The 127925-nt window shown below is 43.5% G+C and overlaps 4 protein-coding genes across 6 annotated transcripts; 3 read left to right on the top strand and 1 right to left on the bottom strand.

The window, feature by feature from the left end:
- Positions 1-19695: 19695 nt before the first annotated feature.
- On the top strand, positions 19696-21644 carry PET117 (PET117 cytochrome c oxidase chaperone). Its single transcript, XM_066595778.1, has 2 exons — positions 19696-19838; positions 21335-21644. Exons 1-2 carry the CDS (start codon positions 19743-19745, stop codon positions 21482-21484), a joined length of 246 nt encoding a protein of 81 aa, XP_066451875.1. The 5' UTR covers positions 19696-19742; the 3' UTR covers positions 21485-21644.
- A 146-nt stretch (positions 21645-21790) lies between these two features.
- On the top strand, positions 21791-44518 carry KAT14 (lysine acetyltransferase 14). Of its 2 annotated transcripts, XM_066595776.1 has the most exons (10): positions 21791-22043; positions 23075-23196; positions 23529-23650; positions 24784-24962; positions 27414-27836; positions 36300-36847; positions 37391-37527; positions 39593-39771; positions 40424-40614; positions 42715-44518. In XM_066595776.1, the coding sequence occupies exons 1-10, from the start codon at positions 21791-21793 to the stop codon at positions 42886-42888; spliced, it is 2328 nt and encodes a 775-aa protein (XP_066451873.1). In that variant the 3' UTR covers positions 42889-44518. The 2 variants fall into 2 exon arrangements, with proteins under 2 accessions (XP_066451873.1, XP_066451874.1); XM_066595777.1 differs by lacking the exon at positions 27414-27836.
- Positions 44519-47302: 2784 nt separating this feature from the next.
- DZANK1 (double zinc ribbon and ankyrin repeat domains 1) lies at positions 47303-93635 on the bottom strand. 2 transcript variants are annotated; one of them, XM_066595773.1, is made up of 21 exons: positions 93527-93635; positions 92013-92138; positions 86954-87107; positions 85656-85773; positions 84522-84612; positions 81191-81315; positions 79280-79365; positions 76052-76169; positions 75548-75661; positions 74050-74142; positions 72284-72409; positions 72017-72181; positions 67648-67867; positions 66870-66973; positions 59203-59277; positions 58711-58810; positions 53435-53532; positions 50853-50933; positions 49321-49448; positions 48016-48090; positions 47303-47617 (listed from the first exon to the last, which is right to left on the bottom strand). In XM_066595773.1, the coding sequence occupies exons 2-21, from the start codon at positions 92119-92121 to the stop codon at positions 47452-47454; spliced, it is 2346 nt and encodes a 781-aa protein (XP_066451870.1). In that variant the 5' UTR covers positions 92122-92138; positions 93527-93635; the 3' UTR covers positions 47303-47451. The 2 variants fall into 2 exon arrangements, with proteins under 2 accessions (XP_066451870.1, XP_066451872.1); XM_066595775.1 differs by having other exon boundaries at positions 72284-72406.
- Positions 93636-93763: 128 nt separating this feature from the next.
- On the top strand, positions 93764-122092 carry POLR3F (RNA polymerase III subunit F). The gene is made up of 9 exons (XM_066595772.1): positions 93764-93892; positions 95956-96073; positions 97465-97532; positions 98176-98243; positions 100055-100167; positions 105353-105496; positions 116099-116206; positions 118205-118396; positions 121018-122092. Exons 1-9 carry the CDS (start codon positions 93837-93839, stop codon positions 121093-121095), a joined length of 945 nt encoding a protein of 314 aa, XP_066451869.1. The 5' UTR covers positions 93764-93836; the 3' UTR covers positions 121096-122092.
- The last annotated feature ends 5833 nt before the right edge of the window (positions 122093-127925 follow it).

Genomic DNA, 127925 nt, shown 5'->3' with positions numbered 1-127925 from the left:
CGGATTAATATATTTGAATTTAGCTCCTAGGTATCACAACTAGCAAATCACACCAAATATTATACTCCATATGTATTCATATGTTAAACACATTTCTCTTTTTTATGCCACCATCTGGCTGGCGTACATTCAATATCTGCTAATATTTTGCACCAAGAATTGCACATATTCAATAATTTTTTTCTCTTTTACAACCTTCTTAGTTGTATTCCTGTTTCTTATCACTTTTGAAAACTTTCGAGGTATGTGTAGAACTTAAAAAAAAAAAAAGAATAAATTTGGATCTGTCATGTGTTTCCACTATTGTGGCACTATTTTCAATGGAATACTCCGCTGTTATCACAGGCAACGTGCATTTATTGTACGTCCCCTATCTGCAGGTGTAGGTGATGTACGTTAAAGGACATTTCCCTAATGAATGCTTTCACACAGGGAATTATATCATTCAGCTAATTCCGCCGTTGTGAATTCCGCATCGAAACCCACAAGTTTCATTGCAGACTTTGATGTGAAATTGCAGGATAATTTAGGCCGCTTTAATTCCGCATATCTGAAAGCACCCTAAAGGGGGAAGGATAATGGTGGTGAATTTATATAGTGGAGGGCAAATGTGTTGCCATTGAACCAGACATCATATACTGCTATCTGGGAGTGCCATGGCCTGTGTTCGCTATTGTGAGCGATAATGTATTTCAGTACAAAAGTACTGCATTGCATTATCTGAGCGATCAGAGTAGTTATGGTGTAAGTCCCCTACAGGGACATAAAAAATGTTAAAAAAAACATAGTGTAAAAATGTAAAAAAAAAATGTGTAAAAAAACATGTAAAAAACCCCCCACTTTTTTTGCACAGTTTTCCCTGTTATATATAAAAGAATTTTCCTGCATGGCAAAAAACATAACCCCTTCCCCCCTAAAAAACAGAGGCAAGAGTGATCAAAAAAGCCACATGTACACAAAAATGGTACCAATAAAAAATACAGCTTGTCACACAAAAACATAAGCCCTAACAGAGCTCCGTCCATGGAAACATAAAAATGTTATTCGACTTTGAATGAAATGATGTTAACAAAAAAAGAATCCAAAAAAGTGGACAAACCTAAAAAAAATTATTCATATTGTCATAATTATACCAGCTCTCAGAAAAAATGTATCATGTCATTTAGGCTTGATTCACATGGCTGTAGGCATTTTTACGTACGCCTGCCGACGCCGTAAAAACGCGTAAACGGGCACACAAATCTAAATCTTGTGCGCCCGTTTAGACGGCCCGAGCCCGGCGCATATATGCTGAAGCCGAAATATCTCCCCTTCCCCTCGCCAGCTCTCTGCTTCTCTCCTCCCCTCCGGCTATTTGCAATGGAAGGGGGCGGGACAGGGGTGGAGCTAAGCTCCCGCCACTTGGCCACAGTATGCAATGGGAGGGGGTGGAGCTTAGCTGCACTTATGCCCCCTCCCATTGCAAACAGCCAGAGGGAAGGAGAGAGGAGGAGAGAAGGGAGATGGAGTTTAGCAGTCACGTTACTAAACTCCCTCCCATCTCCCTTCTCTGGCCGCTGTCATAGGCTCCCATAGGAGTCTATGCAGTGGCCAACGTATTCCAGCCGGGAAGATAGTTACAGGACTATTTTTCCTGCCTGGAGTAAAAGCGCCTGGCGCCATATTTGCCAGCCCGGCGCTTTTAGGCTGTGGGAATACGCCTGTGTAATCTTATGCATTGGGATCCAATGCATCAGATGGTAGCTTATATCAGCCGGCTGTGAAAACGGTGGCCAATATACGCTCGTGTGAATAAGCTCTTATCCTGTGTGATTACCACTGTAAAAAATGAAATATGGCAGAATTGGAGGTCTTTTCTTCCCCTTCCATCCAAAAAAATTCATAAAAGTTTTGCAATACATTATATGCATCCACAAATTGTGCCAATGACAACTACAAATTGCCACGGAAAAAACAAGCCCTCATATGACCAGGTCGACGAAAAAATTAAAAAGTTGAAAACTTTTGAAACTTAACTGGAACAAAGAACACAAAAAGTTCATTTCCAGCTGTTGAGGTACCACAAGTCACAGCATGTTGGTGCTTCCATTCTCACAGAAACTGAAGAGCCACATGTTTTCGAAGCCTGATGCTCGCTGCATACATCCTTGTAGTCTTTCTCAGGCATTCCTCTATATCCTGAACATGCCTCCAGCGTTGGGAGGTAACGGCACACTAACCTGACTCCTCACCTGCACTCTAATGAAATGTGAGCAGTTAGACATCTAGAGGCTCAGGAAACACGCAAAGCAATAGCAATCCACCTCCAGGGTGACCTTTGGAAGCTGACTGCTTAACGGATCGTTCCTTCTCCACTTAGGAACGCTCCTGATTTTCTGATGATAGTGAAGACGTTAAACAATGCAGCCATTCTTCCGTGACCTGCAGAGTGCACATGTGACCTACATCTCCCAGTAAATGCCAAATGCCAGTTTGCATCCGTATTCCAAAGCTCATATACCTTATTTGACTGTTTATTAGATGTCCAGTTATGGAGCATTGACGGCATGTGTGAAGGCGGACTTAAACTACAAGGTAATTCATTAGTTCAGAAATTCAATAATATGCAAATACAAAAAGGTAGTGAAGATATTGCATAGTCATGCAATGCCATCAACTTCAGCACCAAATATGTTAGATGTGTGGAGCGGTTCAAGACAAAACATTTACTCAGTACTCAGCCTGTCGAAAGGGTTTTTAGATTCCCACCCTGAGACAGAGAATTTCAGGCACACCCATTCATTCTTTGAATTACTCATATACCGATTTAGGAGAATTAGGACACAGCCTTACTTCTCGCACAAAGCCAGGAGCACCTCTAATGTTATGCTGAAAGGAAGGTATCTAGAGATGTACATAATGCTCTGCAATATAAACTTTATACCATATTCCTATTTCCATTACATCTACGGGAATCTAACTTTTCATTCACTCTCTTTTCTTACCCACTGTAGCCTATCATTCAGACCTAGCATCAGCTGCCGGCAAACCTGGGCCCACTGAGCCAGAGGAAGCCCACTTTACTTGGTGACCAAAGAGGAGATACAGGGGGTCAAGCACAGCAGTCGGGCCCCCTGATTTTAAATTGAAGTGTATTAAAGTAAAAAAAAAAAACAAGAGTCCATACTCACCTCCCCTTTCGCTTCCCGGTGGTGGTAATGGGCTTGTTGTCTCCTGCTCACTTCCACCTTGAATGGTCTTCATGTGAGAAAACGCATGAATGCTGTAGTCAGTTCCTGGCTTCAGCGATCATGCGTTTGCCACGTAGCCGCACAACTGAGCAGGAGTAAAAATACCCATTGCAGCTACCAGGGAACGATGGAGAAGGTGACTATGGATGTTTTTCTTTTTTTTATGACATACATGGGGATGTTGAGGGTATTATTATTGAAAGGGGCAAATGGGGGCATTGTTACTAAAAACGGGGATTTATTACTGAAAAGGGGGCAAAGTAGACATGGTTACTGAAAAAGGGGCATTATTACTGAAAGGGGGCAAAAGGAGGCGTTATTACTGAAAAGGGGGTACTACTAAAATTGGGCATTATTTTTGAAAATGGGAAAACAAGGACATTATTTCTAAAAGGGGGTCCTATTTCTAAAGGGGGCATTATTAGTGAACGGGGATAAAAGGGGCAGTATTACTGAGTGGCGGCAAAACGGGAAATTATTACTCAATGGAGATATAAAGAAGGCATTATTGGGTTACTAAAACTGTCTGAGGGACACTATAAACAGCACTTACTGTGTGAGGCCTACAGAGGGCACAAAAATCGGGACAGTACTACTGTGTGGGGTACCACAGGTGGCATTATTACTATCTTGGGTACTAAAAAAAGGGGATTGTGTAAAGGTGTAGCTAATATAAGTAGGGTGCTGGAAAAGCAATGACCCAAAGATGTCTGTTTGTTAGATTTCAAATTATGGCTAGGAGAAGTCATCATGGTGGTATAGGCCGGATATAGAAGAAAAGGGGAACTGAACAACTCTAGTCATACAGGTTTACTGCCGCATGTGCATTACACGCAGTTTCACAATATACCTGCACTGCACAAAGACATGCGGCCAGTATGAGAACTGTGCATGATGTCACACACTACATCATCACGCTGCATGCGTTAGAACTAGAGATGAGCGAGCACGCTCGTTTAAGGCTGATGCTCGAGCGAGCATCGGTCTTTTCGAGTAACTGATTAATCGTCCGAGCACCATGCGGGGGGGGGGAGGGGGCAGCAGAGGGGAGCGAGGGGGGAGAGTGAGAGAGATCTCTCTCTTCCCCCTGCTCCCCGCCATCCCCCCGCATGGTGCTCGGACGATTTGACCCCTCCCAGCTGCGATGCTGTGCATGTCAACGGTAGTTTGTGGCTGGCTTGGCGGAGGGGAGAGAGAGAGAGAGAGAGAGAGACGAACCAAGAAAAAAAAAAAAAAAAGCCCGGGTCCCGGCGTCCCACATACAAAAATGCTCGAGTCTCCCATTGTAGCCAATGGGGTTCGTTACTCGAGTAGAGCTCTCGAATTTTACGAAAAGCTCGACTCGAGTAACGTGGACACGAGCATTTGGGTGATCGCTCATCTCTGACTAATACCCAATAATAGTCTGACACTTCTTGGTCTGTACAGCAGCCTCATTGACCTTAGAAACAATATACTGGAATGGAGTCATTGACCTCTATGGGAGAGTGTTGTGGGCATGCTCTATGACCTGTGCAAAGGTTATTATGACTATCTCAAAGCTTGAATGGTGGATCTTTTGACATCCATATTTAGGTTTTATATTTCACTGTAGTCCTGCCTGTGATCATAATAAGAGGACAGCTGAAAAGTTTTTTTTTCTACAGAACAAGAAGTGTCAAACTGTTAGGTGTATTAGACAAAGTGAAAGCTGCAGAATATTGGGATTTTCTTTATCTATTAAAATATTGTGATATTTATCCCTCACAGTAAATACCATCAGAAAAAAATACACAGTGCCAAAATGGCACTTTTTAAAAAACTCTGGCTCCACCTCCAAAAAATTTACATTTTTTAAAATTGTTTTTAAAGTTCAAAGTCATATGTACCCCAAAATTTTACCATAAAAACAGGCCCTCACACAGTGCCATCAATGGAAAAATAAAAAAGCGCTGGTACAATTACGACGATACAAAAAAATTTTTTAAAGGTTTTTCCACTTTTTCATAATAAAACCCCTTTTTTAAATGATTATTTTTACTTTGTTGCATTCAAAGTCCCATAGCTTTTTTAATTTTTCCATGGGCTGAGCTCTGTGAGGGCTTGCTTAGTAATTAATGCAGAAAAATCAAGAAATTTTAAAGGGTTCACTAACCTTTTCTTGCAACTGTATATAGATGTTTATGTTATTGTTTTCTATTTTTAGTTTTTTTTTAAAAGAGACAAACCATCAAGAAAGTCTGTATTCATGAATGTTAATGAATGCTTTGGTCACAAATAATTCATAAGATATGGCACTAAGCATTCAAGTCGGTCTAAGTATGCAAAGACGCTGGCCAAGGATGGGAACATTTGCCCCCAATTAACTCAACTTTGCAATATTTTTTACATTTTCAGTACTTTTAGAAAATGGACAACATGAAAGATAGATAACGGACTAGGTAAAGGTTGAGCACTAGGCACAACCTGGGAACATATAAAAGCTTCTCTATATGCATGACATCAACAAAAAGCTCTGACGTATGCCCCCCGCAGATACTGGGGAAGAGGCTTGGCAGCCTCGAAACGTGTATGTATATATGCTGGTTATACAATGAACAGAGAAGTTAAGCGAATACAATGTTGGGTACTTTTATGTTTTTCTAGGTTATGACCAAAACTCAACCTTTTGCTTAGGCCTTCTAGACACGACAGGGTCAGATCCGGCATGTGGGATCCCGCAGCGGTATCCGACCCTGTGCCCGGCCGGTGACCCCACTTAATTGTTCTTCTTTATCTGTACTGCAGAAGCGCCATCCGTCGCGCCAGCATGCATATATGCAGCACAGATTGTGCCGTCACTAGGCAATAACATGAATCCCGCTACTTTTCTGCAATGATGATTGTGGAAGGGCCGCAGAATGAACGGCTTCCATTGACTTCAATGGAAGCCGTCCAGGCGGAAAACCACACAGAATGGAGCATGCTGCGATTTTTCTGCCGCGAGCGGAAATTTCCGCTCATATGCAGGAAGAAATAGTTCTCCATAGGAGACTATGGGCACTATCTGCTGTGGAAATCGGGGGCAGCCACAGGCCCCGGATTCCGCAAATCAAATCTGCCTGTGTGCAGGAGCACTTAGTCCAATATCTATTTCCCACATGTCCAACCTTTAAGTTGTGTCGGCCATTGAGGTTGGCTGCACCTGCAGTATAAAAAAAACCTTCTGCTTTCAAAAGTCAAACCTACACATCCCTACAAGCGATACAGTTCACATGGTCTCCTTTTCTTGTTTTGGGTTGCTCAACTTCTTTTTCTGTACTGTCTACATAGAAGATAGGTGAAACAAAGTGATTTTTCCAAACAATTCTCGTGTTCACAACTAGCATTCATGTACATTGCCGACACCACGCATGTATTTATTGACGAATATCATATCAGTTAACAGTAATTATTTTGAAAAGGGTCTTTGTAAGCGCAGACACAATGTGGGGCAGTGGCCCATAAGAACCAGAAAGATTCCAACTTTCATTTTTCCATATTATGGTAGATGTGAATGGCTGCTAGGGTCAATACAGTAGATATGGTAGAAGTGATTTGTAAGATTTAAGAATTGCACAAATCAGCTTAAATAAAATAAATAAATCGTGGTATTTGTATAGCGCCAACTTATTCCGCAGCGTTTTCAGGTAATTAGTATTTATTACCCCCCACCAAGCTGGGTTCTCATTTTACCGACCTCGGAAGGATGAGTCAACCTTGAGTCGGCTACCTGAATCAGGCGGGGATCGAACTTGCAACCTTCAGGTCGTAGGTGAGAGCTTACACTCTGCGCCACACGAGCTTGATTTTCACTTTGTTCATTCAATGAAGAAAAAAAATTTTCAAAAATTTAATCATCTAGAGAAGTAGTAGAATCAGTTTGCCAGGTTCCTAATTTGCCACAAATTAGAGTGACTTCCATTTATTTTCCTCCTGTACGTCTTATCTCTAGTAGTATGATTCATGAATAGGTTAAAAGACAATTATTGTGATTTCATACGGTGTATAAATTATGCAACAAGAAGTTAAATACTAATCCTTCGATCACAGAGATCATACAGGAATGACTCATAAATCATCCACATCACTAAACAGACATAACAGATGTAATTGCTCCAACAACAAACTTCCCGCCATAAAAATATACCGAGGCTTCAAGGAACAGGAAGCCTGTAAAGTGCATATGACCGTTCAACTGCTTGAAGACGCATCAATCCAATAAGATTATTACTCTGATCTTTGATCTCTAACTGTTCTACACTTGGTTGTGTTTTGTTTTAACCAATAGGAGATATATATAAGGTCTAGTTCACACTAGTATAAGGGGTTTCTGTGTTCTGTTTTCCAGATCCGTTTGGGGAGCAGGAAAATGGCAATCCCAGAACTGACGACAGTGGGATTCATTTGTTTTCCATTCGGCCATATGGCATTTCACAGGACGAAATCGCACAGCATGCTGTACTTTTCATACCATTTTTCAGCTCTGATGTAAGCAACCTCTAATATATATATGAACTGGACTCCTATTATTTAGTTATTGTTTGTACTGTTGTAGGGGGAGTGCCCCCTCCTACAGATGAGCAGCTCTGCCACTCTGTGCGCAGCAGACAACTGCTGCATGAGGCCCCATCCACTCCAGTCCGGTACCCAGCCAGGTGTGGAGCAGGAGGAAACAGGAGACTGACAATTGCCAGTGCCAGGCTGAACAGCCCTGCTGCGCTGGAAGCTTCCCCTGCGCCGGACAGAGTCATGGCTGGGGAGAAGCAGGAGAGACAGAGCGTCAGTCGCCATGTTGAAGATTGGCAGACAGCAACATTTTGGAGGGGCCTCACATACCGCCCATTCCAATGCACTAACTCTGCGTGTATGCATGCGTAATACATGCTGCGATTTATTTTTATTTTTTTTTATTTTTGTGCAAGTAATACGTGTGCTAAAAAAATCCAGGTGTGATCAATGGGCTATTGGCATCATATGTCACATCTGGGCGTAAATTGCGCGTGCAATGAGCAATGACAATACGTCCATGTGGGAGTGGCCTTACTCCTACAATGTCCCCTTCTGGATCATGACCATTGTCTGACAACTCTTTTCTGGCATCCTGAGATGAGTAGTCCCCTTGGGTCCGCTCCCTCCACCTATGTGAGTATATGCTCCTATCTTACCAATATTCTGGATCTCCTACTGAGCACCTTTCTGTTTCTATTTCTTGCTGTGCATGCTATCACCCCTACTGATGTTACTGTTGTAGTAAATACTTGTACTCCCCATGAAATAGCAGCTCTGGAGCATCTTTTCACATAATCCTGTATTGTGCCATTCCATTGACAAATTGATAACTGGGTGTTACCTGTTGGGTGTGTGTCCCTACATGCTGACATTGCACAATATACTAGCAGTATCAGAATGAGTAGGGATACACCTCTTCGATAAGCGGAATGGTAATACCCAGTTGTTGATTTATTCAGAAATGTGCTGCTTAAGGTGGATCTACAGGTTATTAAATTCAAGGGATTTTCCTACGGTGGAGGCTTGAAAAAAAGGTTTTGCAGTTTGTAGAGGTTTTTGTAGGTCATTTGCTGTTACCTCTGGGTTCTTTCTCACCTCTTTCAGCATTGTCCGTTGTGGTCTTGGGTGATCTTACCAGGACGCCCACTCCTAGGGAGAGTAGCAACAGCCCGTAATTTTCTCTATTTGTACGTCATTTGTCTTTTCGTGGAGTGATGTAGGCCCTTTATAGCTTTTCCTACCTGCATGTGTCTCTAAAAGACGTCTTCTGAGGTCTTCTGAAAGTTGTCTGCATTGAGGCATGGTTTTCACTAACCAATCGTTCTTGAGAAGAATAGATTTGTCATGAGCCGATAGTCACCCAAATAATCGCTCAAAGAAGTGTTTACGGACAACTGCATACATGGCCCCCGACAGGGCACTGAATGATGCCTGTTTACCATGAATGGAGTCGGGTGGCCAGAGGAGATCTTTGGCTACTCTGTCTCCATTGTCTGACAGACTACCACTCCTGTGTAAAAGCACCTGAGCGATAGTCGCTGGGATGGCTGTGAAGCGTGTATGTCCCCGATAGTTGCTTTGTGTAAACATACCTCAACCAGGCTTTTTGTGCTCTTATTTAATGACCAAAGCACCTGTGAAACCCACACTTCCAATCTCATCTCCTTAAGGCCAAATTCACACGAGCATATTTGTGCGCAAAAAATCTGAGTGCAGTACGCAGAAAATAGAAATGTGGTCAGTAAGGCCTTATTCACACGAACGTTTTATTTTGTTGCGATAAAACATCAGCTAAAAACCGCGGCCATCTGAAGCATTTGATTTCAATGCATTTGTTCAGATGGCGATTAACCAGCGTGTAAAATCGACCGGCTGGAAAAGATAGCACATACGCTGCCAATTACGGCCAGCCGCTTTTACATGCGGATGGAAAAGATAAGTCTTGCCCTATCTTTTGGCCGCAATCAGTCAGCAGCTCCTATAGAAGCCTATGGGAGCTGCTGGCAAGGGGAGAGAGTTTAGCACAAATAGCGCTGATAAAACCCGGCAGCTCCCATAGGATCCTATGGTAGCTTCTATTGCCACGATCAGCCGGCAAAGGGAGGAGGAGTGATAGGGAGAGAGTTTAGCATCACTAAACTCTCTCCCCCCAGCCGACGGAATTCCGGGTGCAGTGTATACATGCCGCACCCGGCATTGTAATTGGGCGATAAAACGCGAGATTTAGCTGTGACTCGGCACGGCTTTCTCTAGTTCGTGCTACAAGAGTTTGTCCGTTACTTGTCTAGTTAGATTTTGTCTATAACGGTGACTTAGATAACAATCAGACCACATTTTATTACTAATTAATGCAAAAATCCTTGTAATTCCAAAGTGTTCACTTACTTTTTTTTGCAGCTGAAGGTGTGTTAATATAGACATTGGTTCAAAGACCTGGTCATTTTTGTGAGTTTTGAGGCAATTAAGTTAATCAATAGCAATCCTGTATTTATCTATTGAAGAACGTTGAACCCTGCTATCTGTTTGCTTATTTCTTCCACCATAGATTGTGCGCAGCCATCTGTTATATGCTTTTGGTAAAATTGTACATTGGTCTGTATAATGAACAGTAAGTAACATGATATGTTTTAACACACGGTTATAAAGCTAGAATAATATTGCGAAGATGACTAGTAGCAGTCGAAACATGATACTAGCAGGATAGCATAAATATCAGCTGCCACGAGGCCCACCTCTACTTCCTACATAATCACAGGTTGACTTATTAATCTCCTTCGTATATGCCTGTACCAAAGTTGTATCCATAACTGCCAATAATAGTTGAAGTGCTTATGTATTGCAGTATATTATGCCTACCTGTCAATATCCTACCAGACCTCCGTACAGGAGAGAATTGGAGGCGATTGTTAGGCAGTAGGCAGTCATAGCCGCCCTCCTCTCTGTCTAACTGCTTAGATGCCATGGTCTCTATGACCATGGCATCTAATGGGTTAAGGAGCTGAAAAGTCAAAATTTGGGGGAAAATCCCTACTTGCACAGAAAAGTTGCATTTTTAATGCCCAAAAATTGGCATACAAGGCTTTATAAATGCCTCCTAGTGTCTGTTTACATTGAGTAATGATGATGGTTATTCATTCTCCATCTGGTGTGTTGGTAAACTGTGCCAATATATTGAAAGTCATATGGGTATTCAAGTAGATAGAATATATGTAATGACTAAAAACTGATAAAGCCCTTAATGGGGAAGCTGCAGCCAGTTTATGTCTAGTCCTACACACTCTTCATAGCATTGTGCATAACTGCAAAAACCTATCCGGTGAGCAAATTTCAACTGCCTTACCTCCTTTGAATATCCTTTGTTGGATTTAACACATTCTTACATGCATTGCATACATGTATTGGTGAGCTCTGCCTATGAGCATATTCCACAGGAGGCACAAAGTATAGTGGTTGGAGTTGCAATAGGTATAAGCTTGATGGTCAAAGAGTATATAGCAGTATATAGCAGGTGCGGCTATGCACATAACTTGGTAGTTGTTTGGCAGTTGGAAGATTTATTGAGTGTACTGAGTTTGGCTGTCATTATAAGCAATAAGCTCTATTAGTAAGGCCACCTGCACACGACCGGGTTGGATTCCGCATGCGTCTGATGGAATCCGCCTAAAAATAGGTGATTTTTTTCCCTCTGCCAGAGCAAAATCGCAATTGATTTCCGCTTGTGGGCAATAAAAAACTCTTTTCGATAGCGTGCTATGTCAGGTATTTGCTGCGGAGTCCAGAGGTAGACGCCCGCTCTGTATTCCGCAATGCAAATCCGGCTGTGTGCAGGCGGCTTAAGGCCGCCTGCAGACGGACAGAAATTCCGTGGCGGGATTTCCTGCGGAATTTCCGCCCCTGGAAGCTGCTATAGAATTGCGTTAACAAACGCAATCCTAGGTAGACAGCCGCGATTTGGCCGCGCAAAATGTCGCGTGGCAAACAAATCGCGGCATGCTCTATTTCTGTGCGGGGCTCGTAGAGCCCCACACAGAAACGTCACTCACTGGCCGTCGGCTCCGCTCATGCGCCGGCTGCCTGGCAGACGGCAAATGAAACAGCCGGGGCCGCGGGAGCAGATGAGTGACACGCTGCTCTCTGCAGACGCTCAGGTCGGGTCCTGCTGCGAGAATTCTCGCAGCCGGATCCGACCCGGCTGCCTGCAGGCGGCCTAAGGCACACAGCTTAGCAGTTGCTGTCTTTCTCAGAGGGCACAAAACTTTATGGTTGCAATGTCTTTGCGATGCACACAGCCGTTGCACTTTCTGTTAATTCACAGAGCACTCACTTGAACAGAATAAAACACAAGACAATAGGTTATGCCCAACAATTTGGTCCATTTGACAGTTCTCCTAGAGCTTAACTAGCCCTTAATGCAGATTTCTAGCAAACAGTCTGGAGGGTTTTCTAAAGAGAACTCGCTACAGGCTGCAGTGTTAGTCATTTTCAGTTAAAAGCACATCCAGAATGCAAAGGTCCTCCTTAGACAGCCCTACCACCCCCGAATGCCAAAACAGTACTAGGGCAATGTCCTGACACGACCGGGCCCCAATACACCCCAGAATTGGACAGCTCCAGGCATGCACACTAACATGAAAGCCACCCTGATTAGTTATACTCAGAATGTCAATTTCTTTCCCAGTATAGCTGAGCCATTATCTACAATCACTAGATCTCCTGGAACATTAGGAAGCAGATGTACTTTCTCCCCTGCAGTATGTTGTTGGTGTGATGATGGTACTGAACAATTTTAACTGCAGAGAATCAATGATTTACATAATATGCTCTAAACATGGCAAATACATAAGGCTACAAGACTCAACAGTTATCCCCACTAATTCCTCCATTACCAGGTGCATTCTTGGAAATAGTGAAGAACGGGGTAAACTTAGAAGAGTTAGGGCCCTTTACACGGGCCGAGAATGTCACGATTCTCGTTTGCCTGAATGATTGAGCTGGTGATGTCATCACCCGCTCGCTTGCACTCGGGCCGCCTCTTCTTGTTCATTGATTGTTCAATGTTTCACATTGGAATACATATAGTAATACACAATCACTGTAGGATTCCCTTTTTAGTAAAGCCTGTGTTCTGTTGTGGGCTATAAGGCGGGTCTGATGGGTGTGCCAACACGTCTACAGAGCAGTACCTGCTTTGGTTGTGAGGCTCATTAACCCTTTCCAATCCACAGTCTGACATCTAAAGACATTCTTATTGAAGGCTGTACAGCTCCTGATGTCGGAAGACATCCAGCAGGGCATTCTTACTGTATATTACTGGCCGCTCTGTTGGATTACAATTGGATTACAAAAGGTTAAAGGGACTATATCAGCTCCTATGAGTCCCATAAACTAAAGTTACGGGCTCAAAGGAGCTTATGGGCTGAATCCACTATTCTCCCCCGCTGTGCGCTGTCAAAGTCCCCACTGAATGCACCCAGTGGACCACGTGTGCATGGACTAAGAGGACTACATAACGCACAAGTAGTCCTCTGGATGGATATAGCAACGACTTTGACAGCGCACTGTAGGGGAGCGGCAGGGAAGGTGAGTATAAGACTCACATTGCGGGATTCAGCCTGTCAGCTCCTATGAGCCCATAAGTTCAGGAGTTTCAAGTAGAAAGGAACGATAGAATTCGAATAATTAGCTAACGCGCCAATGATGATTTGTATGCTTGCAATAAATGAATGCAGTGCTCGATGAGCCAATCACAGCCATTCAATCCGATGGCTGTGATTGGTTCATCGAGTGCCGCAGTAATTGGCTGATAAACAATCAGAGTATCCGCTTGCTGGAGGGGAAGCTTACAAACCCCGTTACCAGCAAGGCGATCTTCTGTCGGTGCTGAGAACTGCAAGGAAGCCTGCCAGAACTGTGGAGACCAGCGGGCGGGACCCGGATGGGCCTGATAGGTAAGTACTGTTTTTTTTAAATTTATGTAGTGTAGCTAGGGCTTATCTTTGGGGTAGGTCTTATTTTTGGCGAAGCACGGTAGCTCCATGTCCTATTCTCGTCCATTTTCACGAGAATAGGGCGTGTAATGTGCTCTGTTTATGAAGATCAAACAGCATACAGACAGGTGACTGTATGCTGTCCAATGCAGTACGACTGTGATAGGAAGTGATATGCAAATGAATGAGCCAAAGTCATCCAGCCATATCAGATATACCACATAGCTTATCCGATGCCTTCTCCTGATTGTATAGACACATTTTAATGTGAGAATGTGCAGCTATCATATCTGATTGGTCAAAATGGGGCACTAAATTTCATATTTAGCATTTATGCACTTAAGGCCTCATTCACACGAGCGTTGTGATTTTGACACAGGGGCCAAAAATTGCATCAACAAGGGATAGCCACGATTGAGTCCCAAAATTAATAAGCTTTTACTAGCACATCCACATGGGCATATCGCATGAAAAATAAGCTGCTGCGTGGCCAACAGAAACCCTCGGAATGACCTCTAAACTCTAAACCCCCTCCCCCTCCCTTTTTTTCAGCTCCCACAGGAGTCTATGGTAGCTTCAGGAAATTTTTGTCAAAAGATAGGTCTAGACCTATCTGTTGACGCAGTGTGAAAAATTGGGAACTGACAGTGGTCACCAGTTTAACATTGCGATTTTTTCATGCGACCAAAATCTCTCATGTGAGTGAATGCATTGGATTCCAGTGCTTCACATGGGCGCTATTTTTGGCCGACGTTTTATCGCAGCTAAATAGCCGCGTAAAATCGCCCATATGAATGAGACCTGATATGTAGTCTCGATCGGCTTTCTCAAGTCTGAACCTATTTTTGGAGAAATACGTAGGATATTTAAAATTTTTCATAATGCCTGCTACAGGGGTCAGCGTGCAGTCAATTAGCAGTCAAGGTGCCTTGATGATGTCACCAAATGTGTCCTCCATGTTGACTATGGGCAGCAGTTTCACCTGCATCACATGAAAAACTTATGGATTTTGAAAAGTAGAGATAAAAATCCCCCCAAAAATCATTGCGTCCTTATGGCCAATATAGACCGTGTCCTTAAGGGTTAAGGCTGGGTTCACACAGGGCGGATTTGCTGCGGTTTTGCCGCGGATTGCCATTGCATATCCGCACTGTGGCAAAACCGCTGCGTTTGCAGTGCAATGCAGCACAAATGAGTTTTGGTAAAAGGCTGTTCTCACAGGACGGATTTTTTCCGCACAGCCGCAGTGCGGAAATGCAACTGCGGCGCGGTTTTTAATGAAGCAGCATGTCCATTCTTCTGTCTTTTCCGCAGCGCTTTTTTGTCCATAGACCTCTATGGACACAGCAAAACCCGCGGCAAAAAGTAAAAAAGCGCTGCGGAAAAAAAAAAACGCTTGCGGATTTTTCCGCAAGAAGATCCGCAAGCCAAAATTAACCTTTGAAGCTGTTTTGCCGCAGAAGCAGTTCTTCTGCGGCAAAACCACAACGGAAAAACCACGGCAAAACCACAGCAAATCCGCCCTGTGTGAACCCAGTCTAACAGTGACAGCCACAGTTTTCCTGCAAGATCTTTTCTTACCCTCTTGCAGCCACTTACATGTACAGGACCACCAACAGGAGGCGGGTTTTCCTATATAATATATGCTATGTGCACAGCACTGGTACATTTGAAAGAAGTGTAACATGTATTTCTCAACGGGAGTGCTTGCTATGGAGATTGACAATTCTGGCATACCAGACATTTAATATAGGGGGCACACCCTTTTTGAGAAGGTGTTTATACCTGCTGCATCCTTAGCTGAAGGTTGTGAGTATGTGTCATGATTTAATTAACAAATATTTCAGGAAATAGTTAAATGAAGAACTTACTTAGGCTGGCTGCCCACGGGCGTTGCGGTATCCCTCGGCGGATCTCCACCACCCGGGAGCAGGAGCCTGCAGACGGATCTCCGCGGTCAGCCTATCTGACAGATAGGCTGACCGCGGAGAATCGCGGCATTTCACAGCATGCTGCGATTTGCCACCCGCAAGCGCAGAATCACTATGATTCTCTGCTCGTGGACAGGGGGGCTGCGCTTACCATAGCAACGCTGCGGGGAATGCAATCCAAAAATGTCCGTGGACAGGCAGCCTAATGTCTAGTAGTTTCTGCTATACATACAGTACTGTGAAAACGGTTTAGCCAGTTGTGGAAAAACTGCTGCAAAGGAAGAATGTTGTCCGGTTACTAGACAAGTCCTTTTCAATAGAACCCCCTGTGTGAAAATAATAAACAGAGATGTACTTACCCCTCCGCGGCCGCTAGAATCCAGCGCTGCCACCCGCTGTGGTCACAGTGATTTCTGTGACAGGATGATGTTACAGGAAATCATGTGACTGCTGCAGCGTGACATTCTGGAATTCCTGGCATCATGGCATGCAGACAGCGGCCGCGGAATCCGCAATTCAAATCTGGTCGTGTGTGATCGGCCTCACTTTAATTACTTTATGTTACATCACTGATTGTCTATGAAATGCTTATTATGAACCATAATCTTACTATGATTCGCTATGAAATGCTCATTGCATTATGATTGGATGTTGGCGGGGTGAGCTCGTGATCAGCTCCTGTCAGTACTAAGTTTACTATATAAGATGTACTTAGGCCTCATCATCCACTTGCATGCACGGATACCACTGCGAAATCCCGCCCCAAAACAATTACTTACCTCTCCAGGTCCAGCACGGGTCTCCTCTGCGCCGGCTGGATCTTCTCTCTTCAGCACAGCGGATGCTTCCAGGAGCGCCGGCCGACGCTCCCAGCGCATGCGCAGTGCTATATTTTTCATTTTAAATCTCCTGCTGCCCCGCGTATTCGCAGCACGGCACAAAAACAGATGTGGCTGTGCCACGGGTATGAACGACTTCCATTGGCTTCAATGGAAGCCGTCCGTATGGGAGACCCGCAGGAAAATGCAGCATGCTGCGTTTTCTTTCCGTGCGTGCGACCCGCATGCCAGGAAAAAATCACATCCGCATGCTTTTAGCTGCCCTACGAATGCTAATGCATCCCTATGGGCAGCAACACGTACGGATCTCCCCTGCGGGGGCCACGTGCAGATTTTATAAATAAAATGTGCTTTAGAAGAAGAGAAGCTTGAAACATCATCTTGTCTGTTTCACGTTTTCTTCTCTGATGCATCGTATATACAATTTGGTATACCTGATTGATAAGGCTATAAAACCCTCTGAATATCAACTACCGTAAATTAAATAAATACTTCAACATATACCAGTAGGGGGAATTTACATGGGTGAGAAAATTGTGCGAGATGCACAAAAAGTGCAAAAAAAAACCAACCCATTATTTGCAATGAGTGTATTTACATGGGCGATTTTTCTCTCACAGTGATGCTGCAAGACGGAAAAATCGCAGCATTTTCTAGTTTCGCACCAGTCTCACACGAGGATTGAACATGCAGATGTGTGGTCTCCCGTACATCACGTTGTACGAGGGGCTGCTGATAAGTCTTTGGCTTTGTGTTCTTTTTTTGTTTCTATGGTAACGAATGTTACATAACATGAAAGCCTTATGTGTCTAATATATGTTTTCAAAATGTTGTGTTTGTAGCTTATGGCACCAGTGATCTAGGCACGCGGGAAAACAAAATGGCGGAGTCTAAGGCGATAATCACAGCAAATGAGAGCAGAGGAATGATAAAATTCTTGTTTCTGCAAGGAAAGTCCGCGAAGGATATTCATGGTGATATGTCGCAGACATTGGGGGATCAATGCCCTTCATACTCTACAGCAGGGGTCCCCAACTCCAGTCCTCAGGGACCACCAACAGGTCATGTTTTCAGGATCTCCTATAGTAGGAACAGCTGTGGCAATGTCTGACGTACCGACAATAATTACATCACCTGTGCAATACTGAGGAAATCCTGAAAACATCATCTGTTGGCGGTCCCTGAGGACTGGAGTTGGGGAACACTGCTCTACAGTTAAGAACTGAGTGGCCAAATTTAAAACGGGCCACTTCAGCACCAATGATGAGGAACATCCTGGACGACCGAGAGAGGTGGTTGTTCCGGAGATTGTCGATGCTGAGCACAACCTCATACTGGAGAATCGTCTAATTTCAGCTAAAGGAATAGCAGACATCATGGGGATTTCTCGTGAACGTGTTTGTGTCATTATCCATGAACATTTGAACATGAAGAAGCTATCTGCAAAGTGGGTCCCCAAAAGTTTGACAACAGATCAGAAAAGCATGCGAGTGAAAATTTCCTGGTCCATTTGTCAGCTTTTCCGGACTGATAAGAACTTCCTGGATCGACTGGTTACTATGGATGAGACCTGGATTTATTTGTATGACCCTGAAACCAAGGAGCAGTCAAAAGACAGGAGGCACAGTGGTTCTCCTCGCCCAAAGAAGTTCAGCCACTAAGGTGATGGTGTCTGTGTTCTGGAATAAGGAGGGTGTGCTGCTAGTGGCCTACCTTCATGATGGTTCCACCATCAATGCAAGGTATTACATTGAACTTTTGGACCAATTGAAGGCAAAGGCACGGTAAGCTGTCCAAAGGAATTTAGTTCCTGCAAGACAACGCCTCCGCTCACACTGCACAAGCGACCACAGCAAAACTGGTGGAGCTAGGCTTCCAGCTGGTTGACCACTCACCTTATTCACCAGATCTAGCTCCCTCCGACTATCATCTGTTTCCAAACCTGAAGAAACACCTCAAGGATACCAAATCTCACACCATTTCTGATGCCATGGCTGCTACGGATGACTGGTTTGAGGCACAACCGTAATCCTTCTTTTTGCAAGGCTTACAGAACTTGGAATACCAATGTAAGAAGTGTGATGACATCAGTGGAAAGTATGTGGAATAAATGTAAAGTTTCATCTTCCTATCTCGTTTCTTTCCGGGTAAAGCCAAAGCCTTATCAGCGGTCCCTCGTACACGGAGTGTCTGTGCGCTGTGCGCTGCGAGTTGCGCCCTAGAATGTCAGCTGTGACTCGCTCTCCCGTGTGAATGAAACCCTTAGGCTGGTGTCACCCAGGCGTAAGCACATTTATCACACATTTGCGCAATGGGCATTGCATATGTGCATGTGCAAGTTTTACTGTACATTTTGCGCATAAATTGTGCGCATTTGCGTGTGCAAAACAAAAAATCAAAGCACGCTCTTATTGATTCCAATCGGCAGTTAATTCAATTAGCTATTTCCGAGTGCCAATATGAAGATAATTGGAGCGTGCTGCGCACCTTTTTGAAATCAATGGGTTCCGTTCACTGCATATTGCACATAACGCTGCACAAATACATTCATGTGACACAGGCCTATGGCTGGAGTCACACGGGACGTATTCCCAGCGGAAATCTCGCAGTTTTGCTGTAGCGAAAAAAACGTGAGATTTCCGCCAGGTTTTGGAGCGGCTTGGCTGCACGCTTTGACGATGACGACACTTTGATTTCAATAGGTGTATTCAGGAGTGATTTTTGATTAATAAAATCACGGCAGGTCCTACTTTTACGCAAAAGAATTTCCTAGGAGATCTTTAAAAAAAAACGCATTGCACGCCATGTGAGCGCGATGCGATTATTACCACTGAAAACTGTTGGGACTCTTGTGATTTTTTTTTACACGCAAGTACATAGATGCAATGCGTTTTTTAAAGCAAAAACACATCATGTTCGTATCCGGAATCACAATTCCACAAGCGCGATATCAGTCCAAGGTTCTCGAACCAATATGCGCTCGCTGGTGTGAATGCACGCTTAGTCACCTACAGGTACATATGCTTCTTTAGTGTCAGTCAAACTCTCTATAGAGCCCCCATTAGCACCACACGCACTGCCCACGACAACTGCCCCTGGCCGCCGCTGTACAGTGTCTGCCAGGCTTGTCAGTAACCGACAGCGAATCTCAGCTACAAACAAGTTTTTCCCTCTCTGCGTCCCGTAGCGTTGCGTTTCACTGGTGCGTTCCATTGAAGCGCCGCCCCATCCGGTGTGGTAGCAGGCATGTCTACCCTGGCCAAGGTGGTCCTCGGTATAACGGTGGTCCTGTCCGTCGGTACTGTGATCGGGGTGCACGTGCTGCAGACTTTGGAAAGAGAGGTCAGTGTGGGGGTACCTGCCGTGTTTTATCTGTGAGGTTTCCGGTATGGTGAAGGTCAAACAGAACCGTGCGAGCGCAGTGAAGCACACACAAGCAGCTCCTCTGTAGATATATAGGGGAGGCTTGGAAAACAAGTGGACATTTAGAGAGCCAATCACATCGCTGCTTTTTGTTGTGCAGGCTATAACGTGCAATCTGATTGGTTGCTATGCGCAGCTGCTCTGGTTTTACTTTTGCCCATAGCAACCACATCCTTTCTCTTGTACTGTGGGGCTTTGTAATAAAAACAAACAACCCTTGTCCCCAGCTGGGCCCTGCCTAAAGTAACACACGAGGGTATAGTCAACTTTTTGGGATGCAGCTGACCTGCGGCATCAGAGGTGACTTCCTCGTAGACTGGCTGAACGGAAGCCAATCAGAGGCCACAGTGGTATCGCCGTTGCACATGGCAGCGCCCATATCTTGGCGACTAGGATTTGGGAACGTGACGTTGTGACCTCTGATTGGCCGCAATGGTCATGTGCTTCTGTCCAGACTAACTGTAGGTCACCGCTGACGCTGGCTGTCAGGTGCGTTAGGGAGAGGCGAGTATACCCTCCTCTGTTGTTTTAGGCAGGGCCCAGCTGGGGGATGGGGTTTTATTGGTTTTATTTTAACCACTTAGTCAGGAGTCTCTTTTTTTGATTCAAGGCATCAAGCGTTGTTTTTTTTAATGTCGCATTGCAAAAGCCATAAAGCGTTTCTCTTGGTACCCCTTCTGTAGTTTATTTTTACAGTCCGTCATCGGACTACTACATTATCTTGGTGCTTTATATGTTCTTTTCTAGTTTAGATTTTAAGAATTTCACTTTCAGTCTCAAATTGTTGACTTACGTAAATTTGGCGTTTAAAAATTAGATGTGCACCATTGTTCTACCATTTTAAGCAGTAACCGCTAAGGCCAACTTGACAAAGACGTGTCTGCACGTGCAAAATTTGCGTGTGCAATACATCGAGAATAGAACCCATGGATTTCGATGGGTTTGTTCACATTTGCGTATCGTGCACATATTTTGGTCGCGCAAAAAAAAAAAAGTACATTTTCTATTTTTCTGCATTCTTGCAAATTAAAAAATTCCCATAGACGTCAATAGGTGGGTGTGCAATACACAAGGACATGCATGAAAAGCTGCGTAATTGTGCAGGAATAAGAGCGCATTACGCGTTAAGACTAATTACCATTTCAATCAATGCATCTTTGTTTGCCGTGCGCAAAAACATGACGCTAATGCACGCACAAATACACTTTTGCTCGTGGGAAACAAGTTTAAGGATGCACTTCCATGTGCACTAGCGCATGCAATTTCGCACTACTTGCCAGGCTACACATGCAGGTTCAGTCCAGTAATTATCGTAATAACGCGAGCGCTAACGTCAGTTGTTAGCGCATGTGTAATTATGGATTGTGCATATTAATGACATGACTTAAGTTGTTTGTTTTTTCTACTTTTTCTAGCGGTTGCGTATGGGTGTTTACCACGATCTAGAAAGGCAGAAACGGAAAGAAGAGAATTTACGTCTTTTGCAAGAACAGATCGAGTTGACCAAGCAACTGGAATCGGAACGAGAGAGGGCTCTTTCACGTAACGCGACAAACCAATTTTAAGGCTGGACGCATCCCGTGCGGTGGCCTTATTAGAAGTAACCGGAGTATTATGGGTAGTTCTTGTTGTATATAAGTCATTTTCTTGGTAGTTGATGGACGCTCTTGGAACTTCTGCTTTGAGATACGTCATGGACATGTAATAAAAGTGCCATATCCTCTATGAACTTGTGTAGTGTGGTCTCTGTTGGGTTACTTGGTTTGGAGTTGGCAGATCGGGATAGACTTATGGCAGCCACTGTATCTTATAAACCTTTGGACCTTAATTAGGTAGATTTGACCCTGCTCGTATTCTGCTGTGCATAGACTATGGATACTTCTGCGCATGTCACACCGGTGGATGATGATGCTACTAGGACATCTGCCTCTGAGGGCCTGGAGGAGGGAGAAGTGGAAGGGGAGACTCTTTTGCTGGTAGAGTCTGAAGACCAGGCATCTATTGACTTGTCCCATGATCAAAGTGGCGATTCGCTGAACAGCGACGTTGGCGATGACATCGACGCACCGTGGATGGAGGAGATGCCTTTTCATTGTGACAAATGTCAAAAATGGATTCCAGCAAGTAAGCAATTGTTAATTGAAAAGGGTTTTTCCAATGAAGGCAGATAATGGTGTATCTGCTGATTTTACTATACAGTATTAGTCTTGCCTGTATGAATATGTCCAGTGCGACCCACACATATTCCAATATGGATGTATGTCTCGGTCACACCATGGGGTTTACTGACCCGAACTGTCACTATAGTGAATTCCTATGATGGGGACAGTTCAGGTCAGTAACCCCTGTGGTCGTGCCGGATCAGATGTCTGTGTTACGGACCCACAAATGCGGCCATAATACTCTAGTGTTAAACTGGCCTTAAAGGCTATGAGAGTCGTGGAAACTCTTGAGTGCTCTTGGCCGCCACTTTTTGTGAATAGGAGATAAATATGGTTAGTACGAAAATATACTTCTTACAGCTAGTCCGATCCAATCTTGCCCCCGTTGAGAGATTCATCACACCTTTCATTTTTAGGATGTTTCTGATGCTCTGAAAACGTTTGTTTTTTTTTCTCGTAATGGGAACTCCCAGACCCAATATTCAAGAAGCTGTTTGAAAAACAAACTTTTTATATGTTGAAGTGGTTTTCAAGGACTAAACGATCGGTGACTATCCTCATGATAGGTCCTCAATAGTTGATCAGTGGGGGCCACTGCTCGCTATACCAGGTGATTGAAGAGGTTACGGCATTTGGGTGAGTCCCACGGCCTCTTCTCGGGTGAGTCCCATGGCCTCTTCTCTGGTCTGTGAAGTCACCTTGATTCACCTGGCCTGAGACCAGCTCTATTCCATTCAAGTGAATGAGATTGAGCTGCTATAACAGGCATAAGCGCTCTATTTGTATGGTGTATGACTCTGTCCCTGGTATGCACTTAAAGTGTTCTCGAGCGCCACCGTCACTTCAATCAGCTGATCACCTGGGATCCCAAGAGGCGGACCCCGCTGATCAACTAATGATGACCTAGCTTGATGATAGCCTATCAATAGTGTAGTTCCGAAAAAAGCCTTTTAGATTCCGCTCAGCCACTCCCTTTCTGTTATCCTTTTGCAGGTCAGCTGAGAGGTGATCCCCCAAGTCACCTGAAAGGAGATAACTTCTTTAAATTCACATGTAGTGACTGTTCTGAGGATGGCAAAGAGCAGTATGAGCGTCTACGGCTAACGTGGCAGCAGGTAAGCCAATGTAACGCATGTAATTTAATGTTTTCTAATGATTCTGCACTCTATTGCTACTTAGCGGTGTTATGCCAAGATTTAACGTTATCCCCTGCACACAGGATAGGGGCTAACTTTCTGATTGGGGGTCCGGCTGCAGTTTCATTGACATGAATAGCAATATTCTCAGCAATTACCTTATTCACACAGGGGAACGTGGGACCCCCAGTTTTCGTGATCGGTGGGGACCTGTGGATAACTTTAAATATTAACCCCACCCCTTTAAGCTGTTCCATAATGATATACAATTCTAATTTATATACCTGAAATACAGTTTTCTTAATTTCTAGGTTGTGATGTTGGCCATGTACAACTTATCACTGGAAGGATCTGGCCGCCAGGGCTACTTCAGATGGAAAGAAGACATCTGCTCATTCATAGAGAAGCACTGGACCTTCTTACTGGGAAATAGGTGAATGTTGGGAGTCCAATTAATAGATTTAATAATTGAGTCTGAAGAATCTGCTAGATTTTGACGCAGATTTATATTTTCGTAAGGCTGATTTCACATCTGCTTTTAAACCCTAGGCTGGCGGTTCAGTCACAGATCCATCCAAACGCTGAGCAGAAACCGCAATTCCAATGGCAGTTCTGCCCCGTGTGAACCCAGCCTTACGATGGCTTGGAAAACTGGCGAAGAAAAGTCACAAAATTTGGAGCAAGGGCTGCTTGTGCAAAAATGTTATGACTTTTCTGCCCTCTGCTCCATTTTTTGCCACTTTTGTGAAAAGTGGGCGGGGCTTTCAGGAAGGGGTTGTGGTCGTCTGGGTCAATTAATTTATGTATAATTTACGCCAGGAGCTGACGTAAACTACGTAATTCTACGCCAGGTCCAACATGCTGTACAGCTCTGTGTAGGTGCATTCGTCTCTACATGTATTAAGCGCGATGTGCGCCGGGGACATTCTACTTACAACCCTGCTGGGAACATCAGTCTTAGTAAATTCCCCATGTAGTGTCTAACTGAAGAAGTGGTCAGTGGGGGCGGTGTATATGTTTTGCAATTTAATGGGGTTTTTCCAGGATTAGGCCGCATTCACACGACCGTATGCATATATGCGCGCATGAATGCAGCGATTTTGTGGAACGGACATTTTTTGCAGGCATCAGTGTATTTTTAGTGTACTTTTTCTACGCACAAGGCATGTGCATTTGTGCACAGCAAAACAGTACCCACAGATTGAAATGGCTAATTCCAGATGAGTTTTTTTTCCCCCTACACTATGACGCAGTGTTTCACTCACCTCCTAGAGTATTTTACGTGCATTTGCATATCTCCATTGACTTCTATGGGGACTTTTGATGCAAATGCGCAGGAAAATAGACGCATATGAATGAACCCATTGGAAACAATGGGTTCTGCGGATTGCTAGCGCAAGTACGCCCTTGTGAAGCTGGCCTTAGAATAAATAATTTAGGGTTTTTTTCTAGAAAGGGGCCACTCTTGTCCAAGGGTTGTGTCTGGTATTGCATCTCAGCTGCTTCCACATCCCATGGACAGGAGTGACACCTTTTCTCTAATATGTCCGAATATTTTTGTTCCAGGAAGAAGACCTCTACGTGGTGGAGCACCGTGGCTGGATGTCTCTCGGTGGGCAGTCCCATGTTCTTCAAGTCTGGAGCCCAGGAGTTTGGAGAACCAGGGTGGTGGAAGCTTGTTCACAACAAACCACCTGCTATGAGACCTGAAGGAGACAAGTATATATCTTCCCAAAAACTAAAATGTACGTATTTAAATGTCACCTCCTGTGTTGTCCACCTAAATAATCTACTAACTTCTTAATGTTCAGTCAAAAACATCAATGTTATTTACATCATTATAATATTCTTCAACCTGAAAATTCAGTTTTAAATTGAATGTCCAGAGATGTGTGAAAATCTGAAGGTCCCAAATTCTGCTGGACCTCCATGCTACACTTTCATGTCTCTTGATTTAGTCCAAGCACATAAAATCTTACCTCTTGCCTTCGAGATGTATCAGGTGATCCTCCTCTTCCAAAATGAGTGACCCGGTTAGTAGTCATTCAGGAAAAAGTACAGTGCTGGATATTCAGCGAAGCTGTATTTTCACGCTTGGCCGATATTATCAATTCTAACCTCTTTCTCCTAACTGCTCTTCATTGATTATGGCTTTGCTAACAATCCATTGGCTACCGATAAGCAATAATTGTAAGCAATTCACAGTCCAGCCTCCTGGTTTCAGCGATGATGGAGGTTTCTTCATTGGGATATATGCTTGAATTCCTTTCCTTCTCCCCAGTGTTTATTTCTGTATATGATGTTGTGTGATATGCATGTATACTCAATATGTAATGTACATTAAAAATGCAACTGAATAGGTTTTAAAATTGGAAAATGACACTTCAGAACAATAGTCCTAACCATTGGCTCACCCCCCAACTGTGTGCTAGGAGCCATGACTTATAGCCATATGCACTGACTATAAGAAGGTTTCCACATTGGCACTATTGCAGACATCTTGATTACTCAATAGTTTAAAATTTGCATGAAGTAATGCCTTTTTGGTTCAGTATGTCCAGCTTAAAATGTGCGTTGTTGCTTGTACCACTTTCTTCACTTCAACCAATCTGGTTAATGACTTGAAAGATTGGAGCTCTCGTGGCTTGCAAATGGGCTGCGTGCCAAATTTGGCACTCAGTCTGTCTGCGGTGTTTGAGTTTTTAATGTAGCTGTTGACTGGCTCACTAGGTACAACAGGTTGGGGCCTCTGCTTGAAAATATAGATGTTTTTTCGTTTTCTCTCCTTCCCTTCATCCCCTAAGGGTACTTTTTAGACGAGTTGATTTATAGTTTGAACGATCGAGTGACGTCCCCATCGGCTCGTTGGCTTGGACAGCCTGTTTATACAGCAGATACACCATTGACTTGTTCAGACGAGAAATCGTTCAGTCTTCCACTTTCGGTGTGTAAGTGAATGAAGAAGGACTGAACGATCGGTATTTAAACTGAACAATAAGTGAACGAGCCAATGATGATTTAAAAAAAATTTTTTGGTTTTTTTTTTATGCCTGCGAAAAATAAACAATTATCGTCGGGTCGTTTTCTTGTATTCAAAGTGAATGAATATTATCCATTTTCGCTCGTTTGAACAATAATCGTTCCGTCTTAAAGCACCTTAACAACTCCTATAATAGCCTAGATATCATGTTTGCTCTGGGATTTCCATGGCACCATCAATAGAGTAACCCTTCATGAGAAAGGAGATCACATGACACAAGTCAATTTTCAGTAGAGTGACAGTTCATCCTACAGTGGAAGCCCCAACAAAAAGCACAATGGGGGGTGATTTTTTTCATCCCTCCTTTTGGCAGAAAGAAAGTTGCAAAATTTGGCACAGGCCTCACATGTAAAAAAAAAAATAAAAATTTGAGATGCGTTGAGCCACTCCCCGCCACTTTCCCAAAAAAGGGCATGGCTGCACTGGACCAAGAAATTTATGTATAATTTACAGCAAAAACCAGTGTAAATTATACCAGAAATCTATACCATCTCCTAGCGGGTGTGGATTTTTGTGTAGGCGAATCATACACTGGTGGAAATTCTATTAAAACTGGCATTTGACCTACTGGTCTTATCAAATTTCACCCATTGTTTATATTCCTCCAGCTGCTAGACTGAGTTTATGTCTGCATTTCAGTCATCACCACTAGAGATGAGTGGGGGGGACAGTCATCACCGCTAGGCGGGGAGCGGGGAGGAACGGAGGGGAGATACTCGGCTAAGGCACTACTCGCTTGAGTAATGTGCCTTCGCGAGTATACTCTCATCTCTAATCACCACTCATTCGACCAAAAAAATGGCACAGAGTGCAGTGCTATTATTTTTGTTTTTCTGGCAACACAATGGACGCCACAATGGAACCCGACATATGCACTTATAAGTCAATGGGAACCATGGGGTGCCACTGGTATCGATTGTACGGCAAATCTATCTCACAGTGGAAATCACAATGCAGATGTAAACAGAGCCTTAGGGGGCCAGGAAAAGAGAGACAAAACAAACTATACATGAAGATGTCATTATTTTCAGTTTAAAATCTATTGAGCGACAGTTTTAATAGTACAAGACCCCTTTAATTGTAGGGATGAAAGCGTATTATAACGGCACAACTGAGTGATAGTGGTTTTGTGGACTGTATATTATGATTTCTCCAGCTCCTGGTAAGTCTAGCTTGGACCCAGTGATCACAGTAGAAGGACTCAGAAAGAGATCTAGAGGGAACCCCGTTGAGTCTGCTATAGAGCTCAAAGAAAAAAGATCTCGGACTCAAGAAGCAAAAGACATCAGGAAAGCCCAGAAAGAAGCCTCTGGATTTGTGGACCGCAGTTCATGTTCTACTCCTGTGAAGTTCTCCAGTAGTCGGAGCCGTCGTCCAGACATTGTGCTTGAGAAAGGGGAAGTGATAGACTTCTCCTCTGTGAGTTCATCTGACCGGACACCCATGACCAGTCCTTCACCCTCTCCTTCTTTGGATTTCTCCGCTCCGGGTACACCGGCTTCCCATTCAGCAACTCCAAGCCTACTATCTGAGGCTGATCTAATTCCAGATGTCATGCCACCCCAAGCTTTATTTCATGGTTAGTATAAATGTCAACTATAATAAGAATGAATCTCTTTACTATATCCTTTATTATGCTCAAGATACAAATGTATACCACTGAGAGAAAAATATATTTACCCTTATGGAATGGATAAGCAGGAATGGTTTTGAATTTTTATGGAAAATGTAATATTTGAGAAGAATTATGAATACAGCTCCGGATTATAATAAAGGCTGTTAGTCAGGATCAGTACAAGATAGATAATATATTTAGCAAAGTTATTCAACTTTTTATGCATATTTGCTAAGAAATTGTAAAATGGTTTTCAATTAATACCAGCATATGCCTTTAAATACACTCATTGTCAAAAAAATCAAGCCCCTAGGAGTTGTCGTTTTGCTGCAAAACCCAGCATGCAGTTCCATCTCAGGCAGATATACAAATGATTAGAATTGTGGGGTGATTAGATCGCTCTTGTCACCTGAGACCCTAAAAGTGGTTCCACCCTTGGCCTATAAAAAAGGCTGTCGGAGGCTTCTTGCGTGTAGTGACCTTTTCTTCTTGTGTAGAGCTTGTTGACCACTAGACGCCTCCTACAATGCAACAGTTAACAGAGTTTGAGAGGGGCGCATTATTGGAATGTGAGAAGCTGGATGGTCATATTGACTAATTTCCCACCAAACGGGCCGTTAGGACCAGTGGATGCAGGAATGTACACAGACAAGCAATTGTGCTCAGGACGCCTTCAACAGACCACGAGTAGAGAGGATCATCTGATTGTCTGACAAGCACAAGCAGCTTTAACTCTTTTCATTGTCCACTATCCAGAGACAGGAGGTGCCATTATTACAGGCCCCTTTATCTGTTGAAACCATTTCCAGGCACTTGGCTGAAGGACATTTGGTCTCAAGGTGTCCATTACGTGTTCTGCCTTTGACACCCACCCACCATTGCCTCCATTTGCAGTGGTGTTGTGAACGATGAAACTGGACTTAAACTGAGTGGAATTGGGTTGTCTTCAGCGACTAATTCGGGATTAGTTTAGGCACTGGCAACGGTCGTGTTTGTGTCTGGAGACCTGTTTGTGAGCGCCTCAATCCTGCCTTTTCTGTGAAGTGGCACACTGCCCCCTCCTGGTGTGATCGTCTGGGGGGGGGGGGTGCATCGCATACAACAGTCAGTCACCCCTAGTAGTGGTATGAGGGACAATGACAGCTCAGCGATATGTTCAGGACATCTTGCAGCCACAAGTGTTCCTCTCATGGTGGCTTCCAAGAGGCATTTTCCAGCAGAATAATGCTCAGCCGCACACACAAGGGGCTCACAGGAATATCCCTACAACATTGTCACACGTCCGTGGCTGCCCGTCACCAGATTTATCGCCAATCTATATATATATAAAGCTGAAAGCCCTGACTGACTGACTGACTCGCCAAAAGTTCTCCAACTTCCCAATGTCGTAGAAACATGAAATTTGGCGCAAGCATAGATTATCTCCAAAATAGGAAAAGAAATTGGGTCCCAACTCGATTATTCAATTGTAGCGCAAAAGAATTGGCGTCGAAATTTAACGTACATAATCTAAATCGCTCACTTCCCAATGTCATAGAAACGGGAAATTTGGCACGAGCATTGATTATGTCATAAATAGGAAAAGCTAATGGGTCCCAATTCGATTATTCAATTCTATGCGCAAAAGAATTAGCGTCCAAATTTTACGTGCGAAATGTAATTTTTTCACTTTCCGGTGTCATAGAAGCAGGAAATTTGGCACGAGCATTGATTATGTCATAAATAGTAAAAGCTAATGGGTCCCAACTCCATTATTCAATTCTATGCGCAAAAGAATTAGCGTCCAAATTTTACGTACATAATGTAAATCTCTCACTTCCCAATGTCATAGAAACATGAAATTTGGCACAAGCATTGATTGTGTCATAAATATGAAAAGTTAATGGGTCCCAACTCGATTATTCAATTCTAAGCACAAAAGAATTAGTGTCCAAATTTTATGTAAGTAATCTAATTCTCTCACTTCCTGATGTTATTTTATATGAAGGAAACGTCGCATGGTTTCCTCCACGTGGTGTTTCCTGGGTAACGCAGAGAACTATGCAAAATGGTGAACATATTTTTTTTCCTCAGTATCTCTAAAGTAACCACGACTTCATAAGATTTTCCGTGTGAACACCAGATAAACACCAGTACCAAATTAACTCGGGCGAAGCCGGGTATATCAGCTAGTAGAACATATATGGGATGCCAACTTCAACAGCCTACGAGTTTACACGATCTACAGGCTTTGTTACAGCAAATATGGAGTAAAACGCTGCAGGATACCATAAAGAACGTGTATGCCTCCATGCCTGCCTGTATCACATCTTGTATCCAAGCTAGAGGCGGTACAACAGGGTACTAGAGCCTCCATGCCTGCCCGTATCACATCTTGTATCCAAGCTAAGGCAGTACAACAGGGTACTGTAGCCTCCATACCCGCCTGTATCACCTCTTGTAGTCAAGCTAGAAGCAGTACAACAGAGTACTAGAGCCTCCATGCCTGCCTGTATCACATCTTGTATCAAAGCTAGAGACGGTACAACAGGATACTAGAGCCTCCATGCCTGCCTGTATCACATCTTGTATCCAAGCTAGAGTTGGTACAACGGGATACTAGAGCCACCATGCCCGCCTGTATCACATCTTGTATCCAAGCTAGAGGCAGTACAATGGGGTACTAGAGCCTTGCTACAAGGGTTCAGCTTTCCACAATAAATCCTTTTGCTCTGATTGTAATCAGTTACTTACATCAACGTTACAATAATGCAGAGAAAGTTTCATTCGATGCAGACAATTTCTACGGGAGGGATTGGTTTGACAATGAGTGTAAATGCATTAATCCAGAAACTGTTCACTTTTTTCTTAGATTTTTTTTGTTTAACCCCTTACTGACAACACCATTGCCTTTTAACAGCGATCATTTAAAGTAAAAAAAAAAAGTTTAGGTTTCATCTCCCCTCATGGATCATATCTGTGAAGGGAGATGAAATTACGTACCTAAGGCTCCTAAATTTATTTGTGGACCTTACCCCGGCTTCTGTGCACGCACCCATTGCAAAAATGGCGGATACATGCACCAAAGCCGCAGATTGCCAAAGTAGTTTAAAATCTCCCAGCTCCTGGCTACCAAATGTAGTTGAGAGCCTTGAGATTTTGGGCGGGGGCGGGGCACCGTACGTGGTCCCTGGTCACCTGATCGCCGCTATCCAATGGATAACGGCGATCGCGTAAAATAGAAATATATATCTTATGAAAGATTTGTACAGTATGTTTGCACATGTTTGAGATCTTACAGTTGAAAATTTGAAAACAATTGTCTTTTTTTTTTCAAAATCTTCCCAATTTTGGCACTTTTAATAAATATACACAAATCCTATCAGTCTATTTTTACCACCTAAATGAAGTACAATATGTGGTGAAGAAAACAATGTCAGAATCACTTGGATATGCAAAACCTTTACAGAGTTATTCTATGTTAAAGTAACACATGTCAAATTTCCAAAATTTGGCTCCGTCACTAAGGCGCAAACAGGCTTGGTCACTTTCTAAAGATCAGAAACCATTCCATGTGGCAGATATGTCTATACAGCACAGTTCTGTCAATTTTGGGGACGCTGTATGTTTTTTCTTATTGTACAGAAAATCAGTGATGGTTTTCTGTGTTCTTGGCCATATTTCCCTTGTATAAACTTGGTCAATCATTATATGAGGAGACTGATCCCATCAATGTGAGTGATCTTTATTTGTCTTCTCCTAAAAACATACATACACATTGGGCACAAGAGTTGTCGCGTGGGGCATATCCTGACCAATGTCAGGCACACCTACCACGTCGACTAACCATAGACAAACCTCAACACATAACAGAGTGACCCAGACTTGTGCCTCTCTAATTAGGTCTATATCGGAGCTTGTCTAGACCCAAACGATAGATAGTTCTTATTGTTAGCAAAAATAGGTCTCAGTAGTCGAAGCAATATAATAACTGATAATGCTTCTTACTGAATTCACACATCTACTATAGAAGTCTATATGGTCCTCGATTATACGCCCATTTGGTTCTACTATGCAGGACCAAGAATAGACGTTTTGATTATGGGGAGTATATTCACAGCGGGAGTATAACCAGCTGAGAACGCGTTTTAGTCAGTGAGCACTATAGATCTAGGTTGGGACTGACCCGTCGGTATAGGCCAGTGATGGCGAACCTTTTAGAGACCGAGTGCCCAAACAGCAACCCAAAACCCACATATTTATGGCAAAGAGCCAACATGTTAGGGGGCGGGGCTTATCACGACGTATGCTTTTTACCCCCGTCGTTCTAAAAAGGACAGGGACGCTTCAAAATAGACAACATGCAGATTTGGGTTGCTTTTTGGATGCGGAAATACTGCAGAATGTCCTCAGCGGAAATTTCTGTGGAAAATTCTGCAGCATTTCCGCATCCAAAAAGCAGTCAAAATCTGTACGCTGTCTATTTTTAAACAGCCCTGCCCATTTCTGTCACATGTAAACCTACCCCAGCGGTAATAGTGAACCCCCCTCCCGACAGCGGCCCCAGCGATAAGTGTCCCTCCCGACAGCGGCCCCAGCGATAATAGTGTCCCTCCCGACAGCGGCCCCAGCGATAATAGTGTCCCTCCCGACAGCGGCCCCAGCGATAATAGTGTCCCTCCCGACAGCGGCCCCAGCGATAATAGTGTCCCTCCCGACAGCGGCCCCAGCGATAATAGTGTCCCTCCCGACAGCGGCCCCAGCGATAATAGTGTCCCTCCCGACAGCGGCCCCAGCGATAATAGTGTCCCTCCCGACAGCGGCCCCAGCGATAATAGTGTCCCTCCCGACAGCGGCCCCAGCGATAATAGTGTCCCTCCCGACAGCGGCCCCAGCGATAATAGTGTCCCTCCCGACAGCGGCCCCAGCGATAATAGTGTCCCTCCCGACAGCGGCCCCAGCGATAATAGTGTCCCTCCCGACAGCGGCCCCAGCGATAATAGTGTCCCTCCCGACAGCGGCCCCAGCGATAATAGTGACCCTCCCCACAGCGGCCCCAGCGATAATAGTGACCCTCCCCACAGCGGCCCCCAGTATGACAGCGACATCCCGCAGCGGCCCCCAGTATGACAGCGACATCCCGCAGCGGCCTCCAGTATGACAGCGACATCCCGCAGCGGCCTCCAGTATGACAGCAATTTCACACAGCGGCCCCCAGTGTGATAGCGACGTCCCACAGCGGCCCCCAGTGTGATAGCGACGTCCCACAGCGGCCCCCAGTGTGATAGCGACGTCCCACAGCGTCCCCCAGTATAATAGCGACATCCCACTGTGGCCCCCAGTAGTAATAGCGACACCCCACAGCGTCCCCCAGTAGTAATAGCGACACCCCACAGTGGCCCCCAATGTAATAGTGATACCCCACAGTGGCCCCCAGTAGTAATAGTGACGGCCCCCAGTGTAATAGTGACACCCCACAGTGGCCCCCTGTATCATAGTGACACACTCCACCCCCCCTTCTCCAAGACCCATATACTTACCCCCTCCTCCTCTGCATGGCGTTGCTGCTCGGCTATGATCCTGGCACACACTGTGACGTCAGTGTGCTGCTGGACACCTCCTCCCCCTGCTCTCGCGGAACCAAGTAGTAGGAGACGTTGGGGGGGGGCATAAAAGGATCCCGGTTGCACACTGACGTCACAGCGTGCACCAGGATCAGCGCTGCTAGCGGCGTAGCTGAGTGAAATCTGGCAGGGGGGGCCACAGCCCCTGCCGGTATTCACTGGTGGTGAGCGGCCGATGGCGGCGCGTGCCAGCAGGGAGGGCCCTGCGTGCCGCCTCTGGCACGCGTGCCATAGGTTCGCCACCACTGGTATAGGCCATCGTGCTCACTGACTGAAACGCGATCTCGGCTAGTTATACTCCCGCTGAGACTATACTCCCCATAATAAGGAACCACCATTTAACTAGTCGCATCGGGTCTGGAGAATATCGATTCGCAAAACCTGGCAATAGGGGCAATATATCTCTAGTTTAGAGTGTAAGGGATCTTGTCATTAACAACTGGATTATATATCCCATGTAATAACACTCTCAAACTTTACTCTGACAGTCTGGATATCAAGTTGGGTTTGGCAATTATTATATTGCTTTTCGTACAGGAGATTTTCAGATCTGTGAAGATCCAGCGTCTTTAATCTGAGCATGAGATTTTTTTTTGAGTGGTTCTGGGCTCGAGTATCGAGTATTCCGGGCTCAAAACCCCTCACATCAAAACATCTATTCTTGGTCCTGCATAGTAGAACTAAAGGGGCGTATAATCGAGGACCATATAGACTTCTATAGTAGATGTTTGAATTCAGTACAAAGCATTATCCGTTATTATATTGCTTTGAGTATGGAGACATATTTTGTATTGTCTATGGTTAGTCGACGTGGTAGGTGTGCCTGACATTCATTAGTCAGGATATGCCCTGCGCGATAACTTGTGTGTGTGTGTGTTTAGGAGAAAACAAACAAAGATGGGTTTTTATTAGAAAGTCTAATCTGTGAAAGGGCTTATTTTAGTGTTTATAGGCTTTTTTGCTTCACTCTGAGTTACATCAATGTAAGTATCGAGGGATCAATTCACCTATTTGTTACCAGTAAGCCTTTAAAACGTTAATTGAACAGTATTATGTATAGCTGATATCATTGGTATACATCTCATGCACCACATGTGCTCCTCTGTGCTGTGATGGATTAACTCAACACGTTAAAGGCAAAATGCAAGTTATCCATATAAATCCGGTTATATTCACCCCTTGCAGATGTGAACATTTCGACCTTGCACCAAAGGCTATACAGTGTTAAAATGTTGCTATCTGTAACCCTGGGTACTCCTTGGATTTTGTCTCTTATTATACATGCGCTGCTCCAAAAGATTAAGGGGACAATGAAGCATCACAGTATAATTCCAAGTCACTTCAGGGAAGTCAATCTGTCCAGTTAGGAAGCAGAAGCGGTTGTGAATCAATTCCAGCTGCTTTGGTCTAAATGAAAGTGACAACCGGAGAGGCAACAGCAAGACAACACCCAAAATCAGATTGGTTTGGCAGGTGGTGGCCACAGACCATTACTCTCTCCTCCTTCCTGACTGATTCTTCTCTAGTGTTCTTGTCACTACTGGTAGCATGAGGTGGTACCTGCAGCCCAGTCAGCTTGCACAAGTAGTCCTCCTCCTCCAGGATGACACCTCCATATGTACCAACGCAAGGAGGTGTGCCGTGTCTCCCAGCAGAGTCTCAAGGGCATGGAAGAGATACCAGCACACGGCTGTTACACAAGGAGAGATGGACAGGGTTGTAGAAGGTATCTGTATCTGCTCCTTTCTGCGAGGAGGAATGAAATAAGGAGAACCCTACAAAATGACCTCCAACTGGCTACGGGTCTGCATGTTTCTGACCAAACGGTCTCAAGTAAACTCCATGAAAGAGATGCCATGGTGAACATTAGGCTATCTGCAACATCAGTGTTCGCTTAATGTTTTTTGAGTGGTGTAGATCATTATAACAAGTTATTGCTGTCATTAGGCCCTGGCAAGAACGGCCATGTGTCAAAGATGGCTCCAAGAATGGTGGAAAGTCTCAAGAACAAAACTAACCCAGAAAGCCTTAAAAAACTTAATTTGTGTAGCCTGGAGGAGGGGGGGGGGGGCGTGATGGAAAGTTTTTTTTATATATGTTAAAGGTATAACTAAGATTAAGGAGGAAAGTGCATTCATTAGGAGGCTAAGCACTAGAACAAGGGGGCACAATCTAAGATTAGTTGGGAAAGATCAGAAGCAATTTTGGGAAATTATTTCTCCTACTGAAAGAGTGGTACATGCTTGGAACAAGGTTCCAGCAGACGTGGTTGGAAAATCAACAATACATGAATTTAAGCATGCTGGGATAAGCAGAGATCTATGCTAACAAAGGAATGAAAAGGAAATAATACAAGGACAGCCTGGAAGGACCATGTAGGCTTTTATCTGATGTCAATTTTCTGTTTTTTTATTTTTTTAATTTGACCTGCCTCCTTTTCCTTTTAGCTGGACAGTCCTGTCACTTGCACTTATTTCATTTGTAGGTCAACTTTCTATTGCGCTGTGTGATTCTATGCCGTAACTGTAACTATAATCCCTTGTAACCTTGTCTAACCCTTATTATGCCTTGGATAACGGGTGATTGTTTGGCATGAACCATGAGCAACGTCATGTTGCTATGTAGTTTGGGCCCAACAATTGTATTAGGGCACAAATGAAATTGTGTCACAATGTGGAAGAAGTAGAAAGCGACTTAAACTTTTTCCAACTTTCGCACCTTGTGCAGGACACGTTTGATATCCAGAATGTTAAAATGTTGCTGTTGAAATGAATGCCTGGTATTTTGGGTGAGAATTAATTGCTTTCCAATGTAACCATTTCAGATGATGAAGAGATGGATGTTGATGGTGTCATCGATCCTGGGATTGAATACTTACCTTCGCCCAACACCACCCACTCAACTCCTATATGTCAAAAGAATTTCAAGTCCTCTATGTATGTAAAACAAGAAATAGAGAGTGAAGAGGAGAAACTAGACCGGCTGGAGGGTGAACTGCACAAGGGCCCATCTGCAGATAGAGCCCGGGACAAGAGACGACCTCAGCCCATACAGAAGGATAAAAACAAAAATCCTCATTACCATGCCATCAGCCTTTATGAAGAAAAGCTGCTCTTAAAACGCCTTGAGGCTTGCCCCAATGCCGTCGCTGTGACGCCAGAAGCTAGAAGACTGAGGCAAAAGCTTCTTGTTCGGAAGGCAAAGCGTGAAAGGGGTTTGCAACTTTTTGACTTGGATCAGGCTGTGAATGCAGCTTTAATGCTTGTTGGAGGAGTCTATGGAGCCAGGGAAGGTGCAGTTTCTAGGCCAATACCCACTGGGCCTCAGTACAAAACAACAAGCAAGGACCTGAGAGTCTTGGACAGATATCAGGTGAGTAGATGTTTGGTCAACCATTGTGATGCCGACTGAATCAAAACGTTTGCGGGAACTCTAGTAGGAATGACGGAAGATACCCTTCATAATTATTTATTAGAACAACTTCCAAACTACCTAATTACTAATTTTTGAAAATGCTACCCATGCCAAGCATTAATTGAACACATTTGGACCTGTGCCTAATAAAAAGGGTTGCAGGTTGAGTATAGCTAACCTCAAATGGAATCAGCGGAATAATCGGCTATTTTGCAAAGCATTATTGGTTAGCACTAGTGATGAGCGAGTATACTCACTAAGGGCAATTGCTTGAGCGAGCATTGCCCTAAGCGAGTACCTGCCCGCTCGAGACAAAAGGTTTGGGTGCTGGCGGCGGGCAGGGAGCATTGCCCTTAGCGAGTATACTCGCTCATCTCTAGTTAGCACTGATGATTCACTACCAGCATCTCTGTTCCCTGCATTAGATTATACTCTGCCTTGTCCATTTACAGTCTTCTTTTTTTTTATTTGTTTTTTTTTTAATCCTTTCTCCTCCTATAGACTGCAGTTCCTGCAACTAAAGATGTCCATCACTCCGCTGTGCGTTTCTTGTATCGGCTTGGTGCAACTGAAGATAAAGATGCAGACCTCAGCATAGTTAGTCCCTACACTGCTCGCATCCTGAAGCCATATATAAGGTAACGGTTTATAGTTGGTAATCCTATTTCTTTACAGATACAATTTACAAATCTGAACCATTTTTCCTTTCTAATCGACACAATTATAGGACTTCTTAGGCCCCATTAACATTTACACCGAGCCACTGGCATCATTTTTGTTCGGCTACTGAGCAGTGAAAATGCCAGAACAGCCGGGCCTGGCCTGTGCTCCAGACGGTCTCCATTGACTATATTGGCCCATTTAGCCTCCAGCATGCTAGCTGAAATTTTCCCGTCGGAACTAGCACAGCGTACTACGCTATTTAATTTGGAATTTCATGCTGGATTTGCGCTGGAGATTCCAAACAGTGCCTCTAGCGCAGATGTGAATAAAGACCTAACTTGGAATTAATATGAAGCTGTGATGGAACCACCCTGTTTTGAATAGGGAATTGGAGCTTAAGGGGGTTGTTCGCTGTCAACAACAGGGATACATAAGGACAGTGATCCCCACTGCTAACCCCCTACACGCTGCAAGCTATGCAGATTGCAGCATGTTAAAAAGTTCACAAAGGGAGCGTGCTCCCTCTGTGATGTCATCAGACCCCAGCAATGTAATCACAGAAGGCCAATGGGTAGCCATGGAGACATGACACCAGATACTGGTGTCCTGGCTTGCCATTGCCTATGATCGCTATTGTAAACGATAAACCATTGCAGTACAGAAGTACTGCAATGCATCATCATACCAATCATAGCTGTTATGGTTCAAGTCTCCTGCAGGAATATAAAAAGTGTAAAACAAAACACTATTTTATTTATTATATATATATATATATATATATATATATATATATATATATATATATATATATATATATATACATATATATACATATACATATACATACATACATACATACATACATACATACATACACACACACACACACACACACACACACACACACACACACACACACACACACGCTGACGTGCCATACTTGTGGCACCACCGCTGTTGTCTTGGCATATAACCTATGAGACCAGTGATTGGTGGAACCCAACAGACCCCATTGTAAGTTTGTTGTTTAGGACACACTGTGTATGTCTTGAGATGGTTCTGGCAACGAGATATGGCTTCGGTTTTATAATAGAAGTCACAAAGCCAACATGAGCTAAGCCTAAAGCCCCATTACATGTGACTATTGATGTTTGTACTAACGACTTAACGACTTTTTTGCTCTCAAGTACTGAGCGCTTACACGTGAAGATAATTGTTTTAAATCCTAGTCCTTTGCCTTGTTCGCTGTGTAAACACTTTATATGTTATTTGCTTAGGTGGGCGTAGGTATATGCGAAGAATCTCTAACGCAAGATTTTTAATTAGTGCAAAGAAAAAGCCATAGTGTTTAGCATGGCAAACAATACCCCTCCCCTCAAGTTGTTTCAAAGGCTGAACGACTGCTGTTTAAACGTAACAACAAGCGAACAAACTAGTGACTATTTTTATACAGGCTAAAACTCTGCAATAAATGACAAGTGAAGGAATAGTGTATGATTGCTTCCCGTTTACACACAACGATTATCGCTCACTCAACTTGAAAACCCTTTACTGCTGTTCACACGTCCTCCTCCTTTTTACAGTTTGAAACTTAAAAATGGTTGTCGATGATTTAAAAAAATATAGTAATTTTCGCCGAAACAGCGCCATCTTGGTCGGTGTGTGCAATTGTAGCTATGTGCCATTCACTCGAGGTGGATGATCTACAATGCCAGACACAACAATGGTGGTATTTCTAGGGGGGAAAAAAACTTTTTTTGTGATTTCTGAAAACACCCCTTTAAGTGGTTTTGCAAAGCTGTGGCAAGAATGCATGGCTAAATTGAACATGTGACTATGGCTAATAATCTCTCAAGCTACTAAATTTTGTAGAAAACTTGTCAAATGCGGAATAAGTTGGCACTATACAAATAAAGATTATTATTCTACTGCATGCAAATGCATTTCTACTTTCGAGGAACTTTTTTTTTTCTGTATATTACTGGTTAAACACCGTATAGAAGAAAAAATCTGAAAAATCTATCTACCTTTCTCTATCAGACGCGACTATGAGACCACCAGACCATGTCGACTGCAGCTTTTGGCTCAGATCAGGGCTCATGCTCACAGAAATGACCCCAGCTGGGTACCAGAACCACAATCCCCCATTGACTATTGCTATGTTCGCCCGGGTCACATTCCCACAATCAACTCCATATGCCAGGAATTTTTTTGGCCAGGTAAGATAATGATGGAACATATTGACTGATAGTTATGCAGAACTATTTTTAAACCTAGAAATATACGTTTACTAATCTGCGGACTGCTAAGCTCAATTTCCCCAACGTTTCCTGGTGGGACAGAGCTTGCTTTGATGATCTGCATTTTTAAATGTCCTTTCACAGTCTTTATATTGAGTACTATACTATGTAATGGAAAATGTGGTTCAATAGACTGCATTGCATTATCACTACGAGAACATTAAAGGGGTTGTCCCAGTTAAGTAAAACCCAATCACCGGGTCCCCATGCTGTAAAATAACATAGAAGCTGATCTCTCCTCTTCCCGCTTGTCCCTCGCCAACGATCACTGAGCGCTGTCATTGACTGTAGCAGGAGGTTTACAGGCTGTCACAGGCTTGACTGCAGCCTGTAAACAAACACAGTGGTGACCGGAGCTGGCAGCGGGGAATAAGTGGGGGGAGGTGAGTATTATTTTCGAGCTCAGTTCTATTTTAGGACTTAACTTGGACAACCCCTTTAATATTTGCGGAGTTGGTCAACTTTTCATATAAATGATATCATATAAATGATATCAAAGTGTAAAACCATATTTAAACATGAACATATACTCCAGATAGTATGATATGACAAGTGTTCCTTGTGTTTCTAGGCATTGATGTTTCAGAGTGTTTGCAGTACCCAGATTTCAGTGTAGTAGTCCTGTACAAAAAGGTGGTTATTGCCTTTGGCTTCATGGTGCCCGATGTCAAGTACAATGAGGCCTATATTTCATTTCTATTTGTCCACCCCGAATGGAGGCGAGCTGGCATAGCAACATTTATGATCTACCATCTTATTCAGGTAACCAGTGACTAGTATGATGTTTTTTTTTTGTGAAAAAATGATTGTGGCTTCTTGCTGCCATGAAGTTTGCTGAGGCACAAGGGGCATGTATCCTGTATTAAAACGGTCTCAGAAGTGGTCACCAGACCAAACTGTATATGGTCTCCTTCACACAATGTTTTATCAGTGTTCGTTTGTGAATGCCTTGAATTTCAAGCATTTATTTTAAACAAGATCTTATTTTGCAGAACTTTATACAGGAGTTTTTGTGCTGTTTTTCTTTAAAGTTCTATAAAGAAGCCTATGGGGACAAACATAATACCCAAAAATCGTATTAGAATTTTTAAAAAAAGGCTTCTGACTCCAAAAATGCTACAATAAACTCAGGGCCAAAATACTGTGTATGTAAACTTTACAATATCTTGTAATGAATTGTAAAATAACATCTAGCTGCAGCGTTGCTGACCTTAACACCTTAAGGACCAAGCACCGTAAATTTATGGTACTTGATCGTGGGTTTTAATCCCGGACGATAGCAAAAAAATATAGCACAGGATTAAAGCTCCTGCTATGTTAGTAGGAGCAGGTCGGGTCCTTGGCTGTTCCTCACAGCCGAGGACCCGGAGGAGAGGGCAAAAGCAGTTTTTAGCCCCTTCTTTGTTCTCTTTTGAAGACTATGTAATGAACAGGGAAAGCGGAAGCATTTGGCCTGGCAATCACTTGGCTGCTGGGTGCTCCCTGCCGCAGCGGAGCTGCAGGGTCCTAGCAATCCCAGAGCAGCTCTGATAATGTCTACTTTCACTACAGGGGGATGTTTTACCCTGTAACTTAGGCTCCTATGGATGCTCTAGCTACAGTGGAAAAGTGTGGGGAAAAAAAATTATATATATAAATGACCCCCAGAGGTCTTATGACATCATGAGGTACATAGATGTTAAAAAAAAATAGTTACAAAAATAAGTAAAAAAAAAAAAAAAAAAAAAGAGTAAATTTATTATTTTTGGTAGCTGAAGAAAAGACTCTAGGACAGTCAAACCACCACATGGGTAAAATCCTTGAGAAGTGTCTGGACAACAAGGCCGCTTGTTCTCTAAGGCTTTAGGCCCTTTTTTTTTCCTACAGATTCTGATGCGGATTTCACACAGAGATCTGGGTTGAAATCGGCGTCATTTCCGCATCCTATGGAGTTCAGTCAAGCAGTCATTCATACAGTGCAAATCCAACAGCTTCTTCAAATGCAAATCCGCACCAGAAATCTCAGGTTCAGCCTTCGATTTCTACCACGGTTTGTAAGGGGAATCGGTGTTGGATTTTCCCAGTGCAGATTTCAGATCATGTGAATGAGGCCCTAAATAGTATAAGGCACCTTCGTCATTTATTTGTACAGAATTGAGTGTTGCCATATCAGGTAACATTAGCAAACATCCTTCAATGCTATACAATGTAGGAATCAACCACCGCTCATTACTTATAGCTGGACAGCATTTCAATTGAAGGGATACAATTAAAGCCAAGATAGTGAAGACCGTAGTTTCTCGTGAATTCTTGTGTAATCCTGATGTATGGTGTCACTGCAGGTAGTTGCTTCATTATGTTCCCTCACCTTTATGCAGTAACAATCCAGGATTGCACTGGGTGACTACAGCAAATTACAGCCCTGGGTATTCGACTGTTTCCCCTCAATCTGTTCCAGGCTACTTCCTATAGATGATGAGGCTATTGCAAACCAGTCATCCCTGCTCCCTCCCCGAAGTGGAGCAGAACCTGCTTACTGCCTGTGACATGCATGCTGCTGCGCAGGGCAAGCCTGCAGCCTCTCCTGTGCGTCACATCTGTATCTCTTGCTCTCCAGCATTCTGCTCACAATTTTTTGAATTCTCGTGTCTAACTGCAGTTTTTGGTACTGATTTGGGGCTAGTTTAGGGCTTTTCTGGTTTCTCGTTATTTGTACAGTAGGTGTATGTTGGCTCATCTTATTATGTACCTATTACATTAGCATTTGTGAACTGGAATTCATTGCATTTACATGGTTTCTAATATGTATATAAGCACACGGGATCGGCTATACTTCAGGCCTTCTCACTAAGCTCTCTAAACTTTTTTTTTCCCTCCTGACAGACCTGCATGGGGAAAGATGTTACTCTACACGTCTCTGCCAATAGCCCTGCAATGCTGCTGTACCAGAAGTTTGGGTTCAAGACCGAGGAGTATGTCTTAGATTTTTATGACAAGTACTATCCAATAGACAGCAAGGAATGTAAACACGCTTTTTTTCTGCGGTTACGAAGGTGATAACAAGGTTGACCAAAATATTCTTTAGAAGGCGATTTCCTTTTTTTGCAGTAAAAGTTCCTCTATAACGAGTTCTGTATAAATAACTGTAGTTTAAGAGACTTTGTCACCATCTTTTTGCACCCCTCTCTGAGGGCAGCACAAGGTAGTTCCAGTCACACTGATTACAGTGATATGTCTGTTGTGTGGATCTGTGCAGTAGTTTTTGAGAAACTTGCATTTTATCAGTAGCAGCAAATGCATAGGGGACTACTTAAAGTAGTCCAGGATATCCATAAGCTGCAGCTAGCTGCACCCACCCCGCCATCCTGCCACTGTTAATGTGCATAGTGACACTGCTGCCAATCATTGGCTAGAGGGCGGCGTGGGAGTGGCTAGTCTGCAGCTCATGAATATGCAGGACTACTTTTGTGTCTGGCTGCTACTAATACAATGCAGGTTTCTCCCAAACTACTGCACCGATACATATAGTAGACATATCACGTTAACCAGTGTGCCAGGCATTACATTATGGTAGTCTCAGTGAGGGCTGCATAAACTCCAATGATTATCAGAAGTATTACGAGTAGTATGAGATGCCGATAGATGGTGAACATGTTGCTGATGTGTGTACAGGAGGTATCACTAGGACTAGCAGGTTTAGTATAGATCTATAAAAATGACTACTTCAAAACCAATTCTGTAGAACATGGCTGTCCGTTTGCTATTTCGTTGCCATTTGGTCAGCAATATCATGGCTCATATAACATTGTATGATTTGTAGTTCTGTTAAACTTGGAACAGATATCCCATTCAGTATTCATCACACTAACAACTATCAATGTATGCAGCAAACCGGTATTTTGGATGTACATATTCTAGTGTCCAGCATTTGTTTTATATTGCATGGTTAGTCATTTGTTGTATTTTTTTTTTTTTTTTGAGAATTTAGGATTTTATTCTGCGCATAGACCTACAGTTATAATTGTTCATGAACTAGAATGTCAATGACAATCCATTTTACGCAGGCTATTTAAGTTAGTAAGCTTAACCCTTTCCAATCCACGGTCTGACGTCATCAATGCTGTACAGCACTGATGTCCGAAGACGTCCGACAGGGTATTCTTTCTGTATATTACTGGCTGCTCTGTTGTCGGGTGCCTCTCCAGCATGTCGCATACTGCAGTACTGCCTCTAGCCAGCAGATGGCGCCATTGTATCGTGGCAGAGCGCGAAAGCTCCCTAGGAAACCCTGAATCCAAAAAGTTAGGCCTCATGCACACGGGCGGATTTTTGCTGCAGAATCCAGAGCGGGCGTCCGCCTCGGATTCTGCAGCAATAACCCTCCATAGCATACTATTGAAAAATGATTCTGCATGCACGATAAAAAATTGCAGCATGCTTTATCTTTCTGCGATGTGCGAATGAGGTTTTCTTTTTTTTTTTTTCAACCTTGTATTCCTATGGAGCCCGTGTTTTATCGTATCAAACATACGGTGCGATTTTAACATTAGAAAGTCCCATTGACTTTTGCGATTTAACTCCAGCCGCAGCCCCTTTCAGTTCTTTCCACGTGATGACAGAACATTTCATTATCAATTAATGTGCAATCAGTTGAGTGAAATAAATTTTGTTTACTTTTGTAAAAATCCTTGTTTTTGTCATCTAGTGTGATTTGACTGCATTTTCCTTGGATGGGTATCATTATTCTACAGGAATGGGATTGTTATGCACATACATAATAGAATACGCTTTAAATTACTACAAGAATTAAGTAAAAAAGATGCAGAATTACAATGTCTCTTCTGGTCTGGATAGATGGTAAGGACTCATACACTGCTAGATTTGGGGTCTGTGTCGTAGGGATCTGTGATACAGCATGCATGGCCTGCGGACCCTTCTGGTAGCTTTTGTGTGCCTCAGACTATATACATAAATCAGAGGCATTCAATGCTTCTAGGGGAGGATAGGATGTCCCATGGAGGAGGCACATGAGTGTCTACGGGTCCATAATATAGAGTTGTAGGGACTCTGTTGATGTGTACAGACTTGTGATATTGCTTTGTACATGAACCCTTTAAACTCCTTGGTCTTTGTAATTAAAAGTTAGGGGTTCATATGACATTTGTGACCGTTTTGTCTGCCCTGATAACCGTAAAAAATAACACCCTTATTTAAAAATGGTACTGATTATAAAGTCCTCCTAGTCACACAAAAAGATAAACCATTCAAGCAGTTGTACCAAGGCTGGTTTCACATTTGGGTTTCATGAAAGCAGTGTTTGTTCCATCCTGGGTTCTGTTTTCCATGTTGAAAACTGCATGGAGATCTAATAATCTGGATGGCCGTGTACTCTATTTTTCCACAGACTGCTTCCATTGAAGTCAATGGAGGCATCCGACCCGCAACCCACGCACAATTAACATTGCATATGGGCTGCGAGTACTCGTATAATTGGCACAGGAAATGCAAACAAGAAAACAAGCTATTGCGCATGACCGCCTGCGAGCTGCTGCGGTCATCCACAATACAATTCAAGCAGTGTACCAGCCTGACTCATAGTCAAAATCCACTTCAGGCCTCCTGCAAGCGGGATCCGACCTATTCATATGAGCCCGTCCTTTAAGGCTGCTCTCACTTATGCATTCAGAGAACGCCGTGTCCAAAACCATGGCATTTTACCACAATTTCGCAAAGCGGTTTCAAACGCAAGTCACAGCATTTGTCAGCGGTTTTTAACGCACCCCATCATTGTGATGGGTGATGAGGTGCATTAAAAAGCAGACAGCGCTCTAAAATTGCGGCGTTAGAAATGCTGATTTTTGTGTGCTGGTCAACGAGGCTCCGTTCAAATCAATGGGAGCGTTGTACTGCGGTGTTTGAAACACCGTGCCAATCGCGGTAAAAAGAAGGCTGCGTGAGAGCGGCTTAAGACGTTATGTCCATTATTGTGGTCCACCTGACAAAATATTTAGAATTTTTGTTGTCATTTTTAAACAATTAGATTCTACTTTTTTTTTATTTCAATTTTTTTTACATTTTAAAAAATACCCAAGATGCTGAAATAAAATGTTTAAAATGCCTCACTTTCCCCTCACTACTGCTGTTTGGTTTCCCTGTCACATCTGTGTCCACTTCTGCATGATCACTGTCAGGCTGCCTTCACATCTGTGTTGGAACCTCCGTTGCACATCCAACACAAAATATAGCGCATGCTGTGCTTTTTCTTCCCGTAAAATGCTGGGCAGCTGGGCGGAAATGAAATGGACCCCATTATGCTCAATAGGGCCTGTATAGTTCTGTCAAGACAGACCCATTTAGCCAGGGAATTCCCCGTTCCTGCTCCTTGAATGGAGCAGGAAATCTATATTCCCACCACAAACGTAAAAGCAGCCTCACTTGAATGGGTCACTGCAGTGACATGTCAACTAAATAGCCTTCCAATAGGTGGCGCTGCAAAGGTATTGTTCCATCTCCCTTATTTGACCCACGTCACAGGCCTCTCACCAGCCAAGCCAGAAACCTACTGCACACTGATGAGGGACAAATACCCCAAAACAACTGTCTATGTATAGATTCTGGCTTTCAATTCCCAGTCATTGTTACAAGGCTTGTATAAAGAGTCTAATATTGACTTGCAGGAATGCTGACTTCCAGTAGGTGGCACTGCAGAGGTATTGTTCCATCTCTCTTATTTGCAACTATACTAATCTCACTAGACCGGGAGCTACTGGATGGTTTGCTCACATAACATATCTACAGATGACCTCTCATCAAACACAAGTGTAAACCGATACAGCAAGGGATTTTACATCAGTAGTAAAGGAATGGCCTAGAATGTGAGTATATTAAGGATGAATTCACATTTAGCTGATTTAATGAGGCTCTTGTCCCAGATTTGGTGTAGATCAGTAACCGGTTTCACCTTTTCAGTTAAATTCAAATCGAAAGGGTGAAATCTGCACCAAAATCTGTGACGAAATCTACAATATGTAAACACATCCCAAGAATAATATTTTAGTGTTCCGGACAGTTTTAAATGTTTGGGTTTTTTTTTATCTATGGAAAACCCCTTTTGACTAGTTCTGTAATTTTACTACTGTCCTTTATATTGTGGAACGGCTTCTAGTGCAATGAATACGTCATCGGGAGTCTTTGGGAGAGTCTTGCTTCTAATTTCTAGATAATGCTTTGAGCTAGGAAATTAGTAGACAAGTCACAGAATCTCAAGGTCCGTGTATTAGTTTCAAATGGTCAATGAGGCAAATAGAAGCTGCCGTAGACCCAGCCATGAATTGATGAAGCTGTAAGAGGAAGTGGCCCGTTCCACATCAGTGTCCGGCAGCTCATCTTACTTGTGCGGTGTGCTTCTAAAGAGGCAAGCCATTTTCTCAGCAAAGGATCAGTGCTCTAGAGTCAGTAGCCCACACGGTAGCAAGGTAAGAACACATTACACGCATTTATTGAAAACCTAAAGGCACCAAATATATATTTTGCTTGGAATCAAGGCTGCTATCTCTGGACTATAAGACCACGATTGGGAAAAGGACCAAGGCAATAGGATCGGTCATTGGACATTCTGGATCAGAACACATCCAGGCTGATGTTCTTTGGCTTGGTGAGTTTGTCCAACATTCCTTGCCCCAACTTGGAGGCAAAGAGTGAGGAGATCTGCTCAGTTCCGCTCTTCATCGCCAGGTCATACGCTGTCATACCTTTATCGTTTTTCTTTTTAATACTTGCATTACACCTGGGTAAAAATAAGAACTGCTGTAAAAATCTGAACATGATAGATTTCATGTATGAAAACCTTATTGGAGAACAAAAGGACATAAACGTATCTAGACATGACTATCCAGCAATTCTTCACCTGCAGTAGGTAATGGTATTGAGCTCGTTCACACATGTGGCTTTGGTATGAGCTTTCAGCATGGATCTCTAACTGAAATGCCATACCTAAAATACTGCTATATCCATGCAGATTTTAGAATGTATGTTGCTGTGATACCCCATAAATGTGGTAAATGGGATTACTACTATGTGTTTTATTGAGGCCCGTTGGCGTGGCTCAATAAGACAATATGGCCCTTGGGCCAGAAAAAGTTTGTTTCCCTGTGCTCGGTCTAGAGGCTTAGTGTCAACTCTTACCCTAGTAATGCTTCAATACATTTCTTCCTGTCCAAGCCAAGCAGGACGGCCTCATGTAGAGCAGTATTGTTGTGCCTGCAAGAAAGATAAGACATATTAGATCATTCACTTGGGCCTAATGGAGGGCTGGACAAAAAAAAACCCTGCTCAAGATGTAAAAAGCTGGAACAAGTAAAAATATTGGCAGTAACTGTTCATTATATGGCCTAAAATAGGAGGAGATTTTGAAAATTTTGAGTATTTTACATATAATCTCTTTCAAAAAGGGGCACAAGATGCCTAGCTAATTCTGCTACTCAACATCACACACAAGATAACAGAACAGGGGCTATAACTTGCATAAAAGGAAGTCCAAGGGTAGGTTGACACGTTGCATATTTTGGGGCGGATCTGTACCAAAAAACAGACCAAAATCTGCACCATTTGAATTGAAGGGGTTAAGTTTCCTGCAAATCTGTTGAAAATGCCACAACAAAATCCACATTTTGCAGCGGAATTTCGTATGGACTTTAGTGTGGAAATTCGGCACCATTTCCGCTATGTGTGAACGTATCCAAAGAGAAGACTTGTAGGCTGTTCGCTCGTGGATTATTATGCAATGATATGTTTGGTTACCTAGTTATGCCTAGGAAAGTACAAATAACCAAGGGGAAGCTACTGTACAAGGAAATCTGCTATGAAAGCAGGCTCCTTAGACAGCAGTGGGCTGTTAGTAAATGCCCCTCCCTCTTTTTAGATTGTGTTTTTTTTTTTGTAAGTTTTCTACTTTAGGCCTCCTTCACACGGGCGACACCGCATCCCCGCGAGAAAATCGCAGCGATAGCGCATCGCTGCACTGTACAATATCGCTGCGATTTTCTCGCAGCAATGCCGCGATTTTGTAGCGCTACAAAATCACGTGACTTTATACCATCTGCTACTGTCAAAGTTGCATCGCATGCAAACCGCGTTTTCGTGCGATGCAACAGAGAGGAAGGCTCCATAGAGCAACATGGGCTACAAAACCTCACATGTCGCGGACATATTGCCGGACCTCCGTTTGTGTGTCGTTTTGTAGCATGCTACAAAACATCTCATGTGTGAAGGAACCCATAGGAAGCCATGGGCTTACATATATGCAATTTGTAGCATCGTAGCAATGCTACAACATCGCGTGACTTTGTCGCCCGTTTGAAGAGGCCTTATAATGATATTTGGTAAAATGGGAAACACAAGAAAATCTGATAACAAGTTTTGTTTGGGACTTTTTTCTGTCATGAGTCCAATTAATGTTATTAAAGTATAGGTGGAGCCACAAGTACTTACGGTCCAGACTGCTGATCTATATCCGCCCCTTTCTGAACCAGGACTGGTACAACTTCATGATGGCCATTCAGGATGGCCGCCGTCAGTACTGGGCGGTCTTCGTTATTACAGCAGTTAGGATCTGCTCCCTGCAAATAATGTTCAATTTGAGAAATAAATTAGCAAGACCTTATTTATCCCTTCATTTATATGTCAATCAACAATTAAAGGGACTCCAGCGCCCACTTTCTGAATCACCAATCCCTCTGCCCTGTCTAGTTCTGCCTGAAAATACTTGCATCATTTGGCTGATATGAGCATGGAAGCACCTCTGTTTGTGCATTCCTATAGTATATGTATGAATACACGTTTTTAACCTTCATCTGGTTCCATTTGGAAACTGATAAAGGACAGATGTGCCATAATCGTTTCCCACAAGCCACAGTGATAAGAATCCTGCAGAATTCCCATTACCACCTATGGATGTGAACAGAAAGGCTAGCCTTACTAACAAGGCATGTTTATACAGAAGGTGAAACCACTTACAACTCTTAACCAATAGTTAGGAATGGAAGAAAATGGGAACATAATGTTATTGTTAGGCCTCATTTACACGGGCGTATTTGAGCTTTATATCACATGTGTAATATGGAGAGCTGAAACTCCGTTTATTTGCATTGGACAAGTGTTCTTCACGCTTGTGCATGCTCTATTTTGGTTCGTATTACAGACAGAAATAGCCCATAAAAGTCAATGCGGTTGCGTAAATGTGAGTAATACATGCATATTTAGGTTAGTTTCACTTAAGCGTTTTATCGTGCTTATTTCAGATGGGCAATTTTACGGCGCGTAAAATCAACTGTCCGTAAAAGATAGCGCGTATGGTGCACATTCCGGACGATTTTATGCGCAACCGGAAAAGATAGACTTGTGCTATCTTTTGCAGGAATAAGCTGGCATTCCCATAGACTCCTATGAGAGCCATCAAGAAAGGGAAGGGGAAAAACAATGGGCAATACCGGAGGTTTTTCTTAGCGCTGCAAGGATTGAGTGCACACAATGCAAATGAGTATGAAACCAGTGAAAAGCATTGGTTTCCTAATCATAGGTTTTCTTGCAATGCGAGGGTGAGTGAAAACGCTAGTGGGTTGGAGCCCTTAACAACGTTTTTCATGGCACAACTCCTTTACAGTACATTTCAGAAATTATTTTTTTCAGCTCACAAATATACACGGCAGAAATAAATATGGTGTGAATATAATATAGCACTACTGACCCAACATCAGAGTGGATCGCAGGGGTTGGACTCCCAGTCATTAAGTTATTATGCCACATACTGTATGCTTAAACTCCTATGAAATACTCTGATTTATGTCAATAGTCCAAAATAAATTGATCCGATAATTGTTAAAGAGGTCAAGTATAACAGACTGGAAGATGGCTGTGGATCAGACACTGCCAGATCCTGCAAGCCTCCGCTTCACCTGGATTCCAACAGCAAGTGTTAGAAACAACCTGTGTATTCCAGCTTTATTTCAATTCCTTCTATATACCTCATCCAAGAGCTCCTCGACCACAGCGATCTTCCCATCTCCCTTTGGTCCAACTTCCTTTAGAAGCTTACGATCCTCAGCCTGTGAAGTATTTAAGAAAGTGGACATGGCCAATGATTTGGTGGTTTATGATACTAAAGGAAAGAAATGGTGCAACATGCTGGCACAAGTTAAACTTAAAGTTGGTCTAAAAGTAAGCTCTCAAAATGCAATACGCAAAAGAGCTCACCAACATCATACAATATATCCACCCAGCCCCTTGGCATACGGGGTGCCTTGGACAGCTGCCGGTAATCTGCACAGGAGTACAAGTACAAAGAGAAACCAAGTCCAGCCCCGCCAATAAAATCACTTCTGTATTGTTCCATTGTAGAAAAACAGTATATAAGGTCCATGGTGTCTAAACCAGATGTGGTTCGAGCTCTTGTTCACAACATAAAATAAAGTGAGCACACACTTCCATTTAAAAACCACAAGGGCAGTCTGGTAATTAACATATGGGTGTTAGGTTGATTTCACATCTGTGTTCGGGAAGCATGAAAGGGGAATTCCACTGCCAAATGGCTCCATCTTTGGATGGAACCAAACAGCGCCAGATGAACTCTATTGACTACAATAGGGTCTGCCCACTTTTCATCTGGCTGCCCAGTTTTTCTTCCAGTATTTTGAGCCTGATCTGTGATAGGGTACTAGTGTAATATGTCTCCACCGGAAGTATGGGTGCAGACATCAGTTGGCTAGGCTGAGTTACATGGGATGGGCCGATGCTCTGCACACAGCTCCCCAGAAACAAATGTATTGGCTCTCCCCGCAGACAGCTCACACATCCTCTTGCCCTCCTACTCCTGGTCCGGTACTGGTGTCCTATGTCGACACCGGAAGCTAGGGGTTGATCGGGGTAGAGCTGGAGGTAATGCCCTGGTCACGCCCCAAGCTGATGATTGGCTCCTGGTCTCTGCTGTGTCCCGTCCCGTCCCGTCCCCACTGTTATTTGAGCCGGGTAACAGGCTCCTGCTTTGTGTGGCTGTGCCGTCTTCAGCCCTGGACCTTCAGCTCCTGCATGCCGCTCCCTCCGGGCGGCCAGCTGTGTGCCACAGACAGCGCTCTTCCTCCTGGCCGGCCAGTTACTTGCTGGCTGACAATCGGCTGCTGCTGCTGTTTTGTGGGGGGCTGTCCCGTCTTGAGCCCCGGCCCCTCCAGATGGTAACCCTCTACCGTTGCCACCGGGGAGAGTGATAGCGGGGTTGGGTGTGGACATGGGAGGCCGGTGGGTGGGGGGAGGGGAAGGAGAGTGACACTGGGGTTGGTACAGAGGCTATTAGCCTGTGCTCTGTGAAGGCTTCATTAACATACATAATTGGCATTTTAGTAGCTGAGAAGCTACTTGAATACCAATTATTTTTTATGCAAAATAATCGCTCAAAGCTGTCGCTCAAACTGTCCTTTGAGAGATCTTTGAGCGATTATCTGCTTGTGTAAATGGGCCTTTAGGGAGAGGCTGGTATTAGAGTTAGGTATTGTTGAGTTGTCATTTCTGTTTTCATCAACCATTATCTGACTGACATCATTCCTCATTTGATTTTGTTCATGTCATGTATTGATGAGTCCCTTGACCTGTATTTGTGTTTTCTATTGGTGTTGATACATGCTTCACATAGTCGTTCTTTTGACTTCAGGAATGGAGATGCCAACACAGCTTTATTGGATTTGGGTATCATTCCCCAGCTAACCATTTTAGGCCTCATGTCCATGGGGACAGATCTGCAGCTAGTCACCCGCACGCGTGATCCGCGCCCCATAGGGATGCATTGGACACCCGCAGGTAATTAAATACCTGCGGATGTCATTTTTCCTTGAGGCGCGGATTGCGTGTGCGGGAAAACACCCGCAGCATGCTCCATTTTAGTGCGGGTCTCTCGCGGGGACGGCTCCCGCAGGCTTCTATTGAAGCCCATGGAAGCCGTCTGGATCCACAGCACACCCGCAGCTGAATTCCTGCTCTCCGATGCGGGAGAGCAGGAGTTCAAAAAAAAGAAAAGAAAGAGTGCACGGCGCATGCACGCGGCATGCTGGCGGCGGGCCGAGCACATCCACCAGGCCGAAGAAAGAAGATCCGTCCGCGACGGACGGGAACCCGCAGCGTCCAGACAGGTAAGTAAATTCTTATTTTTAGGCCTCATGTCCGCGGGAAAGGAGGGAGCCGCTGCGGGATTCTGCATGAAGAACCCGCGGCGGGCCTGATCTTCCCCGTGGACATGAGGCCTTAATCTGCTCAACTCCTTCTGATCTATAAACTGCTGCCCGCAGGTTGGACTTCATGTCCAGAGTAATACTTTCCCTTTACCTCTATGGTGGGAAGCAGGGGATTCTGAGTTCCTTATAAGAAAAACTGAGTTCTGGTCTCCCATATATAGCATATTGTGTAATTTCTAGGTAGAAGGTGTGCGCCCCTCTAGTGCTCCAAGGCTGAGACTCATCAGTCCAAACAAGTGATACAGAGTTTTAAAACATGGTAATAGAATAGCCTATTGTAGGTTCTATATCATCCCTGTTTTAGTTCCTGGGTTGTGCCACATGCATACCGGGAGACGGTCTTCTTTCTGTAGCGGTTTTCTGTTTCTTCTTTTAGACCGTTTTCCTTTCCCATTGTTGCTTCTGGCACTCAGCCCATCCTCACTTGCTGCGGAGAATACACAAGTATTATGTAGTGTACATAATGATACATACAGTTGGCAGTCACAGGAGTGAGTCATTGGTAAAACCCATGCTAATTTTTGCTCCTGAGAATTTGATGTAAAAGAAATTAGCAAACATTCGAAAAGAAAGCATTTGCCTTGTAAACTTTAAAGACCACCTGTTGGTTCCACACCTGAGCTGCATGGTATGTTCATAAGGGAGTAAGCACTGCAGATTTTACACAGTGTTTCCTAGTGGCAGCCTCGTGCATGAGATTTTGCTAAAACTCATCAACATGCTGCAAAAATAAATCCAGAGTAAACTAACTTGCGGTGTGGACTGCAGATGTTTGCCACATAGGGTGAATTCCACGACAAATATGCATGTAACGCGTGGATTTTGCCACTAAGTCACACAAACACTTTTGCTCAAGACTATTTGCAAAGTTGCTTCTTTATGTAGATGCATTGAAGTAATAAAAAAACTGGTTGCATGCTGTTAAGGACAGCCCCCTGGGAAGCCCCCAGGCTTTTGATCGTTTGTTGACTGATTGCCACCACTTTCACAGAGGGCAATGACTGGGTGAAAAATGTTCATTCCCGATCATCTGCCCATCTAAAAGGCCATTAAGGCCCATTTACCCAGAAGGATGAGCGTTCAAAATTCCCTCAAATGGCAGTTTGAGTGATAGTTTTGAGCGATCACTTTGCATAACCTCTTAAGTAGCTAATTAGCAGAGGGGGATACAGCTGACCACTCCGAAAACAGCAGGAGCGCTGACAGCTGCTTTGTTCTCGGAGCTATCAGCTGGTATACCGCTGAGAGCTACGAGCAGGATACCAGCTGAAAGAATACTATCAGCGGTATGCCGCTGAGAACTTGGCGTGCGACGCTGATGAGAGTCAGACCACCTTTAGCTTGCTAAAAGTTAGCGATGAATGAACAGTGCACAACGGCCGCCCGTTTAGACACAGCGATTATTGCTCAAAAGATGGCTTTTGAGCAAATTTTGAGCGATAATTGTTGTTTCTAAATGGGCCTTTAAGACAGCCTACCCTTGAACACAACCTTGTTATGAGCTGGTTTAGTCAAGATCCGTTTAGATGTACCAATTACCGTTGAAAAAATCATTATATCGACTGAAAGTGCAGGATAATTGTAAACGCCAGCCATCGTGCACTCTTAGTTTGCTTTTTGTTCCGCTGCTGTTACACCAGCCGATTCTCGTTTGAACGATTGCACAAGCGAGTGACGTCACCGCTAACTCGTTCGCGCTGGTGCAACCTGTTTAGATAAGCACATCATCGTCAAAAATCATTCACTTCTCATTCGATGCTTCATATTCTATGTGACATACTAAGTGGGGAGTGTTGAAATGTGGCGAGAAATGAGCGAGCCAACAATGATTTGTATGCAGGCTGACACTGAACGAAGAATGAAACGTGCACGATGGCTTGCAACAATTGCTGTGCACTTTTGGTCATTCTAACGATTTTTTCAAAGGTAATGGGTATGTCTAAACAGGCCTTTCATCGCTCAGTTTCAGCCTACATAAAAATCATCGGCGGCTCGCTCACCTCTCGTTTATGTTTAAACGCTCCCATAGGAATGTTAAACACTGAATGAGAAGTGAACGGTTCTCAACGATGATCTGCCCGTCTATACATTCTCCACAAGCGTGAACGATTGTGAGCAAGTTAGTGGTGACATCACTCGCTCGTGCGCTCGTTCAAATGAGAATCAGCTCATTTAAAAGAAGAATTAGTCACTAACAGAGGCTTATTTTCAGGGGAAAAAAAGAAAGATTGGCTAAAAATCCCTCTGGTCTGACCACTACTACCCCAATGGGACACGTCTCCACATGTATTATACTGTCAGTTGGGATTTGAGTACAAATTTTCAATGACCGCTGCTAGCTCTAATGGTATCTGGCAGCCTGTGCTGGTGGCACTCTAAGTGCCTCTTAAAGAAATGTGCATGGATGTTAGAACATCTTAATTCTGGTATTTATTCTTAAATACAAGCCTCATATTCCACTATGTGGTTATCCGTGATACTCAGAACAATCTAATCCAGCACAATGCTCAAGTCAATATTTGTCCTGCAAGAAAAAACAATGTCATATGAAAGGCTCAAGCTCCTGAGTCAATAAACACATTGTTACACGGCTTCTTTGATTTGCATGCGCCCATTGTATTGTACAACTCATGTTATCCCATCAATTACCAACTTAGAGCTGCATGAAGCCCAGGTAGCTCCCTGTGCTATGTGTATTCTAACCGTTCCCCAAAATATTGTCATATACACTGGTTACTGTGTATTTAGGTAGATGCCCATGGCAACAGCTGAATACCCTTTCATACTATGTAAAGGAATGTAATTATGTAAGGCACACACAAAGTGGTCTGAGTGATAAGAATCAGTTAGTACTTCTGCCCCTTTGATCTAGTGATTATGGAAGCATTGACATGTAGACCCCTAATTACAGTCACTGTTATACAGCCCGATTGGGCATGAATGGTTACCAGACAGTTTATTCACACAACTGTTGGGCCATGAGACTATATGCTTGATCAGCCAACGAACAAGTGTGCATTCGTCAACTGATCGGGTCGTTTGTGCTGCAGTAAAAATCATTGTTGTCAGCAAGGAAAGTGTATGGGGGGGGGGACAAATGACTGTATGAGCGAACATTTGTCCCCACTGGTGTGTGCAAAGACTATTTAAACGGACGTCAATCTCCTTGATCAGCGCTTATCAAACAGCGGGAATCAGACCTTGTAGACAGGCCCTTGAACTTCAGACATGTCTCTATGAGCAGTAATTATTATTATGTCTTCTGACAACTTCATGAGGTGGAGTAGAAATTTCTAAGACTGAAAAGTTTTCTTCTGCAGCATGTGGAATTCTACAAACCCCATTCAGATGAACGTTAGCACCGGAGAGATTTCTGTAATCAATGTGCCATGTGTGAATATGCTGTTAATAATATATACTGCTCTCTCTCTATAGAAGATATAAAATCTGCTCTATGCTGGTCGGAATCATGTATGACCCCTTGACAGCGAGCGTGCTGCAGAGGAGTTGAGGTGGTACCACAAATTAAGATGGAGATTTCTGGTTTAGTTCGGTCAGTAGATGGCAGAAACAGAAGAAGTTTAGTGTTTGAAAGGTTACGTTTTAGAGAGACGACACAGTGTTCGAGACAGCAGATAGACCAGCGTTGGCGTTTTGTAGTAGAGAGGTGGTATATCATCGGAAAATATATATAATTGGGTATTGTTAGTGTAGACATGGTAGTGAAACCCAAATCGACTAATAGTTTGTCCAATTTGTGGTATGTAGATGGAAAATAGGAGAGAGCCAAGGACTTAACCCTTAGGAACCCCAAGAGGAAGAGGAGAAGAATTAGAGCTGACGAATAAGACACTGAATGAGCGGTCAGAGAGGTAGGAGGAAAACTAGAGAGAACACATCATTTTATGTGGTCCATGACGAGGAAGGACGCAACCAGCGCTTAGCAGAGGGGGGCGGCGTCGACACAGGGAGCGGGTGCCATAGTGGACTCTAAACTCTATCATGCACCTCCACAACGCTCTGTTCAGCAACTCACAGGAGGTGGCACAGTTCTGACAACCTTACCCGGGCATCCTAGCCACCCTCCAAGGTAGGAAGCTCAGTGCTAAAGAGGTGGAAGGGGAGAAACACCATCATACAGCTCCATAGCCATGTTAAAGAGTAGTTATATGTACACTACTGAAGGAAACAAGTTTGAGGCATGATCCAGGGTTGCTGTGGTCTGCATCGGGAGGGTTGGAGCATGGGTGGTGGGGGAGTGGGGTGGTGTCACTTGATCCAGTAACATTTTAAGAGCTTTTTTGCAGTGCTCAGCAGGCAGATGAGGACAAGAGAAGGAAAAGATCAGGGATAGCCATGACTGTAGCAAGTCTGAAAATTGCTGGGTGTAAATGGCGTGAACATTTCTGCATGTGCGGTATCGGGAAGGCCCTTTGAAGGACAAAAATACTTGACAGCAAAGGAAAGGAAGTTGTGAGCAGAGAGGGGAGTTTGTAAAGTCAGAGATAGAACAAAGATGGAAGAAAGCCAAATCAAGCATATTACCATCTTTGTGTATTGGGGAAGCTGTGAGGGGCCTAGGAAAGAAGTAAGTGATAGACTGAGAGGCAGATGGGAAATCAGGTCGCCAATGGGGATGTGGAAGCCATCGAAGATGAGAGTTGGAATTTCCCATGATTAGAAGTCGGGAAGCAAAGTGACCGAAAAACATGCTGGGAGAGACTTTTTTTCATTTTTTAATACATTTGTATTTTTAATTTATTATACTTCTTTTTGTATATATTTAGCCTATATGTCCCCCATGATGTGACATACGACCTCTGTGGGCATCCACAATGTTTTTTTTTATTTTGTAATTTTCGGCTATAACTGGAGCATTAATAGGAGCTCCAATTATAGGTGAAGATGTCCACCCTTAGTGAAATTATTGTGTTTGCCAAGACCCAGCAGTCTCCTCCATGCCAGGTGTTGTCAGCAATAACGTGATTGCAGGTTACCACAGGAGGTGGTGAGTTCTCCTTCAATGGAAACGTTCAAACAGAGGCTGGACAGACATTTGTCTGGGATGATTTAGTGATCCTGCACTGAGCAGGGCGTTGGACCCGATGACCCTGCAGGACCCTTCCAACTCTACCATTCTATGATTCTAGGTGCAATAAATGAAAAAGCACTGCCACTCCTCTATTCACTACATAGCGCTCAGTGAGCATTATGTAGGATAGATAAGAGAAGGCAGAAGTGGTTATAAACTGCTTCTGTTGTCTCCTTGGGGTCCTTGGCTGTCTGACAGCCGAGTACCCGACCTGCTGCTGATTGATTGCAAGAGCTTTAAACCTGCTCTATATATTTATAATGAGTGTTTAGTTCTAAATGGGTTAAAAAACAGAATAAAATGATATCGAAAAGAGGAACGAACAAGCAAGTAAATAAAGGATGAACAGCACCTTAAGAAGTTGGGTAACAATTATGTAAAGTGGACCTGCCACAACATTCAGGAGCTTCTGAGCAGATAGAGGTTTCCTTTAGAATATCCACAGATTAAGCATGGTATATTACATAGTCACAATGGTCAAGGCATATGTTTGGACTATGTTGTAAAACTTACCCACACTAGACTGGGTTTCATCGTGTTCATCTCTGCCCTCCGTTACATTGCTCAAGAAGTGATTGTTGGACAGCTTTATTGGCTTCCCAGTTAGAACATTCTTTGGGATGTCAAAGGTTTTTTTTATAAGTATATGCAACAAAACCATATAGAATTATACACACAAACGAAGATAATCTAATAACCAATAGTAAATACAATATATTAATAGACTGTACTGTGGTCTCTAAGGGGTTAAATTAACATATAACTAAAGACAAATTAAAAGGACAATTATATGCACACGTAACAGAAATCTAAGGTATTCGTACAGATTTAAGATCTTCTATTACATGAAATATTGTGTGCTACTGATATCAGATGTGTTTGCTGTCTCCACATACAATATCTATGTTTGTTGGAGCTTCAACTAAGGTATTCCCTTGTATGGTCTATTAACAAAGAAACATCACCTTAATGTTAAAGGGGAAGGTGAGTATTCACAATACTGACCTTGTCTGTTACTAAGACATAATTCAGCCTCAAACTGACTTCATAACCATCTTCATGCATTGTAGCCGAGATGATCTGCAATTGAGAAAACATCCATTAATGGAGGACAATGAGACATCTCTAAATACTGTACCTCCTCCAACAATATCCGTTAACTCTACTATGCATATGTGTTCAGAATCGAGGACAACACTCATAAGCCCCAAATGATTGCTACCTACTAGAGATGAGCGAGCACCAAAATGCTCGGGTGCTTGTTACTCGAGTCGAACTTTCAGTCATGCTCGAGAGTTCGTTTCGAGTAACGAACCCCATTGAAGTCAATGGGCGACTCGAGCATTTTTGTATATCGCCGATGCTCGCTAAGGTTTTCATTTGTGAAAACCTGGGAAATTCAAGAAAGTGATGGGAACGACACAGAAACGGATAGGGCAGGCGAGGGGCTACATGTTGGGCTGCATCTCAAGTTCCCAGGTCCCACTATTAAGCCACAATAGTGGCAAGAGTGAGACCCCCCCCCCCCCGCACTGTCAGCATAAAGATCGTTCTCCTCTGCCACAGCTGTAACAGCTGTGGCAGAGAAGAACGATGTTAGCCCATTTAATTCAATGGAGCCGGCAATACAGCTGGCTCCATTGAAAGCAATGGGCTGCCGGCGATCGCGGGATGAATTGTCGGGAAGGGCTTAAATATATAAGCCCTTCCCTGCAATTCATCCAGAAATGTGTAAAAATTAAAAAAATATATACTCACCTTGTCCCGGCAGAACGATGTTAGCCCATTGAATTCAAGGGAGCCGGCAATACAGCCGGCTCCATTAAAAGCAATGGGCTGCCGGCGATCGCGGGATGAATTGTCGGGAAGGGGTTAAATATATAAGCCCTTCCCTGCAATTCATCCAGAAATGTGTAAAAAAAAAATATATATATATACTCACCTGGTCCCGGCAGACGGAGTTCAGCGCGGCCAGCGGCAGTCCTCCTGAACTGCTCTGAACAGCTGTGAGTAGTATTCAGCAGCCGGGGATTTAAAATTCATGAATGGGTGTGTGAGTGGAATCTGCCTCTGATTGGTCAGGCTGTGACCAATTAGAGGCAGCTCATTCAGCAGGCGGGGCTTTTAAATCCCCGGATGCTGAATACTACTCACAGCTGTTCAGAGCAGTTCAGGAGGACTGCCGCTGGCCGCGATGAACTCCGTCTGCCGGGACCAGGTGAGTATATATATATATTTTTTATTTTTACACATTTCTGGATGAATTGCAGGGAAGGGCTTATATATTTAACCCCTTCCGGACAATTCATCCCACGATCGCTGGCAGCCCATTGCTTTCAATGGAGCCGGCTGTATTGCCGGCTCCATTGAATTCAATGGGCTAACATCGTTCTGGCGGGACAAGGTGAGTATATATTTTTTTAATTTTTACACATTTCTGGATGAATTGCAGGGAAGGGCTTATATATTTAAGCCCTTCCCGACAATTCATCCCGCGATCGCCGGCAGCCCATTGCTTTTAATGGAGCCGGCTGTATTGCCAGCTCCATTGAATTCAATGGGCTAACATCGTTCTGCCGGGACAAGGCGAGTATATATATATTTTTTTTTTTACACATTTCTGGATGAATTGCAGGGAAGGGCTTATATATTTAAGCCCTTCCTGACAATTCATCCCGCGCTCGCAGGCAGGCCATTGCTTTCAATGGAGCCGGCTGTATTGCCGGCTCCATTGAATTCAATGGTCAGTGCTCGTTTAATCGAGACGAGTACCGCGCGGTGCTCGTCTCGAGTAACAAGCATCTCGAGCACCCTAATACTCGAACGAGCATCAAGCTCGGACGAGTATGCTCGCTCATCTCTACTACCTACTATTCCTGAAGATGTTCCTATTCCCAATACATGGACCTAATCGAGACCGGTCCTAGAATTATTCCCATCACACTGGAGTAGATAAACATTCTTTATTACTATTATTAACCCCTAATGACGAAGCCTGTTTGCACCTTAGTGACGGAGACAAATTCTGGAAATCTGACGTATCACTTTAACATTTTTGTGGTTTTGCATATCCAAGTAATTCTGACATTGTTTTTTCGCCACACGTTGTACTTCATATAGGCGGTAAAAATAGACTGATAGAATTTGTGTATATTTATTAAAAGTGCCAATATTGGGAACATTTTGAAAAGATTGTTATTTTTTCACATTTTCAACTGCAATATCTCAAATATGTGCAAAAATATTGTACAAATTTTTGATTAGATATATATTTCCATTTGTTTACTTTATTCTGGAAGGACATTGGAAAAACTTTAGTTTTTTTAACCATTTAGGAGATGTACAAATTTAACATTAATTATCAACATTTTGAGGAACACTTTGTTTTCCTGCATCAAACAAAGATTGCAAAGGCTCATAGGTGTCAGAATGATAGATACCCCCACAAATGACCCCATTTTAAAAACTGCGCCCCTTAATATATTAACTGAGGGGGGTCAATGAGTATTTTGACCCTACAGTTTCTTTTCAGGAGTTAATGCAATTTAGAGGAGAAAAAATAAAATTTGATATTTTTTCAAATACTCTCACCCCCCCTCATGGATCCGATCCATGAGCGGAGCTGAATCTTTAACTTTATTTTACTTTTATGTGATCGCCATTATCCATTGGATAACGATGATGGCGGTACCAGGGGACACATATTGTGGCCCTCTATGACAGCTCCATGCTCTCGGCTATCTCTTGCAGCTGACAGCAGGGAGCTGTCACATCTACAGCTCCAGCGGCTTTAACCCTTTCCAATCAAATATGTATAGTGGTTTTCCTAGTGGGCTTCTCTTTTTCTGCTGTTATACAACAGCCTATCTGCTGGCTAAAGCCAGTACTGCATGAGGTGACACGTTGGGTAGGCTCCGACAGCAGAGGGGCTGGCAATATACAGTAAGAGAACCCCAACGGACGTCTTCCAACATTAGAGCTGTACATCCCTAAATCATAATGTCTGCAGACGTCAGACAGTGGACTGGAAAGGGTTAAACCTCAGAGCGAGCGCATTTTTACGGCCCTGAGGATTAAAGCTCAGAAGCTGAGGACTTAAAAAGGCACTAGGGGCTTAACCAATAAACCCCCTAAATTCTGTCTTTTTCCTAGAGGAGACAAGAAATAAAAAGCAGGGGATCCAATATACGTTGCCTGCTTTTCTTCTCTTGTGTTGGATCTACAATGGAGGCCCTCTGCAGCAACTGACATGTCGCTATACATGTTGTGCCATTTGCACAATGATCCAGGTAATAATACTCTTATTTTGTATTGCCAGATTTGACTGTTGCCCTACACCATGGATCGTGGTGTTTTGCACTTTCATAGAGGAGTTATTTATTTTCCTATACTTTGAAATACTGAATAATGCTAAGATTGTCTATACGCTTTATAATACCGTTGGCGCAAACTGTCCTCCCCCATTATTATGCATGCTCATCTTGGTTGAGAATGCATATTTATTTAAATGGGAAGAAGGAAATAACCCGCTGCCAAACTCCTCTTGCAGTTGCCTATCTTCTGTGGGAATAAAGGATGGCATGCTGAAATCCTATATAACCAAACCTTCTTTCCCCCAATTGCTATCGAACAAAAGTCGGAAGCCCCCATTCACATTACATAGTCAGCTTCACCTAAATCAGTGGGTTTTATCTAAGAGTACTTTTACGCAGGTCGACTGTTGTTCTTGCGCTTTCACACAGGAGCGATAGTCGTTCAGTGAATAGAGGCGGAGCGCGCCAGAGATCTCCTAGTCGACCGCCTCCATTCACTGTGAACAGACAATTGTTTAAAATGGAACGACTGCCAGTTTACACTGAGTGAGAAGTCACTCACTAGTCACTTAAACGAAACGACTAGTGACTACTGAGTGATTCCTTGGTCAGTACCCTGGAGAAAACAAAATAGACTTCACTGTTAGGGTGCCTACCCACTAGCGTTTTTTTTCCGCTGCGAATTCGCTGCATTTTTTTTTGACATTGACAATTGTAAAAAAACGCAGTGGAAAAAAACCACTAGTGGGTAGTCACCGTTACATAGTGGCATAATGTCGATACTTTATCATTCTATTCAATATCTATTCAATTCAAATTTCACTTCAACATTATGAACAAAATTTGAGTCCGATTCTTAAGAATTGATTGTTTTCTCCCACGGCTCGGGTAGAATTTCTCAAATTTATTTTTGCCTTCTCTATCAATCCTACCGCACTCAAATCGCATACATAGATGGAAGCCTGATGTACAGTAGGTTCTCAATGAACTGACTCTGATTGGCATTCTATTTGGGCCAACACTTTTAAAAAGCTCTTGTATCAACCCCATTTTAAAAACATCCTACAAAGTTCCCATGAGATTTCATCTAGTGCCCGCCTGCTCAGCCCATGCTGTTCCCACCTACCCTATCATCTACTTCAGAGTTTACTGGAGACGTTTTGTATACTTGCCGGACTTGCCCCAAAGTTCAGAGTTTATGAATCAAAGTTCAACTTCTTAAAAAACTCTGAGGATGTCCAGTAGCAGACTTGGCAAAGAGAGCATCCTACTGATTTTTATTCTCAGAGTTCCCTAAACTCATCTCCAAATTTTTCCTTACCAATAAGCAGGTGATGACGAAATTTCGAAAAACCTCTTTTCAAATTTTCAGAAGTTAAATCTTGATATATGATTATGTAAATAATATATTCCATTTTATCCAGTTCGAAGATAAAATTTCAGAACATCTATTTCCCATGGCTAGATTATGCCTTCCATGACACTCGCAGCAGACTACTCTCCTCGGGGAACTACACTAACCCCTCTGGTGTTTTTTTCTTTAACCCTTCCCTTTCTGTTCTCTTTCTTCCTTGGCTGTTTTTTTTCTACTGTTCCTTGGTAGCTTTGGTGTCCAGTTCTCCTCTGCACTAACTCTGTCTTTGTTAAACAAAAAAGAAAAATTCTGCACATTGTTATGTACAAAAAAAACCCAAAACACCACAACGTTCTAATTTTCATTGGATAATCACCTTAAAGGGGTTCTGTCATTAGAAAACAAAAATTCTATACTTACCTATTCCTCCCCTGGCCCTCCTCTTACCACATCTTCTCCCCGCTGATCTTCTCCTGGGTCATGCAGTGTCCCCATGTCACCTCACCATCAGCTGGCAGATTCTTCTTCTTCCAGTGTCAAAGCATACATTGCCGGCATTCTCCTTCCTGCAGGTCAATGTACACTACTTCACTAGTGATGTAGCGTTCACTGCCTAGCAAGAAGTGCTGAACTATTGCCAAGATTGCGCATGTGCGCTGTCTCTCTGCAATAGTATATAGACACTCGCAGCGAGACAGCATGCATTCACAGTCTCGGCAATACCTTGTCATTCCTTGCTAGGCTGTGAACATTATGTCACTAGTGACGTAACCTACACTGACCTATAGGAAGAAGAATGCCGAGAATGGACGCATCATAACAAGAAGAAGAAAATCTGTCGGGCTGGAGGTGAACCCAGGGACTGGAGAAGCTCAGCGAGGAGAAGATGCGGCAAGAAGACTGCCTGGGGAGCAGTAGATAATTATTATTATATTTTTTTTAAATGATCAAAACCCCTTTAAGACAAGTTAAAGTATCCTCCTGAGTTCATCTATTGCTTCAAACTCTTGTACTAAACATGTTCTAGGAAACATGTTTCTGATGTGAACCACCCCTAACTCACGTTTAATGACACTCAGATACAGAAATTTGATATCAATGGAAACAAACTCAAAATGTTTTGTTGCACACCATCAAAAAGGTTTTCCACATCAGAGGTGGTCAGTATGGCCCCCTTTGTCACTCGACACACATGGAGCCTAATGTCAAGATTCTGCTATACACGTTGTAGCATATCACGACTGACTGATGCAATGGCTTCTGTGATGTGTGCTCGCAGATCATACATGGCGGGTGGGAAGTGGGGACATGTAGACTAAACTCCTCAGAGAAAAACATCACAAGGCATAATGTTCTAGGATTGTGGAGGCCAAGGAAGGCCAAAGAAGAAGTTCACTATCATCGTGACCTACATGGCTTATCCATCTATTTGGTAGTCACCTCTTGAGCTCACTTCTGACATTGTTGTGAAAATAGGCGGGGGGTCCCATCCTGTTGGATGATGAAACCTAGGATTGATTTCCTGTTCCAGCTGCGGCAGAAGCCATAGCTGTAAGATGTCCAGGTACAAAATCCCAGAGATTGTTTCCTTATGGAATAAGAAGGAGATGTACACTTTCCTGCAGGGTATAGCGTAAAACACAGTCACCTTGTAGAAGTAACGCATACGCTCCACGTAGACAGGTGGGTTGTCCTCCCTCAGATTCTGACATTGCATTTGTTAACTGTGCCCAGCAACTTGAGGAATGAAAGCTACACTGTGATTGGTTGCTATTAGCAACAAGAACGTCTTATAGTTGATAGTTTTGCTAAATCAAAATGTTTGAGTTTCTGTATCTGAGTGTCATTAAATGGGAGTCATGAGGGTTCACATCTGGAAGATCATTTGTAATAATCTTGGATAGTGCCAAGTGATCAGGTCTATAGCCTTTTTTTACAGTCTATGCAAATACTACAGGGAGCAGTAGTATCTGTGGAATGGATGGCATAACCACAATTTACATGTGGAAATGGAATATATTTACATGTCCATTTACATGTAAACTGAACATTGATGGGGGATTTATGGCCTTATTTTATGTCCTTCGGCAACCAAAATTATTTTTGCTGCGTTTTTTTCCCCGTGACATATGAGGCTTTTTTAATATCATTTTTTCACTGGACTTTTTTTTCTGTGTTTTTTAATTTTATTGGGGGTAAAAAGCGAAATAAATAAAATTTTTAGTGGTTTATTTTTAAAAAGAGTATATATTATGCTAAAATAAAGTACAGGAATAGGTCCCTCATTTCGTTTTGGATGTCTTGACAATTTGCATAGTCTTGGATTACGTGGTGCTTATGGCGACAGTTTAGATTGGCGTTGGAGATAGGCCATTTTCTCACATATACAATTATATATATATATATATATATATATATATATATATATATACACAGACACACATATATATATATATATATATATATATATATATATATATATTTTATTATTATTATTTATTTTTGTTTTTTCCACTTACTTTTGTAACTATTTTTTTTACCATCTATGTGCCCCATGACATCATATAAGAGCTCTGGAGGTCATTCACATTGACTTTTTTTTAATATTTCACACTTTTGCACTGCAGCTGGAGAAAATATCCCACTGTAGTGACAATAGTCACTAACAGAGCTGATCAGGGTCTGCTAGAACAAATAGTGGAAGTGACACTTCTGCTTTCCCTATTCACTACATAGTACCGATTGAGTGCTCTGTAACCTGCAAGAGAGAAGGCAGAAGAATTTTTTCCACTTCTGCCTTCTCCTCTGGTTGTGAATAACAGCGAATGACCCAACCTGCCCCTGCTACGCTGCAGGATCAGGAACTTAAATCCTGCGCTGTGATTTTACCATCGACCGGGATTAAACCCCATGACTAAGTGCCATAAATTTACAGTGTTTGGTCCTTAAGGAGTTAAAAAAAGCTAACTTAATGTAAGGGTAACTTTAAATATGCTCTTACTTACTCTTCCCATCCGAGGCTGTCCAATTAACGCTTTAAACTCAGAATCGTTCTGCGTATAGCAGCGCAGATGAGCACAGACATGATCCAACTGCTGTCTCCAAAAGCCTGCAAAGATGAACATATTGTTAATTCGGGTTTCTTATATTTTCTCTATGGCTGAATAAATTGGATAAACTGAGTACTATACTTATTTCTATTGAATGATAGAAATGTGACTCGATTATAGACTGTAAAATAGGAACATCTCAAGACTAGGACCACAATTGCCTAAACTACTAGGCCAATGTTCCGAAATGGTCAGATTACGCAATCAAAAACCTACCCAAATTGGCAGACAAAGATGCATCAGTGAAAAATAGAAATAAGCTGTCATAGGATAAAGTTAGCGGGCTGTCTGCATGGCTGTGCAGCTGCCGCCCCACTGGCTCTATGCCCACCTTTTTTTCATAGTCTCCTCCCTTTGTCGAGAACGGCACTTCTGAGGTTCATCTCCCAATGTGCCACGTGGTAGGTTCCTACTACTCACAGTGAAAGGGTTGACGATGGACTGTCAATCAAGTCCAAAAATCACCCTCGGACAATGAAGTCTGCCTACTTGACTCATTGCCAATGTTGGGAGACTATCTAAGAAGAGACGTTCTGAGCGAAGGGAGGAGAGTGTGAAATAAATTGTCCCTTTCTGCATTTAATTACATACAACAATAACACATTCTGCGCTCAGGCTCACGTGTACTCTGCAGCATTATAATGTGACAACCAAAAGAATAGGAATGTCTCACCTCGGCCGGGGCTGACTGCGGTGAGCAGAGGCTTGCGATCACTCATCTTCTCCTTCTTTTCTTTCTCTGACAATAATTCAAGCTCCTTTTTCTCCATCAGCTTGCTAGATGGGTAAAACAATCCAATCGTCTGGGTTCCTTTGTCCATTTTGTCTCCATCTCGTCCTGGGTTTGGCAATGAGACTGATAAAGTTTGCCAGGAAGCCCGACCACCTAAATGCTGAAATGAAGAAAAATATTAAGAAGACTAAGACTTTGCAACTCTGCCATTAAGGCTTTACCCACATCTTATAGCTTCATAATGGAAGCCACAAAGCAGTACCAGATGGACCCCACTGATTTACAGTAGGGTCCACTGGGTTTTGCCACGGTGTCTGTCTTGACTTGGAAAGTTTTTTTCCTGTCAAAAACAAATAAATGTGCTAACAAAACCTCTGATGCAGATCTGAACATAGTCTAAAGCTGGATTTACACTGATGATCGCTCAAAATTCATCAGAAACGAACAGTTTTGAGTGATCATTTTGCACTAGGTACCAATGGGCTAATCAGCACTCTAGTAGCTAACTAGCTTCATTTGCATGTATTTAAAGAACAGTGGGTGGTCTGTTCTCTAAATACATCACTATTGTTCTCCAGAGGAACAGCAGCTGTTAAAGAATGTTATCAGCGCTGCCCGCGGAGAACTCAGCATGCGGTCCGTCTTATCATGGACCATGGATTTCAGGCTGACCTGAAGTCAGCAATGGACGGAATAGTGCATAGTAAGTGCATGATGGGCACGCATTTACAGACAACGATTATTGGTCAAAAGATGGCTTTTGAGCGAACTTTTAGCGATAATCGTTGAGTGTAAAAGGGCATTAAAGGGGTTGTCCCGCGCCGAAACGGGTTTTTTTTTTTTTTCAACCCCCCCCCCCCGTTTGGCGCGAGACAACCCCGATGCAGGGGTTAAAAAAGAACACCGGACAGCGCTTACCTGAATCCCCGAGCTCCGGTGACTTCTTACTTACCTGCTGAAGATGGCCGCCGGGATCTTCTCTCTCGGTGGACCGCAGGGCTTCTGTGCGGTCCATTGCCGATTCCAGCCTCCTGATTGGCTGGAATCGGCACGTGACGGGGCGGAGCTACAAGGAGCCGGCATCCAGCACGAGCGGCCCCATTGAGGAAAGAAGAAGACCCGGACTGCGCAAGCGCGTCTAATTTGGCCATTAGACGCCGAAAATTAGACGGCCTCCATGGAAACGAGGACGCTAGCAACGGAGCAGGTAAGTGAAAAACTTCTTATAACTTCTGTATGGCTCATAATTAATGCACAATGTACATTACAAAGTGCATTAATATGGCCATACAGAAGTATATAGACCCACTTGCTGCCGCGGGACAACCCCTTTAAGTCTGGGAGAGATAAGTATAGGGTCAGAAAATGACAGAGGATATGGAGCATGTACTCAACATTTTAAGCCATGGTATATCTTCATTCTAGAGATCATGAGTCTTTTAGCACCCAACTCTGTTGATGTCCATGACATATCAGATGTTTTCTGAAACAACAATCATTCCTGATAGCTGGAGCTCAAATCCCGACTCCAAATGGTAGCTCACAGCACAAAGATGGAGACGTTGGAGCAGTTTGTTGTCAGGTTCTAAGCTCCATCTGTTAGAGATGTGTTGTAAGGTTACATCCACATGGGGCATAAACGCTATTATCTTCAGCGTAATTGAATGCAGAAGATCCACAGCCCTTATAGTAGAAGCATAGTGGATGAGATTTTACTAAATGCCATTCACATGCTACGGAGAAAACTCCATAGCAAAAATTGACCTGTATTGCAAATTTTCACTACAGATTTCACCCTTTTAAATGAGGGGGTGAGGGCTGCATTAAAATCTGCACATAATACATGTGAACCTTGCCATGAATTAGTAGCAGATTTTCCACTGCAGACAATACACCCCATAAATGTCCCGCAGCAAATGACACGAAGATAAAGTTAAACTCTGCCTTTAAACCACTTTAAAGCCTTGTTTCCACTTAAAATTTGGATGTGACTTTGGCTAAATCCAATATTCCATATCCCGCTTCTCTATGTGTCCAGGGAATTGAGAAATGGGGTCTGTTTGGTGGTGATCTGCTTTAGCTGTCCATATGCCTGCCTCGAATACTAATGACTAGAGATGAGCTAGCATACTCGATAAGGCAAACTACTCGAGCGAGTAGTGCCTTATTCGAGTACCTGCCTGCTCGTCTCTAAAGATTCGGCTGCCACGTGAGTTGCGGCGGTGAGCAGGGGAGAGTGGGGGGAGAGAGAGATCTCCCCTCCGTTTCCCCCGCTCCCCGCCGGCATCCGAATCTTTAGAGACGAGCGGGCAGGTACTCGAATAAGGCACTACTCGCTCGAGTAGTTTGCCTTATCGAGTATGCTCGCTCATCTCTACTAATGACATACTCTGGTCACAAGTTGTTTTTTTTACTCTCTGACTAACCAAACTGTAACTCTGCAGGGTCAAGGAATAAGAATAAAGCCTTGATATTGCTGAAAACGCATTATTTTGTTAGGAAGTGTGAGAAATTATAGATGGCCAGTATTCCCACCATGTCACCGCCAGGCACAAGGACAGCTAAAGCATCTCTACAGTGTGAGAGCTCCTCCAAACAACTCCTCATATTACAGCTACCTTCACTATTGTCAGGCTAGGAGTTCAAGGTTTAATAGAGAAGAGTGCCCTTGCACAGGGCCAAAATAACGAGTACAACAGAAATAAGGGTTGCTTCGCATCTGCGTTGAAACCTTAGGCTGGGGGTTCCGTTGCAAATCCAACTGAAAGAGCTTTTTCTTCCATCCAAGAGAACCGGGAAGCTGGGTGGAAATTGGGTGGACCCCATTATAGTCAATGGGGCCGTCCGGGACTGTTCGGTTCTGTCTAGAGACGGAAACGTTCGACTGCGGGGATTCCAGTTTCTTGCTCCCCGAATGGAGTCCACAACGCAAATGTGAAAGCAGCCTAAAGACCCATTTAGGCACAATGATTATCGCTCAAAACTCGCTCAAAGGCAATCCTTTGAGCGACAATCGTTGTGTGCATTTACATGGCAAGAAGATCGCTCAAAATCCGCTCAAACGACAGTTTGAGTGACAGTTTTGAGCGTTCACTTTGCATAAGCTCTTAAGTAGCTGATTAGCTACTTAAGAGCTTATTAGTGTGTAAATGAAGGCTCCCGCTGTATACAGAAGACAGCTGGAGCGCTGTATTCTATATACAGCTGCTTTGTTCTCGGAGCTCTCAGCTGGTATCCCACTGAGTGCTCCGAGCGGGGTATGCAGAACACAACTGAAGTGCTGTCTTCTGCATACTACTGCTGTGTTCACGGAGAGCTCAGCTGTTATACAGGTGAGTGCTCCGAGCGGGGTATACGGAAGACAACTGGAGCGAGCTGTCTTTTGCATACCACTGCTGTGCTCTCCGGGCGGGATACCAGCTGAAACAATAGTATCAGCGGTATCCTGCTGAGTACTCAGCACGCGGTTCTGATAAGACTCATCGTTGTCTTTCAGCTAGCTGATGAAAACTACACAATGGCTGAGCGTTTAGACACAATGATTATCGCTCAAAAGACTGCTAAATGGCACTTAACAATGACTTACCTGGTGTGTACCGTGTGGGACAAACAATCACACCCACAATCCTTAAGAGTCTTGACCCATCAATACTGAAGTGAACTCAGAAGTGAAGTTGGTATTAATGAAGTATAAAACAATATTAGAAACCAACTTATTTCACAATTGGATAGTGGATCTTGTTTATATATTGGCTTATGAAACAGATGGAAGTAATGCTTGATAAAGGAGGTAAATATGATAATGAGTCCTCTGAAATGTGTTGCTTATTGCTATAACAATAAAAGTCTGGGTTTCCTGCTACTCTGAAGTTTCCTATACCTGTCTACTGATAAATGGAAAAGTCAAATGTGATGAGCCTCCTAGGATTTTAAAGGGGGCGAGTGTGTTCCTTGTGAAATAAGTTGGTCTGTAGTATCATTTTATACCTTATACTTTATTACTACAACCTTCACCTCTGAGTCACAGGTCAGGTTCTGAGTTAGGTTTCTGGGGCTACAGTCTTGTAAGAACCGTAGTTTACAAAAATAAGGTCCAAAAGTGTAAGATATGCATTAGACAGGCACTCTACTGTAACATTGTGGTAATGGTAATAAATAAATGGATATACATGAAATAAATATTGGACAAATATCTGTCTGGGATGACTTGGTGGATCCTGCATTGAGCATGGGGTTGGACCCGATGACCCTGGAGGTCTCTTCCAGCTCTACCATTCTATGATTCTATGAAATGTAAAAGCCATCATACATCAGATAATGTAAAGCGGTCTGTAGGTTGCGCCATCCCATTCTGGTAGGTAGCGAATCTTGCTGGAGGCTCCAGGTAAACCCCACATGATGAACAGAAATGGGCATATGGTTGGTTACTGGCACTGCACTTGGAACAGGTCAGGTAACTCACGGAAGGACCTGGCTGCAAAACAAAATGCGGACATGATATACACATTACCAAATGAAGATGCCAGGGAGAACACGGTTAGACATAGTGTAGGTTAGTACTGAAATGTATAATTACCTTGGCCCCACACCAGTCACAGAACCGAGCATCTGCCAGGTTCACGCGGCCGCACTTGGAACAGCTCTGCATTCTGCCCAGCTGGTTGGGCAATGGTGGTGCAGAATCCCCACTGAATATTGTCTGCTAGTACACATATACTGGTCAATATAGGTGACGTTTATAAGCGGACAGTCTAGTAGTAACAATAGCAGCTACAGGACTGATCTCTTCATTGTCTATTACCTATAATACATGTAATCTTGAAGTCTAAGGCCTCATGTCCACTAGGAAATTCGGGCCCGCGCGAATTCCCCATGCAGAATCCCACAGCGGGACCCTCCTTTCCCGCGGACATAAGGCCTGAAAATAGAATTTTCTTACTTGTCCGGACGCTGCGGGTTCCTGTCCGTCGCGGCCGGATCTTCTTTCTCTGTGCCCAGCGGATGCGCTTGGCACGCCGGCAGCGTGCCGCGCGAATGCGCTGTGCACTATTTTTTTTTTTCCTATCTGAACTCCTGCTCTCCCGCGCTCCCGCACCGGAGAGCAGAAATTCAGCTGCGGGTAAACCGTGGGACCGGACGGCTTCCATAGGCTTCTATGGAAGGCTGCGGGAGACCCGCAGAAAATGGAGCATGCTGCGTTTTCTCTCACGTGCGGGAGAAAACGCAAATCCATTAAAATGCCATCCGCGGGTGCAAATTACAATTTAATTGCCCGCGGATAACTAATGGATTCCTATGGGCAAAATCGAATGCGGATTCTGCAGCGGAATCGGCAATTCGTTTTTGCCAGTGGACATGAGGCCTAAGGACTCATTCAAATTGGCTAATGCAATTGCAGTCTGTAAAAAAAAAACGAAGAGTTTTCACTGCATATGTGCATGTTACATGCATTTTGCAGCGCATGTGCATTTTTTTTACATCTGTGTTGCATCCAAATGTCATCTGTTTTTCACATACGGAAAAAAGCCCAAGTGATGTCAGTTTTGTCACAACCAACAGAAAACCGGGTATGCAAAAAAAAAAACGCTGCAAAAACGGGTGCTAATGCATGTTTGCTGCATTTTGTTTTTTAAACATCCATAGATTTTAATAAGTGATTTTGGTCATGACTATGGAACATAATAGGATATGCTCTGAATTTTTATACAAGCTATAGAAGTCTGCATTACAAACGCACGTCTGAATACACCAATTTAATTCAATGGTATTGTGTGCCGTCTGTATTTAGTCAGCAAAGATACGGACAGGAAACAGACAGAAAATATGCCCTTTCGTCATAGATACTATTCAGTATTTTACCACTTCCCTTCTTCACCCTCTCATTCTTATTGATAATGCGTAATGGTCAACATATTGCACAGCTTCATATGCTACAATACGCTAAGTTAGCACCTTTCCTATTGCTATCTCACTGCTGATATCAGGTGTGTTTACACTGAAAAATTAGCATTCAGAATATCGATCAAATGAGCGAAACTGAACGATAATTGCTCAGTTTAAACGCAGCCAACAACTGAGCCACGAATAAGAATCGTGAGGTTCTCACTCGTTATTCAGTTTCGGCGCCGGCTCGTTCACCTGTCGGGCACTTTAAATACTGACCGTTCAGTGTATCACATAGGAATATGAAAAACTGAATGGCAAGTAACCGAGAACTGCACGAATATCAATGAGAATCATGCAGTCTAAACAGACGAGCTGGTGGTGACATCATCAGCTTGTTCACTCGGGCTAACGAGAATTTAAGTGGCATTATGTACAGAAAATAAGAACAGGTTTTACCTTCTGAGCTTCGGGCAGCTTTGCCTCGCAGGTCACACAGTGCTTTAGATTAATGGGATTTCCAGTTCCACAGAAACGACAAATTGTTTTGTCCTTCGAAAACATATAATATTGATGTCAGCAATTTTTAGTGATGAAAACTTAAAATAGTAGGAATCAACGTATCTGCGCATTATTTGAAAGCTGGCTGGGCCTGCTAATAATATCAGTGTGATGTAAAAGCTATTCCCATCCTTACTAGAGAGGAAGGTCTCTTCAGTCTTCCTATACTGCGTGTAGGCCTTAAAGCGACACTCCAGAATCCCCCTTGCTGAGGTTTATTTGGCTCCGTACATGTGTGACAATTACCTCATAACCTTCTTTTTTTTCACTGGCGATTCAGTAATCTGCACTTTATAATTCAACTATTACTGTAATAGAAATCACTTCTTTGTGCCCATACTTCCAGGAGATCCTGTAGTAGACGCAGCAGCCAATCAGAGGAGTCAGAACTGCATGGGAAGGGAGAGAGCAGCCTGAACCAATGATGAGACAGGAGATGTGTCTTCCTGAACCAATGATGAGACAGGAGGTGTGTCTTCCTGAACCAATGTTGAGACAGGAGGTGTGTCTTCCTGAACCAATGTTGAGACAGGAGGTGTGTCTCTCTAAACTAGTGTTGGGACAGGAGGTGTGTCTCTCTAAACTAGTGTTGGGACAGGAGGTATGTCTTAAGGCATGTTCACACATGGTGGATTTTGGTTTGGATCCACAGTAGATTTCACCTCTTCAATTAAAGGACTGAAATCTGCTGCGGATCTGTACCATATTGTGCAGATTTGCTGTTCAAAATCCGCTGCAAATCTATCACGTGTGATCAAACTCTTATAGTCCTTTTACATGGATAGATAATCTGCCTATGCTAAAGACCACTGACTGACAATGAGCGTGCCCATCAGCACTAATTACCATCATGTACATAGGTAGAATATCTGCTCTATAAGAGTTGCATGTTTACAGAGAGACATGTGCAGTCGAACACCGAGCATTTTTAAGCCTGCATAAATATGCCGATCAGCCGACGAATGAGCATTGGCTCGTTCATTGGCTGATAAATCATCCCTTTACATGGCCTGATTGTCCAGCGAAAAAGTGTACGGAGTAACGCTTGGGCCCGATAATTGGCCCATGTAGAAGGACCAGTCGAATAATAAAAACAACAGCTCCAAGCAGAAAGTTCTGAAGGAAAATAGAAACCAGGTAATACCTATAGCTACTGACTAACAGGTCATGACTAGACAGAATACTACAGTGAAACCTCTTTAAAGACCACCTCTTTGAGAAGTCCACCCCATATCCAGACCAGATTTCCTGTGATAGATTTTGAGTTCCACCATATGTGTACCATCTTTCTTGAGGAGATCACCCTGGAAGACCACCTTTTATTGCAATTTGGGTGGTTGTTTCAAAGAGGTTTCACTGTGTAAAAAAATTCATGACAGATGATAGTTCAGCTTACCTTTAGGTGGATACTAGCTTGAGGCTGCATCTGGGCATAGAGGGGTGCTTCACACACAAGACAGCAAGGAGTGTTCATAGGGACCATCGTCCTACACTCCACACACAGCCCCATCTGCAAATAAACAGAATGTCAGCAGATCACTGACTGTCATGAAATCTGCCTGTAAGGACTCTTAATATAAAAAACTGATGCCTTATGCACATGGTATAGCTGTAAGCTGGGGCTGTACGGAGCCCCTTGTAGCTCCGTAGCAAGGACCTTCAGGGGCTTTGTACACAGCAGTATGGTACTCTGTTGGGTTCCATGTGTCACAGGTATTCTCCCTCACCAGCAATACTTCTAGTGGAGAATAGTGCCAAAATAAGGCATGCCATGATTCTTTCTGTTAGGTTTGTATGAAATGCCACCTCCCAATACAGCGATGTCCATTAGGCCCAACATGTAGAACAAGTGCAAAAGTACGTTAAATGGGGTGTGAAAAAAAAACCCGTAATTGGCGACCTGTCCTCCTTCAGGAGGGGGAAGACGGCGTCCAGGCACAGGTGGAACAGGAGATCCGCATTCTTGGCAGAAGCGTGCAAAAGGGTCTGACGGTCGAGGCGCTAAGCAGTGAGCACACCTAGAAGAGAATAAAACGAGAAGAAGGGAGTGATAATAAACACTTGATTGTACCAAAACCAGAAACAGCATGTGAAAATTTGGGTTTTAAAGTTAAGTTCATGGCTGGTGAATTCAGGTTGAACATACATGTGTGCTGATATTTGTGATTGGCTGCTTTCAAAAAAAAAGTTTGGTACAGTGTTAGCCAATAGAGCAAAATGTGATTGTTCTCAGTCAGAGAAACCAAGTAATCTTGTAGATATGATACCTTTTAATGGCTATTAAAAGATATATCTACAAGACTACTTGGTGAGAATAGTAACAATTGGCTGGTTTCACACAAACGTATTACACGGGTATCCTGACCCGAACTCAAGGCAGCATAGATGCCTAGTTTAGGTCAGGATGCCCACGGTCGGGCCGGGACACTTGTCTGCATTATGGATGCATAACAGTACCCATAGTAAACTCATGTGAAACCAGCATTACTGAAATTCTGACACCCCATTCTGAGCAACCCTGGAAATCTGAAGACGTGGTTGGCTATACATCTCCCAGCCAATGGAAAAACACTATGGCTCTTTCCTGTGGCTAATAAAGGGTCCATAAAATGGGTTACCTTCTTCACGTACTATGTCATACATTTAAATTAAACACTCCACCCACCGATGGGTAATGGGGCACTTGCAAAGAGACCGCCACACTATCCACATAGTGCATCAGTATTAATACATTTGCCCCAACTGGGTTTTAGGAGGTCTGATTAACATAATGTAATTTTCTTTGTTTCATTAAAAACATGCTTTATTCAAGAAATAAAGGAAACGCTTTTCACAGTTCATCATGAAGTGCACAAAACAGGAGAGGGTACAGAAAAGGTATGAGCTGTTATTGCGTTTAATCTTGTTCCAATGAATTCTATACACTTTATATATTACCTTCAAATGCAAATTATGGAAACTTACAATGATCTCTTGTAAAAAAAATCTGTCACTGGCTTAATAAGAAAAGCCAGCAATGAGAAGCTAAATATTGGGGCATTCACCGTTTATAGTACTTGGGGGAAAAATGAGTATTGGAAAGCTAAAATTGGTTAATAGTGTTTTAGTGACACCTAGTGGTCAAAGTTATGAAAAAAGTAAGCATGCAAGACAGAAAGGAATCCAAAAGCACTCACGTTTCTAAAAATCTAATGTGTCACAGTGATATTAGGCCTAATGTAATGACATTGATACAAATTTGAAGAGTTTGTCCAGGACTTGCTGTTGATGACCTATTCTCATCAATAGTTGGCCGTTGAGGTCCGCCACTCAGGATCCTCCTTGATCAGTTGATCACTAGGCCAGCCTCTATGCTTACAGTACTGGAAGTAATTAGCACGACCCAAGTTGATACTGCAGACACAAGTTCCATTGAATTAATTGGGAATTCTTCTGTAGTACCAAAAAAGGCCGCTGCAATTTTGACAGCACTATCTGCTTCTAGCACTGTCTGCACAACAGCGGGTCCAGATGTCAGCGGAGATCCTAAGTGGCGGCCCCCCACCAGTCATGGCCTATCCTGAATATGGGTCATCAACAGTAAAAGTCCTGGATAACCCCTTTAACCAGAATCTTATTCTATTTTGTGAACTGCACATTATTCACATTCTGCTGTAAAATGGCACCTGGTGTAAGTAATTTATCCTTATAGAAGCTAGCCCCATATAGTAATAAGTTTATCATGCTAACTGCAGGACACAGTGCTACACAGTAATCATTATACATATTTACAGTATTCATTTTATGTGCTCAAAGATCTGCAGGTTCTAATATCTTAGAATTCAGGTAATTACACAGGCTGAAAACAGAAGCATGTCCAAGTTCAATCAGATGTTCACGTAGTTCCTTATGTGGCAGACTTGGCCAGGGGCGTACACGAAAATCACAGGTTCCCATCACAAAAATTAGAGAATAAACTCCACTTTTCACTAAGGGCTCTGCCAAATGTATTGCTCTTTTTGTTAAAGGAGTTATGCGATTAATCATTTTCATATTAAAAGTCCATAAAAACTATCAATACCTGTTTTATAAGTAATTTACAGTGTTTCTAGCATAAAAAAATCAGCTTCCTTTCCCCTCTGGCAGCTAACAACATGGTCAATTATTACTTTCCATGCAGAAGGCATCTTGTCAGCTATATTGCCATGTGCTGCAGATGCTCGGCTACTTCTCTGACAAGCAGAAAGACATTTCTATTGGCTGCTCTGCAAAGAAGAGATGATCACTATGCAGAGATGTCGCTGTGGGGAGTGACTGACTGTCAAAGTTGGTGTAAGAGTCAATGTTGGCGCTAGAGTCATTGCCAGTGTTGGTGTCAATGTCCTTGTCTGTATCAGTGTCAGGCACTGGCGTAACTACAGGGGATGCAGTTGCACCCGGGCCCAGGAGCCTTAGGGGGCCCATAAGGCCTCTCTTCTCCATATAGGGAGTACTATGAATTAAGCATTATAGTTGGGGGCCCTGTTACAGGTTTTGCATTGGGGCCCAGGAGCTTCAAGTTACGCCTCTGCGTTAAGGAGTTAAGAGAAATTGGGGGGCCTCAAGATAAACTTTTGCAGCCGGGCCTATGAGCCTTTAGCTACGCCCCTGGCTTCAGGTATCCGTGTCAACATCAGGTATCAAGACCAGTGTCAGTGGTCGAACTTTCATTAATATGAAGTTGACTCTGGCATCTGAGGATGTCATAATATGGACATTATACTCCTGCACACAGCTCATTAGGTGGTCAGCAAATTGTCATATGCATTGAACACCAGGTGACGCCATACCATGTAAGTTAATATAACTCTTCACTGGATCTTTTTTTAACAGCATGTGAATGGCAAACATTGTTCATTTTTACGATCTACACAATGATTATGATATTTAATGATAGGAGAATGAACCCCCTTAAGTCTTTTCATTCGCTTCTGCCATAAATGCCTAAAGTGTAAAGATAAGAGATTATAAGACGTCTCATGTGCAGGGTTGTGATGCATATATCACTGTGCTTAGACCATTCATTCCCTCATATGATATTCATATTAACCATAGAAACCCCTTAAACATCACCTCTATGGATATTTCCCAGTCCAAAGACAAGACTTACTTGAGGAAATCAGTCTCCCTTTGGATTCTCATACTCTGCGTACTTGTCAAACTCTTCCGAACAATAGGTTCCGATGTCTCATTAAGCTAAAAAAAAGAAATTAAATTATTAAAGGGCTTTTACGGGACTTAAAAATTTTCCCAGGCTCAGATATGTATAAAATAAAGAAGAAACACAAACTCACCTGCTGCAGTGGGTCCCAGTCCAGCACTGGAGCCCTGGTGAAAGAAACCGTTGGTGGGTCACCAGGACCGTAGTTTCTCTGGGTGGCTCCCTGCAAGGGGCGGCTCTTGCTAACAAGAATTTTTTATTGCTTTTTAAACTTTCTTCACCATCTTCAGCAGGAGTTGTTTGCAAAAATTGGAGTCATTTTGGAAGAAGAGGAGAAGGCGACTGGTGCAGTGACTGAGGGGGAAACAAGCAAAGTTCCTCCCACTGGTCTGCACTGCACTGAGAAACGTCCTGCGACCAGAGAGGTTCAGCCAATCACAGAGCTCACTCTCCTTGTTAAAATGAATTACAAGACCAGTTTGAGTTCGGATTCCTAGATTGAGGGAGATTATTAGAGGTCTTGTATCTCTTCCATTTTCTAATTATTGCTCCCACAGTTGATTTCTTCACACCAAGCTGCTTGCCTATTGCAGATTCAGTCTTCCCAGTCTGGTGCAGGGCTACAATTTTGTTTCCGGTGTCCTTCGACAGCTCTTTGGTCTTCACCATAGTGGAGTTTGGAGTGTGACTGCTTTAGGTTGTGGACAGGTATCTTTTATACTGATAACAGGTTCAAACAGGTGCCATTACTACAGGTAATGAGCGGAGGACAGAGGAGCCTCTTAAAGGAGAAGTTACAGGTCTGTGAGACCCAGAAATCCTGCTTGTTTGTAGGTGACCAAATACTTATTTTCCACCATAATTTGCAAATAAATTTGTTAAAAATCAGACCATGTGATTTTCTGGATGTGTTTTCTCATGTTGTCTCTCATAGTGGAGATCTACCTATGATGTCAATTACAGGCCTCTATCATCTTTGTAAGTGGGAGAACTTGTACAATTGGTATCTGACTAAATACTTTTTTTCCCCACTGTATACGTTGCAGGCTATGGAACAAAAATCTGCAGAGGCAAATTTAGACTGCCTTCACACTGGCGTGAAAATCCTGCTAGAATTTTGCGCGTTGCGAGACACACAAATCTCACGAAATATGTAACTAATTCTTTTGAATGGGTTAATTCACATTAGTGATGTTTTCCTGCATGACACCACGATGCTATGCGGAAAATATATCGCAGGATATCCTATCTTTTTTCGAGATCGCCCATAGCTTTTAATGGGGCAGCGGTAGCAACGCCAGCCCCATTGAAAGCAATGGGAGGACTCTGCGATACTCTGCAATGGCTGTGACAGCCGTGCCTGGGGTTCCCTTCATCCCCGCAGTGATGCAAGGCTGTTTTCACATAAAAACGCCTTGCATCCATGGGGCTTTTGCATGGTAGGAACCGCGATATGGCACTCTCAAGTGTGAAGGAGCCCTAAGCTCTGTCTGTAAGGTCCCATAGAGTGCATTCACACATGAAAATCATGCAAGATTTATGTGTTGAGCAACGCACAAAACTCGCAAGAAAATACAACTCATTATTTGCAACTGATGTGTTTATATGGGTGATTGTTCTCGCAGTGATGCTGCGAGATAAAATATTGCAGTATGTTTTAGAGCATGCAGAAGTGTAATCTCCCACATATGGCGCAGCATACCCAGAAGTCAGTGGGAGACCAGCAATAAATGGCGCCAACAACAGCAGCGAGGGGCAACAGGGGCAGGTGCATATAGTCTGTTACTTTATCACAGATTTATAGGGGGCAAAACTGGGCTGTAAATGATTTGTTTCTGATCTGATAGCTGCGCACCGTACCTGAGATCTCTGGGTCTGCAGTGCAGACAGCAGCTCCTCTCCTTGCCTCGGTTTACTGAGACGACTATTCATAAATCTTGGACCAGTGAAGGATTTGTTGCTGGGTTTAACATCTGTTTCATTGTCTGAAAAAAAAGTGGAGACAACAAAAAAGAATTATTAACTCTTTCCAAACCAATTTTGGATTCAGGGTTACCTAAAAGGCTTTCTCTTTTTGCTGTTATACAACGGTGCCATCTGCTGGCTAAAGCCAGTGTGTGTGCACCAGAGTGGCTCCAACAGCGGAGTTGGCTGGCAATAGATGGTAAGAATTCCCTGTTGGATGTCTTCTGACATTGGAGCTGTACAAGCTTCAATCACAATGTAAGAAGACATCAGACAGTGGATTGGAAAGGGTTAAATAAAAAGTGTAGATTCTGTATTAACCCTTTCCAATCCAATTTCCCTGCCGCCCGCACACTCCCCAGCTCTTATTTATGTTGGGTGAGAAAGCGCGTTGTGGATTCCTTGGAATTACTCAACAGAAACACATAATAGTGACCCGTCATGATGATTTTATTAGCAATTTTTTGAAAATGAAACGTGAGTTAATATGTATATTACAATATATGTATATTAGACTATTAGACTATGCAGAAGAGCGCTCAGACAGTGAAGGTCTCTTCTGCATAGTGTTAGAAACATGTGTTGGACGTCTCCCGACACAGCAGCTGTGCAAGGAAGTCTCAATGTCGGACAAGGTCTGACCACTAGATTGGATAGGGTTAAATTGAAATATACTATATATCTATATATATAAAATTGAATGTATGTCTGCGTGCGTGTGTGTCTGTCTGTTTGCCCTTTATGCGCTACTACACCATTCATCCGATCGCCATTAAACTTTGGGAAGTTGTTGAGTGCACTCCTGGGAAGATTATAGGCATAGTACAAATATTCTATGATAAATGGCGCGTGCGCGAGCGTCGTCGACGGTTACGACCCCCCCACGTAGATCGTTCGATTTCCATCATTGCCACTAATTCTCTCACTTCCCGATGTCGTAGAAACGTGAAATTTGGCACGAGCATTGATTATGTCATAAATAGGAAAAGGTAATGGGTCCTAACTCGATTATTCAATCCTAAGCGCAAAAGAATTAGCGCCCAAATTTTACGTACAGAATCTAATTTTCTCGCTTCCCAATGTCATAGAAACTTGAAATTTGGCACGGGCATTGATTATGTCATAAATAGGAAAAGTGAATAGGTCCCAACTCGATTATTCAATCCTAAGCGCAAAAGAATTAGCGCCCAAAATTTACGTACGGAAAATCTAATTTTCTCGCTTCCAAATGTCATAGAAACTTGAAATTTGGCATGAGCATTGATTATGTCATAAATAGAAAAAGCTAATGGGTCCCAACTCCATTATTCAATTCTCTGCGCCAAAGAATTAGCGTCCAAATTTTGCTTACGGAATGTAATTTTCTCACATAGAAACTTGAAATTTGGCACGGGCATTGAATATGTCATGAATAGGAAACGCTAATGGGTCCCAACTCGATTATTCAATTCTATGCGCAAAAGAATTGGCGTCCAAATTTTACGTACGGAATCTAATTTTCTCGCTTCCCAATGTCATAGAAACTTGAAATTTGGCACGAGCATTGATTATGTCATAAATAGGAAAAGCTAATGGGTCCCAACTCGATTATTCAATTCTATGCGCAAAAGAGTTAGCGTCCAAATTTTGCGTACGGAATCTAATTTCCTCACATAGAAACTTGAAATTTGGCACGGGCATTGAATATGTCATAAATAGGAAAAGTTAATGGGTCTCAACTCGATTATTCAATTCTATGCGCAAAAGAATCAGCGTCCAAATTTTACGTACGGAATCTAATTTTCTCGCTTCCCGGTGTCATAGAAACTCGAAATTTGGCATGAGCATTGATTATGTCATAAATAGGAAAAGCTAACCGGTCCCAACTCGATTACTCAATTCTATGCGCAAAAGAATCAGCGTCCAAATTTTACGTACGGAATGTAATTTTCTCACTTTCCGGTGTCATAGAAACGTGAAATTTGGCACGAGCATTGATTATGTCATAAATAGGAAAAGCTAATGGGTCCCAACTCGATTATTCAATTCTATGCGCAAAAGAGTTAGCGTCCAAATTTTGCGTACGAAATGTAATTTTCTCACATAGAAACTTGAAATTTGGCACGGGCATTGAATATCTCCCAACTCGATTATTCAACTCTATGCGCAAAAGAATTAGCGTCAAAATTTTACGTACGGAATCTAATTTTCTCGCTTCCCAATGTCACAAAAACTCGAAATTAGGCACGAGCATTGAATATGTCATAAATAGGAAAAGCTAATCGGTCCCAACTCGATTATTCAATTCTATGCACAAAAGAATTAGCGTCCAAATTTTACGTACGGAATCGAATTCTCTCGCTTCCCAATGTCATAGAAACTCGAAATTTGGCACGAGCATTGATTATGTCATAAATAGGAAAAGTTAATGGGAAGTTGTTGAGTACACTCCTGGGAAGATTACTGGCATAGTACATCTATCCTACGATAGGTGGCGCGCATGCGAGCATCGTCGACAGTTATGCCCCCCCAGACAAAGATCGTTTGATTTCCATCTCAAGCACAAAAGCAAAAGGCATAACGAGCAACGGGATGCGTGTTCAACTACAAAATGATGCATCCGCCGAACGTATCACAAGAAAATTCCTGGATATTGAGAATGTTGAGGTAAAATAAAAGCTGCGCTGTGATTGGTTGCTATATACCTCTGAGGTAAAATGAATGCTGCGCTGTGATTCGTTGCTATTTTTTATATTGCTGAGGCAGAATAAAAGTTGCGCTGTGATTGGTTGTTATTTCTCTTACTGCTGACGTAACATGAAAGCTGCACTGTGATTGGTTGTTATATTTTATACTGCTGAGGTAACATATAAGCTGCACTGTGATTGGTTGTTATATTTTATAATGCTGAGGTAACATAAAAGCTGCGCTGTGATTGAGTGTTATATATTATACCACTGAGGTAACCTAAAAAAGCTGCGCTGTGATTGGTTGTTATCTAGATATATAAAAACGAATGTATGTCTGTCTGTCTTCGCAGCAACGCGCGACGGGTAAGTGTTGGACGTCTCCCGACACAGGAGCTGTGCAAGGAAGTCTCAATGTCGGACAAGGTCTGACCACTAGATTGGATAGGGTTAAATTGAAATATACTATATATATATATATATATATATATATATAAATATATATATATACAGTATGTATAAATCTGTTATGTATTTCTCTTCTCTGTGGTAAATTGTACCTCCTTGACTTTGATTCCTCTCATTCCAGGCTGATACTCTCTGTAATGTGACATCTTTCTTCTCTGGCTTTGTAGGAGAAATAGTGTTATCCTGAAATACAGATATAAATAAATAATCACATTTGCTGTGTCTCGTAATCCAGTATATATATATATATATATATATATATTGTAGGAGTGTAGTACGCAGAATAGCCTGCAGAGGGTGGTAGACAGGCTGTAGAAACAAGAGGGTGTGGCAGGAAGCAACATAAAAGTGTCAGTTTCTGCCACACTCAGGGGGATGTTGGCTGAGAGCCAGTGTGAGAGGTGCATTAGGAAGTAGGAGCCTGAGGTCTGGCACGGACCAGTCGGGTCCCGTCCCAACTCAGAGGAGGACACCTCTGGACTCCCTGGGTGAGGGGTGGTGACAGAGACCCTGTGGGTTGTGAATCCTGAGCGTTGTTATTCTGTACACGTGTTTGCTGTGATATGGAATAAATGCTGGTGGAAGCCGAGAGTTAAAGAAATTCATGACTCTGAAAGTCTTTATGTACGTGCTGTCCATTCCTGCTGAAATGCAAAGACAGGGATCCAATTCCAACTTGCTGCAATATATATATATTAGTGTTTACACTGCATATCTACCTAAAATAAAGAGTGCCGTGGCCACAGGAGACCAGGATTACATAATGAACTGAGCCTACTGTTCTATGCTGTTCCTGTACCTCCGATAGTGAATGGGACTTATGAGAACAGCATAACACAGTGAGATGCACAGTTTCTGTAACTTCTGAGATGCAGAAACAGCAGGAGTTATGAAAACAGAGTAGAACATCCAGGTTGGCTGCTTGTGTAATCCTTGCCACCTAAGGTAGCGGAGGAGAAATGGGATGGGTTCCGTTTTTTGAGAAATGCGGCTCCCAGAGCTGAGATCTGCACCCATCGGAGATTTCGAGCACATAATATGGATAGGCCATAAATGTCTGAGATGAGAATACTCATAATTTGCAGTGGCCGTGGAGATTTTGATTTGGGAACCACACTCAGAAAGAGATTATATTGGCAAGACTAAGCAGTTTGATCTTGATCCTATACACGCAGAGTTACAATTCACTACACTTACAGAACTGCATGTTTGTTGGGATTATTTACCGGTTTAGAAAGCTCTTTTAGGAAGTTTTCATCATTGTCTTCATCTGATGACGCTATCTCTGGAGCAATGTATTCCACAATGAAAACTTTAGTAACTGTTCCACTTTCTCGACCATCTCTAAGTAGTAGAAGAACAATAATTAGAAAAGCTACTTGCTCAATTACTTTCAGTAGGCCATACTTCATAAGGTGACTTATTGACCATCTACACGGGACGATTAGTGATCAAAATGCGTTCAGACAAACGAACCTGAGCAATAATCATGCAGTGTAAATTCAAAAAAAAAGAAAGCGCTCGATATTCATTCGCAAGTCGTTATCGCTAGATGACTTTCAGTCAGCATAAAAATAATGCTCCCTGCTCAGTGCTTCACATAGAAGGTGCAGCGTCAGCGCTCATGCAGTCGTTTAGCCCAGGGGTCCCCAACCCCAGTCCTCAGGGACCACCAGCAGGTCATGTTTTCAGGATATCCTATAGTAAGAACACTTGTGGCAATGTGTGAGGCACCGACAATAATTACATCACCTCTGCAACACTGAGGAAATCCAGAAAACATGACCTGTTGGGGGTCCCTGAGGACTGGAGTTGGGGAACACTGGTTTAGCCGACTGTTGTCCCATGTAAAAGGGCCATTACACAAATACCAGTTAAAGTTATTAAAACATACCAGCTATACTTACCTTCTTGACTTTGTTAACCCCTTAAGGACCAGGGTGTTTTAGTCCTAAAGGACCAGACACTTTTTAGGGATTTTACACATGTGGTGGTTCTACAGCCCTATTTTTTTCCTTCAGCTCCCAAAATTATTTTGGCTGCATTTTTCCCCTGTGACATATACGGCTCAATTTTTTTTTTCAAGTGGAAATCAATCGCAGCAATGCTACCATTGAATCAGGGTGACCGCAGAATCATCATTGTAACTAGAGATGAGCGACTATACTCGCTAAGGCACATTACTCGAGCGAGTAGTGCCTTAGCCGAGTATCTCCCCGCTCGTCTCTAAAGATTCGGGGTCCAGCGCGGGTGACAGGTGAGTTGCGTCGGGGAGCGGGGGGGAGAGAGGGAGAGAGAGATCTCCCCTCCGTTCCTGCCCGCTCTCCCCCGCCCCCCGCTGGCCCCCGAATCTTTAGAGACGAGTGGGGAGATACTCAGATAAGGCACTACTCGCTCGAGTAATGTGCCTTAGCGAGTATACTCGCTCATCTCTAATTGTAACCAACCAGTGATATATAAAACATGAAGAAATGAGACGTTAATATACTGTCATTAGAAGCGGCGATGTGTGTTTGTGACGTACCTGCTTACAGCCACAGCCTTAAGGGTTATTTTACCACCAGGCAATGTAAATGGCCCTTGATATTTCAAGGTGCTGTTTTCTGGATGACTGGTTTTCTTGAAGAAATCTGGCTTGTTCCCATCAAGTGTATAAAATATCGAAACATCTGGCGTATCTAAAAGCAGGCAAAAAGGAAAATTACTTTATAGGAGTTGTCCCACTTCTAAGGGCTTTCTGGATGGGTGACGTCACCTGTCGGATGCCTAAATGGTGGGCCGGCGCCACAGTGAGTATATTTATTTTATATAGTTTTTGGGCACAGGAGACCCAAAAGTGTATAAAATAAGTCAGAAAACCTCTGTAAGTACATCCTGTAAAATATCTCCTGAAATGAAGTGCTTAATGAAGTTACATGGAGAAAGAAGAAAAAGGATACAAAACTGAAAGGAGTGCCGGGACAAGGCCCAGGGACAAAATCAGACTAAAGCCGCCTGTCCACGGGCGGTGCAGTATACAGCCGTGGGAGCTGCTGCCGGGGAGCACTTTGTCATCACGATTTTCCACAATGAACCTATCTATAATGATAGATTCATCACGGAGAATCGCGGTGATTCGCAAGCGATTTTCCACTCGTGTACGTTTGGCTGCGCTTTCCATAGTTATCCTATGGAAAAGAATTCACTGCGTTACCTGCGTGCGGATTATGGCCGCGGGTAACACAGTGAAATATTTCTCCATGGACAGGAGGTCTTAGGCCAAATGTCCACTTGCACGCACGGATTCCACTGCTGAATCCCGCAGCGGAATCCAGCCGTGCCCGCGGACATGGGGAGGAAAAAAGGTTTTCTTACCTCTCCAGCTCCAGCGCGGATCTCTTCTGTGCAGGCCGGATCGTCTTTCTTTACCATGGCGGATGCATCTGGGCATGCCAGCGACATGTCGGACACATGTGCAGTGCAATTCTTTTTTTTTTTTAATGTCCTGCTTTCCTGCGGATCCACGGCACAGCCACAATGACAGCTGTGGCTTTGCTGCGGATAGGACGGCTTCCATTGACTTCAATGGAAGCTGTCCTGCGGGATCCACAGACAAAATTGAGCATGCTGCGATTTCTTCCGGTGCGATTTGCATGCTTTAAATTGCCCTGTGGATGCTAATGCATCTCTATGGGCTTCTAGAGCTACGGATCTCCGGCACATGAGACATGCGCGGATTTTATAATTAAAGTCCGCCCGTAGACATTGGGCCTAAGGCCTTATTCACACAAGTGTTTATGCAGCTAATTTAGCTGCCATATATAATCGTGACCATCTGAAGCATTGGTTTCCAATGTATTCATTCAGATGACCAAGAAGTAACACAGTAACAGTCTGTAAAGCTGAAGGAAGACATACCTCCCTCTAGTTCAGCCTATTATCCTGCAATGTTGATCTAGGAAGACAAATAACCCCATGATATACAAAGCAATTTTCCTCAATTTAGCATTAAAATTCCTTCCTGACTCCAAGTCTGGCAATCAGAATAAATTCCTGGATGAGCAGCCCTTCTGAAGTAATCTCTCAGACAGCTACAAACCCACTTGGAGACCCTCATTGTTGCCAAGGGTTGTGCAACCAAGTGGGAAGGTGCCTTTCATCCTGTCCATGTCATGTACTATGTTTATTCTTTGTGTCTTTTTAGAGATTACTGAATGTATGGTGACTTGCTCAATGTACTTGGACATGCTATTAAAATACTTCAGTGATACAAAGTTAGTACACGTTCACTTATATCTTTACCCTGTCCAATCCAGTGCTGGACCTTGTCCGACACTGAGATTTTCCTGCACAGCTCCCATGTCAGTTGAGGTTCAACCCATTTTTAACACTAGGCAGACATCAGAGCTCACTTATGCATTATGAAATATATAGAGAGCTCTCCAATGCATAGTGTTAAGGCCCATTTGCATGCAAAGACAATTTTTCAAACTACTGAAAGATTAAAAGATTTAAGGCCCATTTACTCGCAACGATTAGCACTCAAGATTTGTTCAAATGATGGCATTTGAGCAATAATTGTTGCGTGTAAATGCTGCCATGGTTCACTCTTAAAATCCATTGTTTAGACGGAGAGAGATAACAGGGACCGCACACTGTATTATGCACGGGAGTCGGAGATTACTTTGTATTCTGCCACCAGCCCATGCGAGAACAATGGAGCTGTGTGCAGAGCACAGACCACATGCTGTGCTCTGCTAACAGCTCCCAGAAGCCCTTTTATACACAAATGAAGATGATAAAGTGTTAATGGACATTAATGTCCATTAGCACTTTATGCAAAACAATTGCTAAAACTGTCAATCTTTCAATCGTTTGAAAGATTGTCTTTGCGTGTAAATGGTCCCTTAGCGATCTTTTTGCATAACGTGTTAATGGCGATTAACACTTTATTATCTTCATTTGCATGTAAAATGGCCTCCAGGAGTTGTTTGCAGAGCCCAGTGTGTGAGTAATCACACGCCCAGCTGCGCGCACAGCTGCATTGTTCTGCGCAAGGCTAACAGCAGATTACATTGTTATCTCTGGACTCCTGTGCAGATATTAGCATGCGGTTAATTGAGAGATAAATGTGATTGCTTTATCTCCAGTAGCTGAACAAAGGGTTATAAGTTCACCTTAAGGCCCATTTACATGCAAAGACAATCTCTCAAATGATTGAAAGTTTTAGTGATCATTTTGCATAACACGTTATCATCTTCATTTGCATGTAAAAGGGCCTCCGGGAGCTGTTTGTAGAACCCAGCGTTGGCCTGGGCTCTGCACACAGCTGCATTGTTCTTGTCAGGGCTGTCGGCAGAATACAAAGTAATCTCCCGACACCCGCTGAGAACATAGCATGCGGTTTGTTGAGAGACTTTATCTTTTTGAGGCTGAACGATTTTATATTCACCTTAAGATCATTGTTCAGACGACAAGTGCACGATGGTAGCGTTTATATGCAACAATTATCGCTCATTTTCAGTCGTTTGAACGAATTTTGAGTGATAATCGTTGCGTGTAAATGGGCCTTTAGAATCATGTGCTACACATATTATATGCAGTTATAGGATGTGTGTTATATCAATATAAAATATTTACAGGATTATTACAAATGTTCTTCCAGATGTGAAAAACTCATAACTCACGTTACATTATCAGAAAACTGCCAATAAAATCATCATGACAGTTAATTTTTATGTGTTTCTGTTGAGTAATTCCAAAGAATCTACAGCTCACTTTCCCACCCAAAATAAATAAGAGCTGGGGAGTGTGCGGGCGGCAGGGGAATTGGATTGGAAAGGGTTAAGATATTGGAGAACTTTTATAAACCTTTTAAAACCAGTTTGTGATGCAAAAAAAAGTTGCAAATTTGCAGAAGTATTTACGCAAAAATTTTCTTTATTCTGCACTGTCCCTAACACCTTTCTGAAAAGTTTCGCGAATTAGCCCCACCTCCGTCCCGCCTCTCCTCATTGTAAATAGTGCAGAGGGGCGGAGAGGAGGCAGAGAGGGGGCGGGAGCTCAGTTCCTGTTCCCGGATCTTCCATCCTCCCCCCCCCCCTACAGATGAGGACATCATATATCGGCTCGGTGTGAAAACCGAGCCGATATACGTTCATGTGAATGCAGCCTTATATGGTAACCAGGCCAACAGATTAAAAACAGGGTCAGTAATAGAATAGGAAGTCTGCCCAGAGAACCTTAACCCTTTCCAATCCACTGTCTGACGTCTGAAGATATTATAATTTAAGGCTGTACAGCTCCGATGTTGGAAAACATCCATTGGGGTTCTCTTACTGTATATTGCCAGCCTCTCTGCTGTCGGAGCCTATCCAACGTGCCACCTCATGCAGTACTGGCTTTAGCCAGCATGTAGCGCCGTTGTATAACAGCAGAAAAAGAGTAAGCCCCCTAGGAAAACAAGGTTAAAGGAGAACTACCAGAACAGTAATGTAAAATACTCTTTTATTGCTCATGTTATGATTCCATGATGTTATAGCCTCAGAACCTGCAGTAAATCGACCTTTTTTGTACTTTTGACATTATTTCCTGTTCTAAGTTCCGCAAATTTCAATGTTATAACAACAGGGACACTATGTGGGTCCAAATTACCATCCAGATCACTCTTCATATACTAATATACTAACCGGTGTGAACAGTCACAGTTGTTTGGGTATATATGTGGACATTGATGTACAATGCCCCTAGAACAAAACTGAAAAAGGGATATAAAAAGATGGGCTACCGGCGTCAGGTCTGTTATGTCAAGCACTGATCACCGGACAAACAGCAGGTTTTTTCACATTTTTTGCTTAAATCTAATGCTGCTGAGAAGGTACAGGTCCATAAAATGGAAGAATCTGTCTCAAAATGGCCGCTAGATACAAAATGGAGCATTATAAGATGTAAATAAGCTTGTGTGTAGTGAAACAATAATTAAAGCAGAAATAACTTGCAGAGCATGGCTTTCGGTGCACTGTCTAATGATTTGTTTTTTTCTATTCATCCGAGAACATTTGCCTGGTACAGTCGCTATCAAAAGAGACTCCCCCACTCCTGAGCTATGGGAAAGGAGCAAATCGTGCTGATAAGACGCTGCGATCATCCAAGCACCACAAGGGAGGATGGGATAACGTCCGGGAGGAGTAATCATTTGAAGGACATTTCACATATTTATTCTCACTGCGCTGATTGTTGAACAAAGCACAATTCTTGATGTTTTTTCTAACCCCATGACTAATGATGACGTATTCCTTTCCTGTATTTAGAACGATACTCAGTCAATAAACGCTCAGAGTATGTACGCCTTAAGCAGAGTGAGCTATATACTTGCCGTGCCTCTCTCTCCGTATCTGAGGAAAACTAGAAACCGACTCTTGTGTGGTTCTTGGCCTCCGTGCTGCAGCGGATACGAATTGATTTGGAACCCAAGACTTGAAAGGTTAATGTGACCTAGCGGTCCTTAACACTGCTATTTAATAAGTAATTAATTACAACCCAAATAATAAAAGGAAAACATGAAAAAAAGGAAGCAAATAGCCAAGTATAGTTTTTTATAATACCTGATTTGATTTCGATCGGAGTATTTGTGTCTACCTCATACTTCCCTCTGCCAGGAATAGGAACACGAAGTGGTATAATTTGTGGCACACAGACAGAGCCTGCAGTCATTCTTCCTAAGAGAGGACCTGTGGGAAAAACATCAGGTGTGTGCGGTTCAAACAAAACTGTTCAACTCTCATTACAAATTAGGTTTATTTGTAAAATTTACAAAATTTGAGATGCTTGCAAAAAACAAAAAAAATCAAACGAAAACAATTTAAAGAGCTCAACCAACTAATATACAAGGCTGAATCTCCGAATTCAAGACTAAATGAAAGAAATAGGAAAGTCCTGTATGTTAGGAGAGAACATAATGGCATCTGCTGACATATTAGCTTCCATAGTCTTGTCTAGCTGCCCGGCAGTAGTCCCAGTACTACCCCGTTTCCCTGAAAATAAGACATACCCTGAAAGTAAGACATAGCATGATTTTCCAAAATTTTTGAGGATGCAAAATGATTTTTCAGGCTTTTTGAGAATGCTTGAAATATAAGCCCTACTCCAAAATTAAGCCCTGCTAACAGTTAATTAAAAAAGTCAATTTAAATAGTGTCCAGGCAGCTATACATGTAAAAAAGTTAAACCTTTTTGAACAAAAATTAATATAAGACACTGTCTTATTTTCGGGGAAACACGGTAGGATCCCTGGGTGAAAATGCCCTGAAGGTAATGTCCAGGTGTGGACATTTTTTTTTTTAAACATGGCTGCCAATATGTTAAAACAAGGAAAGCAGCCGTACTCACCCATTCATGCCTCTGGACATCTGCCGCTGCAGCTTGCACCGTCCTCCCGGTCTTTGTGTACAAACAGCTACCACCTGACCGCTGCAGCCAATCAGGAACCGCAGCAGTCATGTGATGTTCTCCTGACGGGAGAAGGACATGTGACTGCTACAGCCTCTGATTGGCTGCAAGTGGTCAGGTGGTAGCCATTTGTACACACACGGACACACGGATTGCCGAGGGAACGAATTAGTATTTACAGCTGTTTTTATTGTTTTAATACATGTTTGAAGAATCCGCCCTGCACAGCCGGATAACGGCTTTAATATTGATGATGCAATGTGCAATAATAAACTACATTAAAAATATGATAAATGTCGGCATTATATGAAAATGATCTTTTTTGCTCCTAATCTGGGATGTGTAGTTGGGGGCTGTTTACTCCTTTTCTCCGTGCGATCACACGCCGTTGAGTTCATGCTGCGCTTTTTTTTTTGTACACAACACTCGGTGTGAAAAATACAGCGCTGCGAATGAACTGGTTGAAATCAATGGGCTGTATTGGTATTTCCGTTGGTGTGAATGAACCCTGATACATTCCTCCATTATATACAATGTGCAATAAGAATAAACTGCATTAAAAAAAATAATTCAAATTTATCACAATTGCAGAAAAAAAAATCTACATTTTTGTGTCGAGCTTTAGGGCAGCAGTCCAGACACTGAGTGCCATCCCGCCTCCCCCTCTTACCTCTCACTACAGGACCGCCGGTCACTCCTATACACACCGTTACTACAGACGCTTCTCCCGGAGAGCTCGCACCTGTTCAGGACAGAGCCCAGTCATAGGCACATCCCCGTTGCCTTAGTTACCAAAGATGCGAAAACAAGTTCCGCCCCCGCACTACAGAGCGAAAACACGGAAAAGGAAGCGGAAAGACACTGGCCGCCATCTTTAATAAGGGCAAAGGCTTCTCCAGCACGTTATTCCTGACAGGATTCGGACTGCGCATGCGCAGTAGAGAGACGGTGGTTTCGGTGGTGAAGTAGAGGTGTGAGAGATGGCGGAGGTGAAAGTGAAGCAGGAGAGCGGGGAGGCCGCGGAGACAGAGAACAGGTGACATTGTCGTGTTGTTTGGGGGGGGTCTTCTGTGGTAAGAGAAGTGTTGGTAAAGTATGCTGTACTTCATGGTGGCTGGAGGGGTACAGTGACCCGGTGGGCTACCTGCCTCAGGTGTTCTGTACCTGGACACCCACCACAGTCAGGGCTTGTTCACACGGGGTATTTGCGTTGCGTTTTACATGCGCAAACCCTGTACACGTAAAAACCCAGTGATTCGCAGGAACATATTTTATTACAGGATGTGCGATTGCGTGTAAACAAACCCCGCCATGACCGGTTTGGGTTGCTCATTGTAGGCTTTGACATGAACGAGCCGCGACCAATCCGCAGGAAGCCTCTGTTTTGCGCAGCCCATCAATGGGCCCATTCATTATGCAGTGTACTGTATTTGCGCACCCAGCTGTGCGTCCGTTCGGCTTGTCTTCTTCTCCGTACACTGTATTATAGTGACTACGTTATTGTGTCCCGCCAAAAGCCACTTGTTCGTTTACGCTTTTCTTCTTGCCGGTGGTTTCCTATAAGCGGACGCATGCTGTACGGCGCATTTCTCCCACCAGAAAACGTACACGCTATTAGGGCTTGTTCACGCGGACATAAGCGCGTTTCGGCCACATCTTTTAGGGCTCATGTCCACGGGCAAAATGACATTTAAAATCCGCAGCGGATCTCCCGCGCGCGGATCCGCACCCCATAGGGATGCATTGACCACCCGCGGGTACATAAATACCCGCGGATCGTCAATAAAAGGCATTTTAAAAAAAATGGAGCATGAAAAAATCTGGACCATGTTCCATTTTCATGCGGGTCTCCCGCGGGGACGGCTCCCGCGGGCTTCTATTGAAGCCTATGGAAGCCGTCCGGATCCGCGGGAGACCTAAAATAGGAATTTAAAGCATTTACTCACCCGCAGCGGGCCGCGAAGCTCTGCTCTTCCTCACGGCTGCATCTCCCTTGCTTCGGCTCGGCGGATGTGCCCGGCGCATGCGCGCGGCACGTCGACGACGTGCCGGCGATGTGCTGCCGGCGTCAGGAATTCATCCGCCGGCCGAAAATGAAGATCCGGCCGTGAGGAACAGCTGATCTTCGCCGTCCGCTACGGAAAGGTAAATGCTTTTAAATTGCTATTTTCAGCGCTCATGTCCGCGGGGCAGGAGGGACCCACTGCAGATTCTCCATGTAGAATCTGCAGCGGATCTGATTTTCCCCGTGGACATGAGGCCTTAGATTAGTGCACTGGGAGTGTCAGACTACCAGTGCGCTATACCTGCTGTGTGATTGGCCAGTGATGCTGATGTAATCATCGCTGGCCAATCACAGAGCAGTGCGCTGACTAGTTAGACATCGGCATCCTCCGTTCGGACTAGAACGGCAGCGATGGAGGAGATGACGAATTGTAAGAGGGTCTCCTATAAATGGATTCTAATTGCGGAATCTGCGATTGCCGTCAGCGCAGACTTTCCGCAGCAAAACGCAGGCATTGAAAGGCATGTAGTTTTAATTAGTTTTTTTTTTTGTTTTCCGTGTGTGCACATTACTAGCAGGAAAAAAAATTGCGGCATGCACTATCTTGACACATATTACATGCCAAGATAGTGTATGGGGATTGGCGGCATGTAGCAGGTAGGCATGTTATTGCACACCTGCTGCGTGCTGGCCCGTGACTACTTACAGCTGTGTGAGCCTGGCCTTAAAGGCGTTTTCCAGCGAAATACTATTGATGACCCATCATCAGGATGGGTCATCAATTGTTGATTGGCTGGGGCCTGTCGCTCTGGACCGCGACAGATCAGCTGAGCAGGCACATGCTGTCAGCGCCACAATAACAGAGGTCGGAGCGCATTTTGTATCCGCAAGTGTGAAGGAAAAATCAAAACTACATGCCTTTCAATGCCTGTGTTTTTCTACAGAAAAGTCCACAGGGATGGCGATTGCGGATTCTGCAATTAAAATCCGTTTGTGTGCCCCCCCCCCCTAACTTTGTACTTTGTCTTTAGCTGCTATTACAGGATACGTCTTCTGTCTGAGAACTGAACCTGCTTTATTTTTGCCTCTTTCAGGATTATTGAGCTCTGTCAGCAGTTCCCCCACGGAATCACTGATCAGGTTATCCAAAATGAGATGCCTCATATCGAAGCGAAGCAGAGAGCGATGGCGATTAACCGTCTGCTGTCCATCGTAAGTGTAATAAGAGGAAATCTCTTCTTGTGTAGAGATTCTGGCTTGCTTGTAAATGGCTTTTTATTTACTGGTAGACTTTGCATCCTTCTAACATACTTTTTTTCACATCTTCACTGGGTAATCAGTAGTTGATTGGTGGGGGTCTGCCACTTGGTATGCCTGCAAATTGGCTGTTCTACGGACCGAATGAAGGTACAGTGAGCAGATAGCACTATTACAGGTTTGGTACTGCAGGCACAGCTGCCATTGAATTAAATGAAATCTACTTCCAGCGCTGACCACACTGACGGCAGGCCCGGCAAACCGCTGATTGACATGGATCTCACACGGCAGCCCCCCTCCTGCAGTCAGTTATAAATGATGTATCCTGAGGATGGGTCATCAACAGTAAAAGGCCCAGACAGTCCCGTTAATATTCGCAGAGTCCATATAGAGGTAATACTGCACACAGCTGAGAGTTTGCTGAGCTTCTCTCCAGTCTAGGCTGTCACCTATGAGCTAAACAACCTGCACTCCTGACTAACCCATCATAACAAGCTGTCAGGACAGGAAGGATGAGTGCTGATGTCTGAACTGGGTACAGGTGCTGCAAACTGTCAGCAGTCTGAGGCCTATGCATTATCATTCTGTCTGATGGCAACCTGAGCTCTTGATCGTTTTGACAAATTAAAGCGCAAAGTACGGCCTCCTGTCCACGGGCGTTGTGGTATCCCGCGGCAGATCTCAGCTGCGGGAGCCGCAGCCCGGGAGCAGGAGCCACAGACAACTCTCCGCCGATCAGTCTAATCTGATAGATAGGCTGACCGCGGAGAATCGCTGCAATTCGCAGCATGCTGCGAATTGCCGGCCGCGAGTGGAGAGCCGCAATGATTCTCCGCTCGTGGACAGGGGGCCTTCGCTTTCCATAGCAACGCAATGGAAAGCTTCAGGCAGCGTGATTCGCCGCCGATTTACCGCTGACGAAATCACGTCCGTGGACAGGGGGCCTACCTTAGAAACTTGTATACAGTAATGGAAAGTTATACAGGTGAAAAAATGTTATCATAGGACTGCAGCACAATATTTTAACCCTTTCCAATCCAAATTCCATGCCAACCGTGCACTCCCCGGCTCTTACTTTTAGATGGGAAAGCTTATTGTGGATTCATTGGAAATACCCAACAGAGGCACATAATAATTTATCGCAGCAGATCTCGCAATGACACCTTGCCTGTGGGCAGCCAGCCTTAGAAACATGTGTCAGACCTCGCCCGACACGAGAGCTATGCAAGGACATCTCAGTCTCAGACAAGGGCTGACACTGGGTTGGAATGAATTAAGAATAGTTCATTGATCTTTTGTGTTTTAGTAGTACTTTATATTTATTTTAAAAATATTTAACTCCCTAGGGTCAGTTGGACCTGCTTAGAAGTGGCACTGGCCTTTTGTATAGGCTGAAGGACACACAGACTGCTAGGTAAGGGATATGGACACATATTCATGACTAATGAAATTGGAGGTTAGAAAATGATACTGTGTTTGTGGGGAAAAAAAACCTTTATTTATACATCTTATGTAATAGGAAATATTGCAGTTTTAATTCTGGCCACTAGATGTCAGCACAAAGCCTATTTTAGCCACTTTGCTATTTATGATGGATTGAAACTTATTCCCTAGATGCTAATATCTTATACAAGAGATTTTTTATTTTTCCAGTTATCGCTACAATCAGTGACAATTTTCCATGAAGCATACGACAAGCATCCCATCATACTATTTTTGCTGCAGATTACATGGAAACATCTTTGCATGCCTGATGTTTAGGAGAACATGATAGTTTGCAGTAGTAATGACAAACTAATGATACATAGACCATGGTAATAGTGACATGAGTGGTACTGATACGTATGGAGAAGTGCTAGTAATTCACACAGCCTTCTCTTTACATATATTTTAATGACAACATTCTGAAGTCCCAGCGTCATGGCAAACAGACCATTGCAGCTATAGCAGGAAAATTGTGTAGTAATTGGGCAATCCATTTAATATTTTAGTGCTTTTTTTCTAAACAAATTACCTCTTGTTAATTATTTTATTTTCTCTCATTTTCTTCTTTGCAGTAAAATGAAAGGATCCGACAACCAAGAAAAGTTAGTATATCAGATTATTGAAGATGCTGGCAATAAAGGTATGTTTGACTATTTGTTAGTGGACATGTTGCATTCCCTCTCCTACCACTTCCCAATGTATTCAAGAAAAAATTGAATGAAATATGCCATTAACTATTAGTGTCTTTGCAATATACAGTGTTCACAACCAGTGTGGCAAGTATGCATGTGTAACATTAGGATGTTTGAAAAGTTTTTATTTTGAGACTTTTCGATGGAACGACGGCTGCAGTCCTCAGGAGCGTGCAGTGCTGCAAACAACTCGGTGCTCTCGTAGACTGCAGCTGTATCTCAGAAGTTAAAATTGGTAATTCTCACTACAAAAAGACCCTAAGGGCTCAGTCAGACAAGCAGGCTTTTTTGCACGCCTATGTGTACGAGAAAAAAATGCGCTCCATGGATGTGCAAAATGCATGTGACTGAAGCTCTGTGCTGTTTTTTACGTGTGTAGAGCAGCTGCGCTTCTAGAAGCGCAGCTGCTCCACGAAGGTCCCATCATCACTGAACACTGTGACAGCCCTGTCAGTGTTCAGTGACAAGGGGACTGCAGCGGGGATGAAAGAATCCCCTGTCACAGCTGTGGCAGAGGATCGCAATGGGAGAGAATCACTATTCCCTGCTGTGACAGCTGCAGCAGGGGATTCCTTGGATATGAAACCCCTGGATGCTGTCACATCCAGGGGCTTCATCTTGTCAATGGGGCCGGCAGCAGCAGCGCAGGCCCCATTGAAGACATAGGGAGGAAGATGTGTTCCTCTGCCACAACTGTGACAGCTATGGCAGGGGACTCCAGCGCTGCTGCTGCCGCCGCCGCCCCATTTAAAGCATTGGGATTGAGGCAACAGCTGCAGCGATGATTTTCAAGAAATGGATTGAAATATAAGACCTTTTCTGAAAATCATCCCTAGCTGTAGAAAAAAAAACTAAAACATTAACTCACTTAGAAGCGTTGTCAGGCTCTTCTCCCTGTCCCTGTCAGTCGTCTTCTGTATTCTGGTGGCCGGGGATTGAAAAATCCCCGCCTCCTGAAAGCGCTGCCTCCTTTTCAATCCCCCAGAATATAGAAGGCGGACGGGGAGAATAGCCAGACAGCGCTTCCAGGTGAGTACATTTTTTTTTTCTTCTTCTTCTTCTTTACAGCTAGGGATGATTTTCGGGACAGGGCATATATTTCAAGCTCTCTCTCCTCCCCCCCCCCCCCCCCCCCCCCCCACTCCTGAAAATCATCACTGCAGGGGTTGCTTTCATCTCATTGCTTTCAATGGGGCGGCAGCAGCGCCGGCCCCTACTGAAAACAATGGGATAGCTTTGCGGTCTTCTGTTACAGCTGTGTGAGCTGTTGCAGGGGATTCTTTCATCCCCACGGGGAGTCCACTCATCACTGAACACTGTGACAGTGCTGTCACAGTGTTCAGTGATGAGCTGACTCCCCGCGGGGATAAATGGAACATCACATGATATCTTTATGTGCAGCACGGACCTTACCGGCGGGCATTATAGGCACGCATGTCCTTTCTTTTGCAGGTGTGAGTATGCCCTAAGGATCACATGCCAGAGGAATGGGGTTAGAAGTTAATATTGGTGGGGTTTATGAATTGGAACCTCTTATTAACAAGAACAAAGGGGCTGTAGCATTTTATAGAGTCTTGCTATTCTTAACATCATTCAGAATTATTCAGTTTTAGTACAGTGAAAACCTCCCAATAGACCACCTCTGTTAGACCACCCTTCATCCAGACTAGATTTCCTGTGAAGAGATTTTGGGTGGTCCTCTTAAAAGGTTGCACTGTGTGTATATAAGTAAATTTTAAATCCCACCTGCTTTTTCTAGGAATATGGAGCAGAGATATCCGATATAAGAGTAATCTCCCACTTACCGAGATCAACAAAATCTTGAAAAACATGGAAAGCAAGAAACTCATTAAAGCTGTCAAGTCAGTAGCGGTAAGAAGTCATAGATGTAGTTTTTATCTACATGCAATTATCTCTAGGTACTTTTATATACCAAAAATAAACTGAAAAATAACTTCTTTTTCTTAAGATGTTCTCTCATAAGAGACACCCCCTTTCTAAATGTGGCTGAAAGGGTGATCGGTTGATCCTCCCAAATCCCACTTCCTGCACCCCTGATAAACAACTGATATTACTGGGAAAAACCTTGGCCATTGAGGCATTTTTCCCTACAGCAGCCACTGCAGGGGATATATCGCATAGCTGCCTTTCAGATGAGCGCCTAATCTAATTCAGTGGACTGCTTCAGTCTGCCAAAATGAGAGCCACTTACTGGCTTACAAAGGGGAAAGTCTTCATCAGGGAACTCCCTCCCTTTGACGTGGCGGACATCCAACCATGTCTGCATGACTAAAAATACGATTGTACAGGAAATTCTTCCACCAGTCCAGGGGTACGGCTATGGGGAGCCCCTGTGCCCCCAGCTATGCCAACCTATACCTGGGCTGGTGGGAGGAAGTGAAGGTGTTCAGTGAGGAAAACGAAAAATGGACGGTATTCATAGAACTGTGGATAAGGTTCATCGATGACATCCTTGTACTATGGACGGGTCCCGAAAGGGATTTTTTTGAGTTTGTGGAACATCTGAACAGAAATGATCATAACCTCTTCTTAACAGCAGAGATTGACCATGATAAGGTAACATTTTTGGACCTGGCCATCTCACGTACGGAGAATAACTGCATTGAGACCACAATCTTTCGGAAACAGACGGCCACGAACACTCTGCTCCATTGGTCCAGCCATCACCCGATTCAGCTGAAGCGCGGAATACCGAAAGGCCAATTTATTAGAACACGGCGTAATTGCTCCAATGAGAGCGAGTACAATCTTAAAGCTGCGGAGATGTATAAAAGATTCCGAGACAGAGGATACCCAGAAGGAATCATCAAAAAATCAGAGATGATGGTTACTGAACTGAGGAGAGAAGATCTACTGGAACCGAAACAAAAATCCACATCTGAGTCAACGCGAATTATCGGTTGCTTTGACGATAAGTCACAAGATGTTCGAAACATACTCACTAGACATTGGGATATCCTCATGAAGGATAGTGATCTGAGAGAATTTTTGCCCAGTAGGCCCCTTGTAACCTACAGACGAGGCAGGAATCTGCGGGATAGACTCGTACACAGTCATCTGTCCCATATACCAATAAATCCAACATGGCTTCCAACAGAAGCACCAAAGGGCTCTTTCCCATGTGGTAGCTGCAAAGCATGTAAGTACATGCCAAAAAGTACTACCTTTACAAGCCCTTCCATACAGAAAATGTACAGTATTAGAGAGTTCATCAACTGTCGTACGAGCGGAGTAATTTATTTGGCTTCATGTCCTTGCCCACTGGTATACATAGGGAAGACTAAACAGCAACTACGGCGTCGTGTGTTAGCCCACATTGGGAACATCAATAGAAAGGAGCAAACGAGCTTAGCAGTACATATGAAGGAGGTACATGACAGTAATCCGGATCTGGTGACATTTCGGGGCATTGAATGCGTTAGGGACAATGGAAGAAGAGGCAACTTGGACAAAAGGCTATTACAGAAAGAATGCACATGGATATATAGATTGGATACATGTGCACCTAAGGGCCTGAATGAAACTCTTTCATTTACCTCATTTATTTGAGGACCACAATAACATCAAAACCAAATATCTTTAATCTCTATATGCATTGTTCCCTGCATTTGACTGTGCCGTCGCTGCATGGTAATAAGAGTCCCCGTTTTGATGCCATGATAATGGGATTAATTTATCTCCTTCTCTATGAATGTATATCACTCTATGAAAATATGCCAAGACCATAGGGCCATGACTATTTATGTATACACACTAGTATCGGTGTCGATCAAACGGACCCTTGTAAGATTCTACATGTGTTGCCGGATTCCCCCCAGTGAAGACATTAGAGATTAGATCAATGATGTAGAGAATAAAATTAACACGCGGGTGGGATAGTCCAGCTATAAGTCATAGGATGCTGGATTAATAAACTTTTATGTGTGTAGGTATTCCGATATGAAATTAAATCAAAGAAACCAAGACACGGAGATTTGTGACCTCTTTTATTATTGGACTGTGGACCTAGATGTCTCTAGACACCACACTTACCCCTTCACGTCATCGTTATCAATGTAGGATATCTCTGGTATCAGGGATGCATCTGAGTACCGGATAATTAACCAAGTCCAATCCCAAGCTCCATACGCAGGCGCTAACCTACCAAAGACTAAGTCCATATTCGGAGGTTCTGCGCATGCGCTAAGATACGAAGAGATGGGAGGGGCTGGTGACCTACTCCCATTGGCTGTGGATAGCGACGACTTTGACGCTGCGACGGACTTCGTCGCAAGATGTTCGCGTCAGCACGCCATGTCCTGGCAACGCATCCCCTGTAGTGGGATACAGCGCGGGCGTCATGACGTGACACGGCCTAGCGTGATGACGCGGTCACGCTGTATGAACGGACGAGATGAGTGGGAGGTACTCGGATTGGCCACCTGATCACGCAATGACGTACTGACGTCACAGGGAGGATGTGTCGGAGTTCTAAGGACCTGATTGGGGCCAGAGACATCCCCACATGACCAATGTCGGCGGAGCTATAAGTATTTAAGTTGGAGCTTTAGTTTCACTTACCATTGCTGCCTCTATCCATGTAGCTACCTGTGCTACAAGTTGTGCCCTGAACTTATGGGCTGTTGCACTTAAACCAACTTAACCCTTACTCTCCACTGTTGCATCCAGTGGAGTGTTGGGCATATGTCATTGAAATTTATAAGTTAGGCTAGAAACTCCTTAAGACTGAGAGACCAGTCATCTAAGTCCCAGCCTTGGAGTATTGCTTTCTGTCCTGATGAAACAACAGGCTAAAGTACCTGTTGCGGAAACGCGTTGATTAGAAAGAGATTACCCATAAAGAGATTAGAAAGATAAAATCACTAAGATACTTGGTGCAGTAACAATAAGGAGTGTACTTAATGCAGTGATACTAGTCTGCATGTTGGTACACTTAGTGCAGTAATACAAGAGTGTACTGAATGCAATAATACCAGTCTGCATGTCGGTGCACTAAGGCCTCCTTCCCACGAACGGATTTCCGCCGCGTAATTCGCGGCGAAAATCCGCTGCGTTGCCCGCAGCTATTAGGTTCTATTGAACCTAATAGCACAATGCTCACGATGCGTAATTCCAGCGCGGAATTACGCACCGCGATTTCTCCCGTCCTCACCCGCAGCATGCTCTATTTTCTGCGGGTGAGGACGGGCTGTACGCACTGACGGCTTCCATTGCAGTCAATGGAAGCCGTCCGTTCACGCTATCTCCCGCTGTAACCAGCGGGAGATAGCGTGAAAAAACGCTTTCCCGCCCACCGCCGCGCGTCATATGACGCCAAATGACGCGGCCGGCCGCGTCACGTGACACGGCCGGCCGTGCACGTGACACGGCCGGTGACGCGGCGGTGGTGGGCGGTGACGGGCGGTGACGCGGCGGTGGTGGGCGGGGAAGCGATTTCACGCTATCTCCCGCAGGTAAGTATAGGGGCTCTGGGGGGCGCCGTGACGGGCTTCACTGCGTAATATTACGCGGCGGACCCCGTCACGCTCGTGGGAAGGAGGCATTACTAAGATACGCGCTGAATGGGTGTACCTAATGCAGTAATATCAATCTACATAATGTTACACTAGTGTCGTTACCCAGGGCTAGTAGAAATGAAACATACCCAACGGAGATATAAGTCATATTCACCCCTTTGAGTATTTTCTATCTAGGAAGTTCACCCCAGGGTCAATTCACTGTGAACCTTAGAGGTGACAATACAGTTCTACTTTGCCCTATAAGTGAATTTTGATATATCCCACCCGGTACGAGGGGAGATGAAGGAGGCATAATCTATCGATGCACTGCCTCGTTACAACTCTGAACAGTGCCTTCTATATATACACTACAATTAGAGGTCTGTAGCCATACGTACTAACATCACGAAGACGTATGACATACAGACAGTAGGTGATATATGTTCAAGCACTTTGTCTTTAAGGAGGTCGCTGAGTTACCTCAGGTCTCAAACACAAGGTTGCGTTCATCACCCTTGGGTGTTGCTTTTAAATACTTTGTGTGTGTATTCGTCCATGAATTTTATTTTATTATTTAATAAACGTTACGTTTTACGTATTAGTCAGACAGTTCTTCTCGGGGATAAAATTTTGAACTTTTGTTTGGAAGTACACTGTTGCCACGGTGATAAACCTGATAAACAACTGATATTACTGGGAAAAACCTTGGCCATTGAGGCATTTTTCCCTACAGCAGCCACTGCAGGGGATATATCGCATAGCTGCCTTTCAGATGAGCGCCTAATCTAATTCAGTGGACTGCTTCAGTCTGCCAAAATGAGAGCCACTTACTGGCTTACAAAGGGGAAAGTCTTCATCAGGGAACTCCCTCCCTTTGACGTGGCGGACATCCAACCATGTCTGCATGACTAAAAATACGATTGTTGGCAAAAGTCACGTGACAGTCCTATCCTAAATATCCCAGAAAAATACCTTTTTAAAGAAAATTGGTAGATAACTAGTATTTTATTTTTATTATACCACAAAGCTTTCCTTTTTGTATGATTCCACAAACGCCATCCATTTTTGATTTTGACAAGAAGTCCACTGAAGAAGCAGACGTTCTTGTGAATTCTATTTTCTTTACATTAATCCACATTTGTATATTCTTCCTCTTTTATACATTATTGATATAATTAAAGGTGTTTTCCCAAAATCACAAGTTGCCTCTCCCCTCCCCTTCCCCTACAGGATAGGGATGACTTGCTGATGGGTGGGGGTCTGAACACTCATTCTTGGCTATCTTCGGCATTCCCATTGAAATTAAAGAAATAGAGGCGCACATACCTGGCCATCACTGCACTCCTGACAAAATGCTTCGGACGCTCCTTCTCGGATTTGGTGGGGAACCCAGTGGTTGGACCCCCATTCATCAGCAAGTTACCCACTGTCTTACTGTTTGAGCATAACTTGTGCTTCTTGAAAAACCCCTTTAAAACACTAGGATTATATGATATATTTTCATTGTAATTAATAGCATTCTTGGTAATCTTTTCTAGGCTTCCAAAAAGAAGGTGTACATGCTGTATAATGTACAGCCTGACCGTTCCGTGACCGGAGGTGCATGGTATAGTGACCAAGACTTTGAATCTGAATTTGTAGAAGTATTGAACCAACAATGTTTTAAATTCTTGCAAACTAAGGTAATTTTATACATATTATGAGGATTACAATGTAAATATACGGCGCTTGGTCCTAGGTGTTAAACCGCGCCATTGTAAATATAAGTTGTGGGTTTAACCCCTTGGCTGCCTCCGTTGTCAGGCATGCGTTGGGAAGAAAAATTTAAAATTTGTCTCCGACGCATTACATGCGACGCGCAAGAGCCTCGTTGAAATCAATGGACGATGATCGGGATCCACTGCCACTGCTGTAACAACAGTGACAGAGGATTCCATCACCCCCGTGGGGAGTCCCCTCATCACATCACTGCTGTCATAATGTTCAGTGATGAGGGAAATCCCCGCGGCAATGATTTTCGGTGGGTGGGATTGAAATCTAAGCCCTTCCTCCGAAAACGTGTGTTTAAAAAAAAAAAAAAAAAAAAAATATATATATATATATATATATATTACACACACACGCACGCGCGCGCGCACACACACACTTACTCACCCCTCCGCTGGGGCTCAGCACGACTTCCCGCTTGGCTCATGAATGGCTGAGCGCTCAGGCAATCAGACGTAGCACTTTCAGGAAGCGTAGATTTTAAATCCCCGCCGGCTGAAAGATCTTCAGTACAGAGCCGGGGAGCCAAGCGAGGGGTCGCACCGAGCTCTGGCAGCGGCGGCGAAGTGAGTACCGCTTCAATGCTCCCCTCCGGCGGCGCTGCTGCAGGCTATCACTCCCTCGTGCACGCTTCAATGCCCCGCCTCCAGAAAGCTAAAGCTCCGATTGGCTAACGCCACACTAAGTTATCCAATCGGAGCTTTAGCTTTCTGGAGGCGGAGCATTCAAGCCTCGCTTGCAGAAAGCAATGCTCTGCCAGCGTGCACGAGGGAGCAACAGCCTGCAGCAGCGCCGCCGGAGGTGAGTATTGATATATTTTTTTTTTTTCTTCCCACACTGTATTCGGTCGTCTTATATGCCAGAAAATACAGTGTGTGTCATATATTTGTATTTTTTTTTCATATATATATATATATATATATATATATATATATACACTACCATTCAAAAGTTTGGGGTCACCCAAACAATTTTGTGTTTTCCATGAAAAGTCACACTTATTCACCACCATGCGTTGTGAAATGAATAGAAAATAGAGTCAAGACATTGACAAGGTTAGAAATAATGATTTGTATTTGAAATAACATGGTTTTTACATCAAACTTTGCTTTCGTCAAAGAATCCTCCTTTTGCAGCAATTACAGCATTGTACACCTTTGACATTCTAGCTGTTAATTTGTTGAGGTAAGCTTGTGAAATTGCACCCCACGCTTCTAGAAGCATCTCCCACAAGTTGGATTGGTTGGATGGGCACTTCTGGCGTACCATACGGTCAAGCTGCTCCCACAACAGCTCAATGGGGTTCAGATCTGGTGACTGCGCTGGCCACTCCATTACCGATAGAATACCAGCTGCCTGCTTCTGCTGTAAATAGTTCTTGCACAATTTGGAGGTGTGTTTAGTGTCATTGTCCTGTTGTAGGATGAAATTGGTTCCAATCAAGCGCTGTCCACTGGGTATGGCATGGCGTTGCAAAATGGAGTGATAGCCTTCCTTAATCAGAATCCCTTTTACCCTGTACAAATCTCCCACCTTACCAGCACCAAAGCAACCCCAGACCATCACATTACCGCCATCATGCTTAACAGATGGCGTCAGGCATTCTTCCAGCATCTTTTCATTTGTTCTGCGTCTCACAAACGTTCTTCTTTGTGATCCAAACACCTCAAACTTGGATTCATCCGTCCACAACACTTTTTTCCAGTCTTCCTCTGTCCAATGTCTGTGCTCTTTTGCCCATCTTAATCTTTTTCTTTTATTGACCAGTCTCAGATATGGCTTTTTCTTTGCCACTCTGCCCTGAAGCCCAAAATCCCGCAGCCGCCTCTTCACTGTAGATGTTGACACTGGTGTTTTGCGGGTACTATTTAATGAAGATGCCAGTTGGGTACCTGTGAGGCGTCTGTTTCTCAAACTAGAGACTCTAATGTGCTTATCTTCTTGCTTAGTTGTGCAACGCGGCCTCCCACTTCTTTTTCTACTCTGGTTAGAGCCTGTTTGTGCTGTCCTCTGAAGGGAGTAGTACACACCGTTGTAGGAAATCTTCAATTTCTTAGCAATTTCTCGCATGGAATAGCCTTCATTTCTAAGAACAAGAATAGACTGTCGAGTTTCAGATGAAAGTTCTCTTTTTCTGGCCATTTTGAGCGTTTAATTGACCCCACAAATGTGATGCTCCAGAAACTCAATCTGCTCACAGGAAGGTCAGTTTTGTAGCTTCTGTAACGAGCTAGACTGTTTTCAGATGTGTGAACATGATTGCACAAGGGTTTTCTAATCATCAATTAGCCTTCTGAGCCAATGAGCAAACACATTGTACCATTAGAACACTGGAGTGATAGTTGCTGGAAATGGGCCTCTATTCACCTTTGTAGATTTTGCACAAAAAACCAGGCATTTGCAGCTAGAATAGTCATTTACCACATTAGCAATGTATAGAGTGCATTTGTTTAAAGTTAGGACTAGTTTAAAGTTATCTTCATTGAAAAGTACAGTGCTTTTCCTTCAAAAATAAGGACATTTCAATGTGACCCCAAACTTTTGAACGGTAGTGTGTATGTGTATGTATGTATGTATGTATGTGTATATATATATATAATATATATATAAAATTTTTAACACAAGGTAGGGATGATTTTCAGGGAAGGGCTTATATTTCAAGCCCTTTCCTAAAAATCACTGCTAGGCTTGCCTGCATCCCATTGCTTTCATTGCGACCGGTGGCTGTAGCATTGTATCTCCTAAACTATGCTAAATATTTTTAAAAACATTACACTCCCAAGTTCAGAAAGAATCATAGAATTTAAATTGCTAACAAAAAAATGACATTTTTTTAAGCCGTAAATAATTATAAAAAAATGTGTCACTTAAGTGGTTAAAGCTCCTGCAATGTATCAGGAGCGGGTTGGGTGGTTGGCTGCCAGAGACCATCCAGGACCCTGAGGAGAAGACATAAGCAATTTATATCAGCTTTTGTTTTCTCTTTTCCAGCCTACAAAGTGCTCAATGAGTGCAATCTAGTGAATGGAGGAAGCGGCAATCCTTTTCCTCTATTCTAGTGATCATTGGCAACCCTGGCATGGCAATCCCATGGATACCCCAATTACAGTGGAAAAAAAATAACATTGTGAATGTCCTCCAGAGATCTTATAGACGTCATGTAGGTTTAAAAATACTGTGTATAGGGGGGCGTGGCCTGACGGAGCCGATGGTAGCCGCGTTCTAAGAAGCTCCGCTATCAAGCCCGATTTACAGCAACACAAAGCCTGCCCAGGGTGAAGAAATACCGCTGTACACCAAAAGAAACTTACCTCCAGCTGATGGCATCCCGCAGGAGGACCGGGAAGTCCGGACCGAAGCGCCTCACTGACTTCTACCCGGCGCGCGACTCGGAGGGGGGGGAAAATGGCGGAGCCAGCTTCCACCAGCGCCGGAGGAGAAGAGGAAAAGCAAACAGAGGGACCGCAAGCGGTAAGCAGAGGCAGCTTGCTGCTGGCCCCGTTACACTCCGCTCACACTGACAGTCCCAAACACATCGAGACCGCAGATAAAAACACCCCAGAAGGGAGAGAAAGCGCGGAGCTCCTGGAAGCAGCCGAGGGGGAGGGGGGGGGGGGGGGAGGAGGAGGGGGAGCAGGCGCCATCTTCGCCTCATGACACTTCCAAACAGAATAAAGAAAAAAGAGCTATAAGCTCTCCTAGCAAAAGCCCTGACAAGAGACGCCCCAGGAAAGACCCCCTGCAAAAGTATATAAGCAGTCAGGCAGAAGACAGTCAAGTGAGAGAGGAGGTCATTGATCCTTTATTTAATATAGAATGCTCGGACCAGATGGCATCACAGAGTTTTATTAAAGATCTCGTGATTGCCTTGAAAAGCTCAATTAAAGGTGACCTCACAGCTATCACAAATAAAATCGACAGAAATCTCAATGAAATAGAGGAAAGAGTCGATCATTTAGAGGGCAAGACCGGAGAAATAACGAACTCACATAACGAGCTAATTGACGCTCATTACAAACTAGAGGAAGAAGTATTGTACCTAAAAAACAAAATGGCCGACCTCGAAGATCGAAGTCGACGGAATAACATTAAAGTCAGAGGCATATCGGAAACAGTGAAGCCGGAAGATCTAAATGACTTTGTGCAAGAGTTAATCAAAACCCTGCTTCCCACCTCAAAAAAAGAAGATCGCATCCTCGATAGAATTCATAGGCTCCCGAAGCCCAAAAACATCCCAGAAAATCTGCCGAGGGATGTCATAGCCAGGGTGCATTTTTTTCACACGAAAGAAAATCTGATGAGGGCAACAAGGAGCATAAAAGACCTCCCTCCCCCTTACAACAGTATAAAAATTTTTGCCGATTTCTCTCAATCCACAATGGTAGCTCGGAAAAAATTTTCAAACATAACAAAAGTGCTGAGGGAAAATAACCTCACCTATAGATGGGGCTTCCCCACCAAACTCCACATTAATAAAGACGGGAGGGTTGTTACGGCTTTAACCTATGAGGAGGGTCTGCGCCTCCTGAAAGAGTGGGACCTCCCAGAACCCCAAGAACGCCAACAACCATACATCAATAAAGAGTGGACACGTAAAGAGCACCACAGACCAAACAAAGCCAAAACCACCCACCGCTGAAGCTTCATCTCACAAGCAGACCAAGGTCTGCGTCATATCCCTGGGCACCACAAAAAAGAAAGGCTTGGGCACAGGCAGAACTTTCTACCCCCAAACAAGACCTCCCTAGGGTCTCAGAACCCAATAAAGGGCAGGTCCCTCTTTGTTAAATTTTAACCAACGATGTTAACGGTAACGCAAGTTACGCCTTACCGCACCTGTGAAACCTTCCTTTACCTCGTTACAAAGTTCCTACAGGATTTTCACACACTCTCGTCTCAAAGAAAGTCTCTAGTTCGTCCCTCAAAAACCTCAGGTCCTCAAGACCGAAACAACCATACATTTAGAATTCTAGGATCGCCTCCAGAGAACCAGCCCAACTTCAACGCACCGTTCCAACTTGCAAGATGGGAATAAAAATAATTTCCTTAAATACAAGAGGCCTCAATTCACCCTTCAAAAGGTCCTGCTTATGGAGAGAGGCCATCTCATCTCATGCGGACATCCTCTGTGTGCAGGAAACGCATCTGAAAGATACAGACCATCCAAAGCTAGCTCATCCGTAGTTCTCCAGATGCTTCTTTGCCAATGCATCCAAGAAGAAAGCCGGAGTCATGATCGCCGTTAATGACTCGTTGGATTTTCAACTCCTGGAAGAAGTTAAAGACTCTGAGGGTAGATATCTGATTGTAATATGTAGAATTGAAGGTTTCCTCGTCACCCTGGTCAATATTTATGCCCCTAACACACAACAAATTAGATTCTTGAACAGAGTGACGAGGAAAATTAGGAGGGTCCAGAGGGGTTCATTGTTGTGGTGTGGTGATTTCAATGCAATCAATGATAAATCTATCGACACCAGCCATCCGCTTAGGAACAGGGGAACATGTCTAGCATCCTGGTTGCAGGAGAATGAATTATATGATGTTTTTAGAGCGTTAAATGTTAACTCTAAGGAGTTTACGTTTCATTCCTTTAGGCATAGCTCTTCCTCGAGAATTGATATGTTTCTAACCGACTTTCACATGCTAAACAAATCCCTAGAAGCCAAAATAGGGGCAACAACTTGGTCGGACCACGCCCCAATATCGCTTAAACTAAAAATAGGCCCCATAATAAATAGGTCCAGTACATGGAGAAACAACACCTTCTTAATGAAGATCCCAAAATTTCAGAAAAAAATTAAAGAAGCTATAGAGGAATATTACTACCATAATGACAGCCCTGATGTATGCCGCTTCACTTTGTGGAACGCACATAAATCCGTAATCAGGGGTGTTATGATTCAGCAGGGATCCATCTATAAAAAAGAAAAAGATTCCCTCCTAAAAAAAGCCATGGAAGATTTAAAAAACGCAGAAAGTGCTGCCCGGTCTAACACCACTCCTCTAAATAGCAGACTCATAAGAGAAGCCAGACTCAAAGTGCGCAACATGTTAATTGACGAATATGAAAAAAATTCCTAACGTATGAAAACCACCTACTACACGGAGGCCAACAAAAACTCAAAGTGGATGGCTAATAAAATCAAACAAAAAAGAACTAAAACCAAAATTCCCTTCGTATTTGACCAAAAAACTAAAAATAAGATAACCCATCCCAAGGACATAGCAGAGGAGTTCAGGAAGTTCTACGAAGAACTTTACAACCTCAACCAAAACCCGAAAGTTCATCCGCCCTCGGAGGGATCCATAGAGGCGTTCCTTTCCAAATTGCAACTACCTAAATTAAATAAAGATCAACTCAAAAAGATGAACTTCGTCATCACCCAACAAGAAATCCGCCAGGTCATAGACAGTTCCAAAAAAGACAAAGCTCCGGGCCCTGACGGGTTCTCGAATGAATATTTCAAAATATTCAAAGAGTCATTAATCCCCCACATGGCAGACACGTATAACAAAGCGATGCAGACAGGCTCCCTCCCAGCTGAAATGCTACAGGCTACTATAGTAACCATTCCCAAGGCGGGTAAGGACCCATCAACCCCGGCTAATTTTCGTCCGATATCTCTTCTGAATAGTGACACTAAAATTTATGCAAAGATTTTATCCCTGAGACTGCTGGAGGTCACGCCTGATCTTATTCATAGCGATCAGGCAGGGTTTGTTAGTGGAAGACAGACGTCAGACGCCACACGCCGCTTGATAGACATAGTTGCCGAGGCAGAGGGTTCTCGATTGCCTTCTCTGCTCCTAACTTTGGACGCGGAGAAGGCTTTCGACAGACTACATTGGGGTTATGCCTTCTCGACTCTGAAGAAGTTCGGGCTCGAAGGAAATATATTGAGGGCCATCCAGGCACTTTATAAAGACCCATCAGCAAGAGTCCTTACCAATGGAATCTTGTCAGACCCGTTTCGAATAACGAACGGGACTAGACAGGGGTGCCCCCTATCACCTACGCTGTTTATTTTGACAATCGAACCCCTAGCGGAAGCTATCAGAATGAACAACAGAATAAGGGGCATCCCGTTAGCAAGCAGGGATCAAAAGATAGGGCTGTTTGCCGACGATATAGTGCTGATGCTGACCTCCCCACTAAGCTCCCTTAGAGAAGCGTACAAACTACTGGTGGACTTTGGAGATCTGTCGTACTACAAGGTCAACCCATCTAAATCTAAGATCCTTTCTATCAACCTAAACTCTAATTTGAAAAAAATTATTAAAGATGAGTTCCCATTTGAGTGGGACCCGGGAGGCATTCAGTACCTCGGCACAACAGTCAGTCTTCCCATAGCAGAAATGCTAAACAACAACATGGCACAGCTTATACAAAGCACCGGTCACGATTTGAGCAACTTCAGAAAAATGGAAGCAACCTGGATGGGCAGAATAGTTACCTATAAGATGATGATATTGCCCAAGATTTTATACATATTTAGGACAATCCCATTGAGATGTAATCCCAAACTACTTAAGGACCTACAAAAACAGCTAATGTCCTTTATATGGGAAAACAAAAAGCCCAGAGTAGCAGCATCCATACTTTACACCCCCAAAAGAAAGGGGGGCTTGGGTGTCCCCAATATTGCAGCATACTATAAAGCTAATATTATTCAACAAACAAGATCTTGGGGGATCTCCCAATTAGGAACTAGCTGGTTTTCCATAGAACAAGAAAGTCTAAAAGGAGGTACCCTGAGAGACCTACTCCTGATTACATCTCTGGATCGGAAAACCAACCCAATCAGAAACCCAATAATAAAAAACACACTAGAAGTCTGGAAACTTTTACTTAAGACCACGAACAACTTCCCTCTCAGATCGCATGTGCCCCTCCCAATTGACAGCATCGAACTAGAGCCTAATACTATAAACACAAAATCCTGGAGACAAAAAGGAATAAGAATGATTTCAGATTTAGCAGCTGGACAAACAATAAAACCCTTTTATCAACTCCAGGAAGACTACGGCCTGCAAGGCGGTGACTTCCTCCTATACTCACAACTCAAAGGTAGATGGCCCGATTTGGCATTCAAGGGAGCTCCCCTTCCAACTATCCTAATTAATCTTATCTTTAAGCCTTCCCCCCCATAGGATTCCCTTAAAAGATTTTTACGATATATTCTGTGGTGAATCCAAATCCCAACCAAACTGGGAAAAAGAAATAGGAAAACAATACTCAAATGAACAATGGTCACAGGCATACAAATGGGCAAACAAGGCAACTCTATGTGCTACTCTGATAGAAGTACATTACAAACTAACAACCCGCTGGTATAGATCCCCAGTAAGGATTTCAGATTTTTTTCCTGCCTCTTCTGACCAATGCTGGAGACAATGTGGACAAAGAGGCTCTCTACTACACATATTCTGGAGTTGCCCAAAAATCAATATGGTGTGGAGGGAGATCTTACTCCTCATCAAAACCCTGACTGGAATAGTAATAGCCCCGGAACCGGACTTAGCTCTACTTTTATTAGGAATAGAGAGCATACCCACAAAATTTAGGAATCTCATTACTCACTGCTTCATGGCCTATAAGCTCTTGATTGTAAGGAACTGGAAATCTAATAACATCCCCTCCATAACCAATTTAATACAGATGATGGAAGATCACATGACCATGGAAAAAATTCATGCTATAAGAGAAAACAAAATTCCCAAATTCACAGAGTCATGGGACTTGTGGATAAAACATTTCTGTCCACACCAAGTTCAACTTAACCTACACTCATAGGCCCCTAGCCATACCATCTATATGGACGTGTCCAGGAATTCTTTTCACTTAGAGACATATGAGGAACCTCAAACAGATGCGAGAGGAGGAGTGCGTGGAAAAATTTGTGTTATTATATGATTAAACATGGAACATCTTCCCTTCTCCCTCCCCTTCCTGCATCCCCTCCCCCCCTTCCCCTCTCCTTCCCAATCTTCCCAGCCCCGTGTTCCCTTCTACCCTACCCCAATGTTACGTATTAGCATTAAGAACAATTGTTTGTTTAAGGAGTTTTGACAAGTTGATCATACACTACTACCTGTCGTGTAATAATCTGCTTTACTAGCGTAAACCATCAATCATTGTATGGAATATAATGTAATACAAATTGATGTTGTCAATCCTACCTTTTCTTCAATAAAAATGATTGAACATTAAAAATACTGTGTATATATACACACGTAAGAAAAAGTTGTAGAATTATATAAATATTTTAAAAAAGGGGAAAAAACTACCTAAAATGTCGCCATAGCCACCCTGTAATCCAAAACTAAAAAAATGTATATATCAAAATGTCTGAAATAAGATGGGGAACCTATTCCTGTACTTTATTTTAGTGTTAAAATGCAACCCTAGTAAAACAAAAAAAAAGGGGTGGAAGGTATTAAAAACACAATACAAAGTATATGTTAAGTAAAAAAAAATGCAGCAAAAATAATTTTGGTAACACAAAAAAAAGACTAGGGCCATAAGATCTCTGAGTGTCTGGTTCTTTATGACCAAAAAACTCTGGTCATTAAGGAGTTAATATTGTATAGAAGTTTCCTTCCAAGCCATCATTTTATTAGATAAAGATACCATTCATAGCATTAGAGTGCATTCTGCTCTCATGCAGATTTGTAAGACCCCAATGCTTGGCATACCTGTAGTAGTTCTTCCTCTACTTGAAATTGCTTGTTGACAAGGTCTTCACAACGTCTCAGAACGTGCGCATCTTAGTGTTTGTCATTAAAACATGTTTTATTTCACATTGGAAGAGTGCTGCTGACAGGGATCTCACCCACCACTTGCACGTCCTTTTCATAGATACCGCGTTTCTACGAAAATAAGCCCTACCCCGATTTTTGGGAAAGGCTAGGAATATAAGCCCTCCATAAAAATGGGCTCTAGCTAAACTACATAAAACACCCAGCAATACTCACCTAGCCAGTGGCGTCCCTCGCTCTGGTTTCCGCTCCTGCATCAGGCTTCTGTGTCCTCAGCGTTGACACAGCACTCTCTTTCTGGTGACGGAGCTTTGAATACCCCGCCTCCAGCAAGCGAGTGGTGTGATTGGCTGAGCCAGCGGCGCTCGTGATCCAATTAGAGCTGGCGCTTGATTATTCAAAGTCCTGTCACCAGAAAGAGCTGAAGAAAGTTGTTCAGGACCACCTATTTATTGCACTATACGACCTTGAGCACAACTTCAAAGTTTACATGTAGCTGCACTTAGGTCAATGGGTGCAGTATGGGGTGGGTTGCTATATAAAAAAAATAAATTTGAATCCTTCCTTCCCTCCCCATTCTTTATAAATACTAAATCCCTAACAATTCCCAGAGAACCCCTTTAATAACGTGTTATAAAATCACCAGGACTTGTGTGTAATTTTAATAAATACCAATATCACTAGAATGCTTTCGCTTTTCAGTTTGGGTTTCAGATTTATGTGTTCATTTCCTTATTATTCTTTGCTTTTAACAGGCAGAAGCTGCCCGAGACAGTAAGCAAAACCCCATGATCCAGAGGAACAGCTCCTTTGCCTCATCACACGAAGTTTGGAAATACATCTGTGAACTTGGCATTAGCAAGGTAAGAGTCAGAATTAAGACCCATTTTCCAGTACTGTATCAAAGAGTTCTGACTTAAAGGGGTTCTTCAAGTATACAAAAAAAAAATGTAAATGCCTGGTCCTGATATAAAATAACAAAAGGAGCATTAGTTACCTCTCTTCTATCCCTGGATAGCAGCAGAGTGGCTCTGGTAAAGACCCTGCTGTAGGCACAAACTGGAAGTCAGGTGACCGTTGCAGCTGAACGGAGACCGCAGAGTCACCGCCCATTCTCCCAACATCTGCGCTCACATCCTGGGTGCTAGAATGCTAGGAGTGCGGAGCATGATGCTTTAGCGGTCACCTGACTTCTGGTCTATGCTGACAATGGTGTTTTTACTGGAGCCACTTCGCTGTTACCTGGGGAAGAAGAGCAGTAGGTATTGTTTCTTTCATTACTCTACATCATACCCGGCCATTTAAATTTTTCCTTTTTTTTTTTTAAAGGACCCTTATCTATTCATCAGGGTAGGGATTGGCTACAAAAAACATCCTGTTGAATTCAATGGTATCATGTAATACTTCAATTTTTTTTCTATGGTGGTGCAGCAGTGAAAATAAATGCTGCTGTGCCTCCCTTTTAGTTATAGCAAGAGGACACCTTGTGCTCAGATGTAAAAAGAAACCTGGGCCACTGCGCAATGTGCACAGCTGTCTGCCTCCTGCAGCAAAACAGCTCCGTACATAAACCTGCTGTCCCAGGGAAACAACTTATCAGGCGGTCCCGGCGGCAGAGCCCTATTGATCTGCTATTAATATCCAGAAGGGAGATAATCCCCTTTTAGGAAGTCAATTGGGTTTAGTGTAATAATTTATAGGAAAACTCGGTTGAAAAATTACGAATGGATTCTAGCATACCCTTTGTGAGCTGGCATTTTTTTTTTCTTTTTTAATTGCCTGCTTTGTTGCTTAGCGACGGTGTAAATAAACGTCACACATTCGCAATGCAATTGCTTATGTACTGCGCTTTATTATACGCTCATAGAGAATAGGGCTCTATTGCACTTAATATGCAGAAAAATACAACATACTGCGGGGGGGGGGGGGGTTCTGCGCGTCTTTTATGCTGTGCATGTGCGCAAATATAAATGGATAAATGACAATCAATGTACTTTAATTGGATCCACTCATCGCATATTATGTACTTATACATCGCGTGCATAACACGCGATTAAATTGCGCTCGCATGAGCTTGTCCTTTGGCAGCTTATAGCTGGTGTTGTAGTAGGGGTTTTACATCGTAACCCCTAATGCTGCTAACACAATGATACATTTGTTTTTCCCACACCAGGAAATAGGTGGCTCTTAGTAGATACACTTATGTAACAGCAAAGCTTCTCCTTGGGTAGGAAATAGAGATGAGCGAGCGTACTCGGAAAAGCACTACTCGCTCGAGTAATGTGCTTTATCCGAGTATCGCTGTGCTCGGGTCTGAAGATTCGGGTGCTGCTGCGGCTGACAGGTGAGTCGCAGCGGGGAGCAGGGGAGAGCGGGCGGGAGAGAGAGAGAGAAAGATCTTACCTCCGTTCCTCCCCGCTCTCCCCTGCAGCTCCCCGCTCCGTGCCGGCACCCGAATCTTCAGACCCGAGCACAGCGATACTCGGATAAAGCAAATTACTCGAGCGAGTAGTGCTTTTCCGAGTACGCTCGCTCATCTCTAGTAGGAAAGGGTCTAATAGTGAGACTTAAAAAATAGTTTGTCATATGATCTGACTAAAAAGAAACAGTAGACCACTTGTATTGTGACGGCCTCTAAGTGGTTGTCACAAAATACTGGCTTCCATAAGCAGAATCTCTGTTCTCTTAATGGCACCTATAGGGCAGATGAATTTTCCTGTGACCCTGCAGGATTATTACATGATCTCCACCCTCTAATTTAAGGGTTATCTTGGTTAGTTGGATTAATACTCTATATAATTCTTTTTAATAAGGTGTTTTACTAGTATTATAACATTATTTTATTTTTTTTACCTTCTTAGGTTGAACTATCAATGGAAGACATAGAAACTATCTTGAACACATTAATTTATGATGGGAAAGTAGAGATGACCATAATTGCTGCTAAAGAGGGCACAGTTGGCAGCATAGATGGACAGATGAAGCTTTACCGAGCAGTGAACCCAATCATCCAGCCTTCAGGCTTGGTGCGCACCCCCTGTGGTCTGTGTCCGGTAAGTTAGCAGCAGCACTATTTTATGTTTAATGTTGAAGGCATTATATGGTGGAAGAAAAAATGTGTGCCGATCATCTAATTACTAATGGTCTCACTGCCAAGTACCATATTCATTGCTAGATCATAAATGAATAGTATCTGCCATTTACATGCACTTAAACTATCCAGTGAAGAGTTTTTGACACTTAACCATTTCCCATCCAGTTTCCCTGCCACCCACACACTCCCCAACTCTTAATTATTTTGGGTGGAACATTGCTTTGTGGATTCCTTGGAATTACTCAACAGCAACACACAAAATCATTGTGACATTTCATTATTAACATTTTTTTTTTGAAAATTAAGGCTGGGTTCACACGGGGCGTATTCCCGTCGGAAATCTCACGGTTTGGCCGCAGCAAAAACCGCGAGGTTTCCGCCGGGAGAACCGGCTTTGAAGCTGCCAGGCCGCTCGCTCTTTCGCTGCGGCCGGCGCTCCCATAGAGGAGAGCACGGCCGCAGCGGAATGAAAAAAAGAATGGACATGCTGCATATTCTGCAACCGCGGCAGCGGCTGCCGCCGCCGCGGTTTCGGACGGACTTATCGCAGCGGATTAGCTGTCCCGTGTGGACGAGATTTCTGAGAAATCTCGTCCACATGGCTGGCTAATCACGAGATTAGCGGCCGCGGGCGGATTTGCCGCTGGGAAATTCCGCACGGCAAATCCGCCCTGTGTGAACCCAGCCTAAAGGTATTTCACATCTGGAAGATCATTTGTAATAATCCTGTAAAAAAATAAATAAATAAATATCCATCTCTATGTCTTATTTTTGAGAGATGTCTTATTATACTTACCTAGCAGGCACAGTTTGGGTCCTCCCGCTGGTCTCTAGAACTCCAACACACTTGCTGCAGTCCTCGGCCACCCACAGAGGATCGCTTCCTGGTTACGGGATTCATAAATCAGGAAGCGATGGCTGTGATTGAGCAGCATTCGAGAAACAGCCAATCAGTGCAGCACTTGGTGAGCCAATCGCAGCTATCGCGTTGTGGAGGCTGGATTTATGAATTGACTAAGCCACGGCATTGATTGGCCAATTCATAAATCCTGCCTCCACAATGCAGTTTGGTTCTCGAGCGCCGCATTGATTCGCAGTGTTCGATGAACCAATCACAGCCATCACATTGGTTCATCGAGCACTGCATTGATTGGTTCTCAAGTGCTGCTCATCTAATCATAGCCATCACTTCTTGGAGGCGGGATTTATGAATCCTGTAACCAGGAAGCTATCTCCTGTGGGCGACCGAGGACTGCAGAAAGCGTGCTGGAGCTCTGGAGAGCAGAGGAGGACTCGGACCAAGCCTGCTAGGTAATATATATTGTTTTTTGTTTTTGTTTTTTACGTAATGCAGTTACCACTTCTTTTTAGGGTAGGGCTTATATTTCAAGCCTCCCCAAAATCACTGAAAAATCAGGGCAGGGCTCATTTTCAGGGTAGGCTTTATTAATAGAGAAACTGGGTATTAAGCTGCAATATCTGAGCACTGTCCTGCATACTGTAATATATACATATTAGTTAGAAATGTGTCAGACCTCACCCGAGGCCAGGGCTATATTGGGAGTTCTTAATGTCGGACGAAGTCCAACATTGGATTTGAAAGGGTTAAAGTCCCTTTCTGCTCTTGGACAAGCAAAGCTGGCTAAACTGCTCCTCTGACTTCCTGATGCACACTCTGCTTTGGATGCATAGGTAGTCTAAGACATTACATACTGATCTGAGTGGCCAGCACTGGTTAATCAAAGCAGGTGTAGCGTCTTAGACTCATGATGCATACTAATGCAGAGTGTACATCAGGTGGTCAGAGGACTGGATTGGTCATCTTTGTTTGTCCAGGACTGGAGGGTCACTTTAATTGTATAGCTTGGTGCTACCTGGGTTACAAGGACTAAGTGCTTAAGGACACATATATGATCAGTTGCTCTCCTCATATCCACGTCTCTGCATTGTGATTCTCTGTTCACAAAGCTGCTGAGATAAATTTGCTTTTTGCCCGCTTGTCAGGAAAGTAGCAGTATCATGGCAGTATAGCTGAGAAGGTTCCCTCTGCAGTAAAGGACTCCATACACATTAGACTGAAGGTAATGTAGATGGGGGATTTCAACCAAAACAGTCAAACATTTGGTGAAATTTAACAGCGAACCATTGATTCAACCGACCAATGACAGACAGTCCTCCTCTAGAAAGAAGTCAGCCATGTTTGAAAATTTAGTCCGATAGTCAAATGAAAGATCTTATGTTGAAAGAATGTTCAATGACACCATCCGATGGATGAAGTGTCTTGTTGGGAACATGTTTGGCCAGTTTGAACAACTGAGCCGGCCAACGCAGGCTCCAATGTGCATGACTTCAAACGCAAAATGAACATTCACTAAATGATCGCTTGTTGAATGGTGGTTCAATTAACAACCGGTGTAAATTTAATATGTATGGCCAGATTAAGAAGGAACTATATATATGGCTACCTGTCAGAGGGGGAAGGAGACTGATTCTGCCCAGAGCCCACCAGCAACAGCAAGCAGGACACATGGAATCACTGAATGGGATTTAACACTTTTTTTTCTCATTTTATCCCTCTAGGTATTTCATGATTGTCACGAAGGTGGTGAAATATCTCCATCTAATTGTATATATATGACAGAGTGGATGGAGTATTAATGGATTGTGCTATTAAAAATACTTGAATATTGCAAGATAGTCAGCATCCCCGGATCAGCGCTGACTGGACACACTGCGCTCCTATTTATTTTAGTATTTTATTCTATTTGCCACTTGGTGAAGAACTATTGGGATGAAGGTCTCAACAGAGTAACAATGCAATTTTATTTACAGGATTCCATTCTCCCTTTGTACTTAGAATATAAGAAAATGCCTCAAATAATTCCTTGAATCGTATTTGCTAAGTAGCTATGTAGCATTCCTGGTTATATCTGTGTTAATAAACTTACATTACATGGTCCATCTCACTCGGTCCTGTCCCCCCTGATTTTAGAAAGAGACATTTCAGTCTTGCACATGGATTTTGTACGTTCTATTTGTCTTTCCAACTTCACAAAGTTGCTTCATTTTTGATACAGTAGAGTGATTTAAAAAAGGGAATGGTTACAAACTTGTAACTAGTCTCCGTGAGTCTGTATCGGTGAGAACGCTAAATAAGGGAGCCAAAAAATAGGGCGATATCATAATGCTATCAACAACATCTTAGTGTTTTATTATTCCCATAGTGGATATTAATGTGGAATGTGATCAGGGTTCATAGCTTATTGCTTAGAGCCCATTCACACTGGCATATTTTTGTCCCTGTTCAGGGCTCTTTCACAGAGCGTATATCGGATGTTGTTTTCACGGTCGGCCGATATAAGCTACCATCTGAGGCGTAAAAACCTGTGAACAGGCACACAAATCTAATGTTTGTGCGCCCGTTCAGACGGCAGGGGCCCCGGTGCATATACGCCGAGGCAGCCATGCCATTGTCCCTTTCCCTTCCCTCCCCCTTGCTGGCTCTCCTTCTCTGGCTGTTTGCAATGGGAGGAGAGCTAAGATCCTGCCCCTTGTCCGCAGCCAGCAATGGGAGGGGACGGGGCAGAACTTATCTCCGCCACTATCCCGCCCCCTTCCATTGCAATCAGCTGGAGGGGAGAAGAGGAAGGGAGTTTTGCAGTGACGCTTTCCGACAGGAAAGATAATTCCAGGATTATCTTTTGGGCCCGACGTAAGGCTCCCGGCGCTATATTGGCTCAGCTGGGCTTTTTCACGTCGCAGGAATACGGCAATGTGCTCTGATGCATTGGAATCCAATGCATCAGATAATGGCATATATTGGCCAACCGTGAAAACGGAAGGCCGATAGTGGCGTGCGTGCGTGCGTGCGTGCGTGCGTGCGTGCGTGTGTGTGTGTGTGTGTGTGTGTGTGTGTGTGTGTGTAAAATATATAATTTCTTTTTTTTTTTTTTGCTGACTGAACACAGAGGGCACATGAAACCATTTAATTAGTGCACTTGGAGGTGCGTTTTTCACGTGGGCTGAAGTTGCGTATTAAAAAAAATGAATGCAGTTGATACGCGTGTCCATGGTTTTTTTGTTTGGTTGTTTGTTTTTTTAATATACATGCTGCCAAAAGACAATGTAAAAAAGTTACATTAGTTGGGCCTCCTTGCATTTTTCTTTTGCTTGCTTAAAAAAAAAAAAAATACGCATGCACATAAATGTAATTTGTCTTTCCTAAACCAAAACTACAAGTCCGGCATTGGAAGCAGTGTCATAAGGGCCAGAGGCAGTTAGACCCTGTTCACACTACATGGTCCACACCTACACTTCATGCACAAAAAAAGCTGCTTTTTTTAAATAGGTGAGGGTTTGTCTTTTGTTTTTTGTTTTTTTTATACTTTCCTGCAATCCAGTGCTCTTATGTGGTGATCAGGTGGCACATGAAAATCTGTTGTCAGAGTACTGTGCCCGCACTCTCCAATACAAGTCTATGGGAGAGGATGCACAGGGGAGCCCGAAACGTCATATTTTTGTTCGCCACGCTATCCTGACCAGTTAACAATGCTTCATTGTGAGAGTTGGGTAAGTGTTTACATTTTTTTTTTTTAATATATAATACACATCACCCAGCTCCCTGTCACATCCCCTAAGAGCACTATAACTTTGTCATGTCCCCACAGCACTATAAACTGGTTCCCTTACACAAGTTGTGCTTGCGATGATCGCAGAGGGCTGACACGTTGCCATGGCAACAGGACGCCAGCTATAGTCATCCTGCTTTGCCATTACCTATGATTGCTAATACAACGAGAAGGCATTGCAGGACAGAAGCCCTGCAATGCTTTATCAAAGCGATCATAACCCCTATGGTACAAGTCCCCAACAGGGATATGAAGAGAGTTAAAAAAAAAAAAATAACCTTTTTTTTTTTTTTGGTGTTTCCCCCCTATTAGTATAAAATGCAATAAGAGTGATCACAAAAGCTGTATGTACATCCAAACTAGAGGCGGTCTCTAGCTTGGATACAAGAAGTGATATGGGTTGGCATGGAGGCTCTAGTACCCAGTTGGGCTGCCTCTAGCCTAGATACAAGATGTGATGCAGACAGGCATAGAGGCTCTAGTACCCTGTTGTACCACCTCTAGCTTGGTTGCAAGATGAACCCAGTGCAAGGGGACTTCTCTGCCAGGCCATTTGGCCTTTGGGCGCAAAGGCACCCTGGGGCATGGCTTGTGAGGCAGCATATAGTGCGAAGGTCCCTTTGCTTTGCCCTGAATATTTTCTGTATTTGTATTAGCTGATGCCTTTGCATTTTAACTATTGGTCTTAATTCCAATGAATACTTTTCCTGAGCAGGGATATTTGCAGTTGCCTCCTTGGCAACACTGCAGAAGATAAACCGTTTTCAATGAAATCCTACGGGACTTTTCACACGGGAAGGAATCTCTTCACGCAGATATTTCTGCATCACAATGTTATCCCTATGGGGCTTAAATTCCGCATCTATTTAAATCTGCATCTTTAGTTGAAAACTGTAAGATTAAATTCTGATGCGGAAAAGCTTTCTACTACAGCATTAAGGACTGAATTGTTATTGCAGATTTCTAACATACAGGAGATATAAATTACACAAAGTATGCAGAAAAAAAACAAAAAATAAATTCCCTAAGATGTTCCGCAGTTAAAATACAACAAAATCTGCACTTATATTTACAAAGTCCACCTCTGCGCTGCGGACAATTCAGTCCTGTGTGAGAGGTTTCTAATGCAAAAATGATTGGCGGCACAAAATACATGCATTTGAGTAGAACAAAATTGCCTTCACAAAAGGCGTCCATATCCTTTAACGGGTATGCTGGAGACCGGCATTTTCTCTAGTTTTCACTCATTCACTGGATAGGTGAAAACTAGAGAGGAGCGAGCACGCTTGGATAAAGCAGTTACTCGAGCGAGCATCGTTCTTCTCGAATAACTACTTACTGGTCCGAGCGTGCTCGGGGCAGGAGTGAGCTTTGGGATGGGGATTGTGGGGGGGAGGGTGGGGGTGCTCGCTCATCTCTAGTGAAAACTAATAGCTAGGTGGGGGTCCTGTTTATTTCCATCAGCTCTATTGAAATTAATGGAGCCAGACAACGCATGCGCGGCCAGCACTCCGTTTGATGCAACATCATAGCAGTCAGAGCAGTGATCCAGCAGTTACCATAGTGGGGCCACGATCACTCTCCCATTCTCAGGATCATGGGGGTCCGACCCGTCAGTTTTCACCTATCCACCGGATGGGTGAAAACTGGGGAAAAAGAGTCCGGTCTCCAGAATACCCCTTTAAGGGTAAAGTCTTGGAAGACAGCGAGAAACCAGTGTAGAACGAGTCTCATACATACTTTGCATCACCTTCGTAAGGCTCTATTCAAAACACAAGTCTGACAGCCGCATTCCCATCCACACTCAAGTGACGATTCTAATGTTAATCTGATTAGTAAGTCAGAGTGCTCGCTTTGCTAGAGTCAGAGTATTCAAAACCCCGTCACCAGAAACAAAGGGATATCTCGCCACTGGATACCAGCAGCGCGAGGCAGCGGGACGCTGCAGACCAAGTGCATATAAGCCCCCTCCCCCCCCCCCCCCCCAAAAAAAATAAATAAATCAGACACTTTGCCTATTTTGGCCAAAAATTTATATATGACAGTGTCTTATTTACAGGAAAACACAGTAGTCAGGGGCAGTGTGGCTATGGATGGCACTTATATGACGTTATGAGGCTATTGCGGAGTTGCAGCGGTATTGCCTGTGTGAACGTCTTGCTTCCCATGAGGGTGGGCATGGATAAGCAGGTGAGGCCTCGCACCTTCAAAAACAACAACAATTTGCTGCTGTCTGCTGCCAGTGCGGGCACTGCGGAAGCTGCAAAAGGGTTCAAGGCCAAGAATGGTGATGGAGCAGACAGGCGGTAGTACAGGAGTGGCGGGCAGGGTTCAGTACTGCGTCCTTGGCTTGGCGGTGGAGAGTTTACAATGGGAAGTGGAATGGGCAGAGCCGCAGGTAATAACACGGGGATGTCACTGTGGAGGGCCTGCATTATGTAGTGTCATCAACCAGCTCCTCTACAGTGTGTCTGCTTTACGGGTACAAGTGCCTACAGGCAGTGGCCATTGCAGGTGGTAAAGGTCCACGGCACAATTATTGTGGAACTGGTTCTATAGGATTCCCTGTATATAAGTAGGGGAGATACCTACTACTAGACCCTCAGCCAAAGGTGAACATTGTCTTTAAGAAATCATTGGTGTCGGTGATCAGGGTGCAGTCCGACATGAATCTTCATTTCCAGACCTGGTCATCATCCTGCAGTCACCACTCCTCTCTACTCTTACATCTGATGCCTATGAACTAAACTAAGGTTGTCCTATATGACAGGAATTCATCACTTATCTCCTGGCCCTTGGCTGCCAGGGGACCCCGATCCTGCTGAGCCCCCTGGAAAAGATTTCTTTATAATAATATGCGGCAGGTTATATTACATCCGGGGAGATATCTGATCGCCATGTCTGGGGTCAGGAAGGAATGTTTCGCTCCCCAAGGAATAACTCTGGGGAATTTTTCGCCTTCCTCTGGATCTTTGGGTCCACTGGCTCTCACTTCAGAACAATGGTGGACCGATCTAATGGTCGTAGCAAGTTCTGTGCTTTCCACTGGGCTTGATCTGACAGTCTTCACACTTTAATGTATTAATTGTGTTGGTAATATGTAATTACAATGTTGCTTATTGCTTATCCAATAAAGAAAACCAATCCTAAACACATATTGTGAGGTTTGTCTTTGTTTCATTCAATCAACTTTTTATTGAAAAGTAACATAATATGCTTTAGGTTACAAAATATAGTGTCAAGAGAAACACACAAGTTTCTGCAAACATAACTTTGAGGTACATTATTAACCCCTTAGTGACCGCCCCATAGTCTTTTTACGTTCTGGCTAAGTGGGCTTTAATACCCAGGGCCATAAAAACACGCTCACTCTGAGGATTAAAGCCACATGGGCTGTGGATGTGACAGCTCCATGCTGTCGGTTGCCGGAGGTAGCTGACAACCTGTAGCTGTCATGGGGGGCTGCAGGGAGCCAATGGATAACGGTGATCGCATGAAAGTAAACAAAATGTAATAAAGATAAAGTTGCAGCTCACCCCTGTCCTCCGAAATGTACTGCTGCGTTCTGCCCCTTCCAGGACCTGGCGCCGCCTTCTGTACATGTGCGCCAGATGTAAGATGTCACATGAACACACCGAAGGCAGGGAGGCCCAGGAAATTTAAAATCTCTCTGCTCCTGGCTGGCATGAGTAGCCGAGAGATGTCACAGGAACCGCTATTTACGGTTCCTGGTCACATGATCATGTAAAGTAAAAAAAAAAAAGTGTAAAAGCAGAAAAAAAAAGTTTAAGCTTCATCTCTCCTCACAGATCATGTCCATGAGGGGAGATGAAATTACGTACCTAAGGCCCCCGAATTTATACACAGACCTTACCCCAGCTTCTGCACACACGCCCGTCGCCAAAATGGTGGATAAAAGCCGCAGATTGCTGGGGTAATTTAAAATCTCCCTGCTCATGGCTACCAAACATAGTCCTAAGCCTGGATATTTCACGGGAGTCGCGGTACTCTGTCCTTGATCGCGTGATTGCCATTATCCAATGTATAACGGCGATCACCTAAAAGTGAAAAAAAGCTAAAGTTTCACCTTCCATCACGGATCCGATGTGTGAGGGGAGGTGAAATTACATACCTAAGGCCTCCGGCGATGTCCCCCAACGGGATCTTTATGCGCGGACCTTTCCCCAGCTTCGGCACATGTGCCTATTGCCAAAATGGTGGACGCAAGCGCAGAAGCTGGGGAGGCCCGGGAAATTTAAAATCTCCTTGCTCCTGGCTACTAAAGGTAGCAGGGAGCCTGGAGCAGTGACCAAGGGCTGCAGTGAGTGGTCCCCGGTCACGTGATTGCCGTTATCCAATGGATAATGGTGATTAAAAAAAGTTAAAAAACAGTTGAGGTGTAATGCTCCTTTCGGTTTGGGCCCCGTTGTGCATACGGACATAAGATTAGGGCCACAATTGGTGTATTTATGAACACAGGACAAATAGGAGTATCTGATTTGGGCTGAAAGTCTTCATTCATATGTGTGCTGTACAAAAAAAGTGTTTTAAAATGACTCAATTGCCAAGAAAATGAAAATCATATATTTTTCCTTCTGCTTTGCTTAGATTCATTCACAAACTGTGGGCTCAAGATACGCAGTACACCCCTAGATGAATTTGTTAAGGGATCTAGTTTTCAAAATGGGGTCATTTGTGGGGGTTCTCTGTCTTTTTGGCCGCTCAAGGGCTCTACAAGTAGGCAATGGGGCCTAAATCACCTTCAATCAAAATGTCTGCTCTGAAAACCACCGGCTGCTCCTTGTGCATACAGACAGAAGATTAGGGCCACAATGAGCATGTCTCTGAACACAGGACAAA

This window comes from Eleutherodactylus coqui, chromosome 3 (genome assembly GCF_035609145.1).
Source record: "Eleutherodactylus coqui strain aEleCoq1 chromosome 3, aEleCoq1.hap1, whole genome shotgun sequence".
Lineage (NCBI taxonomy): Eukaryota > Metazoa > Chordata > Amphibia > Anura > Eleutherodactylidae > Eleutherodactylus > Eleutherodactylus coqui.
This window is presented reverse-complemented; position numbering and strand designations above follow the sequence as displayed.

Excerpts from the sequence above, each read along its gene's own strand:
- PET117 (XM_066595778.1), top strand. The coding sequence starts at position 19,743 with ATGTCTACCCTGGCCAAGGTGGTCCTCGGTATAACGGTGGTCCTGTCC. Across the intron at positions 19,839-21,334 it reads TGCAGACTTTGGAAAGAGAG|CGGTTGCGTATGGGTGTTTA; the intron begins GTCAGTGTGGGG and ends TACTTTTTCTAG.
- KAT14 (XM_066595776.1), top strand. The coding sequence starts at position 21,791 with ATGGATACTTCTGCGCATGTCACACCGGTGGATGATGATGCTACTAGG. Across the intron at positions 27,837-36,299 it reads ACCCCAAGCTTTATTTCATG|ATGATGAAGAGATGGATGTT; the intron begins GTTAGTATAAAT and ends TAACCATTTCAG. Across the intron at positions 40,615-42,714 it reads TGATCTACCATCTTATTCAG|ACCTGCATGGGGAAAGATGT; the intron begins GTAACCAGTGAC and ends CCCTCCTGACAG.
- DZANK1 (XM_066595773.1), bottom strand. The coding sequence starts at position 92,121 with ATGACTGCAGGCTCTGTCTGTGTGCCACAAATTATACCACTTCGTGTT. Across the intron at positions 85,774-86,953 it reads AAGGCTGTGGCTGTAAGCAG|AGATGGTCGAGAAAGTGGAA; the intron begins GTACGTCACAAA and ends TCTACTACTTAG. Across the intron at positions 59,278-66,869 it reads GACAGCCTCGGATGGGAAGA|ATCATCTCGGCTACAATGCA; the intron begins GTAAGTAAGAGC and ends TCTCAATTGCAG.
- POLR3F (XM_066595772.1), top strand. The coding sequence starts at position 93,837 with ATGGCGGAGGTGAAAGTGAAGCAGGAGAGCGGGGAGGCCGCGGAGACA. Across the intron at positions 93,893-95,955 it reads GCCGCGGAGACAGAGAACAG|GATTATTGAGCTCTGTCAGC; the intron begins GTGACATTGTCG and ends TGCCTCTTTCAG. Across the intron at positions 98,244-100,054 it reads TGAAGATGCTGGCAATAAAG|GAATATGGAGCAGAGATATC; the intron begins GTATGTTTGACT and ends TGCTTTTTCTAG.